Here is a 144,179-nt window from a genome sequence, read left to right as displayed (position 1 = left end):
GAGACTAGTGATTATGTCGAGAGAGCAACATCAAACAAAATTGAAAGGGGGGTCCCTCAGTGGTTAAGTTGGCCACTAAATAACAGTGAATTGCATAATGAACATCTGATTACAATTATAGGATAAATGTTTTGACATTTCATCAGATTTTGTTTTGTCAGTCACTTTAAAATTTAGGATTAGTTGCTGTGAGCTAATCTGTTAGCAATACCTGTCATAATTTAACTATACATTGTAATCCTGCATCCTTACTTAGCTATAATAGATAATCTCATTCTAAAACTGTAAGAGAAAGTAACATGTTTTGAAACACTTGTGAATGGAAGAACTATAAAATATGACACTGGCTATCAAACGTTAAAAATACAAAACCATAAGAAGATCAAATAAGAACAAAAAAAAAGAACATAAAAGTGGCAACTGAGGAAACCAGTCAATAAGAACACCATAGATTCTCCTACCCTCCCAACCCTCTATGCCAGAAAATAGCTCTTAATAGTTTTCCAAAAAAGCCAGCAGAATTACTACCTGGTACAAACTGCAATGGTAGTCCATTATTTCTAACTATTAATGGCACCACTAAACAGATTGTTCCTTGAGCGTACAACTTTCGATGTGCTGGCAGAATTTTATATAAAATGTTGAGTTTGACATTCAAAATTATGAATGGAAATATGTTTGCATTATTTATTGAAAACTAAGGAAATAATAAATTTCTAGTAGTGGGAACATTTTCTTTCTTTTTTATTGATTTCCATGTTTCCTTGTCATTAATTCCATCTTTCCAGATCAATGCTGGCAATTTCTTTAAATATTGAATCCTGAAAACTTCAGAAAAAGAAACTAAGTGATCAAATAAATATATATCTAGAACATCTGCTTCTAAATAATTTAATGTGTGGTCATTTAAAAATTGAGTATTAAAGGTATGCATAAAACATGTTAATTTTAATTTCAAACCTGGGAGGTTTTCAGCTTCATTCTCTTCTGTGTAATAAAAATTACCTTAGCATTAGCATTACATCTAATCTGATACCTCTTTGTTGCAGTTGCTGTTTTGTAAGTCGTAGATTAAATCAACTTTCAGTCCATGATCCATTATGGAAGAGGCATTGTAAGAAATACTGGCTTCTTTCTGAGTAAGTGTGGATATTTGATTTTTCATAAAATAAAAATGTCTTATAATTTTTATCCAATCCAAGTTAATAACTGTAATATTGGAAACTGGAAAAACAAGGCTTTGAAATTGCCTCTAGGTGTAACCATCTGAGTTATTTGCTATTTTTATTTCAAATATGAGTAATTATTTATAAATATCTGTATACATTTATATCTTCTTACAAATAGCCATTTGTAGATTGCATGGAGTTTTTGCTCTATTTGATATATTAATTAATGCATTAATTCCTTAAGCTCAGTATGAGTTGTAAGAAGATAAATATGTATATGGAGAGAGAGTGATATTTTAAAATATTGAATTAAGAGTTGAGGTTTTGTTCATTTTCAGTTAACTGGAAATGTTTCTAAATATCAATTTGACATGATCAAATGTATTCTTCAGGAATAACTTCTAAAACGTTAATTGGTTCTCCTGCAGGTATACTAGAATAGTTTAAATTTGTTGGAGTAGATCACCAGACCAGGTGATTCAGTGTTCAATAGATCTGGGCTGATCTCACTACCACCTTGCTTTAATTAATGGAGTATAGAAAGTTTTGAGTTCAACACATTTAGCAGGCAATAACTATTTCAGGCTCAGATTAAAAGAAATTTCAATTTTGAAACAGCTTTTCTAATCTTATCTACAGTGTCAATGTACATAATGTATAAATGTGGCTTTTATATTACCATTTGCTGCTTTTAAAATATATGTATATATTTGATTTTTTTAGAGCTGAAAAGTCTCGAAGAAGTAAGAGCTGGAAAGCAATTTTCATAGATATGTATGCTGATTTGGGAACATATATTCAGTATTATGCTACACTTAAAAAAGCTTGGGATGATTTGGAAAAATATTTGTTGCAGCACTGTCCTCGGATGATTAGTTCTTTGAAAGGTATTGTTAATATATACTTGACATTTTGAAAAGCTTTGTACCTTGATTTTTCTTTCCAAATTTTGAAATTAACTTTGCCATTATATATATATGAAACTCAATAACAATTATTAGCGAGTGTCATAATTACATAAATTACAACAGGAGCCAGGAATGCCAAGATTGCTGCTGTTAAGCTATGTGGTCAAGTGACATTATATTTTATTACATCATATAGTGACAGAAATCCCAGTCTCAATTGCCATCATAACCCAAGAACTACCTGGAGTTTTTTGGAAGTAAAATTTTTATTTACTTCTGGTTTATAGGAATGTGCAAAGCATTCAAAAGAGAAGCTCTGCAGAGTTCAGGAGAACAAATGAACTGCTTGTCTTCAAATCATTAATGCAAGTCTTTCAATGTGAAGGGAAGTTGCAGTGCACGCACATGAACACAGAGATAGACTTAGAAACTTCCATGTGTGCCTTACTTAGGAAGCATCTAATTTAAAATTTTCAATAGAGATGCTCTTTTTGTGTTCCACAGGTTACAAAGTGCCCCGTTTACATTCTGAAGATGAACCTAACACAATTATCAGAATTGCTGATTTCTATGGGACTTGCTGAGCAGTTTAGCATTGGGTCTTAGATTGTTGCTTGTTTATATTGTGTGAAATTGTGTGTGAAAACTTGTAACTTATAACAGACAGTGTTCAGGAAGATGATCTGGATGCAGTGGAGGCACAGATTGGTTGCAAATTACCTGATGATTATCGATGTTCATTTCGAATCCATAATGGACAGAAGCTGGTTGTCCCAGGGTGAGAGATTAAAATTCATTGTAATTGCTCTTTGGAATTAATTTTATGCACAAGAATTCAAAAATTATGTTAATGTTCTTAAGCATATTTTAAATTTTTTTTATACAAAGGTTGATGGGAAGCATGGCACTCTCCAATCACTATCGCTCTGAAGATTTATTGGACATAGACACAGCAGCTGGGGGTTTTCAGCAGCGACTAGGACTGAAGCAATGCCTTCCCTTAACCTTTTGCATTCACACTGGATTGAGTCAATATATGGCTCTGGAGAGCGTGGAGGGTCGCAATAAGTATGAAATCTTCTACCAATGTCCAGTAAGAAAGATTTGTAAATGTATTTTTAGACAGCAATAATGCTGCTCGCACACTTCATGAAACTGATACATAACCACGGGCATAATTTGACTGTTTCTGTAGAATATTTAAAGTCAGCTGCTTTTTCATCTGATTCCCCCTCCCCTTCCCATCAGTGGCAAAAGGTCACATGAATGTTTTAAGTTGTAACTGGTGGAGAGGAAACAGGTTTGAGAGGATAGCAAGGGCTCTAACCGCTGTCAGAAAAGTGAAAATTAATTAGGCCGTTGAAAAAAAAACCCTTTGCATCAAGATAAACAGTCAGAGGAACTGTTAGATGAGAACTGTGAGTAGGAAATCATCAGAAATAAAATACTGCATGATGATTTGGAATAGACTGACAAATCGTAATGTAATGGTATAGTTATTATAGTTTTTATTTAGTGCTGTATATTATTAAGAACATTTACACTTTTGGAAATGTTTGTTTATATGAATAACTTGAAAAATTGGTAGACGATAATGCTCTGCTGATTTTTATAAAAATTGGCATAAGTTTTATCTATAGTAATACGTTGTTTGTCAATACAATAAAAATTAAATGTAGCATCTCTTTATTGTGCTAAGATATAAAAATCAATTCTGTCATTTTCGCATCAGATTGTTCGTATATCCCTGATAACACAGGATTTCGCTTAATGGTAGAAGAGTGTTCATTTATCATGTTCTTATATTTTGAATGTATTCAAAATAAATTTCCAGTAACAACTTTTACATTGTGAAAATCACAACTGGTCTGCTTGCCAGTACATCCTGTTTTTAGTTCCCCTAAAAGGAGAAACCTCTCTCTCAGAATTCCTGAAACCAAAACTTTCATTTCCCAAACATATTATAAAAACTTTTCCATCTATATAATACTAAGGTCTTAATTTTTTTCCTTTGTATTTAATTGAATTTTGCATCAGTATTTTAAACTATAAATCTTGGTTGTAAAGTTACTTATACAGTAATAGTACAACTCAGTAGCATATTCTAAAAATATTATTGTTCTTTGCTTGTTTTAGGATTGAAATGTCAGTGTAATAGACTGCATCCTAACAGGATATTGTAATTTGCTTTAAACTAGAATAACAATATTTTAAAAGTTACAAATTTAAAGGGTTTAATTCATGTATTTTTAGTGATTTTTCAAACTATGTTCTTGATAATATAACAAAATTAAATTTTCCAGTTTAGTTTGCTAAATTATTATAAATGTTAGTAGCAAACAATCTATTTGTACAACACACTTTTTTTAAAGAGAGAGTATACAAGACTAAAACTCCATAAAAAGTGACAGAAATCTTATTGCTGTTTATGTAGTATTCGTCTTGCCTTTTAAAAATATTTATTTTAGGATACAAATAACCTTTTTCATTTTATTTGAAGGATCAAATGGCCCGTAATCCATCTGCAATTGATATGTTTATCACAGGTAAATATGTTTTGGAACTCTAATGGAGAAACATTTTCAAGAGGAATAACGGGAAGATGATAATTAGGATGATGAGCAACATGTATATGCTTATTCCCAACAGATGCTCAACATATCTGACATTACTATGTGTCTTTACAGCAGCTTTCCTCCTAGTAAATAAAGTGAGTCAACTATTGGATCAACTACAGATGAGATATAGTCTAACATAATTGAAACTCATCTGCTTGGAGAAAGTTGATTGGCAGCTATTTAAGCACAGTTTCAGGAAATAAATTATATGGAACAACTATTCTCAGCATGCATTACCTACTCTAAACCTTTGTCCAGGTTATTATAAATCTTTGAAAACTAATTTCCAATCCATCTTTCTACCCCAGTGATGTCTTTTACTGTGATATTCTAGTTCTACATAAAGAGTGAGCTATTCAGTCTTTACTGTTCACTCTGATGTTTATATTCATAAATTATTAATTAATATTGTATCAGCTTAATTAGATACCTAGCTTGTTTATAGTTGCCTTGTTGTCCATCAAATGAGACAATATATTTGTTACAAGGAAGACTTGAGTTTTATCGATTCTATTAAAGATCTAATCAATTGATCCTGGTTTTGTTTTGTTTTTTCTTGTAAACTTGTTTTTCCTTCTTCAACATCTAGGTAATTCCTATTTGGAGTGGTTCACCTCCTATGTTAACAATGTAATAACAGGTGGCTATCCAATCATCCGAGACCAGATTTTCAGGTATTATAAATTTAGTTTTACAGTACAATACTGTTACAATACAGTATACAGTATTATATTTTATTGTAATTAAGAAACAACAGAAATTTGTATAAATATGAATATTGATAGTATTTAGGTATAGTAATAATATGTAAATGAGAAAGCAAAGGTTTTGTACTACAGATTACAGAAACAAAGCCTCATAGTCCTGTAAAAAGTATTAATAACATATGCAAAATTATTGAGAGAAATGTTTTACTATATTTTAGAAAACAATTTAACATTCTTTAAATAATACTACATTTTAAAATGAAAATCCATTTGTTATTTATCTGTAATACAAAAAAAGCAGGCTGTTAGGAAAAATGTTTTCCTAATATACAGGTAGTCCTTGACTTACGACCACAATTGAGCCCAAAATTTATGTTCCTAAGTGAGAAATTCATTAAGTGAGTTGTACTCTATTTTATGACTTTTCTTGTCACATTTGTTAATTGGATCACTGCAGTTTTAAATTAATAATATGGTTGTTAAGTGAATCTGGTTTCCCCATTGACTTTGCTTGTCAGAAAGTCACAAAGGGGGATCACATGACCCTGGGACACTGCAGCTGTCATAAACGTGAGTCTGTTGTCAATTGGGATGCTGCAATGGTCATAGGTGTAAAAATGGTCATGTCACTTTTTTCAGTGCTGTTGTAACTTTGGTCACTAAATGAACTGTCATAAATTGACGACTATATTGTTTTGTGCTAAACAAAAGTTATGCTAAGGTTATGACAGAGGCAGTCATTCTTGGTGGAACCTCCTTTTCTCTGAAATAACTTGCCCTTACCTACCCACCCCCATCCCAAAAAGAATGGTTCCTACTATCATCACTTTAGATATTTGTTAAAAGGCTTTCTAGAAGGCCTTTGGAGATTGAATTATCAGCATTAGAAATGGGAGAATGTAATGTTGGCATTAATTACTATATTATTTTTGTTATAAGTGATTGCTGTGATGCTGTTACTCATTAGGTTGGGAGCCCCACTAATTATGCAGGGTTTACAAAATTGTACAGACAAGATATCGTGTTGTATAGTTTAGGTGATTCTAGAATAGCTTTTGACTCTCTGAATGGCAGATATAGCTGCTCTTGGAAACTTGGATTTCCAGTCCTGGTTTCAACTAATATCTTCATGTTATTTATAAGTATTTGTAATGATGAAAAGTAGATGTGAGGAAATAACCATTACAATATTTAGATGTGAGTACAGTAGAAATAGCAGATGTATTAATACAGGTTTGAATAAAGTATAAAATGCACTATTTGAAACATGTAATGTTGGCTTTAATCTTTCAATATTTATTCCTTTACATATCAGATAAGAAAATTTTACTTTTTCACTTGCTAGATACATTCATGAAAAGGACTGTGTTGCCAAAACAGGAGATATTACTGTTTCAGTTTCCACATCTTTCCTCCCTGAACTCAGCTCTGTGCATCCGCCTCATTACTTCTTCACTTACAGAATCAGGTAAAATTAGTACAGTCGTATTAATGAATTAATCACATTGTTAACTGCATGTTTAATTACTAAAAATATTTTTAAAAATGTAAAATATTTTTAAGAATAATTGAAAAAATGTGCAAATATTGATTTCTACCACTTGAGAACCCAAACTAAGTTTTTGGATTGTTTTGCAATGTAGAACAGAGATATTGGTCTGAAAACCATTCCAGTTCAGTATTTTTTTCCTGTAATAATCACATGTTGTTTCCACACATGTCAGGTTGGTTTCCTTAGTGTACAGGTAGTCCTCGACTTGCAACAGTTCATTTAGTGACTGTTCAAAGTTATAATGGCACCGAGAAAAGTGATTTATACCATTTTTCACAGTTACGACATTTCTAGCATTCCCATGGTCTCACAATCAAAATTTGGACACTTGGTAACATCCCATTTATGACGGTTGCACGTCATGTGATCACTTTTTGCGACCTTTTGACAAGCAAATCAATGGGGCAGCCAGATTCACTTAACAACCAGGTTACTAACTTATCAATTGCAGTGATTCATTTAACAACTGAGGCAAGAAAGCTAATATGGAGCAAAACTCACTTAACAAATGTCTCAAGTGTTGTTCAGAAATACTGGGCTCAATTCTGTTGTTCAGAAATACTGGGCTCAATTGTGGTTGTAAGTCAAGGACTAGTTGTACTTTTTCTTAAACACTTTACTTGTATTTCCAATACAGTCAAAATGTATTTATCTCCATAGGAAAATGCTTCTTATTTCCTCTTATAATATGTGGTTATGTAATATGGTTCTACATATATCATAGCCATTTATCACAGAATGCTCATGATAGAATACATATGGTACCTTCTGGCTAAAAAAATAAGATGCTCAGAAGTTTTTATCGTATCACTGAGGAATATGTGATGCTGTATACTGTATGTGAAAAACAGAATGTCTGCTGTTTACTTTCTCATTTTAAAAAATTCTTATTTCTTTTTAAAATGCCTACTTTTCTCAAATTACATTGCATTCATAAGCTGATATGTAATGTAGATAGCATACATCCTGCTTCCTTTACAAAAATATTTCCACAAGAGTAAAAAATGAATATTTCTGGACAATGTATGCTGCTATGCTGTGTAGATGACACATTTCTAAAAGAAATGTTTTGTGTAATTTTTTAGAATTGAGATGTCCAAAGATGCACTTCCAGAGAAGACTTGTCAATTAGACAGCCGTTATTGGAGAATAACAAATGCCAAAGGTGATGTGGAGGAGGTCCAGGGTCCTGGAGTAGTAGGTAAGGGATATTGTTTCAAAATGTTAACTAAATAATTGGTTAATTTGCTTAAAATAATAAAGATGTTTGATTAAATTGGCTGTTTAGTTTAAAGAAAAAAAGCACAAGCTGCTGTGCTCAGTCTAGAATTTATTTCACTATAGATGAAGACCTGTACATCCATGTTCAGATTAAATTTCAGTATTCTGATTGTCATAGAGCACTAGGAGATCTGTAAGAAATGCATGATATCTTATTTGTTTCAAGCCACATTTGTTACAAGCTATTGAATCACATTTTAAAATAATTATTTACTCCTAACATATAATTTGGCCTTAATTTATGTGTACTTGATTCTAAAGTTTTCTTAATCATTTTATTTCTGCAGGAGAATTTCCAATAATTAGTCCTGGTCGAGTCTATGAGTATACTAGTTGTACTACATTTGCTACTACATCAGGATACATGGAAGGATACTATACATTCCATTGTCTATACTACAAAGATAGATTTTTTAATGTTACCATTCCTAGATTTCACATGGTTTGCCCAACATTCAAAGTATCCATCGCACGTATGGTAAGTTGAAACAACTTGGTTTAGGCAATAATTTTTATATTTCGTCCCTGAATTCTAGTAGACTTGTATTTTTAAAATAGTATTCTTTTTGCATAAAAATTATCAAAGCAACATCCTTTATGAACAGACTTTTCATTGCTTTCATTAAACTTACGTCCAGCGTCCCTGTTCCATCATAGGATGGTCATAATTGGGTACAATTCGTAGCTTTCAGAATCAAACTGGATGTTCAACTATCTAATTTGCTTTCTGATAGTAAATATGTGTTAAACATGCAGAATGGATGATCTATTACAATTATTGCAAAAATCCATAAGGGCTATGTAATTTCATTTAAAAGTATAATCCAACAAGATGAATTTTAGATAAATGATTAATATATAATCACAATGATACTTAACATTAGCAGCTGAGAATGAAATATTTTTGACAGGATTGTTTTGGACTACATTTCTACATTTTGACAGTAATTTATATTGTATTAATTTAGGTACTCTATAACAGTGTAAATAAAAAAGCAGATCTTGTCTTGATGTGCTTTGTTAAAAAACTTTATTCTCTGAAAATTATTAAGGTAGAGTTCATAAAACATTTAAAAGCATTCTAATACACAATAAAAGATCCTATATAGTATTTTAATAAAAAAAAACTGATGTGGATGAATATTTTACTCATTGGTCCTTCTACAAAAATTGAATTAGCTGATTAAGAAACAGAATATTAGATTAGGTTTCATATCCTGTTTTGTCAATAATTCATGTTTGCTTTCTATTTACCTGCATGGCCTGTTTAACAGAATATTGAGTCCCAATTATTTAGGCACTTTACATAATTGAGAAATATTGTACATAACTGAGTAGTCATTTCTAATATATTCAACAGTTTTGTAAATTACAATTTGTTTGGGATATCTATTAAAATGTTCTATTTAGATTTATTATTTGATAAGTAGAATATGGCAGTAGCGAGAATTTAGTTAAATATTTAGCTAGCCAATTGTGAAAACAAGTTAAAAGTATATGAATGTCACAAAAAGCAAAAATGAGATATTAATATATTAACTTCTTTATGGTTCTGTTGTTGTTTTTTATTGAGATGGTAATATAAGCATTAGAGAGCCAGTTTGGTGTAATGGTTGAAGGCATCAGATTAGAAACCGGGAGACTGTGACTTCTAATTTCGCTTAGGCACAAAGCCAGCTGGGGAATCATGAGCCAGTTACTTGCTCTCAGCCCTAAGAAGGAAGCAATAGCAAACAACTTCTGAAAAATCTTGCCAAGAAAACTGAGGGGACTAGTACAGATAGTGGCTAGGAGTCAACACTGACTTGAAGGCACCAAAACTAATCATACTTATTGTCATTATTATTAATCCTAGGATGATTCTTTAAAGAAACTGAAAATCTAAATTATGTTGCCTTTCCTGCGTTTAGGAAACCAATCACAATGATTGTGCCATGGATGAGGAGGAAGACTCAACAGATACTGATGAATATGAAGATAGACATAGAATTCTAGGCATTCCGATTCCTTCAGGGCGTTGTCCACGTCAGACCTGATCAGACTTTCAAAACAATGAATGGGGTTCTGCGAATAAATGAGTATATATGTGTGTATGTGTATGTATACATACACATGCATATATAAATATACAAACACACATGCATGTGTGTATGTATGTATATATTAAATACTTGACTGTGGAGTAACTGATATGAATGCTGATAGTGCTTCTGGCTTGTACCTGATCAGGTGTACAAACAAGATTTTCCTTTATTTTTCATTTGTTTTGAAGAAGAGGTAAGATGGAAATTCAGTAGCATGGGAACCTTTATTATTCTGAAAAACTTTACTTTGGGAGTACTTTAGTACTGTATATATAAAAGTTATTTAAATGTAGAATGGTGCTTGGTTTTCTTTTTTATATATATAAAACTGTAATGGCAAACAAAATAGTAGTAATAGGCATGCCATTTTCACAACAGTTTTGTATTGTTACCTCTGATATAAGTGAATGAAATATTTAAAGTATTTATGATCTTTAGGTGGAATTGGGTATTCTTGTATTGTTAAAATTAGGACATATAACAGGAAACTAAAATTATTAGAAAAAACTGTCATGTTTTTAATCCTGCATTCATTCTCATAATATAATAGATCTTCTACAGCCCTTCACTTTGATTGAGCTGCACCAGATTATGAAATGCAAATTGCCTATTACATTTTTTCATTTATTATGTAATAAAAATATGTAAATAGCATTCGTCCTTCAAATACCATTTATCTAATGTGATAAATGATTAGAAATTTGATTTAAAGATAAACCTTTTGTGTTTTCTGAATGATATATGGATTTTTATAATTTCTAAAAACAAACCATTTGAAAAATAGTCATAGCTAAGAATCTGCATCAAGAGTTATTGTAAAGATTTTGGAAAAGTGAAATAGTTGAAACAAGTATATATATGGTACTTAGTCCCACTGATTTTAGAAAAGCTTTTGCACAAACATACAATAAGACTGAATGTTAAATCCTTAATACTGGGAGATCTGTACAGATCCCAGTTTCAGAGTTGATGTAGATGGAAGTAGTAAATTGCCATAACACAGAATTATACAAGAATTACTGTATGAACACTATTTTTATTTGGGAATAGGAAAAAATTGGTTTCCGAATAAATTGGAAAAGAAATATAGTATAAAAGGAACATGTTTATCATTCACTTCAAAGGAATAATGACATGAGAATGTGTGAGATAAAAATTCATACAGTAATTACAGTAATTTCTACATAATATTTTTTTGTATCAGCTGAATTAATTGTTAGTCATTCTTCTATTTACTGAAGCAAAAAATTAAACTTCAAGACAATGAATCTAAAAGTTTAATGTAAAATGTATTGGGGAAATTGGAGAAAAAAACTGTTTGTACCCTAGACTTCTGGCCCATTTTTTTTCAGGAGGGTTGAAACAAACTTTTAATGGCCAAAGACTTGATGTTTTTGTACAGTAGTACTTACTTAAAATGAATAGGACTATGTCATGCATAGTGATAGAGACAAGATTTGGGTTTTTCCCCCTTCAAATTACATATGACATGCAATTTTATACTTTAAAGTTTTTTAAAACTCTGTTAAGCCTGTTATAAGACTTGTACTATGGTTTCTTTTTGCACTGAAAAAGGAAATCAGAATGCCAAAAATTGGTTTGTATGTACAGGGTTTGGAGTTATTACAGCAGCATATTTTCTATAATGCTGTTCTGTAACTCTAGTCTAATGCTTCATTTGTATACAAGACACTTTTAGATTTACTGGGCTTGTACTATTATTGCTAGTATAGGTAAAAATATTAAGACTATGGATTAGGATACTTAAAATCATACACTCAAGTATGTTGCCTTACAAGATGCCATTGTATTGCATCCAACTGAATCTTCTCTTTTGGTGCGAATAGCATTATTAAATACACTACATTTTATTTGATGATGTGCTTCTTACATTGGAGCTTTATGCTTGACATTGCTTGATTAATTTATTACATGTTTTTTTCATTGTTCGCTTCTATGCAACTCCAGGGTTTTACAAAAAAAATGTGGAAATCTGTATAATGAAAACAGGAACAAACTATTTAAAAGGCAGCCTGCATATAACTAGGCCCCAAATCCTCAACAGTACACTAGATCTTAAATGATTTGTGAAAAATGAGATTTGGACATTCCCTGTTTCAGGAGATATGATGTCCTACAGCATGGGGACAACTACAGAAAAGGCCTGTGATATTCCTTAATATTGGGATGGAAAGTCTCCTGCAGGAATGCACAAGTTGAAAAATCTTGATGGGAGATAGTTGGAAGCCAAAGCTACACAGTGTTTTAAGGGTAACAGCCAGAACTCTGAATTGAACCTACAAATAAATTAGCAACTATTGCTATGATTATAGCGTACAAATTACAGCAATACTGCAAAGCACTTCTGAAAAACCTTACCAAGAAAAATGCAGAGATTTGGCCGGGCAATCTCTAAGAGTCAAAACTGACTCGAAGGCACACACAAACACACAATGTGATACCTCATTTATATATGGATGTCAAACTTGATGTATCAGACTAAACAGCTGCCGCAAGCATAACATATGACTAGAGGATAAAATGTGGCATCACAGTATTGCTATAGATAGTTATATAGTTATAGTTATATAGCCCATCCCAAGCTCTCCAAATTAGCCTCATCCTGTTAATGGAGTATAATGCAGTTAACTGTCGGGCATGGAAGTGGGAGAGGGCCATATTGCCTTCACCTCAGGCAACAGAAAATCCTTGATGTTTCCTGACATGGTAATGAATTCAATGTGCAAGAGTATAAATGGACTTCCTTGGGCTCACTGAACAAAGTAGATTTTCTGATTAAATACCTGTAAGGGTATTGCTATACATGGCTAGATCTTTGAAGTTGCCCCTATCTCATTAGCTTTAGTTGATTCCAAAAATGTTACATCAGCTCAGGCTGGTTAATATTTGGACATTTAGCAGGGCTGTAATCTAGACAAAGTTGGAAAAAAATTCCAGAAATCAGCAGTGGCAAATCACTTGCATATTGTTGCCAAGTAAGTTACAAAGAGTGCATGGTTGCTAGGCACTGAGCTTGACTTGAGAGAGTCTCTACCTTTTAAGACACTCCCACCGGCATCTGGCTGACCCTTGCTGCAAACCGAGGTTCAAGGCCAGTACAGGTTTTGAAAGTTAATCCTAAACACACAACTAAGATGCTGAAAAATGGAACATTTCTCATAGCATCAATCAAAAGAAACATGTAACAATTGCGTATTTTCATTCCTGGAAAGCAACACAAGAAAAGTCACAACAAAAAAGAGAAGGGTTACAAAAGGAAAAGAAGTCCCTGGTCCCTCTCACCCTGGGAAGAGAGGATAGTTCTGTCCCTCTTCGTGGTTCAGATCCTAGTTTCTCCTAGTGCCTCCTGTACATCTTGTTTTCTTTAGATTTTATATTATGGATTCTCATGTGAGTAGTGGTTTTGCTGCCTTGCCCTATTTGGATGGCATGGCTGGTAAGTAAGCATTTTAAGTAGGTAAGAAAAATATCCCAAATGACACAATACAAATACCATATTGAATTTAGAAATGCATACATCCATCAATATAATTTTCAGGGGGTGGGGGTTGATGTTCCCCAATTACCAACAGAGAGGGTGTGCTAACGTTTGGAGTACATTAGAAGTGGGTGGAATATCGTTTTTCTGGTTGCAGAAAGAGTCCAGCCACACTAATAAATGTGGAGTCCCCCTTCTTATTGAAAAGACTGCCCGAAGATAGTGCTGAGACTGAGGGGAAACTTCCCTAACTATCTGCGGATGGAAGGCCAATGCCAGGTCTCTTTCCTCGTCCCCTTATTTGTTTGTCTGTTTCTTTGCTTACTGACAAAAAAAAAAAAAAAAAGGAGTAACTTCTCTTTTTGGCCGCTGAGGTGAGGCTGACAGTTGCTTTTGCCGCAGACCTGCAGTAGGGAGCCGAAGGCGGAGCCTGCTAGTGCCCCAGAGCCGCAGGCGGCCGCAGGGGGAGGACTGCGGTTCAGCAGCTCGGCGCGCCTTTGAAGCAGCAGTCTGGGTGAGCGAAGGCTAGTGGGATCCAGGGAGCAACCTCTTTCTAAGCCCGGTCGCATGTGGGAAGGGGCATCCGGAGAGGAGTCTTGAGAGGGGCGCTTGGTGGTGGAGAAGGAGGTAAAGGAAGGCGTTTAGAGGAGCCGGGCTTCTTGTGACGCTTCGGGACTGCATTTGCCGGGCTTAAAACTAACGGGCAAGGCCTTTTTTACATCAGTAAAAACGGAGCTCTCATGCCTTTAGCTGCGGGTTTAGAAACAGCTTCTGCCGCGTTGGGGTAGGATTGCTGCTGCTGCTTTTCTTTCTTTCTTTCCTTTTTTTTGGTCTTCAGTCTTCATCCCTTCGCGGAAGAACATTGAACATTTTAGATGCTCCTCCCGGTTTTCTGATGAGCCGGACGCCCTTCAGAGGCGTTTAGTATTCTGTTTGACCGGAGACTCTTTAGTTGGGACTGGCTTGCGGGGGGTGCAGGCTTTGCATGTAATGTGCAGTCTTGCATGTAAAATGTTCGTGATTTTATTAGTTAAATCAAAGGACAAAAATGCAACGATTATACAATTAAACCACTGTCATCATCATAAGACGAGAAAAGTTTAAAAAAAAACAACCACCACCAAGATACACATTACAAGACCCAGTGAGGAATAGTAACACAATATGGAGCAAACTCCGTCCTTTGCTATATTATTAAATCTAGACCAGTGGCTCCACCTTTTCATTTCTTCTGCATAAGGACATTTCAAAGGGACTCTCCTGTTGTTTTGGCCAAGAGAAGCACTGAATGTTTGCCCTATGTGTACTGCTGAAGGACAATAGGCTTTCACAAAGTCCTCTTCTGAAAGAGGGCTTGCCTCTTGGCATTGGTCTGCCTTCCTAAATTGTGCTGATTATGGTTTGAATAATTCTTTGTATTATGGGCTGAAATTATTTCTAGCCAGGAATGCAGAAATCAATATGTTGTCTCTTGAGAACTTCGCTGCTAGATATAGGATGCTCTATCTTGTAATCAATCACTGAACTCAATATTATATTCCCACTTGTTCTGTTTTATTTTCCTTATTTGTTAGCAGAGTAATGAAGTCCCCATTACCATCACCAGTATCATCCCTAACAGAATGAAGTACTTCTGTCCAATTTTGCATTCTGTTCTTTTTGGAAAGCTATTGACAAATTAGAACACGGCCAGTTGAAAGTAATAAAAGAATTTCAATTTAACTAATATGTATTATATGCATGCACAGCCCTACTATTAAAGTCATCTGCTAGTTGACTGATGAAAATGTGAGAAAGGAATCCCTATTAATTAAATAGTTAAATAATAGTGCAGTCCTGTAGGACTGCATAAACATCTGGGCATCAGATGTTTGTGACCAGATGAGGTCAGTGTTTCCTTAGTCTTTTTACTAGAATAAGATCTACACCACTGTTTGCGTGCTTAGTTTGTAAGCATTATTTCTAGATGTTTCTTAGTTTATAACCATATATTAGTGGATATAATTTTTGATGTAAATAGCTGTCCCTCTTTTTAAAAGAGACAGCTCTACTTTTCTGGCAATACATGAAAATTCTATAGTGGAGCCATAACTTTTATACTATTTGGATTTGATGCACTGAATATGGGCAATGCAAAACAACTTTCTACCCATCTCCTCCTCTTATAATTAACTAGCTGGACGCCCGTGCTTCACTATGAAACTATATGCTCGGGCTTGATAAATTGACACTTATAGCCTGAAATTTAATGTGGAATGTGTAACTCCATAGCATCAGTGTGTGTTAATATAATGCAATTGGCAGTTGGAACAGAGGGGCAGGGGGAATAGAATGTCCCAGCCCGCAGCATCCATCGGTATTCATCTGGCTAGCATCCTGTCAGTGTGTGAGAGAGTGGAGGGGTGTTTGGAAATTCAAACAGTATTTGCTGTGTGAGCAAGGAGACAGGAAGGAGGCTGGGTGTGGGTTAGCTCAACTGTTCTGTAGTAAAGCTGCTTGCTGCTGTGAAAGTAAAACTGAAAGTGAAACTCCTCTGTTTGTGTTTTGCATTTGGAACAGATTTCTTTTGAGGTGGGGAGCAGGGGTGGGTTCCACTTACCTTTACTACCGCTTCGCAACAGAAGCGTACGAGCAGATTGTCAGTGATGACATCAGGGCAGATGGGCAGAGCCTTCCGCCACCAGGGTGTCAAACTCGATGTCATTGAGGGCCACATCAGGGTTGTGTTTGAACTTGGGGGGACTGCAGTGGGCGTGGCCAGTGTGGATGTCACTCATGTCAGGGGTGCCTGTGGGGGCTCAAGTGCTTTGCCAGCGAAAACGGGCTCCCGAGCTCCGTTTTCAGCTGCAACAGCCTCCTGCAACCCTCTGCCAGCGAAAATGGAGCTCAGGAGGGCGGCATGCAGCCCTCCCAAGCTCTATTTTCGCTGGCAGATGCCCTGTGGGCCAGTCCTTCGCTGTTTCCAGGGCCCTGCGGGCCAGATCTAAGCACTCTGTGGGCTGGATCCACCCCCCAGGCCTTGAGTTTGACACCCTGTCTTAGCTTGTTCTAGCTAGTTTAAATTGTTTCCTAAATATTGCACCTTTGTCAATTTCTGAACTCTGTTAACAGAATGAGGAGACAATGAGCTGTATTACTGAAGTTGTCAGCAATTATTTGAATCTCACGCACAAGCACATTTTGTTGCAAGGTACAATACATTTTTCCTGCATGTAATCACTGTGCAAGCAGATCAATATGATAGTGAAGATGTTGATTAGTTAGATTAGCTTGATTAAAGAAGACTAGATATATCCATGCCATAGATAGCATGCCACTGATAATAATGACATCACCAACCAGTTCTAGCATGTTTCTGCTACTCTGTGCAAAGCAGATTTCAATTGTAGATATTACCTTGCAAGCTAATATAATACCTTCCACACAATCTGGATGACAGGTTATTGCAACACTTGGTATTGGCTCTAAACACAAAGGTGGGGGGCTATAGTATGGTAACTTTTTTACACTCCTTTTTTCTTAGTTTTCCATTAAACTATATTTATTTCCATTCATGCAGAATATTTGTTGAGCTGTTTCTTCCATTCATGTTTAATTGTGGTGTATGCGTGTGTGTGTGTTTGATCATTCATTCATTCTTGTCTTTCTGCAAATTCAGAGTTTTCTTGAATATACCGGTGCTCCTAACCTACGCTGAAGCCAAAACAACTTGCAATCCAAAACATTTCTAATCCAAATATAGATCCCATTGAACTGAATGGGCCTAAATAATATTGCAGCCTAAATCCTAACAGCAAAACAAGTTAGGCAACTTCATGCAAAGTAAAGGATATCTGTTGGCCATGCTGATTGAGAACCATGGAAAAATGCCAGATTGGGAGAGACAACTTTAGTTGTCTGGTTTCTGGGCTTAGATTTTAATGGGCAAAAACAGTGCATGGAGGAACTCCTTTCATAAAGCATATTGCCTTGCTACATATTGCATGGGGTACAATATTTTTGTTCCACTGGCTCCTGTGAAACCCTTTTAAACCTTCCAGGCACAATCCTAATGCATTCTTGGCAAATTCCTAGTCATGAATGCTGCCACCACCAATCTTTCTTCCATCAGTACTAATGAGCATCACTAATTCATTAAGAATTCCAAGTTTTATTATCAAAATTTGGCTTAAAGAACTAGAAGGGAGCAGAAAGAAACAAAAGGACAAAGGAAAAAAGAAGTCAGTTTATTTTGAAGCTCAGGCTGAATTCAAGGACACATGTGCACACAGACAAGAAAAATCCCATCAGTTTAGGTCACTATCAAATAAAACCGAATCTATCCTGCATCTAGCTCTATTTGTTTCTAGTTTGCTATATTATTTCTCTGATCTGCAACCCTTCTAGACATGGACAAAATAAAATACATTCTCCCAACGACATTCATTATCCTTCTATCTTGCTTGGTTTTCTACCAGTGCTGGAAAGAATTCTGGTAGGAACAAAGCTAAAAAGGAGCTGCCTGGTTCCTCTTTTTAAAAACTCATCGGGTGGAGAGGTGGGTGGTGAGGAATCTTCCTTCTTGTTACTGACTTTTCAGGCTTTGATTTTCATAGGCTTCATTTACTTGGATAGACAGATCAGATTTTCTTTTACCCTTTTGAGTTACCTTCTCTACTTATGGGCTCATGTATGATTCTACTTCTAGACATGGACAAAACAACCTACATTTTCCTAACGGCATTCATTATCCTAACCATATCCTGCAGTTCTGGTAAGTATTATGATATTTCTGCATTTTTATTAAAGAGAATGGACCAAGCCACTTTGGGATGAAGTAAAGCAGTAGACAATACTCTCTGTAAACAGAATTTGATGTATCCAAGAGCATTTACCCCTATTGCAGTCCATTAAAATGCTTTCTGGATAAAAGTCTCTTAGAGATTTTGTTATGTAAGTGCTATGCTATGTCTTCTAAATAACGTATATAGGATGTATTTAGCTAAATAGGATTGAAACTTTAAATGCGAGAGGCTATAGAAACACTAGGTAACCAATATTAAGAGCCATGGTGGTGCAGTGGTTAGAAAGCAGTATTTCAGGCTAATTCTGCTGACTGCCAATTGTCAACAGTTTGGCAGTTCAAATCTCACCAGTTCAAGGTTGACTCAGCCTTCCATCCTTTTGAAGTTGGCAAAATGAGGACCCCGATTGTTGGGGGCAATATGCTGACTCTGTAAACATCTCAAGAGAGGGCTGTAAAGCACTGTGAAGAGGTATATAAGTCTAAGCGCTATTGCTATTGATTCCACTATGAATAATGTATGCACACATATTTGTAATTTCTAGGCAGGTAGCAAAAATCGACCCTTCGTTTTGCCACAAGCAGTATGTGATAGGCATCCCTCAGTCGGAATGGGACAACTTGGCGTAGCCAGCTCACCGCTGTCAGTTCACCACCGTCAAGTTGCTTTGCCAACTCACTGTCACCAAGTTGTTGCAGGACCACTCAGCATGTGGGCAGAGCACAGAGTGGCAGTGCTTCCCATTTTCACATCTCCCTTGCTGCCACCGCTGCACCAAGCTTCAATCCATTCAGTTTGGGCTGGGTGGTGGTGGTTCGGGCCTTTCAGCGGCAGCAGTGGTGGGCAGGGAGTGGTGAGGCAAGGAGGCCAGGTGTGTCCCATTTTCACATACACTCCACGGCCGCCACAGGCCATTTGGTAGTGGTGGGTAGGGTGGGCGATGGGGAGGCCATAGCAGCCGTTATATCTCATTTTCACACACCGCACCACTGCCGTAGAACAGCCCAAATACTGCTGTCACTGAATGGCCTGTGGCAGTAGGTATTAAAATGACCCCCTCCACACTGCCTGCCCTACCCACTGCCAAGCGGCTCATACTCCGAATGGCTTGGAAGTCAGTGTGGCGGCAGCTGCAGTGACATGAAAATGGGAAGTGCCCAGATGCTGCTGCTGTCACTTAGCTTTGCCACCTACTCGCTCAGCTGCCCAGCCTGTTCTCCCTCTGGTGGGAAATCCCTGGTCTGCACTCTGCTCACCCGCTCACTTGCCCACCCAGCTCTCCCTCCAGCTATTGTTCCCATGACAAGTTGTCCCCATGACAAATTGGCTATGTTGAGTTGTCATGTGACAACTTGGTGATGATAAGCTGGTGGCAGTGAGCTGGCCATGCCGAGCTGGCTATACTAAGTTGTCCTAGATCCTGCCTCAGTATGGTGTTTGAAGCTATGGATGGCCAGGAAAGCAGTTTTGAGTTCCTTCCCATATTTGGCTATTCATATATAAACATTTTAATCAGATGTCTATTTTACAATGTTCAAATGTTGGAGAGTTAAATGAGCCCAAGCTCTGAATATTATTATTTTTATTTCTCAATTATCAATAGAAAAAAAGGCTATTCATCTCATGGTTTGCTAGATTGCCACTGTTCTTGTTCAACTGATCTCCTAAATTCATGTGCTAATTTTTCCCTTTAAAAAAAGAAGAGTTAAAAAAAGTAGGAACAGCAGAAGATTTCAGCAGATTCAACCCATATTTTTTTTCAACTCAATCTGGGTCACTTTCACAATGTCTCTTGCTAAAGTCTTAAAGCAGCTTTAAGCAAATATTCTGCTTGTCCTCATATGCATATTTGTACATAAACAAAGAATACTGATTAGATAATAGCCTTAGTCTACCAAACAAGACTATTATTAAGTTACTGAGATAATAGATGTGAGATAATTGAATGGTGTACTACATAAATCTGGCAGATTAAAAAAAATACTGTTTTATGTTTCAGGCTATGCACTTCGATGTTATATCTGTGAACAAAGTCCTTTTCTCTGTAGAAGCAATGTCACCTGTACTGAGGAAGAAGACGCTTGCTTGCAAATTAGAATGGGTATGTATACTCTGCAAGAATAAACTGAATTTTGGAATACGTATGTTCTGTACAAGTATGTATATCTTCTGAGAAGTTAAGATCCACTGAGTCAAGTTGTGATTTCTTCCCACATTAGTGAGTATAAGGTTGTTGCTGTAAACATTTTTCTGTCAGATTCCAACACATCATTTTTAAGCTATTGAACAAAAAAAAAAAAGAAAAAAACGAGAGAGATAGTGAAATGATATTTTTACCTATTAAGAAAAGAGCACATGTTCATTATCAAATCTTAGTATGTCACATTAAAAAAAAGGCAAAATGCTGCTTGGAAGTTGGAACAGTTTGCCAAAGGAAAAAAAAAATCTAAAACTAAAGGATTATAGTACAATGCTTTTTCAAGAATATTTATAAATTGTAACACTCATGATGTTACTGAATACAGGTAATCCTCAATTTACAACAGTTTGTTTAGTGACCTTTCAAAGTTAAAACAGCACTGACAAAAGTGACTCATGACCATCTTTCACACTTATGACCCCTGCAGCATCCCCATGGTCATGTGATCAAAATTCAGACGATTGGCAACTTACTCATATTTATGACCGTTAGAGTGTACTGAGGGTCATGTGATCCCTTTTTGTGACCTTCTGACAAGCAAAGTCAATGGGGAAGGCAGATTCACTTAACAACTATATTATAGTACTAATTTAACACCTACAGTGATTCACTTAATCACTGTGGCAAGAAAGATCGTAAAATGAGGCAAAACTCATTAACAAATGTCTCACTTAACAACAGAAATTTTGGGCTCAATTGTGGTTGTAAGTCAAGGACTACCTGTATAGTCAGTAGAAAGAGAAATCTGCAGAAGCTGGAAATTATCCTAAATAATGCACTCTGATAAATTACTTAAATTGCATAATCAACATCTATGGGCACTTAGACACCTCCCTTGTGCCCCATTAGGCTCTTTGTGTCATTAGGATTTTTAAAAAAATTACCAGAAAGAATTTGGTAGCAACTTTGTCTGACTTAACACATTTTTACTAAAAAGCTTTAATAAAAGGCTTTTGTAAGCTGCAGGAGTTCATGAAAGCTTATGCCTTTTAGTAAAACATATTAGTTGGGAAAAGTGCTACTAGACTCCTGATTTTTTTGCTACCATAGATTAATGTTTGTCCTCCAACAATGTTAATAAAATTATTAGTTCAGTCATACTCTACAAAAAGGTGATAAAGCAGCACTTGGATGCTTGATATTATATTGTAATATACACGAAAGAAAAAGTGCTAGAAAAGTATGTACCAGATAAATTGCACCAAGTCTAATGTTTTTAAATTGTATATTTAATAAAATTAATTTAAAAAGAAGAAGAAGAAGCACTTGGAAACTAAACTAGTTTGACAACAATGCTCAGATTCTTGGACCTCCATCCATCTTGGTTTCCTGAAAATTATAGTCTTCTTTTATCTGAATTTTCTATTCCTGAAGTCATCCATCTCCCAAATCTGAACCTCACTCCTTGACCTTTTTAACAAGGGTGGACTCAGAAATTAAAAAGAGCTGTACAAAGTTTTGGATTATGAGTACAACTGGGTGCTTATCAGCATCATTCCTTAGGCTCTAATTCTGCTTTTATCTCCAGAAAACTGCTTTCTAAGATCTGGATGTGACAACTTGAGTCCCTCCAGAAGTGTAATGCCAACAAATGTTAATATTACAAAAGTACATATGAACGAGTGAAATTCTATAGAAAGAGCACCTGCAAGCATCCCTTTTTTTTTAATGACCCCGTAATCCCTTGCATTGGGATGGAGTCATGGCAACTGAATGGAACTGAGTGTTTACTGGCCGGATGCCTTTCCTGTCACCAATGCGGAGTTCGCAGCAGATATATTCTCATTGTACCCAGAGAGATAAATATCTGCCTCTACCTAGGATCGAACTCACAGCCTCCTGATTGTGAGGCTCTACCTCTAGGCCACCACACCACTCACCTGCAAGCATCCACGAGAAATAAAAAAGAATTAATTATGTAAAATCATTGTGCATAGCCATCATGGTTTCTTGTCCATTGGGAGAGGTACCTGAAAACAATCACTAATACACAGATTGATAAGATTGCTTTTCTTTCAATTAGATCATACTGGCAGAAATCAAAGCTTTCCTGCCAATCAGGGAACAAAATACAACAGGAGAAAGTCTCTCTAGAGGCCTTTGTTCTCTTGTACTTTGTGTCCTAATTGGCAAGGCAGAAACTGGAAGATCTGGGGAAAACTTTAGTTGATTCATAATATAATTCTTAAAGGAGCTGCAACTTGTTTTCAGACTTGCACAGAAGACGGGCTGCTTGAATAAATAGAGAAGCATTATGCCCATTCGAGATCCGAAGTCTTTCTGAATCCTTTTTGAAGCATGCTCACTCAGCTTCCTATATGCCAATGGTCCACACAGCATCTTCTTCATGGAACTCTCAATCCATAGATAACAAAATTAAAATACCATTCTTGCAACTAGGCAAAAGTTTATAGCCAGATTAACTCTGCAATTTCTAATCTTGAGCAGCAGAGACAGTAACTTTTATACTTGTGCTTTAAAACTAAAAGATGCTAGGTAAACCATTAAGTTATTTTGGGTGATTCCAGTGCAGCAGAGATTTTTGTGAAATGCCTCTACTGGAGAAAAGTTCAGGAAAGAAAAAGTTAGGTATTACCGACTTTTTTTTCCTAAAGAAATTCCCAGAGTACTTTGAAACCTTCCAGAACATTAAGGAAAATGGTATAAGTGGCAATGAAAATTACCTCTGACCTCTTGTTCCTACAGCAACCTCTACTGCAGGTTGCTGTTGTCACGGCGGCATCACATGACGTTTCATGACTTTTTCCCCCTTCACTAAACTGGGCGTGGGCGTGGCCAGCGCGTGACGCATCTGGTCCGTGGGCTGCGAATTTGACACCCCTGCTGTACTGGTTACAGTCCTTCTAAAAACAGTCATGGACTTCTCTGAGGAGAAGTGTGCTAATCTCTGGATCTACATATGGCAAAACAAATATTGGAAAAGGAAGATAATGCAAATCAAGGAAATGATTTGTTTTTAAACTGTTATTTGGAATAACATAAATAGGTGATTTTTTCATTGTATGAAAATGAATTTCTTGCTTGTAATCCATCAGAAGCAAAATAGATCTCAAGTTATATTTTGATTTTCTTTACAGTGAATTTGAGAACGTACAGGTGCTGGAAAATGTCAAAATGCAGCAAAGATGTTGTAGCCCAGGAATTTAGCGTTGACAGTTTTAGACACCTTTGCTGCCAAAGAGATTTCTGCAATAAGAGTCCAAGCCTCCTCGTCAATACTACTCCCCTTGGTATTTCAGCAGTGATTGTGATTTGGATGATGTCCCGATAATATGGCGATTCAAAGTAATATATTCTCTGCATATCCCAATTCTTCCAGATACACAAGCACTTTTACTAGAGCAACTAAAGCTATTTGAAGAAGCAATGTCTTTTTAACCAAAAGAGTGTTAAAGCTAAACCAAAAAAGAAATGGAGAAGAAATATATAAAAATGGAAAACCAATTTTGTGGAAAAAAAAGTACTCTCACTCAGTGCATGTTGATTGTCTTTGACTATTAAGTCTTCTCCTTAATATTTAATCTCTGGTTAATCCATGGCAACGAAAGTGCTTATTTATCATATTTCTGGGCAGATTTGTTTTGTAAAGAAGCAAATTTATATATTTTTCCTTCATCACTTTCAACAGCTGCATGTTTATCAGTAAACATGGAAACTCTATTTCACAACTCACTTTTAATGCAAGCTCATCTTAAACATGTTTACAAGGTTACCAAGACAAATGGTTGTAGGATCCCACTGTTTATAGTCCTACATTGACAGATTTGACCTTCTATCTGTTTAACATGCTGTTGCAATCTTTACCTATTATCCAGGTATTAAGCTAACTGCTCTGGAGAGAACTCATATATATGTGGCACTTTATGTAGTGTACTTGGTAACTATAGAGCTTTGCTGCTTCAAAACTTATTTCCTATTCCTTAGCACATTTAGACAAAGAACCTAATATTGACAGAACTTAATTTAAAAGTGTAATCTTCCCCTTTCATTGCACTGTTTTCTGTGAAGACTTTATTAAATAGAGAAGTACTTAACAGAGTCCTTCCTATGATAGGCACATTTTAAAAGTATATTGTATATGGACAATTGTTAACATTCTTTTGCAGATTTTTCCATATATTTAGAACTGTTGATATCTTAAAAAGTATTGAAACAACTATGTGCAATATGTTCTACTTATACTATATGTATAAAGATTCCTGAGAGAATCTTGGCTTTGCTTTGGTATGTATAAATCCTATGGTTTTGGATCTGAAGATTAGTAGCCTATAATATTACTATAACTTATTTCAGTGGGAACTAATATGGCCCAAGGAGGCAAAGCTGATGGGCAAAGATTATTCACTTTCCCCCACTAATTAAATGAAGGATTCAGTTAGAACTGAGAGCGCCAAAAGAAGACAAAAATCTTCCAACTATTGGGAATTGGTAAACAGACTAGCACCATATGTGAATGCAATGAAACTGAGTTTTGAGAAATAGAGAAACCAAAAAGAAAAGTACTGTCCCTCTGTCTATACTTATTTAACCAAGTTGTTTAAAATTATACAACTATCCTGGCTGAATTCACCACCGTCACTTCAGCAACAAAGAAAACAATCACATTTTACCCTATTGTGGTAAGCAAACCAGCTATTGTTTTTTTTAATCCTTAAGATGGAATACAACAGGTCAAATTTCATTCAACAAGAAAAAAACTTATCACCTGTTTGTACAAAACATGTTCGATGTATGTTATTACATATTTAACAAAGGTATCACAGTAAACACTATGAGGCAATATAATACTATAAAGTACTATCTAATACTTTAAAGTAAACATCTTCAGACCTTCTTCAGAATATATAGAATTAACCCTGTGTTGCCATTTACTGATAATCTAGATGATTGCAGCTGGCTATGATAGCCCTGCAGAATTACACTATTTTTCATGCACACAGTTGTGTGTCAGTGACTACACAACTCTGCTGATTAAAAAATAATAACAAAGGTTAATAATTCACTATGTCATAAACTAATTGCATGGGCAGAATCTGCCAGATTCACAAGGCTGAAAATATAGTAAGTAAATTTCATAGGATATCATCATTATATTATACTAACAAACTTGAAATGGTTTTGTATTTATAAATATTATACATTATATGCTTAATATAGTTGTGGACCTTAGATCTCCACATACTCTCAATTCTCAGTAATGTAACTAGCAACCAATTCCTCTCTCCTTTGCTACCTCTTTTTGATCCCACTTGATCCTTGGCACACTGATATATTGATCCCAGTGAACAATGGACGGGTCTAGTTCAATAAGCACATCTAGAAATTTTAACATAGCCATTTTCAACCTAATGTCTTGCAAAGGTTTTGGGCTTCCAGTCTTTTAATTGTTACGCTGGTTCAGGGGTGGGTTCTACTTACCTTTACTACCGGTTCGCAACAGGGCTATGCATGCTTGCCTCGCTCGCTCTTCTGCGCATGCGCAGAAGCGTTCTGATGATGTCGGGGTCGGTGGGCAGAGCCTCCCACCGGTTTTACTACCGGTTCTATAGAACCGGGGGCAACCCACCACTGTGCTGGTTGACAATTATATGAATTGATCAAACCCAATTAGAGGTATCAAGATGAATAGCACCTTATTCTACAATTTCTAGGCTTTATATCCTATATGGTTATGCACATTTTATAATATTAAACATGTAAAAGAGGAAATTTCTTTAGAGCCAGCAGTGAGGGGTTTTTTTTTTAGATGATAAAAAGACTTCTAATTTTACTGTGCTTTCCCTCAGGAGAAAACTGTGACTAACTGGAAATAGATGTGACCTCTATCAGTGCCCTGATTAATTATGGAACCTACATCAGGCCAATATCATTACTTTAAAAACGGTTTCCTTTATATCTGTCAGGCACGAACAACCCACATCTATAGAGTTCAAGCTAATTACTTTATGTTCTGCCTATAACACATGAATATCCCCCGTCTTGTAAATAATTATATAACGCCCCAAGGAACTTAGGAGAGAGATTGGCCCTAGACTTTTTGTAGTTGCTCAGGGTCTCCAGTCTAGCTCCACACTTGATCCCTCCTCTACCAGAATGGATGCTTCAGTATCTGGATTCTGGATATTGTGGAAATTATCCACTAAAACTCATTTTGAAATTATTTATTTCGTAGTCATATAGGAATCTCTTGAGAGGTCCTTGGTGCTTGCTTGTTTTCTTGCAGACATTTCATAAATATAAATAAGGATGGAAAGAGGAATCTTTTCCCATCCTTATTTATAGCCTAATTTTAAGGCAAAAAATTATGTTAACACTTAATTTTTGGTGTAAATTTAAACTTTCCCAATTGTTACACATAAAATTAGTTTATCATGCTGATTTTATCAAAATAAGAGAAATCACATTTGAACAGAGCTATAGTTATATGGGTATATTGAAATACAGATCCTATATATTTGGAAGAAAATCCCCATTGAATACAGGATTACAGCCTTAATTCCATTCTGATCCTGGCCCTTGCAGGATTTGGATATGAACTTTGTAATCACTTGCATGTCCTATAATATTTTTCACTGTTGTCTCTGTTGATCATTTTAATCTGAAATCACCAAGGAGCTACCAGTCCTAATTATACTACAGCTTTAAGGATGTATATGAAACTAAGGAGACAGTGACTAAATATTCACCATTGTAATTTATTCTTAATTTTTCTGAATGGCTCAATCAATCATTTTGTGCTCATCCATTCCATCCATTCATACGATTTAGCAGAATATTCTTCTCCAGGAGAGCATTCCTTCAGAATGTTGCACATCCCCCCTCCCCCCACGTCAAATTTTTATCTGGTTCTTCTGTTATCATTGTTCATTAGAGGATAATATGTAACTATCACCAACCTATGAATTACTTTCACACTATTCAAAACAGCCTCAATGACATCAATTTTGACTTTCTGACATACATTTTAGGCCTTTGTTTATAGCTAGACATTCATTTCTAACTATGCATTCATGTATTCATTAAATCTATTTTACAAGTTGAAATCTATTACATCTTTCCTTTTTCTTTGAGACTTTTGTAGTCCCATGATAATTTTTTTATCCTGAGACAAGAGGAACATATGTCAATAACAGATTGGATGTCTCCCACAACATTTGCCCCATAGTATTTCACCCTCAGAATATAGCTGAGTTACTTTTTGGGTAACGATTGAGAGAAAACAAGAAGGCTATAGGAATGGATATTTTACAGGAAGATATTTTATGAGAAGAGTCCTCCACTCCTCTATCCGCAATAAAATACCTTATGCCACCAGACTCCAAATTTTGGGCTTAGACAACTTAGAACTACACTGACTTCAGTCTGACCTAAGGATAGTACATAAAATTATCTGCCACAATGTCCTTCCTGTCAATGAATACTTCAGCTTCAACCACAACAATACACGAGCAAATAATAGATACAAACTCAAGGTAAACCGTTCCAAACTCGATTGCAGAAAATATGACTTCAGTAACAGAGTGGTCAATGCCTGGAATGCACTACCTGACTCTGTAGTTTCTTCCCCAAACCCCCAAACTTCAACCTTAAACTGTCTACTGTTGACCTCACCCCATTCCTAAGAAGTCTGTAAGGGGCGTGCATAAGTGCACCAGCGTGCCTACCGTCCCTGTCCTAATATTCCTTTTTACTTACTCTTTTCATGTATTCAAATTATGTTTATACTTTTATACTTTTAATGGATGAGCTGAACTGAGATGATTGACAAAAGTAGGAAAGGTGGATAAGGATGGAAAAAAAGAAAAAGAAAAGACACAATATTACATGTGCTTGTTAAATATGGAACAATAAAAGAGAAAGAAAAATATTTTCTGCAGACACTTCTCCCCACTCTGGATTTTAAAAAGTCCAATGGGACTTACCAATGGGAATATCAATTTCATAAAAGACTTGCAGTCTTTCATCAGGTCAGTATTCACCTTATCAAACAAACAAATCAGAACAAAACAAAAACCTTCCTGGATTACATCCTGCTTTCCCCAGCAATTAAAGGAGAAATCTGGTGCTAATGGCCATATGGAAGGAGCAAAATATGTTTGTATAAATTCAGTGGGATCTGATGTATAAGATCACTCTTTTAATGGTACTGAAAGTATGGAGTTAGAAACATGAGTGAGAATTCAAGATTCTCATGGAAACTATCAAAATGTTTTTAAGAAAAAAAAATTAATTAGAAAGGAGATTCTAGCAAGGACCAAATTAGTGCTCACTGATTTTTTTTGGGGTGGTGGTGGTGGAATCCATGAAAAAGAGATATTAAAACTGTTGGAGAAAAATCTGTTAACACGGAAACTCTGTCCCATGCTATTTCAAGACTTACAAATTTCCTCTCAACCTTCTTAAGTGAGGTTCATTTTGCCTATTCATGCATAGGACTTCAGTCAGCAAAAAAATTGTGACAGGTTTGCAAAACCAGGTCAAGAACACATGGACATGTTCAGTAAGATTGCACGTGAAGACCCTGATACAAGGGAAACAGGCTGTATTTATAACATAAGCAATAACGAAATACAAGATTTTTAATATATTTGGTTACAAATTGATTATAAAAAGACAAGAGTTTAAATAGACCAGAGTGAGCTTAATGTGTGAATATAGAAAATAGCTTTACCTATGAAACACCAAAGGGTGTTGGCTGTGTGTTTCCAGTTTGATAGGCTACATTGTGTTTGACTACTTTATAGTTCAGAAGGCATTGGGTCAACACTGCCAATGATTAATTTGGAAAAACTGGTTAAATCATGGATTATTGTGCCATGAAAACCAGGCACAATTCAAGAAAATTGAAATGCAGTTTATTTGTTGGTAGTAGAAATTATCAAATTACCAAGGGAAAAAAGAATATAGTTCTCATTGCTTACAGTTTTGCATAATAGTACTATTCTTTCATACCACAATATCTATTTATCAATTAACTAGTTTACATTCTTTCTCCCAGTTTGTATGGTCTTTTAAATGACATCGATGATTTCTGGCATGAGAAGGTTCCAAGATAGAAAATGAAAATACAGGATGGTAAATGTATTTTTTGCCACTTAAAAACTCTCCTCTAATAAAGTTTTTATGTGTTTAAAGTTTCATGCAGTTATATGTTGTAGCATTTGAAATATAGGTGTTCCTACTTAAAGCAGCATTGGAAATTGACATTTTTCAAAATCAAAATTCACATTACTTGTATGCAGAATAAAGGATCTTGAATAAAAAATTGGTGGTGTATTGGCTCATCTGTGTTTAGATAGATCTTCTAATACTGCTCCGGATCAGACTCCGAAGCACATATAGATAAAATAAGTCACCTTAAGAATGTAGCCCGAGCCTGCTACATATTCTGAGCGCGTCCTAAAATCTGTAGTTTATCATAGTTAAGTTTTGGGCGCGGCCGGTGGAGCAATATAGCATACGTATCACGGGATAGCTTCCGTCATCAGGAATTGGAGATTGCCAGGTACCCTGAGAGAGGGTCTCGTAAAAGAGCGAGCATTTTGGATTCCCGTTCCTATTGCTATATTGTAACTGTCATACATACATACATACATACATACATACATACATAGATACATACATACATACACCGCCACCCCTGGAATAAAATGGTTAAAATGTATTGAAATATGCCGTTTCCCTCCCCCTCCTCTCTGATATTCCTATTATTACGGTAAGCATTACTCTCCTCAATTTTTGTGATTAATCTCCCAAATATGGCTCAACCCTGTAGTTGAAAGCCAAGAAATAGTTCTTTATTCTGCGATCTCCATGATCACGCAGCCAATCAGGATCGGGAAATCTGCAAACTAGCCAGTGAAAATCAACGTGAGGTTGGCTCCGCCTCGGCCGAGTTTTTTTTTTTTTATATATATATATATATATATATTGCTTTGCCGAGTTGAGAGCGCCAGACGTGAGCTGAGAAGCTTCGGCGGAGTCGGGCGTGTTTTTCCTGTGACGCGGCATTGAGTCTTAGTCTCGTCTCGTCTGGCCGTCTCCGTTTGCCTGGTAAGTATTGGCTGGTTTCTCCCGTTTGAAAACGAGGCCTCTGGCAGGGCCTGGGCGCTTGAGTTTGATTGCTCAAATGCTCCTTTGCAACCCGCTAGCGGCCGGATTGCTAGCTTGAGTCAGCCGCACGCAGGTCGTTTGTCGTGGGGGGCGGCGTAGCGTGGAGTTTTGACCCTAGCTATCCTCGGGTTTTAGCTTGGATTTAACGCGGGACTGGAATGCCAAGGAGGCACAAAAGAAAAGGCGAACGAGTGGGAGGCAAAGAAAAAAAAAAGATTAAAAATAAATAGCGGTTTAGTCCTGCCTGGTTGCTTTCCTCTCTCTCTCTCTCCCTCCCACTCTCCTCGGGGTAAGCATTTTTCCTTCTTTCCAGCTCGTTCCCTGCGCTTAATGTAAATGGAAAGTTAGGCGAAAGCGGGTGGCCGCCTTCAAGCCAACGCTGTGAAAGGTAGAAGCCGGGCAAGCATTTTGGACTCGGTTGCCAAAAAAAAAAAAAAGTTATTAATGGACGTGCGAAACTGACAGCTGCACTTCAACTCTTTTGGAGCGGCTCACCTTTTTGGAGACGGCGCCTTGTCGCTGCCAGCAGCCTTGTTGCTCCACTCAAAAGGCGCGGCCGTCCCACCACAGGAACAAGATAGCACGCCTCTGACAGATGGAAACTTGGTGGAGCCCTAAGTTATGTAAAAGCGTGAAGGCTTCTTTCCTATATTGCACCACAGGGTCTGTCAAAGGTGGACTGCAAAACAGGATCTTCGATGAACACCTACGCACACGCCCGCAGACAAACACACCCGCAGGCATGAGTTATTTGCAAAAATAATAAAAGGCAGGATACACCTAAATAAAGTGTGCTTTTTCATTACCTGCAAGCAAGGCTTAAAAAATGAAAAATCCGAATTAAATGAACTCCTCCTTTGCAAAAATTAGAAAAATTGGCTATCGGATACAGCTTTAAACATTTTCCTCCTCCATTTCTCAAAAGTAAAACTTCTGTTTATTAAATTCATAAGCCGGCCATCGCACCGTCAGATGACCTTACATTTAAAATCTTGAGACAATAAATAGTGCCACTAAACATAACAAAAATGGCTAAGGGAAAGGGAAAGATACAAACAAAAGTGGAGGCAGAATGTTTTCCCAACCAATTAACTACTTCCAGGATGACACGCCCCATCCCTGGCTCCAGGCCAATTGGCAGAGCCAGGTTTTAAGGCCTTTTGGGAACCTTCACCGAATGAGGCCTAAACTGTTGTTCCTTTAGTTTATGCTTAAATCTGAATTTGGTGCTACAGCATAGACATAATGTACTTTTAACTACTTTCGTGTGACTTTTTAATGAAGTATAGCAGTTGGCAACTAGATTGCCAGCTTCATACCTTTGCCACATATAGAGCACTTACTTTTAATTTGTTAAGGATGTGCATAGAGAGGATTGAAAATATGGCTAAAAGGACTTAATACATCCACAAAAACAGTGGTGAGAATTTTTAAGAAAAAGCGGAGTATGACGCAATATATGGGTGTGGTAGAAAAAGGATTGAAATGTATGGAAATATATAGTTAATAGTACTGATGATGACTAGTTTTAGCTGTTTTCTCTTGTTTTTCTTGCTCCTTTTTTTCATTTTGCATTATACTGTTTACCGCCAATAGGAATGAGGTGACTTTGTGCACTTTAATTGCCATTTCTACTGTTGTGCTCAAGAAATGCTTGCACTCATTTGGGATTTTGATGCGTTATGAGACAAAAGTCCCATGTGATAATGCATAAAAATCAATTTAAATGATACAGTTAATGGTGAGAGATTTCCAGCAAGAGTGTATTTTAGAAACAATGAAATGGAGTAGTGGGTTTAGTACATAAACATTTTTCTTCATATTGTGATAAATTCCAATTATTTGACACACAAGAGTGCTTTCAAATTTAGTAATACTTTTTTAGTGGTTTCACTTTAGAGGCCAGTAATTTAACAGATCTTTTCTTCAGAGTCAGGGTCATTGCCTTTCATGAATATTCTGTCATGTGCCTGGAAAATTTTTTATTCCTATTTAGCACTCATAAAAGTTTTATATAAGGCTGGCATAATGACATAAGACCGTGATTGCAAACCTGTGGCACGCAGCGCCCTCTCTGTGGGCATCTGAGCCATTGCCCCAGTACAGCTCTGCTGCGCATGCGTGTGTGCCTCCCATCAGCCAGCTGGTCTTCGGATCTCTGGGGCGGGGCACATGCGTGGGAGGTGGGGTGCGTGTGGGGGAAATACATGCATGCACGGGGGTGGGGCCACGTGCAGGGGATGTGCATGCATGTGAGGGCCTGCATGCAGGGGGGGCAGGAGGCATGCAGGGGGTGGGCGCAAGTGTGGGCGGGAATATGCGCAGGGCTGTGGACGTATTGCATTTTCACGCTTTGGGCACTTGGTCAGGGAAAGGTTAGCCATCACTGACAAAGGCTATAAAAAGTTGAGGCTTAGGATACAAATATTGTTGTTCAGTTTAGATTATTGTGTTTATTTTACGTTTAGAACATCTGATAGGACAACTTATTTTTTTATTATGTAGGTTGGATAGAAGAAACAAGATGAAATCCCTTTTGGTCACTGCTGTCATTACTACCTTTGTTCTGGCTTTGTTCCTCCATTCAGGTAAGCAAGTGAACTCCACAGTAGCAATGCAGGGACCAGAAGAATAGAACAGGGAGACAAAGGTGGCTCATTATTCAAAGGGCTGACTGAGTTTTAGTTTGATGGTTTGGAATTATACAGATAATATAATAATGATAGAAAAAAAATATCCCTTTGAATGACAGATTCTTGGTTTGAATTGTATGAAACTGTCTTTTATAACCAGTCAAATTGTTGGAGTAATCCTAGTGATCCAGTTTCAAGGGAATTCCTTAACATATTTTTTTGTGTGTGTGTCTTTGAGTCAGTTTTGACTCCTGGAAACGATATAGTTTCCCTGCCAAGATTTTTGGAAATCTGAAATCTTGTCAGGAGCTAGTCGTGAAACTCTGAATGATGATGCAATAGTTGTAAATACATGGATTGTTCGCAAAGCTGTTTTTTTTAGCCATGGTGGCACGATAGTTAAGAGTGTAGTACTGCAGGCTACTTCTGCTGACTGGCAGTTCAGCATTTTGGCAGTTCAAATCTCACCAGGCTCAAGGTTGACTCAACCTTCCATCCTTCTGAGGTGGATAAAATGAAGGACCCAGATTGTTGGCAATATGCTGACTCTGTAAACCGCTTAGAGAGGACTGTAAATCACTGTAAAGCGGTATATACTATAAATCTATTGCTATTAACATTGTTAAAACTTTGAACTGTTGCTAAACAAAACAGTAAGAAAGGACTACTTATAATGTTTTCTAACAGGGATTCTGTTTCAGAAGGGAACATTGTGTTTAGTTTCTTTTTCCCCTTTATTTAGGAAATGCTTTAGTGTGCTACAATTGTGATTTTGCGAACTGTGACAAAAATACAACCTGCACAGGTGATAAAGATACTTGCTTAATAGTATATCATGGTGAGTATTACTTTATCTCTTTTATATTTAATTTCTGAAGAAATATAAAAATTCATTAATCTGATATTTAGACTGATTTTAATTATTCTGAGCAGTTTAATGTGCACACAATGAAGTCAGCAATAAAATGTCAATATACCGTGTCATCTGGAGGGAACAACAATCAAACACTGCCCACCCCCACTGTTCATGTGTGCCTTTGAGTCTTTTTTTTTTTTTTTACTTCTGGTGACTGCCTGGACAAATCCCTGCAGTTTTCTGGACAAAGTTTTTTGGAAGTAGTTTGCCATTGCCTCCTTTGCAGGGCTGAAAAAGAATGATTGGCCTGAGGTAGGACTAGAATTCAGTCTCCTGTTTCTAGCCTGATGCCTTCATCACTAAATTAAACTGGCTCTCTTTCCCACTTGCAGAGATAAAACCAAACAAAAACACTTCCCACCACCACATTACCTCTAGGATGGGGAAGATCTATATTTCTAGTACTCTTTTAAAAAGTACTGATAACACTGTAAGGTGCAGATCAAACAAATCTCCAGGGAGAATATTGCAGAATGAAAATGCCACAGAGACTTCTTACATTTTCTTGAGAAGAAAATGTGATTGGAAAAAAAATAGGGTTGTCCGGAACCAACCAAATACCAAGGCAAGCAGGGAAATGGAGGAGAATTGATGCTGAAAATCTTATGTCTTGGAAGAATAGTTAATAGTTTTGGAAAGTTAATAGTGGGCTAAACAGAGTTGTACTCCCACATGTTTTCCTTGGAAAAGCAGTTCTTTAATAGAAGCCAGCAGCTCTGCAAACCCCTAAAAGAGTCAAGCAGGTAGGCTTATGTGAAATTCTAGGGGCTTGAATTTCAAATTGAAATTTCAAAAGTGAGAAAACTGACCTGTATTTCCAATAATGCACATGCTCATTTTCGAATGAAATCTTACAGAATTTTAGTCACTCTATAGCACAATAGCAGAGTTGGAAGAAACCTTGGAGGTCTTCTAATCCAACCTCCTGCTCAAGCAATTTCCTTCTCCCCCACAATTTGGGATTATGTCATTTTGTGAATTCAGCTGAAAATGACAATAGCTACTCTTCCTCTGGTATTCTTTGTTTTCAACATTATTTTCAACAGTTAGAATTATGCAACTGTGGTTCTATTTGTACTAAAGTACAAATATTATTTTCCCTGAAAATAAGACCTAATCTTATTTTCTTTTGGGCCCCCAAAATAAGCACCAGGTCTTATTTTCAGAGGATGTCTTACCCGCTCACCTTAGGATCACCGCAGCCATGCCTCCTACACCCGGATACCTGTCACGCCGTTGCCCTTTTGCATCACACCAGTGCTGCTGCTTGTGGAAGTATGCTGCATGGCTTGTTCCAGTGCTGCCGCTTGCGGCAGGAGGCCATGTGGTGTGGTGTGGTGTGGTGTGCTGTTGCGCGAGCGGCAACACCAGCATGACAAACCACGCAGCATCCGGCCGCAGAAGTCAAGCAGGAGCGCAACAGGTGTCGGGCATGGGAGACGTGGTTGTGGCGGTCCTAAGATAAGCAGGTGTAGGGCAGCTCCACCCTGCCCTAGCTTGATTTTAACACATGCGCCTCACTCCACCTTGTACAACCAGGTGGTGAGCAGGGCTTAGCTAGGGCTTATTTTTGGGGTAGGGATTATATGCGGTGTAGATATGAAAATCAGGCTAGGGCTTGTTTTCGGAGTAGGTTGTATTTTCACGGAAACACTACTAAATTCTTGTTTTACTAAAACACTTAATTATTCAAACTATGACTTAAAGTTTTCTAATGAGTGGCTAAGGCATCATTGCTTATTTTACTTTCTCCTTTTTTGGTGGGAAAAAAAACATTTATTTTTTTCTGTCTTATTTGGCCTAATAAATAGGCCAAATATTTATATTTAGGATAGAAGGGGAATAAAACAGAGATGGTAAAATCTCCCAATTAAATAAGATTGATTTTTTTTTTTTACTAAGGATTTGGGCCAATTCAAAATCTTTACAGCAACTTTTAAAAACTTTTTTGGGATTTTATATAGAAAAGTGGGGTACAAATAGTCTTACAATATCATTTAAGGTATTTTTAATTTAACAACTGATTAAAAAGACTGAAATTATTGAAAAGACTATTTTCCACCTATATGCAGAGAAAACTTTTTTTTAATTATGTAGGATAGAACCTAACTTTATAATCTTTGGGTTTTTTTTTTTCTTTTTAAGGTGTAAAAAATTCATCTCGCTGCTGGAAGTATTCTGACTGCAATGTAGACTTTATTTCAAATTCGTTCGGAACAAAAAACTTCAGATACAGGTGCTGCCAATGGAATTTGTGTAACAATGCTCCAAATGTAGTAACTAGCAAAATAGTTCTCAGTGGGACTTTCTTGCTGACAGTTGTTCATATGTTAAAGTCTTTAGTCTGGAACTGAAACGGGGCCTTGTTTTTCAGTTTAAAAAGATACAGACCACTGATATCTTTTGAGAAAGTGTTCCTGCTGGAGAAGATTACATTATTAAGATACAGTATTAAGTAGATAAAATTTGTTTGCTCTACTGCACTTTTCATATTTTTCCTTACATTATTTAATTTCTATTGGAAACTTACATTTAATCTGTAAGACATTCATATTAGGCAAATGTGGATGTATAAAGACTTGCTTTTGTTCAGAACATGTTTTGAATCTCATAAAATTGCCAACTACATTTTAACTTGCAAGCAATTGTTGCAATAAAAGTGCTATTGTATATTTTAAGTCTGGATTTTTTTTTGTTTGTTTGTTTACCTTGAGGCTCTTTTTGATAGCACAGCTGAAGCTTCTCCAGTAAGCTAAACCATTCTAGTCGTAACAGTGCATGACACACCATCTCCTTGCCGCTTTCGTGGGTGGTTCCTTATCAACACAAGGAATATAATGGAAGGGTTCCTGCAAGGGTTAGGGCAGAGGTCAGCAACCTGCGGCTCTTGAGCCGCATGTGACTTTTTCATCCCTCTACTGCGACACCCTGTCACTCAAAATATGTGTAACAACCGCCAATGTGCAACACCCAACGGCACACAATTTACTGAGCTTTTCAATGCCTGGTAGGCCAACCATGGATAAATCCAAGAAAAGAAAAGTTTCAGAAGAAAACAGAACGTTTAATTCAACTACATAAGCTAGTTTTGTGGCCGTCAGGCACGGGAAGGGTTTTGTGGCTTCCGGTGTTTTCTGTGGAAAATGGGTCCAAATGGCTCTTTGAGTGTTTAAGGTTGCAGACCCCTGGGTTAGGGTTAGGGTTAGGGTTAAGTGCTGAAAAAGTACTTTTGGGACAACCATGACCTGGATGACTGAGAATCTCTGCAGACTTCCTTTATCAACGTTTAGTGGCTTGACTATGATTAAATGAACTGTCCAAATCCATTCCAATATAGCACTTTGAATCCTATTTATTTAGCACTTATTAGGTACAGTCACTCCTAGTGGGAAATGATACTTTTTGTTTGGACAACATGCTTAAACTTAGAAAAGCCGCAGCTTAGTATTAAAAACTGTGGGACTAGAAGCAGTGAGAAAATATGTGTTAATTTGCCTGTTGGGTGGGCCTCCCAGTGTGGGTGCATTGTACTGGAGTTGGTTGAGTGAGAGACAGAGAATACCTCTGTGCTCTTGGTTCTTAACCTTCATTTAATTTTATGCTTTTATAGTTATTTATCACATTTTAAAATCGTCCATATCCAATAAGCCAAATGCTTATTGTATCGTATGACTGTCACTGGGTGTTGTGCCCTGTGATTCTTGACGAGTGTATCTTGTCTTTTTATGTACACTGAGAGCATATGCATCAAAGACAAATTCCTTGTGTGTCCAATCACATTTGGCCAATAAAGAATTCTATTCCTATTCCCATTCCATTCCATTCCATTCTTCACACAGACTCTGGGCGGTGTGTAATAAATACTAAAACATGAAAACAGTATATAAAAGTTAAAAATTTAACAATCAGGCAAAGGTGATTAAAAACTTAAAAATTAACAGGCAAGGAGAGTGCTAACAAGCCCCACAGCTGTATGCTCCTATGGGCTCCCCACAATAGCCACTAAACTATGATTTCATTCCTTTCTGGAAGGCCAGGAGAGCAAGCGGCCTGCTTCAGTTCTGATGATGGGGAAGGGGAGAGAATTTTCCACAGGGTAGCACAATGGCAGAGCAGCTCTCTTCCTGGATCCTGTCTATCAGAATTCTTTAACTGGCATGGTCCATGACATACCTATTTATGCTTTAATGCCATTGGAAGCCACCGGGAGTCGTTCTGGATAGTGAAATGGGTGGCACATTAATTGGATGGATGGATGGTCCTGATTATCATCAAATGCATTCTTTTGTCCTAACTTGGCTACATAACTATGTGGGTGTTTTTGAATATTCCTCCATATGGAATGGACAAGGGGGCATTATTTGAGCAGCCATAATCACTAGTAATCTTGGTATTTTTCATTCTCTCTGCTGCTATTTACTGGTCATCCAAATTTTGTAGCCCTGAAAGAAGAAATGTTCTACATTTAAATTAATCTGTCATAAAATCCAATCCAATTCAATGCTTCTACATAACTTAGTTTGGAAAGAGGTTTAAAGAAACAGAGTACTTGACATATGACCATAAGAGCAGTTTTTTTCAATGTTATTGGACTTGATATTGATACAAATGAACAAGAAGTAAAGACGATAGCAAACATATCTTTTGACCGATGTCCTTCTTCCTCCAGTGCATGTCTATTCTTCATCAGTTCCCTAGGCCATTTTTGACTACTTTCCTTCGTGTGTATGATTTTTGTATGTTTGGTGTGTTAGATTTTTCTTTACAAGAGGAATAGAAATGTACTACATGAACGCTTCATTATCCTATCAAAGTGGTCCCCAATTGTTCTGGCACCAGAGACCAGTTTCATGGAAGACAATTTTTCCACAGACTGGAGGCAGAAGGAGGAGTGTGCAACCTATATCCCTCACATGGACAGTTTTGCTCACCCACCGTTCACCTCCGGCTGGGCAGCTTGTATCCTAACAGGACACACACCGGTCCATAGCCTGGGGGTTGGGGATCCCTGCCCTATCTTCTTGTTTAAAAGCAATTGGGAACTCAAGCTAAAGGGAAAAATGATTCATTTTCAAAAGAAGAAATGGATTGAAATGATTCATTTTCAAAAGAAGAAATGGGTTGATATGTACATATTCAGATATCCTATCAAATGATTGAATCAGGTAAGATTTTTGCTGCAAAATCATGGTTTGTGCATAATATGAAAGATCAGTCTTATCGAAGTAAGTTTAGTAATAAAAAGTACAAAACAAAGCTGGCTTGGTTTATTGATTTGTTAACTTAAAAATGCCTGCTTTAATCATTTGGAAATTTCATGTGCTAATCTGAAATGCTTAGTTCTTCAAAGAGAAGCATTCAAATAAGTCCCTCTACAGACTGTATCTAAAGTCTAGAAAAAGTTTAAGCTTCTGATTATATTTTTATTTAAATTTATTTAAGACATTAGTATAGCCTCCCATCTTAAAACCAAACTGGAAGCAGAGAGAGGCTTAAAACTCATTTATATATCTATAAACAAAAGGCAATACAACCTAAAACAAAAACACCTGGCCCTGCAATCATACTTCACTGATGCAACCCATGATATACTCATCCTGCACTGACCTCACTCTATCTCAGCATTTGGGGGAAGAGCCAAGTCTTGAGTGATCTCCAGAAATTAAAAAGGTAGGGACCCAGGGTTGAGTCAAAATTGGTTCTTTCCCATCCAAACCCTCATAGCCCCTAGGCACTCAAGTTGGCACCATGACAGCATCACCTACCTGGCCAGGAGTAGAGATGTATAATTGGGTATAATTAGTGTATTGATTATATCGCACCCATCCTGGGAAATTATCGAGTGGTTTAGATACACATTTTTAAAATTCTGTTTGAATATACATACCCTAAGCTAAAAAAAAATACTTTTACACTTTTTGACTGATGGACTTATCATATGGCTTTCTGGTCTCTGAAATTTTTTCACTAGTTGTGAAAAAGGGGAACTTAAAACCAAACAGGAATTGAGTGATCATGGGATTGAGATAACATGGTGGTCATGTGTGCAGATACAATCTAGACATGAGAAGAAAGTTAAAATATATGGTTTAAGTAAATAATTAATAGAATTAGATCAGATATTAAGAGGGACAGATGAAAAAGTAATAAAGAAAATATATAGCTATTTGTTAAGTATTTAGATGGAAGATGAACAAGAGACAATGATAGTATGGGCTAAAATTTTGGCTGATTAAGTTAGACCAATAGCAGAAATTATGGGATAGAAATTATAAATTAACAATGTCTACTGCATACAAAGAAAATCTTTATTAAATGTTTTATGGATGCCATTTTTTACCCTCAAGTTTAGCAAAGATATTTAAGAAAAAATCTGCAAAACGTTGGAAATGTCATCAGACACCTCGTTCATACTATCATCTGTAGTGGACATGTCAAAAAGTGAAAAAATATTAGACAAAAATACATACATGGTTGGAAAAATGATAAAACAACATATAGACTTGAAACTAGAGACATTTTTGTTGGGCATTTTACCAGATAAGTATAATAAAGGGAATGTATATCTGATTTTACATGTATTAACAGCAGCGAGAATAGTATTTGCACAACAGTGGAAAAGTGAAGAGATCCCAACTGATGAAGATGTGATTAGAAAACTATTAGAATGTGCAGAAATGGACAAACTAACACAATTAAGGAAAAGAAAGAAACGGAATATTTTTTGACTTGGGACTTATTCTAGCTGACAAAAACAGGAGCTAGAAACAGGGAAATATATGAAGGGATCAGTGATACAAGGAAGATGTGTTAAATTGGTTAAACAAATAGTATGACTATTAATGGTATTAATATATATACACTGTATATACTATATATATATAAAACACACACACACATATATAATTATATAGATAATTATATATAATTATAATTATAATATATAATTATTGATATTATTGATTATTGATATAAATACAATGAATATTGCTGTAAACTTTTGAATATTACTTCCTAAAATGATTTGTACTCAGTCAACACACTGTTTAATTGAAATTGGATTTTTTATATACTATAAAATAAAAATTTATTACAAAAAATAAATAAGATAATGGCTTCTCTCCAAGTGTATGGACACTCATTTATTGTCCATGTAACTAGAATTAAGAGTTCAGAAGAAATGGATCAAATTCCAGGACAATCTTATTTAACTAATTCATATGATATTTTTCATAAAATGCCAGGGCAACTCACCAGAAATAATTTTAAATACTGGCCACTGAATTGAAACACCATAGATCTAAAATTGTGATGGTTGTGGTGGTTCCCACATCTTTCTTTACAAGCCCTTCAGCATTGGAAAGCATTGGAACGATGACAATTCAGCACTGAGACGTAGAAGATTATTATTATTGGAGGGACATGATCTTCAAATGGGGTGGCACGTTTTTTTGTGGTATGATAAGAATAAAATACATAGATATTTCCAAAGACATTACGTAGTTTTTTGTTTTGATTTTTTCCCATATTAATTACTGTTAGTATGGGAAAAAATCAAAACAAAAAACTATACGAAAATACCAGTCTGGCTTTCTATGATGGAAGCACTGATACATCCAAATGTTATTAATTTGGAAAGAATTATAACATATAAAGACATTTTAAATGAAGATGGGGAACTTAAAACGTCACAGGAATTCCAAAAGCAAGGGGTAGATTTAGCATGGTGGCCATGCCTGCAAATACAATCAAGATATGTGAAAGATGCAAAAACACATGGATTCTATAAAGAGCCAACAGCACTGGATCAGATATTTTTAGGGATGGATGACAAATTAATAAATATATATACTGTATTTTTCAGAGTATAAGACGCTCTGGACTATAAGACGCACCTACCTTTTTGGGGGAGGAAAACAAGAAAAAAAATCTGCATCTGCCTCCCAACAATTTGCCACCTGGAAGCAAACAGCAGAGGCCCGCACGGCAATGGCAATCCCTGCAGCCTGAAACAGTTGAGGGTCAGGAGGCCGATCCAATCGACAATCACCTCCTTGTGCTAATCAGACTGTGCTGAAGCTGAAAGGGGCTGTTTGCTGTTTGCTGCAAGGAGGTAAATTGCTGGGAGGCAGAGGCCAAAGGATGAGGGCCGGCGGGTGGGCGGGGCTACATTCGGTGTGTAAGAAGCACCCAAATTTTCACCCTCTTTTAGGGGGGGAGAAGTGTGTCTTATACTTCGAAAAATACAGTATATATAGTTATTTGTTAAGTGTTAAAATGGAAGACGAACAGGTGAAAGAAACAATGATAGCATGGGCAAAAAACTTTGGATATAATATAGAACTAAATAAATGGCAAAAACTTTGGGATAGAAATTATAAATTGACAATGACAACCTCTTATAAGGAAAATTAGTATAAAATGTTTTATCGGTGGCATTTACCACCAGCAAGACTAACAAAGATGTTTAAGAATATGTCCGTGAAATGTTGGAAATATAATCAGATACTAGGTTCATACTTTCATATGTGGTGGACTTGTCCAAAAGAAAACATTCTGGACGAAAATACATGGTTAGATGATAAAGCAACATATAGATTTAAAATCAGAAATATTTTTGTTAGGTATACTACCAGAAAATTACAACAAAGGGACTACATATTTAATTATACATGTGTTGACAGCAGTGAGAATTGTATTTGCACAATACTGGAAAAATGAAGATATACCTACAGAAAGTATAATTAGAAAAATATTAGACTGTGTGGAGATGGATAAACTGACAATAATAAAAGATAAGGAAGAAACAGAATATTTTTTAATATGGGATATGTTTAATCAATGATTGGACAAAAGAGGTAGAAATTAGAGGATAAAAGATTACTGAAATATATTAAATGAAGTAAAATAAATTACTATAAAAAGTAAATTGTGGTATTTTAACTATGGATGTTATTATAATTAATATTTTTATTACTAGTTTATAAATACACTGTATAAATAAATCGATCCAGCACTGAATGCTTACAATGTTGAAGAAAGTGAAATGTTTTTTCCTGCATTGTGCTCTGTGTTGGGGATGAGATCGAAAGATTCACAAACCATTCAAAGAAGCAATAGCTAATACTTGGGAGAAACACGGAAAACATTCAAAAAGGCTTAGACTAGAACAGAGGGAACAGATATTTAAAAGGGAGAAATATAAATGTAAGAAAAATGAAATGGAGAACATGGGAGAAATCTGACTTAAGAGCAAGGCATGTGGGAAGTACTAGTGCAGGGGTGTCAAACTTGATTTCATTGAGGGCTGCATCAGGATTGGGTTTGACCTCAAGGGGCTGAGTTGGCCATGGCCAGGATGGGTGTGGCCAGCTCGATGTCACTCATGTCAGGGGCGCCTGTGGGGGCTCAAGTGCTCTGCCAGTGAAAATGGACTCCAAAGCTCCATTTTAGGCTACGACAGCCTCCTGCAACCCTCTGCCAGCAAAAACAGAGCTTGGGAAGGCTGTGTGCAGCCCTCCTGAGCTCCGTTTTCATTGGCAGAGGCACCAAAGGACGGTCCTTCACTGTTTCCAGGGTGGCCTTGCGGGCTAAATCTAAGCACCCCGCAGGCTGGATCTGGCCCCTGGGCCTTGAGTTTGACATCCCTCTACTAGCGGATCATAAACTCAACATGTTCCAACAGTATCATGAATCTGCAAAGAAAGCCAAGGATATCTTGACCATCAAGAAGAACATGGAGTCCAGATCAGAGGAAATGATTTTCCCACTACTCTGCCTTGGTCATAACTTCGCTTTTTATCCTTGATTACCAATAGCCTTTTAAGTAAAAGATCATGCCTTCTAATTAGTTTTTTCCCCTAGTGCGCTATGATGTATTTTTACTTCAAATATAATAATTTCTAAACGTGCATATATATTATCCATACTAGACATACTATTTAACAAAATTAATTATATTAATGGGAAGCTTATATTACAGGGGCCATAGACTTGTAAATGCTGAGATGTGTGCAGTTCCCCATATTGTATTTAAATTATTTAAATGTGACATGTTTTCATTCTTTTTAATAAAGAGACACAGAAGTTCATATATCTTAAGTTCTGCCCCAGAGGTTCATGTGCCTTAAGTTCCACCAGATTGTCTTAGTGGCATTGTATCTGCTTCATTAAATCACATTTAATTTTGGAACTGTGCCTAAGTTGGATCTTTAGCACATCCTTTAAAAGTATAGCATGACTTCTGCAAGAAAAAGTTTTGCTATTCTGAGAATTTCTTTTAATTCACAAACGTCTGTTGGCACTTCTGGCTGTGTGAGGCTTTAAAATATTAGATACAAAAGAGCAGCATTTTCCTTTAATAACAGTTTAGCATTCTGTACAGAGATTGCCTAAGATACTAAGAATCCAATAAATGAGAATATTTATAGCTCAGGGTTGAAATGAGTATGACCATATCAAATGACCTTTATGATGTTTCTTTTTTTAAAAAAATATTATTATATGTGGCTCTAATTCTTATATTCCTGCTAATCTAACCAGAGGTTTACATACTCAGAGAATCAAGTAACAGATCAAGTAAGTGTGGCTCTGTATCAAGCAAAGCTTTGCATCCTTGCATGAGTCTTGCAACTCAGAAGTAAAATTACTGGATAACAATATCATGTGAAATATCAAGTGAGAAATGCTGCATTGTCCCTTTCTCTGTCATGAGTCAGAAAATTCCTGAGGTTCAGTGAACCTCAAGAAAGCAACTTCTTCTTTTGAGAATTCACCAGAAGAGTCTATGTTCCTATGGGGACAGGTCACCAAGCCAAAATACACAGAATGAGAAAACAAGCCCACACAAAGGCAGTGTGAAAAAACAAGACAGAACCACTGAGCAAATCAATTATTGATCACTGATCTCTTGACCCTTTTCCTTTTTCCCCTTTCAATGGAAGATAAACTATTGGACAAAAAGAATAGAGTATAGTATAACAGAGTTGGACGGGACCTTGGAGGTCTTCTAGTCCAACCCCCTGTTTAGGCAGGAAACCCTACACCACTTCAGACAAATTGTTATCTAATTTCTTCTTAAAAACTTCCAGTGTTGGAGCATTCACAACTTCTGGAGGCAAGTTGTTCCACTGATTAATTGTTCTAACTTTCTCCTTAGTTGCTTCTCTCCTTGATTAGTTTCCATCCATTGCTTCTTGTCCTATCCTCAGGTACTTTGGAGAATAGTTTGACTCCCTCTTCTTTGTGGCAACCCCTGAGATATCAGAACACTGCTATCATGTCATCCCTAGTCCTTCTTTTTTTTATAAAACTAGACATATCCAGTTCCAGCAACTGTTCTTTATATGTTTGATCTTCAAGTCCCCTAATCATCTTTGTTGCTCTTCTCTGAACTCTTTCTAGAGTCTCAACATCTTTTTTACATGGTGGCGACCAACATTGGATCTTTATGAGCAGGATTCTTAGTATGAGGGATCCTTGGTGCTCTCTGAGATTGGTTGTTTTCTTGCAGATGTTTCATTACCCAAACTAGGTAACATCCTCAGTGCTAGTAAAGAGTGTGTTTGCTCTCAGTTAATATTCTAGTGGCTCGCCCTCTCTGGTGGGGTTGGTGGGGTAGTCTTAGAAGTTCTTTGGTTGGGCTGATTACTGTTTGGCAGTTCCTTGATTGGGATATTGTTTACTTGATTGTTGGTCTGATGTTAATCTTGGAATTAATCTATGCTTATTTGGGTAAAATTCTCATAAAGAACTTTTTGTCCAGCAGTTTTTTTTTCATTGAAGGGAAAAAAAGGGTTAGGGTAAAAAAAAAAAATGCTCAATCATTTATTTGCTCACTGGTTTTGTTTTGTTTTTCACACTGCCTATGGATCTGTATGGGCTTGTTTCCTCATTTTATGTATTTTGGCTTGGTGACCTGTTCTCATAGGAACATGGACTCTTCTGGTAGCTTCTCAAAAGAAGGTGTTGCTTTCTTGAGGTTCACTGAACCTGAGGAATTTTATGACTCATGACAGAGAAAGGGACAAGGCAGCTGGACTCGCATTTTTCATGTGATATTGTTATCCAGTAATTCTGCTCCTAAATTGCAAGAGTCATCCAAGGATGCAAAGTTTTGCTTGATACAAAGCTGCACTGAGTCTTTTACTTGATTCCCCAAGTACAAAAACCTATAGTTATATTAGCTAGAATATAAGCATTAGCCACAAAAAAAAAAAGAAAAAAAGAAAGAAACATTCTTTTGTCTCAGTACTCATTGTTTGTTTTGTACTCAACGCACAAGCTAAAACATGTCGGTATTGGCTTCCTTGTGACTCACTACATTATTCTTTATGGGAAAAAATTGTTTGGTACTCCTCACGCCTCCTGGAAACAATTAAGAATGAATACCAAGATACCACTGGGTTTGCCTGAAACTTTGTTACGTTAAAACAATTGTTACAACCAGTAAAAGTCACACATTATTCAGCTGGAGTCACAATTCAGATCTGTAAATAAAACATAATATGGTCTTTTTCTCAACAAGCAGGACACCAGATATAAATCTGTTGATAGATAACATCAATTATCAAAACTCCTCCTGTCAAACAAAAATGAGAGAATTAATACTTTTTCAGCCAAATAAATCCAAACATTTTTCTTCTTCTTCCTCACCATCACCATCATCATCATTTCACCGATTGTCTATCCACTGCAGTTTGAAGGCCTCGTCTGCATATTTCCAACCAAAGCAACAACTTGCTAATCATTATGGTTATTAAATTGATATGTCAAGGATAAAGACTAATCGTTAATTTGGTGTGTCAAAGATAAAAAGAAAACAAATACAGTCAATGTATCTCAGGATAGAAATCAAATTTGAGCAAATACTAGATGAACAATGGAAACATTAAATGAATTTCAAAAATAACTTCTGTTCTGGATTGCACTGATCATTCAAAACTCTGGAAGTCTCTTAAAGCAATGGCTGTACCCAAGCATTTTATTAGTTTGATAAGAAAACTTTTACAATGAACAGGAAGCCATGTTGAGAATGGATTTAACATCAGAAAAAAAGACAGGTGGGGCTGATTCTTTTTCCATACCTATTAAATTTATATAGTGAATATATTATGCATGCTGCAAGCTTGGAAGAACTGAAGAATCCATCCAGGTTCCATCGGGAGCAATGAAGAGGTTCTGTTTGGAGGCTCCTTTAAAACTCTGCGTGGCATTGGTTAAGGTTACTTGACTTACCCCAAGGGGACTGGTCCACCCCAGCTGTATTGGCAGTGAGGGGATGCTGTGGACCCTGTCAGTCAAGGAATTTCAAATAGAGCCTCAAACAAAGCTGGTCCTTTCACTCATATTTTTTTTCTCCCATCGGCATTTTTGGGAGCAACTGCATTGAAACTTAAATCCTTTTCTGATCCCCAAATAGTTAGTTGTAATGAAACTACAATAGTACCACATAATTCATCAATTCAGCAGGTGACAGAAATAAGTAGAGGGATCATTACATATGCAGCATTTGAGTGATAAAATTTTGTTTGTTTGTTGTCCGTCCATCCATCCATCCATCCATCCATCCATCCATCCGTCCATCCATCCCATTTGCTGCCCATCTTGTTTTGAAGTGACTCTGCAGGGCTTACATCTCACCCCGTGGTTTTAACATGTAAATGTTAAAAACAAGTGGGGAGCAGAGGTGGTATTCAGCAGGTTCTGATCAGTTCTGGAGAACCGGTAGGGGAAATTTTGAGTAGTTCAGAAAACCGATAAATACCACCTCTGACTGGCCCCGCCCCATCTATTCTCTGCCTCTCGAGTCCCAGCTGATCGGGAGGAAATGGGGATTTTGCAGTATCCTTCTGCCACGCCCACCAAGCCACGCCCACAGAACCGATAGTAAAAAAGTTTGAACCCCACCACTGGTGGGGATAATACAGAGCCCTGCTGCATATCACAAAGGAGAGGCCGTGGGCTGAACCTCTCACTCCCTATTAACACCGATTGAGACTGGTATTGGAGAAAGGAGCCAAACCAGCACACGACTGTGCTGCCCAGCTCTGAACTCCATAGCTGGCCCAAAATGATACCATGGTAGAGGGCACAAAATGCCACTGAGAGGTCAAGGAGAGCAAGGATGGTTGTCCTATCGCCATCCTGCTCCTACCAGAGATCATCAACAAGTGCAACCAATGTTGTTTTGGTCCCATAATCGGGCCTGATTGGAGGGGTGTAATTAATCCATTTCATCAGGACCTTATAAAGCAACACCTTTCTAGAAAAGCAAGATGGGAAAACTGGACATAAATTGTCCAGGCAGGTGGGATCAAGTGATAGCTTCTTTTAGAGGGTTAGGGTTAGGGTTAGGGATAAACCATAAAATCTGATTTATCAAAATAAGAGAAATAAGAGTTTGGCTACAACCACATGGTATACTGAAATACAGTTCCTATATATTTGGAAGAAAATCCCCACTGAATATAGGTTTACAAGCTTAATTCCATTGTAATCCCGACTTTTGCCAGATTTGGATATAAGCTTTGTAATCACTTTCATGTCCTAAAATATTTTTCATTATCGTTTCTATTGATCATTTTAATTTGAAATCCCCAAAGAGCTACCAGTCCTAATTATATTACAGCTTTAAGGATATAATATTCTTAAAACTAATACAGTATATAGTTAAGATTTGTAGTAGATGCATTTTACTTTCCCTTTTATTCTGAAAGTTCTCACTTTTAATCTTTAATTCACATACCTTTGTATGCAGAATAAAGTATCTTGAATAAAAAATTGGTGGCTCACCTCTGTTTAGGTCTTCTAATACTTCTCCGGATCTGACTCTGAAGCACATATAGATAAACCTCCTTAGGAATAATCTGTCAATCTTAAATAGCTAGTTTACTGTAGTTATATACACGGGCGAGTGGCAATATTGCATTTCAAGTGAGGACTTCTGTCATCATGAATTGGCGACTGCCAAGTACCCTGTGAGAGGGTGGCACAAATGAGCAAGCACCTTGGACTCCCGTTCCTATTGCTATACTGTAACTGACATACCGTATACCGCACCCTGGAATAAAACAAGTAAAATGTTAAGCCAAGTAACAGTAACAGAGTTGGAAGGGACCTTGGAGGTCATCTAGTCCAACCCCCTGCTCACGCAGGAGACCTATACTCCTTTATTCTATCCAGCCAACAATCTCCATGAACATGCAGCCAATTAGGGATCGGTAAACCTCTAACTGACCAATGACAAAATAACCTAGGTTGGCCCCATTTCTCTCAATTATATACATTAATTTCCCCGAGTTGAGAGGGTCAGGCAAGATCTGAGAACTTCGAACAAGTGTCTTTTTTCCCCCTCCCCGGCAGGGAATCACTTTTTCTTATCTGTGTTGTTTAAGTGTTCCCTTGTAAGTATTCGCTGTTTTCCGTCCTGTGAAAATGAAGCCTCTGGCACGGCGTTTGCTTTTTAGTCGGTTTCTCAAATTCTCCTTCGAAATCCGCTGGCTAGCTGGATACTAGCTTGAGTCAGCAACATGCAGGTCGTTTGTTGGTGGCATAGTTATTCTTGGGCTTTAGCTTGGCTTTAGGGCGGGATTGGATAGCAGGAGACACAAAAGAAGTGCCAAACGAGTGAGGAGGCAAAGACAAGACAAGAAAATATAAAATGAAACAGCAGTTTACATAGAGTTAGCATTGTTTTATTCCTTTGTTTTCGGTCAGAAATCCAAATTTAACCTTCTTGTAAGGTTATCCTTGGGATAAGCATTTTTTTTTTTTTTACTTTCCAGCTGGTTTTCTGCGCTTAGTGTAGAAAGTTAGGGGAAGTGGGTGGCCGCCTTCAAGCCAAAGCTGAAATGTAGAAGTGGGCAAGCATTTTGGATTGTTTCAAAATAGTTATTAATGGGCACGCAAATCTGATAGCTGACAGCTCTTTAGAGCAGCCCAGAGCGTCCCAAACCTTTGCTCCACTCAAAGGCACATCCAGAAGAACAAAGCTAGCACGCTTATGTCAGATTTAGACTTGGTGAAGGTGAGGCACGTTACAAAGGAGCAGCCATGGGCTGGACTCCTCACTATCAACACCGATTGAGACTGGCCTTGGAGAAAGGAGCCAAACAAGCACAAGACTGTGCTGCCCAGCCCCAAACCCCATAGCTGGCCCAAAAGGATACCATGGTAGATCGCACTGAAGACCACTGAGAGGTCAAGGACAGCAAAGATGGTTGTATAATCCCCATCTCGCTCTCACCATAGATCATCGACAAGTGCAACCAATGCTGTTTCTGTTGGGCTTGATTTGAGGGGTATAGATAATCTGTTTCATCCAGGATCTTATGAAACTGCCAAGCAATACCTTTTCTATCACCTTCCTAGAAAGGCAAGATAGGAAAACTGGTCATAAATTGTCCAGGCAGGTGGGATCAAATTGTAGTTTCTTGAGTAGGGAGTAAACCAAGACTGCCTTAAAAGGTCCGAGGGGGGGAGGAGGGGAGAAGTTTCCACCTACAACGAGGAATGTATCACTGCTTGAGCCCACCTGACAGTCACCATGCTGGACGTGACTGTCAACCAACCAGAAGGGACAAGGATCTAATTCTGCGGTGAAATGCTACCGGTTCAGACTGGTTCAGCCAAACCGGTAGTGGTGGGGGTGCATGGTTCAGAGAACTGGTAGCAGCGGCAGCGTGAGGGTCCGCCCACCCACCCAGATATCATTACTTCCTAGTTTTAACCAGGAAATAACCTGTTTTTGACCCTCTGCGCATGCACAGAAGGCTTTGCGCATGCGCAGAAGGTCCACACGCACGCGCAGAGCACGCACTTCCAAACCAGGAGGGAAGGTAAGTAGATTTCACCCCTGATCTAATTGACAGGTAGTTGAATTGACAGCATCAAAGACCCTGTCCACTTCATCAGATCCAACAGGATCAAACTGTTCCAGATGGTATGTAGCAAAACACTTTACAAACAAAAGATACTTCATTGGGAGGCTTTCATAAATTACATTAACAGCGTGGGAGACTAACATTCTACAGCAGAGATTGTAAAATATTTCAGTCAATAGGCTCCATTGTGACATTTTACGCAACATTTAAAAGCCCAAATATTAGATTTTGCTGAGTCCTATCAAAAAGCAACAATGTTGACTATTGAGAGTAAAGGAAGTTAATAATTGAGGAGGGCTGGGCCTTTGAATATTCCTGAAACAAGTACAAGGCACAATATCTCTAGTAACTAGTAAAGGGGTCTTTATGTAATATGTTCTCCATCTCTTAATTTTTAAAATTTTGGCTCTACTTTTAAGAGAGACATCAGATACTGTATGAACAAACTTTCACTAACTTTCCAGCCTTGCAGAAATATATATATATATATCAGATCCCTCATGTACAGTTTGATGCATTAGAAAATGGCTATATTGTAATCAGCACACAATACTGTATATTTCCTTTAGTGTTGTGAATACCACCGTATCGTTACCAGCATCATTATATAGTTACCATAAATGGGCATTTGGGGTGAGGGAAATGGACATTGCATTTGTCATGATACAAATGATGTGACCTATGTATGTATTTGTGTCTTTTGGGCAATCAATCGAAACAACGGAAATACATAATTTAGGGTGTTTGTGTTATACAGCGTCATGATGCCCATAAAATTAACATCATCATGGTTTTTACTGGATGCCTATGCTATTATATGGGTTGATTTGTATCTGTTTCCTTCCTGTATCCATCTTATCTCATATTTTTATGTGGTAATAGGAATGGACATGTTTGAAAGATTGAGTACGTGAGAGTCAAACATAGCAAGAACAACAACAAAAAGATGAAATGAAAGGTTTTCAGCTTATACAACTTGCGGAAAAACACTAGAATGAAGATCGCTAAGATGACAACACAAGAGGTGGTTCTAAAAATATAAAGTGATTCTGAAAAGTTCCTCAGAAGATGAGATAATTCCCATATGAAATATACCAGGCAATGTCACTCAGCTGGAAAAATACCAGGAAGCATGAGAACATTTTCTGGCTTGGACCAGCCAAGCCTAACAGGAAGCTATATAATGGGAAATGTAATACTTCTGATCCATCACACAGAGAATGAAGTATTGTTCAAAGTAAATATTAAGTAAATGATTTTTTTTTTTGGTTTGGAATGTTATTCCTGGCCTGGCCAGGTAGACTTTGAAAGGATATGCATGAGGTGCAAAAAAGGAAGTGTCATTTTCAATTCAGAATATAAACAATAATCATTGTAAGCCAGAATTTGTTTCTGAGTTTCTGCATCAAAGAGTAGCACTGATGTTGTGTTAAGGATCCTCTTTAAACTTTCAGCAGCAGGAGATCTTGGAGTCCAGGTGGCCTCTTCCACTAAAGTTTTCTAATGGAACCAGAACTTTTTATTGGCTAAATCTTGGCAAACCTGTTACAGGTAGTCCTCAATTTAGGACCACATTTGAGCCTAAAATTTCCGTTGCTAAGTGAAAAATTTGTTAAGTGATTTTTGTTCCATTTTATTATTATTTATTTATTTATTAGTTCGATTTATATGCCGCCCTTCTCCGGAGACTCAGGGCGGCTTACAATGCTTTAAGCAATAGCCTTCATACTTTTGTATATACCTGATTAGTAGGGCTTTTTGGCCCCCCCAAGTGGTGTTCTATTTTATACAAAGTCAGCTTATTGCCCCCACAAACCGGGTCCTCATTTTACCTACCTCGGAAGGATGGAAGGCTGAGTCAACCTTGAGCCTGGTGAGAATTGAACTCGCAGTAATTGCAGGCAGCTGGCAGCTAAGTACTACTTTAACAGCAGTTTTTAATCCGCTGCACCACCCAGGCTCTTGGTATGAGCTTGTATGAGCTTTATGACCTTTGTTGCCATGCTTATTAAGTGAATCACTGCAGTTAAGTTAGTAACACAGTTGTTAAGTAAATATGGCCTCCCCATTGCTCATTTTACAATCTTTCTTGTCACAGCTGTTAAATGAATCACTACAATGTGTTAAGTTAGTAACACAATTGTTAAGTGAATCTGACTTCCCTATTGACTTTGCTTGTCAGAAGGTCGCAAAAGGGGATCACATGATCATCGGGACACTGCAATTGTCATAAATAGGAGTCAGAGGCCAAGCATCTGAATTTTGATCATCTGACCGTTGGGGATGCTGCAACGGTCGCATGAAAAATGGTCGTAAATCACTTTTTTCAGTGCTGTTGTACCTATGAATGGTCACTAAATGAACTGTTGTACATTGAGGACTACCTAGTCAGGCAGTAACAGTAACAGAGTTGGAAGGGACCTTGGAGGTCATCTAGTCCAACCCCCGCTCACCTGTAGTCCTTCCTGTCCTCACACTTGTCTAATACAATAATGATGAACATAACATGTTTAGCAATACCTTGCAGTGTTGTTTTATATTAAAATCAGGGATTCCATTTTGGAAACTGCATTTAGACTCTTTTCTTTTCTTTTTTGCTGTTTTATTTTAAAACTGCTGTGTTCTATTATTGTTGTTGTTGTTGTTCTTGCTTCATGAATCAACAATAAAATATATACAGCTAATAAAGAAGTTTGGTTAGCATGCTGTCTTAATTTTATTATACTTGATTTATGATTTATTGTAATTACATTTTATGTTCTTTATTTCAGAAGCACTTAGAAGAAGCTTTTATATTGGCTTCCCACTAAGATTTTTGTAATCTGGTAGCTGAATGAAAAGTAATGCATCTACCACCATACATTTACTTTAAATACAGATATTTTAATAAAGGAAACAGGAAAATAATCCTTGAAATGATTTGTTACTTGAATTTACTTTTTTACATCATCATCATCATTTTAGCCATTGTCTATCCACTGCAGGATGAAGGCCTCTTTTGCATGTTTCCAACCAAGGCTCTGAGCTTTCTTTTGCCAACACCTCTCCTGCGTGAGCTGCACTGGCTCCCAGTGGTCTTCTGGGTGTGCTTCAAGGTGTTGGTTATCACATTTAAAGCGCTCCATGGCATAGGACCTACTTATCTTCGAGACCGTCTGCTGCTACCGACGGCCTCCCATCGACCTGTGCGCTCCCACAGAGAGGGCTTCCTCGGGGTGCCATCAGCCAAACAATGTAGGCTGGTGACCCCCAGGGGGAGAGTCTTCTCTGTGGGGGCACCTACCCTCTGGAATCAGCTCCCCCCAGAGATAAGGAGAATCCAAGACCTCGGTGCCTTCCGCCGTGCCCTTAAAACCTTATTTTTCCAGCAAGCCGGGCTAGCCTAACACTTTTTAAAATGTTTTTAATTGTTTGTTATTGTTTTTAATCATGGGGCAAAATTTATATATATCTTTTCAATTGTATTTTAATGTTTGTAGTTTATGTTTTTATTTGGCTGTTCACCGCCCTGAGTCCTCAGGGAGAAGGGCGGTATACAAATTTAAAAATAAATAAATAAATAATTTGGACCTGCAATGCTTGCTGATGTCATCCATCCATCTTGTTTTAAATCTTAAAACTAAAGCCCTAACGCTTTTTAAAATATAATCACTACTATTTGCTATATATTTCTGCCAATGATGCCTTCTTAAAGCCATCTATGAAGGAACTCCTCACTTTTGTCTGTTCAACCAGATCCTGACAGTCCTTTCCAGAGGTGGGCTGCATATACTTTAACAACTGGTTCGTTGAAAATGGGAGCACGTGCGCACATCCGCTTCGCACACGCAGCTACACGTCCACACCTTCCTAACGCACACCTAAAACAAGGCTTTTTTGATGGGAGGCGGCTTCCTGCACACCTGTTAGGTCAGCCATGGTTAGTAGAATGGGAGAGGCGCGCAAATCAACTTGGCTGCTGGGCGAGTGAGGCAGAAAGTGAGATATCTAGGGCCGAATAGCATCGGGTGGGCGGGCAGGGCCAACTAGTGCTCGGAACTACTGGTTCGGGTGAACTGGTCCGAACCGGCAGCAGCCCACCACTAGCCCTTTCCTTCTCTTGTGTCAAACAGATGTCCATGAAGATATTTCTTCAATTTTGGGAAAAGGCAAAAGCTGCATGCTACCAAGTCTGAGCACTAAGGCAGTTGGGGTAAGGGCATGCGATCACACTTTATAGTTTGGATGGCTCATGTGGTACAAAGCCCAAGGTTGCCATGGTTACAGCAAAATTCCCTTCTTGAACTTTGAAACTCTGCTTAACTGTTGTTTCAAAGTTGTGAGAATTACAGTATAGTGCGCTGAGTTGATAGTGTGTCAGGCTCAAGAAAATCCATTAAAAAATACCATCAGCAACCCCAAAAACTGTAACCAGTTTTATTTAGTCTTATTAAAAAAATAATATAGCCACTGAACTCACAGATAGATGACTCTGGGTGGCTTACAACATTTAAAAAATTCACCATATAATACAAATCCATATAATAAAAAACCCAGAGCTCACCCCCCTGGCAAGAACAACACAATCAGATTAGCCACTTGATCAATTCCATCTTCATTTGTGATCTGCAGGACTACTGACAAAACCATGTTTTTAGAACTTTTTGGAAAAACAACAGGGTGGGGGACAAACATACCTGGAGGGGGAAATAAAGAAGAGGCCACCACCAAGTTTTTCTGCCCTGTGTAGATTTTGATTTTTTGGGGGGAGGGTGTGTGAACCTGTGATATTTTATTGCCTCCACCTCAACTCACAGTAACTCTGCCAACTGAAGTCAAAGAATAGATGCCCCAAAACAGGCTGGAACAATCTAGCACATCAGTACTGCCATCTGTTGGTGATGTAATACTTTGCAGGCATTACTTTTCATACCGTATTACATTACATAAATACACTGTATCTTCTTATGCAACTCCTCCTCTTCATTCTCCTTTTGAATGATATCAAATAAAGAGACAAATGGAAGAGGCTGCTGAAGGAGAAGAAGCAACGGGAAAGGAGGCAGCAACTGAGAGAACTAGGGAGAGATGCACATTGTTTTCCTTCCCTGGAATCCATTTCCCATAGATGGAGTAAACATTCAGCTGAAGAGGAGAAGAATTAGAGGTAGAAAGCAGAAACTTTAAAAAAGAGCTTACAGAAAATAATAAAAATAGAAAATAGTTTTATTAATAAGATTCTACAATAGTGGTGAGCATTTATAATTTACAATGATAGAAAAACAGAATAACAGAGTTGGAGGTCTTTTATTTGTAAACATTTTTTTTTAAATAAAAGTCTCTCCCCCCTCCTCCCCATTCCTGTCCTGCAGTCCTTGAAGGGAGGTATAAAACACTAATCAATTGTCCTTATTTCCAATTTTTGTGTCTACTGAGTCTGGGCCAATCTGGTTGGCGATGGTTCCAAAAAAGAACCAGCAACAGAGAGGGCATCTGGCAGTTTAGGATCCAGTATCATCAGTATGCTGATGATACCCAGCTGTACATCTCAGCCCTACACTGACCAAGTGATGCTGTTCAGGTGCTAGCCTGGGGCCTGGAGGCTGGATGAGGGGGAGAAACAAGTTGCAATTCCACCTTAGCAAGATAGCTGTTGGTCTTTGGCCCCCTTGAGGTCAGGAGAATTGTCTTCTCTGACTGTGAATGGGGTGGCAATAGTTTCCCAATAGTTCTGGTGCACAAGTTGGCTGGAAGAGCAGGTGGCAGCTGTGGCTGGGAAGACCTTAGCAGAAATTCACCTTGTATGCCAATTGCACCTATCCCTGGACCAGGAGGGCTCTCTTCTGGACACTCATGCCTTAGTCAACTCCCATTTGGATTACTGCAGGTTACATGTGGGATCACCTTTGCCTAAGGGTACCTGGCCATCCTACTGGATTAGATAGGGTAGGTGCGTCCCAGGTCTCCTCCCTTAAGTGTTGTCACCTGATGGGACTTTAGAGACATGCCTTCTCTGTAGCTGCCTCAGATTTTTGGAATAGCCTCCCATCTAAGATCCAAGGGATTTCTACCTTTTTAGCTCCTGGAAGGCCATGAAGACCTTGCTCTTCTTTCAAGTATTGGATTAGGATAGGGTTGATTATATTAACTTGTGGTCAGTATGAGGAAGGTTGGAAGAAACTACTTTATTGTTGTCTGTTGCCTTTTACTTTTGTACTCCCCTTTTGTTCTTTTTTTTTTTTGCATCTTCTGAACTTTTATTCTAGTTTATTTTGTGTTAGCATTTATATCTTTATTAAAAGTTTTAATTACATTTACTCCTGTCCTTACCACTTTCTATAGAGCAGGGATGTCAAACTCGCGGCATCACAGTCATCATGTGATCTATCGTGACTTTGCTAAAATGGGGGTGGGCATGGCCAGTGCGTGACACATCCGGCCTATGGGCCATGAGTTTGAAACCCCTGCTATAGAGGAATGATCGAGAGCATCCTGTCATATTGCATTACAGTCTGGTTTGGAAGCATTACTGCTTCAGACAGGAAGGCGGTGCAGAGAGTGGTGAGGATGGCAGAGATTATTGGCAGTTCACTTCTGTCTATCCAGGACATAGCATATAAGTGATGCTTGACCAAGGTCCACAGTATTGTCTGGGACACTACACATCCTCTTCACAACTTTTTTCCTTGTTACCTTCTGGGAGAGGCTTTGTGGCATCCGAAGCAGAACATCCAGATTCAGCCAGTTTTGTTCCATACAGTATCAACCTTGTGAACACTCAAGCTTTGTCTTTCCGCTATGTATTCAAGATGGACAGTGATTAATATTTATATGTATTTATATGTCAAGGTGTATGTATATACATATATATGTATATAGCATATCTATATGTGTGTTATATATGGGTACACTTTTGACAGCACGCAACAGAATTTCATTTTTAATGTGTGCCCACAGAAAACTATGAAAATAAAGTTTATATTAATCTTAAAGTTATACACACACACAACCACAACCACAGGCTAAGTAATGTATAAAACCAACATGCTGTTTGGCTATCCCTGACTATAAATGTATTAATAGATTACCATAATCTGTAAGGTTTTAAGAATTTGCAGCATATCAGTCTTGAGATGCCTTTATTTCTCTGTTCATTGGTATACACATAAAGGCTGTAAGAAAAAGGGGCTCCTAAAGTTGTAATTTTAAATGAAGTCTTAGTCTGAAAGTCTTAATCTAATGCCAAAAATAAACACTTTTCTGCAATTATTTTCTTCTTTGCCAGTTTCTTAATTGCATATGGAAAACAAGGAATACAGAAAGAGATCTGGTGATTACACATCATTGGAAAACTATGCAGGGAAAGAGAGAAGAGATAAAGCAATATTTGTGTTAGCATTTTTGGACTGTGCTCTTTGACACTATTTTTTGAAAACAGAACGGTTTTCGGAGGTTTGAATGAACTCCTTCAGAATCATCCCCCAAAAAAGAAAATGAGAGAGAGGGGGAGAGAGAGAGAGAGAGAGAGAGAGAGAGAGAGAGAGAGAGAGAGAGAGAGAGAGAGAGAGAGAGAGAGAGAGAGACAGCTACCATAGGTACGATATATAAAATTAAAAACCTAGTACAGCACAGCAGTGGTGAAATCCAATTTTTTTTACTACAGGTTTTGTGGGCGTGGCTTGGTGGGCGTGGCAGGGGAAGGATACTGCAAAATCTCCATTCCCACCCCACTCTGGGAGCAGCCAGAGGTGGTATTTGCCGGTTCTCCGAACTACTCAAAACGTCTGCTACCGGTTCTCTAGAACCTGTCAGAACCTGCTGGATTTCACCCCTGCAGCACAGGTAATCCTTATCTTAGGATGTAATGAAGCCTATCAATCACAAGTTGTGATGATTGTTCAGCAAGGCACCCACACGAACACCTCATTTAACAACCCCAATCCCTGTTCTCCCCATTGCAACGGTTAAGTGGAGCACAGGGTGCCTTAGGGATATAGGAGGCATTGGGAGGCCTAGCACAGGCCCAGGAACACATTACACCCACTGGGTGCCTGCAGGCCTTGGGCCTGCTTTTCTGCCGCCATTGGACTGGGAAATATCCGGCTCCTCCAAAATGGTGCCCATTTATTGGAGGGCACCATGTGGCCTCCACTATATAGGGAAGTTGTGGGGTGGAGCAGTCAGCTGTCCTTTCTAAACATCTTTAAACATTGTGCTTTGGAGCGATTTGCACCCACACCGTTTGTTGCTTTGCAGCCACACCATTTTGGATTGCAGCCACTCCTCAAATGATGCCTACTTCTGAGATGGTGCTGCACGGTAGAGCAGGTGCTTCCAGAAGAGATATACCAAATGATTGAGACATGGTGAGGATGGAGAGCAGGGTATGGGATCCAGTAGGGTGAGAAGCAGGCCCAAGGCCTGTGGTGACCCAACAGGGTAGGATGCAGGTACAAAAGGCAGAGTGGCCTCTGCAGCATCTCTGTGGTCCATTGTTAGTGTGGGCAGATGGCAGAGTGCCTGAATTTTGTTCACATGATTGGGGAGGCACTGCAGCAGCCATAACTTTGGGCAAGGGTCATAAGTCCATGCAGCACCTTCGTAATTTCGAATGGTTGCTGACTAAATGGTTGGATCTTAAGGACTACCTGTATATAGAGGAATAAAAAGATAATTTAAAATTCTCATTCAGAAACCTGTCAACGTGAACTACAGGATAAGAAAACATGAAAATGATATACAGCTCACTCTTATTTAATTTAGAAATGGGAATGAAAGAAGGCTACTAACAGCACTAATGGATAGAATAGAACGAAGAAGCTAACATATAATCAAAATAGATAGTATTTGCTATATTTCAGTGACACAATGAACTACAAAGCACTAACTTCATTTTAGTTTATAACCTTCTGCAAACCTGGCATAAATCTTGTGCTTAGTTTTATCTTGTACTTGTGCTTCAGTACCATGCATCTCAGAAAATTGGATTAATAAATACTAGCTAAGTTAACAAATGCTAGTTCGTTGTTGGTATGCAGTTTCCATATTTCTTACTTACCCTGATGGCTTGGATTACTACAAATTGGAATCTAAAACCTGGATGTCATATATTCCATGTTTCTAACATATATGACTGAATCCTTAGCGGGAATACTCGTGGAACCAACCTAACACAAATTTCAGTCTATGTTTAACAATCTACTTAGCCTAACTTATTTAATCATTGGTTGACTGAGTAATCTACAGTTGATTGGGGTTACACAACATATAAGTCATGAATTATAAACCAAAGTAATTGGCTTTACAGAACATTAAGCTAATCAACTACCTCATAGGCTTGATATGTTGATTGAATTCAGGTGTGGAATATAGTTGCTTTATTAATACTGCAAAATTTGTAACAAGATGTTTATCTCTAGGTGACTAAAACAGAAAAAAACTTACAAAGGTCTCTGTAAATGTGCAGGTAAGAATTGCCTTTATCAGGGTTCCTTACAATGAGTGCTGTTAGTAAACAGAAGCAAATAAACTTATGCAAACCTTTTTAGATCTCTGAGAAGAAATTGCAAAGATATAGAAGGCAACAGCCATTCATTATATGTTAAGTCAGGTATACTTTATGATCCAATCAAGAAGTGGATTAACTGGTTTTAGCAATCCATGTTCCAAGAAACCTGTTTCATATAGTGTTTTGCAATCCATTATACGTGTCACTGCCTGGAAAGAGAGCTTGAATACTTCAGCTGGAACAGAATATGACAGCAAAAATTTAATGGGAGACCAAGAACTGTGAACATATTGTGATAGCCGCCTTGAGTCTTCGGAGAAAGGTGGCATACAAGTTGAACAAATAAATAAATAGTATTTTCACCTTTTGTTCTTTTTTTATAAATTCTGAAACCATTCCAAAGGTTTTGTACACCTTGCTTAACTATGACTAAATTAATCATGGCTTACTTAATCAAAATATCTGAATTTGCACAACACATTGAACAAGAAACTAAAGACTTGGCCCAAAGCCATACAACATCCTTGGCTAACATTGGGACAGCTAGTAATAAGAGGATGTACTGTGAAGTAGACTTACACAAACCTTTGTATTTTCATGAGATCTCCCTGCCTTTTTCAACACATTTTTTTCTTTTATCAGCAAACATAAAACACAAAACAGAAAAACAGAAAAACTAGATTGTCAAACATGCAACACTAATAACAAAAAAAAAAGGGGGGATCTTGTGTACAAAAAAGAACCCACCCCCAATATTAATGAAATCTAACATTAAATATAAAAAAATCCACCCTGGCTGAACCCTGAAAGACACACCCAAAAAAATATGTTATCCTCCTCTTACATAATCAGTCTATAAATAATTATAAACTTTCCCATCTGTATTTAACAAAAATGCTATATTAGATACATAAATATCCTAGATGTGGAAATCTATTTGTTTAGTAATTAAATTGACCAGGGGCGGGTTTCAAAACCCATCACTACCGGTTCGCTCGTGGGCGCATGTGCTCGTGACACTTCTGCACATGCATAGAAGCATCCAGGTGGGTGGGCGGAGCCTCCCACCACAGCCGCTACCAGTTCACCCGATTCGGGGTGAACCGGTAGCAACCCACCACTGAAATTGACCCAACATAAGTTCACAAGAGATTTTCCCTTTATTTACCAATACATGTTTATTCAACCAAGAATGTTTTTTCAAGTGTTCTTTCTGTATTAGTGTTTCTCAACCTCAGCTATATGTGTAAACTTTCAGGCTGGTTAGGAAATTCTGGGAATTGAAATCCACACATCGTAAAGTTGCTGAGTTTGAGAAACACTAATCTATACTACCAGGGTAACAATAAAAGATTGGCCAGCTAACTGTCTCTTGAATATGGAGCATTTTTCTTAAATAGATGCTTGCTTTAACATCTGTAAAGCAATAAGCTACATTCATACAACGTATTCTTCTACAGTTAAAATAACTTTTCTGGCATAATAAAATGAACTATACTGTAATTAACCACGCAGGCTGAATATACTGTAATTAACCACACAGGCTGAATATACATAACACCATAAACCAGCGATAACCCTACCATAGTTTAGACAAGGACATTGCATGAAATTAGTCAAGTATGTTCTTACTCATTCAACTAACATATTCAGTACATTATCACCAAATATTATTAAACATCTGTAACGTTTTATAAATAGGAAATACATTAAAATTAAAGCAGGCAATTAGTGGCATTTTACAGTTACAGACAGAATTTAATTGTTATATATTTAACTGAAGAATTTTGTCTCTACAGTTTCAGTATTTTATGTTATCTATCATATTTTTAGTTTTCTATTAGAAATAATTTAATGGACCAGTTTAATGTAGGCTTACCAGAGATGTCTAGAAAAGGAATATACATCCTCCACGTCCCCCATCCGGAAAGCATAACCTTCAAATCAAATATTATTTAACTTTTGAGTACCTTGTTTATGAAAACAAATGGTTTTCATAATAGTAGCTATTCAAATCTTTGTGCATTGTGTGCTTGTAAATTGTCCATTTCTTTCTCTTGTCGATTGACAGATTCTACAGCCTAGCTTTATGTTATTACCTTACTCTAGGGTAGCAATTGGCTTCAATCAGCCCCTTCAATTGAAATCGCTCTAGTCTATGGATCACATGACTCATGCACTTTTATGGTGTAATTTGGAAAGCACATGGTTAATTCCATATTATCACTAGGATATGTTGCTGAAAATAAAAATTTGTTGAAAAAGTATTGCAATTTAGAAAAATATTTCTGATTCTGGAAAAAGTAATTTCTTATCTGTGTAAACCTAAATGCATATTTTTGTAGTTTTTCACTGTAATTTTTGTTGCAGATGCCAAGAAAGTTAAACAATTAGTATGTCTTCTTTTTCCTCATTTGATATCTAAATATCTTTTGGCTGTTTAGATATCTGGTAACCTAGATGAATGGATCAATAATATGTCTGAAGACACAGGTGGGTTTCAAATTTTTTTACTACTGGTTCTGTGGGCGTGGCTTGGTGGGCGTGGCATGGTATGGTGGGCGTGGCTTGGTGGGTTTGGCAAGGGAAGGATACTGTAAAATCTCCATTCCCTCCCCAATCCAGGAGAAGGTTACTGCAAAATCCCCATTTCTTCCCAATCAGCTGGGACTTGGGAGGCAGAGAATAGATGTGGGGCCGCGAGACCAGTCAGAATTTTTACTACCGGTTCTCCGAACTACTCAAAATTTCCGCTAGTGGTTCTCCAGAACTGGTCAGAACCTGCTGAAACCCACCTCTGTCTGTAGAGCTAGTTAGGTGTGATTGTTAAGACATCAGGTTAGAAGCCAGGAGATACAAAGTTCTACTCCCACCATGAGCACCAAGACAGCTGGATGACTTTCAGTCAGTCACTTTCTCTCAGCCCTAGGCAGGAGGAAATGGCAAAGCATTTGCCAAGAAAACAGCAGGGACTTGTCCAGACTCGGACATAATTGAACAAAAGAAAAAAATACTAATAAGTGATTATTTGTAGCTCAGGGTTGACCTGAGGGGTCCTTGGTGCCCTCTGAGCTTGCCTATTTTCTTCCAGACCAGTGGTGGGTTTCCCCCGGTTCGCATCGGTTCTATAGAACCGGTAGTAAAACCGGTGGGAGGCCCCGCCCACTGACCCCAACATCATCAAAATGCTTCTGCATTTGCGCGCAGAAGAGCGCGGTCCCGTTGCAAACCGGTAGTAAAGGTAAGGTAAGAACCCACCCGTTCCAGATGTTTCATTACCCAAATAACACTAGCACTGATCAAGTTACCTAGTTAGGGTAAGGAAACATCTGCAAGCACTGCTCAGAAAAAAAAGTCTGTTTTGCATTTTAATTTGTTTTTGAAAGACTGTGAATGTATAGCAATAGCAATTTCAGTAGAATCGAAGTTTCTATCAGCGAACTGCACAATTTAGATTGCAATTTTACATACACTTATAGAACTACTTTTGAGTAAAAAAATGCAAATGCGAATAAATAGGTGCCACTTCGGTAGGAGACTAATAGTGTTCCATGAGCCTCTGCTATAATCATGCTGGCCACATGACTATGGAAATGTCTTCGGAGAAGGCTGGCACCCTCTGCTAAGAAACAGAGATGGCACACCGACTCCTACACTTGGACACGATTGGAAAAGGGGATCCCTTACCTTTATCACCTCAATTTAGAAAACATGAACTAAAGTGTGAGGCTCTTGGAAAATAAGGGGGGGGGGGGAAATGAGAAAATTTTAAAAAACACACTAAAAAACCCCTTACTGTAAGGTCCGGCTATACGCTTAAGCTCTCAGTGAACCAAAAAGAAAGACTTAAACGGAGGCTTGAATAAGAATCAACATTTAATCTTTGATCAAAGACAAAAGGCTGGGTAAAACCATTCCAAACACATACAAAGAGATATGTATATGGGAGGGTTCACATCTTCAGAGAAGATGTAACCACTTTTTATACCTTTAAAGCACCAGTTAGGTCCCCAATTCTGGCCCCTTAATTTATGTTTGTGTATTCTTTGTTGCCCTGCAAAGGAATCTAAACTTCCAATTAGTCTTATCTTTGTTTACTTAATTGGCCACTTAGCCCCTGGCTCCTGAAGACCAGATCTTATCCAGATCAGACATAAATTAGGATTGAGATGTAAATTACCCCTTTGTTGATGGCTGGAGTTCCAACAGATACGTACCATGTTTTTAGGTGGCACAGAAAGAGATTGATATGAGCAGGTCAAATGGCAGGGACATACGTTTGACAAATACCAGATACATTTCAGAGGCCTAATGACAATATGTTTGTAACAGGAGATACAAATAGAAAGGAATAATATATGTGATACAAATACAAAAGCACAATATATATGTTACAGGAACCTAATGATTACAGAATAACAAGCTTTTACTAAATCTAGTATATCAGTATTTTATATTCTATATTATTGTTTCCCTACATTACTAATCAATAAAAGCTCAGCGTGCTTGAAGCATTTCGCAGTCTAAAATGAAGCACCATGGCTTTTGTTAGTTGTGAAGTCGTGTCTGACCCATCACAACCTCATGGACAACGTTCCTCCAGGCCTTACTGTCCTCTACCATCCTCTGGAGTCCATTTAAGCTCACGCCGACTGCTTCAGTGACTCCATCCAGCCATGGCTGTAGAAGCTCCTTTGTTCCCTTTCTCCCTAATTACCTATCTAAAAAAAAAAAAAACACTATTTCCTCCTTTCTCGAAAAAGTTCAAATACTGTGTTAAAATCTGTCGTGCCACCCTAATCAGATTAATAGTCCCTTCTCCCCAAAGATCCAATAATCAGGAATTAACATTAATCCGGAAGTTTGAATTATTATTATTTTTTACATTGCCTTCTGCTGCTTTTGAAGTTATAAGCATTTAAAGGATGTCAAGCTAATGATGGGCTTTTTGACCTCTAAATCAAAGACTATTTTTCACTGTAGTGTACACCTTCAGCAGTCATTAAAAATGTTCCAACAGATTATTGCATTCATCAGGGCTTTGCGTGCACTTTTATTTATTAATAGTGGATGTCGTTCTTCTATAAGCGGATCCCAGTTGGCGACGAATTAATATTGGAGGGGGGGGGAACCTCGTTCACTCGGCATATCTGATTTGCAGTAACCATCCTTTTTTTATTTCATCATAAAACAGTCAAAGCGATTAAATCGACACTCCATCTACGCGCCCCTATCGGAGCCGCTTGTTTCTGCGAGACTCGACCACCGCCAGGGGGCGCGCTCGTCCGTAAGCAGACGGCGAAAGAGCTGCCAGGGTGCCCCCAAGCCAGGCTCGCTGCCTGCTTCGCCGATTGGCTGAAAACTTGGTTGACGTCCTGACGCGAGGAAGGGGCCTCGCGCGTTCCTGCGCTGCTTGCTCTGGCCGCGGCGAAACCTGCGCCGGCACCATGGTCTTGCTCGGCTTAAGACCTGCCTGGACCGGGTCGGGCAGAGGCGGGGTTGGCGCTGCGGCTTCTGAGTAGCAGCCTCACAGCACTAAGGGCCGCTCTTGTTTAACTTTTCTCGAGGGGGCGGGAAGGGGGGGGGAAGACCGTGCTCCGGGTTGGCTCCCTCCTGCCAGGTAAGCCTGTCAATCTCCTTCCGTCCTCGTTCCTCCCCCCCCCGTTAGAGAAGAGGGGGGGGGGTCTCTAACGTCCCAACCGGAAGTGTTTTCCCTGCGCCAAGCCCCGCCTCTTTGAAAGGGAGGGCTCTATAGCCCTGCCATTAATTAGCACCTGATCCGACGGGGACTCCATTGTGGGGCTTTCGGAGGTGCCGTAAGGAGCTTCCTCCAGGTTTGTTTCTCCAAGCGATGCTTTTCCAGCCGGAGAGAGAGAGAGAGAGGCTGGCTTCGGAAAGCCGGAAAGGGAGAGAGAGGTTCGGTTGACTCATTTGGGTGGACTCCTTTGTAAAGCCCCGAGACTCTGTAGTGTAAAGAAAGCAGTGTCGTATAGATCAGGGGTCTCCAACCTTGGCAACTTTAAGCCTGGCGGACTTCAATTCCCAGAATGGCTGGGAGTTGAAGTCCGCCAGGCTTAAAGTTGCCAAGGTTGGAGACCCCTGGTATAGACATAATTATAATTATGAATACATGAGATGGATACAAATAAAAGGGGACATTAGGACAGGGACGGTAGCAGGGGTGGGTTCTACTTACCTTTACTACCGGTTCGCAATGGAGCCACGTGCATGCCTTCGCTTCGCGTGCGCATGTGCTCTTCTGTGCATGCGCAGGAGCTTCTGCACATGCGCTTAAGCATTTTGATGACATTGGGGTCAATGGGCGGAGCCTCCAACCGGTTTTACTACCAGTTCTATAGAACTGGTGCGAACCGGGGACAACCCACCGCTGGATGGTAGGCATGCTGGTGCGCTTATGCACGCCCCTTTTACGGACCTCTTAGGAATGGGGTGAGGTAGACAGTCTTAAGGTTAAAGTTTTGGGTTAAAGTTAAGGTTAAAGTTTTGGGGGTTTGGGGAAGAAACCACAGAGTCAGGTAGTGCATTCCAGGCATTGCTGAAGTCATATTTTCTGCAAATCGAGTTTGGAGCGGTTTACCTTGAGTTTGTATCTATTATTTGCTCGTGTAATTGTTGTGGTTGAAGCTGAAGTAGTCATTGACAGGTAGGACGTTGTAGGACATTGTAACATCGTACTCCACTTCCTGTATTCTTGGGCTAAACCGAATCGCACAAATGAAGCTCCTTTACAATGTTGGTCATAATTTACTCAAGTCATTGATTCAAGTAGAATACATTGCTCAGCCAGTGTCTTCCAAGAGTACTTCATAGACAAAAGTCTGATCATCTGTCATATTTAGGTTTGCCACCTGATAGGACTTTTTATGGGGGGAGTGGACAGAACATTCCCTGGAAATGTCTTAAGTGTGCATGGTCTATGAGACAGCTGGAATCAATGAGACAGCTGGATTAAAAGAGAAAAAAAAGGTTTCTTCCTTGTCAGAACTGTTTTTGAGTCAATATTTGAAATCTGACCATGCAGGGTTTAATCTAATTTGTTTTTATTCTGTTAGTTCATAAAGAACTCACTTCGGTTTACAGCTTAAAATGTTAAACTCATCAACATCGCCATTAAGTTCTGTGCGGAGTACATGTGGGCAGCAAGTGCTTTCCAGTGGTTTCGATCATTTGCAGTATCTTCGGCATCATCCCAAGGGACACTGATAATTTTTATCTTCCTTAAGTGTTTGGTGCCAAGTTTTCTGAGACTGGCCTTGTTTTCCTCTTTTCTCCAGGTTCAGGAGGTATTCAGTGTAGTGCAATTTTTTAGAAGCCAGTCTTTAGGTGTATATAAGATATGGCCAACAAGCTGCATTCGACATTCATTCATTCACAATTCTCGATAGGTGTTCTAAATCTTGATCCTTGTGGTACCCCTTCACTAGTGATGTCATGATATGAGACATGGAGGATTCTTCTCAAGCAGCGTTATTAGAAAATTTTTAACCATTATGCATCAGTGTTTCAAACAACCTTATAAGAAGGTTGGGCTACTGTATTGTTCTTTTTTACAATAAAGTATTATAACGTCAATATAATATGAAACAATAATTGCATATGTGTCTTTAACTAGTCTCAGTTGTTATAGTCATTCCACCGAGTCATTTGCCCTTCTCTGTGACACCTGTGTGTGATTGATGGTAACTGATTCTACCCTAGCTTTGAAAAAAGGAATTGCTTACCTGGAAACATTTGGCTAGCTAATTAAATAAGTATTTTTATGGTTATCAGTAAAGCTGCTTATCTCAAAAATGTCAGTAGTGCTGGGTGGGTCAGGTATTTCTTTTGAGATGTTAGGTTATTTAGTAACACTTGACACATCATTGACACTTATGATATTATGATTATGATCATATGATTCTTGTTATTTACAAGTATTTGAACTTTCTAGTAGGAAAAGCTTAATGAACACTAACTGCAGTGGAGCTTTTAATTTTAAATCATAACATACTAAACTAGAATAAAATACTCTAGAAAATGTTGGAAGCAGCATTCAATGAGATATAAAAGTGTTGCTGTCTGCAAAATAAAAGTATCTTACTGTGTTTCTGTAGAACTATAATTAGATTTAATTATATTTAAAACTTCACTCATTAAATAAAGGGCCATTCAGCCATTTTACTGAAAGATTTACTTCCATGTGGTTACATTTAATTTGTAAGTATAGAAACAGAAGTGAGTGTGCCCTTTTTCTTTTTAAGATATTCATTGTATTAATTTCTCATTTAAGAAACAGGCCTGTATCCAATTGCTGAGGTGAAAATTGTTTTATTCATGGCCCCTAAACTTGGATGATTCTTCCAGGGACTATTTAGGGTGTAGGGGAGATAGTTGAAAGTACATAAGGCATTTTCTCTTATTATTCAGATCTGAGTCTTTAGAGTCTACAGGAGTGTTTAATTTGTAAAGTTTCAGTGTTAATTGTCCCAGGACACCATATTTTTGTGCTATGAAAAATGAACATGAAAGAAGTATGGAGATCAAATAATCTGCCTTTTCTTTCCATTTAGCAAAGTGAAGGGCTATAGCAGAGGTTAGTTTTACTTTGCCCCAAACATGTCTTGTTCTACACCACTCTTTTATGATATAAAACAACTTTATCCAGCCTAATGTTCTGTAGATATGTTAAAGTACAACTCATTTCATTCACAACCTCTGTGAGCAATTTATGTTGTTGATGATGATTGATGCTGTAGTCCAACACATTTAGCTTTATCCATGTGGTATTTAATAATTACTTTTGACATTTTATAACTTAAGAGCTAGACATCTAATTTCCTTAAATTAAAATATATGAGAAACATGCATTTTTTCTAACCATGATCCTAAATATTTTTAGGAACCCAGGAAATCTTTGATACTGGATTTATTATGAACTTAGTTCTCAAATGTACTACCAAGTTTTTTAAAATAAGTCTTTTCTAGATTGATATGAACATTAATTTATTATACTGAGTTATGGCAGAAACAATTGAAGTTCAGTTTTGTACTGCAACATGTATATTTTTATGTATCTGCACCTTTCATTCCTTCTTAAAAACAGGTTTACAATCTTTTAAAGCTTGCCTCATTACTTGAATATCAAGCTATGGTGGCTGTATTAATTTTTGTCATCAATGAATATTGCATAGTGTTGTGAAGAGCAAAATGAGGTTGCTTAGGGCTGCCTCATTGATGATAATTAATTGTGGAACGTACATGCTTGTTCTTCCCTTGATATCATTTTAGCAGTTCTTCTAGAACTTTTTGGTTTGTTTGTTCCACAGTAAAATTTTCTTGTTTGGCTTCAGGCATTATTATTATATAATAACATTTTAATAGATTTTTGGTTGTCTTGAATATTAAATTATTAAATTGTATTATATGGTATTTAGAATTTAGTTTGGACAGAAAATATTGCTTGAATAAACCAATGCTATTGTTTTTGTAGCCATCTTAAAATTATGTGGAGATGGGGCAGTGGAGATGATTCAGTCCCTAAATCTGAAGTAAGTATTTATTTTAAATCCTCACAATTTCTATTTTAATATTATTAATTCAAAATTTCTATATCTCAAATGTCTGACATATGGGAGATTTCAGAGTCCTTGGTGCTGCTTTTTATTCATGAGTGAAATGTAAGATTGATAAAGCAGCGGTGATCCTGTGTTTTTAGATTTAGTTTATTTTATGACTATCATGGATAAGAAATTTCAGTTATAGCATTAATGCTTGTTCAATAATTGTAACACTTATCTTTAAGAATTCATTGAATTCTTATATTCCTGTACTTAAATCCTGCTTTGGATTTGTTTTGAATAATGACAAAGTGGGATAGAAATGGTATAAATAATGTATTACAGTAACACATACAATTTTGATATTGCAAAAATATTTTCTTTGTCACTAGGTTCATGGGTCTTCTCAAGTAGCAAGCATGTCTCTGGCTGATTTGACTGAACAGCTGGCTCAAACTAAACAATTGGTAGCACAACTCAAAGAACTTGTGAAAGAAAAAGATAATGACTTACACAAGAAAGATAAACAATTAAAGGTATGGTGTGTGGGAGAGCTTCCAGTTGTTTTTGAGGCAAACTGCTTTTCTGAAATACTGTCTTAAATATTATTTTAGATTGGTATTTGAAATTGTGATAATAGTTAGGTGCTGCTTCCTTCTAATCTATTTTAGGTTTGCATAAGTTGCCACATTTGGTTGTCACTCAAAATGCAGAAATTTCTTATGTATGAACAGATGCTGTTGATGTAGTTAAAATTAGTAGTAGTTTTAACCATTCAGTTGTATCCGACTCTTGGTGATTTTATAGGCAAGCACTCTCCATGCTACTGTCAAGGACAGCTTCTTTTAGTTGTTGGATGCTCAACTTTGAATCAGCTTTGATGGTATAAAGCCAGTGAGTTCTTTGCTTGCTCCTTCCTCTTGTTCCACTAACCATTTCTAACATCATTGACTTCTCCAATGAATTTGCACGCATGACATGGTCAAAGTAAATCAGAATAATCTTGTGAGTTTGGTTTCTAGTGATGTTTTTGGTTTTATAGGATTCAGCACCTCTCTGTTGGTTGCTCTGGCTGTCCATAGTATACAAAATAATTTACGCCAGCATCCTAGTTCAAAGGCATCAGTTCTTCTTCGATCAGCCATTCTTAGTGTCTAACTCTTACGCCCAAACATCATTATAGGGAAGACTATTGCTCTAAAAAAACATGTTTTTTGTATTTATATCAATATCTCTGCTTTTCCAGATCTTATTCATGTTAACCAATGCCTAAGGTTAATGTCCATTTGATTTCAAGTATAGAATTGCCATTGTGAACAATTTTTGATCCAAGGAAGAAAAATTCTTGAACTAATTCAATTTCCTCTTTGTTGATTTTAAACATCTCATGTCCATCTGCAACTATTGCCATTATCTTTGTTTTTGCTATGGTTAAAATTATCCTCTCTAAATAGGTAGCTATAGTATATGATTTTACCTGTCCTGAAAGTTATTTCAAAGGAAAACATACTTTTATATTTTATCTATTTAGATACTGATATACATGGTTGTAATATCTGCAAATTATATTTTGTTTTAAAACAATGTATATACTCTACAGGAAGAAAAAGAAGCTTCTGACACCAAGCTTTCCAAATTAAAACTTCAGAACAAAGCCAAAGTAGCATCATTAACTTCACAATTAGAAGAACTTAAGAAGCAAGTACCAGGAAATGCGGCACAAGATGGAAAATCTGGTCAAAAGAGAGTTAGTTCTATTTTTTAAAATAATATATATTATAAAGCAGCTTTCCCCAACAAGTTCTTCTACAGTTGGTGTATTACTTTTGTCCAGCGTGTTCATTAGGGGAAAAGGCCTGTGGAGACCCGGGGGGGGGGGGAGGGGGGGAAGGAAGGCTGTGGGGACATGATGAGGTAAAGAAAAGACCAGCAGGTATCCAAAGGAAGGGAAATGGAGCATGGGGTGTCTTGAGGTGAAGGAGGCCTTTGGATGCCCAGGCAGGTGGGCCTCGGCCCGCGCTAAACCTCTCAGGGCCTCTCCCATCCCTGAGGCACCCAATGCTCTGTTTAACAACGGATGCATTTGTTTAATAGCTGCATCAGGGAGAGGTGTGTGTGTGTGTGTGTGTGTGTGCTTGTTCAGTTAGGCCATCTCATTTAATGGCTGTCATGACATATGATCATAATGTGGCTCCATTACAGTTGTATGTCCAGGACTACCTGCAGTTAACTAACAACTGAAAAAAGAGATTGCTTGTTGAACTGCACGGTGGAAACTTTGTGATCCAAACTGTGAACAGAGTTATTTTGTATCTGATTTTCCAGGTGTATGTAGATGTACATATAATTTGAATCGGTACAACATAATCCTAGAAATGTCTTTTAAAAATAAGTGCCAACTTGTTTATGTATTGTCCTTTAAATGAGCTATTTGTAAATCGTATTAAGTTTTGTTTGACATATGAATATAATATCTTTTTGCACCCACCCTCAACTCTCTTACTTCATTGCAATCAGGAGAAGAATGGATGCATTCCAAAATATAGCTACTGAAGCAAGTCTGAAACTAGCACCACTTGAAACTGCTTTTAATTTCAGATCTAATTTAATAGCTATGTTTTGGAATTATTTTGTTAGAAACCATACTGCAATGGCAAAGGCCCTGTAAGATGGCAGCAGTTAAAGAATCTGGAGTGTGTTGATCTTGTCCAAATCTTTAAAATTCAAGAAAATTTTGAATAAATCTTCCATTCCTTGTCTCTCAAAATATGAGGTGGGATAGAACATCTTATATTTGAATTAAGAATTGCTGTTTACTAACCTCAAACAGTCAATCAGGTGCAAAACCTCATGTGGAAAGCTTCCACCATCCTAAGCCATCAAATAAGGTGACTGTGATTAACGTTTTAGGATGCAAACAAGAACAGAATTAATTTTGTTCCTACTTGAAAACTGCTTTTGAACTTTTTGCTTGAGGTGAAAAAAAATTAAACTTTGATTTTAGGTTTTGCTGATTAGATAAGTTTGTTGTTATAGAAATGGCTAGTATACATTATTATATAAAAGTCGAGGTTTTATGCTATTACCTTATTCTACTGCACCAAAAGGAGTCAGAAGTCAATACTTTTTCTTCTCTTTTTTCTTCTGCCCTACACTTTTTCCCCGTCCCCTTTTCCTCTTATTTTCTTTCGTTTTTTTGTATTTTATATTATACTTCGATAAACTAATAAAATTTTGTTTTAGGACACAAAAGTATTCTATTCTCAGTACTTTTTATTTAAACATCAATTCTGCTCTGCATTTAAAAAAAAATTGCCCTAGCCAAGTTAAAATTTAAAAAAGAACTCTTAAGCATGTTTTATTATTTTTTAATTGGAAAAAAATATTTCTGTTATAGTACTGCCTGCTAGGCATGTGGCTATTCTAAATATTTTAGTTTTTGTGTAATTTGAAGCTAAGTTTTTAAATGTATGTTTTCAGAGTGATCAAGATAGTGCTGCTGCAAATCGTGGAAAAATATTGGTACTCAGAAAGAAGGTTGAAGAACTAGAAACACAGAATGCCCAAAAAAATGAAGAGCTCAAACAAAAGGTAAATTTGTATGAATTTATTTCTTTATCTTGAGTGTTGGCGCTACTACTTAAAGATAGCTACTATTGAAATTTGTCTAAAGTTGCTGATCACAGAGCTGAAACATTCATGTTTTCTATTGATTAAAAAAGAATAAGATGTTAGTATAATTTAGTATAGTAAATTTAGTAAAATTATGCCATTTGTGTCAATTGACATCATTTGCATAATTGATAGAAGTGACGTGCTAATGTAACATTCAAGACTAGATACTCTCCTAAGTATTAATATGGAAAATGAAGTATAGGTAGTCCTCTTTTAACATCCAGAACTGGGACCAGGACCTCTAGTATTAAGCAAAGCGGTCACTAAGTGGGAAATGTGACTGTGCTTTCCTTTTCCCACTCTTTGGAATGCTCATCCTGGCCATGGGATAATTGGCAAGTTAGGAATTAATGTTTGTATTTACATTCATTGGAGAAGAAGGGATTACAAGTGAGTAGGCAGACACACAATGGAGAATGCACGTTAAAAGAAATATGTTGGTGTTGGCAGTTCTGAACATCCTTTGGGCTGGAGGTGCTACACATACAGCCAAATGTGTGCATCTGTACGCTTACTATCTTGGAATACCTTTCTCTCTAGTATCTCTGGGCAGTGAGGCGGACAAAAAAAATGGGTCAAGAGAGATTGTCTACAGCAGGGGTGTCAAACTCTATTTCATTGAGGGCTGCATCAGGGTTGTGTTTGACCTTGGGGGGCCGGGGTAGGCATGGCCTGGGTGGGTATGGCCAGCTTGATGTCACTTGTCTGGGGCGCCTGTGATGGCCCAAATGCTCCGCCTGCAAAAGCAGAGCTTGGGAGTGCTGCCCACGGTCCTCGCGAGTTCCATTTTTGGCTGTGACGGCCTCCTGCAACCCTCTGCCAGTGAAAATGAAGCTTGGGAGGGCTGAACACATCCCTCCTGAGCTCCGTTTTCACTGGCAGAGGCACTGCAGGCCAGTCTTTTGCTGTTTCCATGGCAGCCCCACAGGCCAGGTCTAAGCACCCCGTGGGCTGGATCCGGCCCCCGGGCCTTGAGTTTGACACCCCTGCTCTACAGATATTGCTTGGGTTTTTTTTTTCCTCCCTTCCCCTGCTTGTATAAGCAGTATTTCTGCTTTGCAAAGGGAAGTGTTTGGACAACACTATCACATTTCCTTCTATGTGTATTATCCATTTTCTGCCTGCTTACTTTTTTGTAATCCCTTCCTCTCCAAACTCTCCTCTCTGGAAGTGGGGGAAAACAGGAAAAGGACAACAAACAGGCACATTACTAAGTGTAACAGCAATCATGTAAATGAGGGATACTGCAAAAGTAATAGATGTGAGCATTGCTCATATAGTTGTTTTTCAGTACCGTTGTAACTTCAAATGATTGCTGCAAGACAAGCAATAAGCAAGCTCTACCTGTAAGACAAATAAATGATATTTTCTAAGTAAGAATCAGATTTCTTACAGAAGTGGCAATTTTGTTTATACGTATGTAGGTCAACCCAACTTTTGGGTAGAAAAAAAATCTGCGATTTGAGGTTTAATGGATGAAAATAAATGGAAGAATATAATTTTAGTATGATAGGTATCTAATTAATTAAGTATTCTAGGCCATGTTTTTAGGACAAAACAAAACCTCCCAGGATGGCTTCAGTAATGAAATCATTATACCAAAATATAATCTTAATAAAATCCTCAAATATGTATAATTGAATTATTATAGGTCTGGCTGGAATCCAGGGCACACTTATGGGAATAAGCATATCTATTGGAGGCTCTTAAACTGGTTGCTAATTCCTTTCATATCTGTTGATTGCTATGAAAAAGCTTGCTTTTTAAGGATGGAATGGTATAAAAAACAGCTGTCGATGCTAATAAAATATTTCTGATGGAATAATGGCTTTGCTTCCAGATTTCTGAATTGGATGCTGCACACCAACGGGGTGCTGAACTGGATGCCATGCTTGCGGAGAAGCAAAAGAAACTAACCGAAAAAGAAGCCTACATAATTGATTTGCAGCTAGCCTGTGGATCAACTAATGATGCCAAAGAAATGCTAATACATAACAATGAATTAAAGGTATAACTAAACTGGGAACATATATGCGTGGCTTTATTTCCCATCAAGTTTGACAGTTTGATTAACCTTCTGAATTGACTGTACTGTTGCTTTCCCAATAAACCTAAGAAATAGATGAAGAATACCAATCTCTTGTTTGTTTCCTTATTATTTTTTTCATGAACTTCAAAGAAGCAGATTTCCACAAAAGAGGTTTCATTGCAGAGCATGCAAATTCTAGTTCAGAACCTTACCAGGAAAGTTGGGGACAGTGAAGAAAGATGTAGCCTCCTCCAGGAACAAATTGCAAGTCTTAAAAGCTTTCAAAATAAAGAGAAGGAGCATTTTCAGGAAAGAGAAGCCATGTATACTCAAAATGTAAGTAGGTCTTCAGTGCAAAACAAGGTATTTGCCTCACGTTGAGATTGGGGGGGGGGGAATTAAATTTAATAATAAAAATTTAAAAATACAATTTGGGATTTGCCTGGCAGCGACAATAGGAATATGATGATTTTAACCCTTTTTCTTAGAGATTTTCCGGTATAAAGTGGGTGTTATTATTAAATTAGATGGGTGTTACTCAAGAGTTATTTCAGGATCCATTTCATCCATGCTTAATTTCCACTGAAATATTATGAATCAGTAAGAACTGAATGTTAACTTATATGATTATGTGTGACTCAGCTTTATGGAAATATTTGGTCTGGTTGTTTTTTAGATCCGTATGTTTCAAAATATTATCCAGGAAAAGGAAAAAGAGTTGATGAGACTGGCCCAGAAACACGAACAAGAACTTTTTAAAGTGGCTGCCAAATCTGATGCTAGTGCTGATCTAGAACAGGTGGAGAAAATTTATTTTAATTAGTAGTATTGCGAAGGGAATCCCAAATTGATTTTTGGCATCCCTAATTGTGCGTTTTTTTGTGTGTGGTCACATTGCTAATTTAATTATGTCCAATCACACTTGGCCAATAATTCTATTCTATTCTAATTTTACAAATGGGTTACATCTGAAAAAAGGTTAAATTTATTACATATTCTTAAATTGAGCTCACCTTGTGACTATATCCATGCATTTTTTTTCAGTGTTAAAAAAAGTCTTGCTTGTGCTTTCTTCTGTTTCCCCCACACACCCCAATTTTGCAGTCTAGGCAAATTTGTATAGTATTTGTATAGTATTTAAAAGACAGCGTAAGGGAAATAAATAATTATATTTAATGATTTCTGACTTCTTTAATAGCTAATGGTTCTAGATTAGTTTGTGTACATATTGAACGGATATCTGATTCCTATGATGCCCTACAGATATGAAATTTTGTTCCTATAGAATAGGTGTCAATACAAGAAAACACTACAGGATGATGTTTTCGTTTTCAGAATAAAGTTGCTATTTTTCATTACTTAACAATGAATTTATATATATATATTTGTAATAGTTACTGAAAGCCTTAAAGCAGAAACTACATGAAAAGGAGGAAGTCATGCTTGGAAGGACACAGGTCATAGTCATGTTGCAACAAGAACTGGATGGCAAGGACCAACAACTGAAAGTAAGAAGTAGTTTACACAGTCAAACAATTTTTGTTGTGGGATAAATTGTTATAACATATTTTTTAAAAAGGTAAAGGTAAAAGCGTCCCTGCAGATTTTACTCCGCTTGTCGTTGCCAACTATAGGAGGCAGTGCTCATCTCCATTTCAAGGCCAATGAGCCAGTGGTGTCTGAAGACATTTGCGTGGTCATGTGGCCAGCATAATGTCACGGAATGCTGTTACCTTCCCACTGTAGAAATGCCTGTTTATCTACTTACATTTGCATGCTTTCAAACTGCTAGGTTGTCAGGAGCTGGAGCATGGATGGGAGTCATACTATTGTGTGGTGCTCCAGTCTCGAACCTGGTTTGCTGGCTTTCCAACCAACAACCCAGAGTCTTAACCGCTGAGTCACCACACTGCCCATTATAAAAAAAATAGAGCAGTTGTAAATTAGAATGCAGTTTGTTAGTCACTTTTTATTGCATTTCCTTTCATTGCATTGATTGATCGTATGTGTCTTGTGTTGTTATGTTGTACTTTTTATCCATAGTGGTTAAATGTTGAGGTAGTGCTAAAAGAAAAGGAAAACTCACGTGATTTTGATTAAAAAAAGATTAAAAATGACAAGAATAACAAGCTCTGATTTGGTAGTCAGAATCTGAAGAGCTTCTACAAAAAGCTTAATTTATGGGTTTTTTAATAATTTCCTTTTTTGAATAGTAGTGGCTAACATTCTTACATTGCTAGTTTATGGGTGCGTATCATAAAATGAACAGAACAATGATGAAAAATATGCACATGGGGAGCATTTTAGATAATGTTTGTTTAACTATTTCTTAAACTTTTAATTATTTTTTTGCTATAATTTGGACGCTTATCTCTTCCCATATACTGCTGCTTTAGAAAAATGGGAGATTACTTTGGTGAGGAGGGAATCTGACCATAGTGCTTAATTTATTTTTCAAAATAACGTAGCATGTTCTTTATCCTTATTTGCAAACTTTACACAAATCAATAATAATGCATCAGTAAGAAGCAACAATACCATAAAAGATACGAAACAGAATTACTAAAAGCAGTTTAAAATGCCTGGAGATATAGATATTGTATAGTTGATATATTTTTCTTTATAATGTTTCCTTAAATATTAATTTCATTTTAAAAAATAATTCAAGAAAAAAATGACAGCGATATGTCAGTTTGATTGTGCAGTTGACATTTTTTTAAATCTCCCGATGATAATTATAGCAAATACATAATTTTTAATTATTGCCTTCTTCTAAATGTTCTTCCGTCAAATGTAATAAATTTAATAAATATTTCACTCAGCACAGAACAATATTTTGCTCCTTGAAAATAGTTTTTCTCCCATTTATAATTTTGCGTATCTTAAATGCTGTTTTATATATGCTATTGATTGAGTCATTCACCTTTCCCTAGCATATTGTACAAAAGTGTTTTTATGTATTCAGATTTGTTTTAGACACCTATCTTTCAAAGTTAAATGAGCTCTGTGCTTCATGAACTTTGAAAATACAAGAGGGGAATAGATTCCTTTCTCAGGAGCTCAGCATTTCTTATCTTCTAAGAAATCTTCTTGAGAATCCTCAACTGAATGAAAAATTTTCCATGGGTTTGGAGAACTCTTTTTTATTTTTTAACAGAGGGTGAGGCAAGATACATTTCTCTGCGCTTGCACATGTCAAGGGAACCATTGTGTGTATAATTAAAGGAACTTGCAGTTTTATTGTCTAAACTTCTTTTAATCCAGGAAATGAATGAACAACTGAACCGCCTTGAGTCAGAGAAAGACAATCTTCAATCCAAACTGGATGCAGAAAAGCACATAATGCGAGCCCAGCTGAGAGACATGATGGAGAAACATGAGAACGAAATGAGGAAAACCAGAGAGAAGTATAATGCTGATCATCAGGAGATACAAGAAATGCATGAAACAGAGCTTCAGGAAAAAGATCAAACACTGTTTCAGTTACAGAAAAAAATTGATGAATTAATTTCCAGACATGAAAGTAATTTGGAGCAAGGCGTTGATTTGGATGCTATTATTAAGCAAAAGTTGGAACATTTAGAAGGTAATATAATGGACAACAGCCCTTAAAACTGCTTGCTTACTACACTGAAGAGTTGTTTCTGTTTTTATTAGCATTACAGTGACCTTTTGATAAAGAAAAAATTGTTCTGAGAGCCACCTTTGTGGACAGATTTTACACAGGTTTTCAGTGCAGTAGCACTAAAGATAAAGTGCTATTATCTCCTCTCCAGCCTGTGTAGAGTAGATGTTTATATCTCTTTAAACAAATCTTTTAGTTTCTTAATTTCCCAGAGGGCATGATAGTGGAGCAATGATGTCAGAAGGTGACACCACTATTATATTTGGGAGAGTTGGAACTCCTTTAATGATTAATAGTTGTGTTATGTCTAATAGAGAATTAATATTTACTAAAGCAGACTTTTTTTGCCATAATCCTACAGTTTACTGACATTTAATAGTGTGATCTTGGGGGAGACCTCTTGGGGCTACCAAAGATAAGTTTTGGCAGGGCATATAGCTTATGGTGGAATGTAGTCTGGATTCCCAGGAGGAAGGGGCTGCTTTCTGGAGGGCAGAGAATCAGTGGAGCTTGGAAAGTTTGGTTAGCAGGAAGACAGTTAAATGGCTCCTATCTAACTATCCCCAGAGTATTTCTGTAGTTATGTAAATAGTTTAATCTGGCAAGATTTTGTCCCTGAGTAAAGAACAATAAAAGAAACTATCTGGTATCTCACATTGGGCAAGTCTTAGAAAATTCTCTCCTAAGCATATGTCACTGATATGAAAACAATCTAAATAATATGTTATATGAATAGTTTTGCTGTAATTCTGAATAATGATTGAGTTTGCCTGTTTATTTAAGTGCAAGCAAAACTGAAAACAGAAGAGGCTAGCAAATCAGAAGCTAAATTCCTTAAGATGAAAGCATGGTCCAAATCCAGAATCAGACAACTTGAAGATGAACTTAAAAATGTATGTTAAATATTTACATACAATTTAATTTTATGTGCCCGCTTTAGGATGTAGATGCCAAAGTTCTGTTTCAATGATAAGATATAAAGTAGTATTTTTCTTGGTTAAAAGTGCTTCTTCAGAAAATACCCTGTTTCCCCAAAAATAAGATCTATCCAGAAAATAAGACCTAGCAGGTTTTTTCATGTGCACCTAATATAAGCCCTACCCCCAAAATAAGCCCTACTTAAGTGCCTGCACAGCTGGCCACCTGCCCATTCCGTCTGGTTGCTTGCAGTGTCACTGCTGCGAGTCAAGGGATGGTGGAGTTACCCCACACGCCCTGCATCGGTTTACCTCAGGGCCCCTCAGCCAGGCCATCCATGCCCAGATACCTGCCTCGTGGCAGCAGCACCAGCAACCATGTGCAGCAGAAGCCCACATGGCCACCAGCTTACTTCTGTTTGCTCGTGGCCGCAACAGAACAGGAGGCTGAGTAATGTGCTGGTGCCACAACTGTGAGGCAGGTATTGGGGTGTGGATGGCTTGGCTGCGGGGTCCTGAGGTAAGTCGGTGCAGGGCGTATGGGGCAACTCCATCACCCCTTGCCTCATGGCGGTGGCACTGGTGCATCATGTGGCTTTCTGCCCCGCCACGAGCAAGCAGAAGAAGTGAGCATCCTGTACATGGGGAAAAAATAAGACACTTCCTGAAAATAAGCCCTAGTGCTTATTTTTGGGCCCGAAAGAAAATAAGACCCGGCTTATTTTCGGGAAAACACGGGTACTATAGTTGAAAGGTTGATTAGTAAAAATAATAATTTAACTATGGAACTGATAGTATAATTCTGCTGCAATTTAAGGGATATGTTTATATTATGGGATCTCCAGAATTACACAAATGTATCAGAGAGATTACCAGATTTTGCCTCATTTTGTTTTTTTACATATATTCTTAATTGTCAGAAATTGATATTTTTTTCTAGGTTACACCAATGAATAGCAGCATAACTGCTTTACAAGATCAGATTTCTGAATTAAAGAATGAAAAGGAAAAGCTGCAGTCAACACTGCACACATATTTGGAATATAAAACTCAAAATGGTAAATAATGATAAACTTTTACTGTCATTTTGAAAGATATCTACCTTAAAATGATGTAAGAAAATAATGTTTATAGTCTCAGTTTAATTTTGTTATTCATTTTGCTATTTATGAATTGTGAAGTATAAGTAAAATTTGTAGATACAATAGACACAGAAATGTTTATTGCAACAGCAAAAATAACCTTTTTCTGACTCCACATTTGATCCTGCCTTGAAGCTCAAAAAAGCATCTGAGCTTTTGCATACTATTTGCCTTAGTGAGTAGCTTGACTAGAATGCAGAATAAATAAATAACATAGACATTATACAATTCTTGCCATGGCATCTGACAAACGTTACCTGAGGGAGAACAGCATTATATTACAAATTCCAACTTTCTCCTTAGCAAATCATTTAAAATCAGCAGTTAAACCTAATTAAAAAGAAAGCAATAGACTTTTTTTTTAATACCCAGGGCAGTTAATTATTGATTGTGTGCTTAACTGATTCTCCCTCATTTTTCCATTAGCTATAGTTGGTCCTGATGTTCATTAGTTACGGGAAGGGATATACCGTATTTTTTGGAGTATAAGACGCACCCCCAAAAAGAGGATGAAAATCTGGGTGCGTCTTATACTCCGAATGTAGCCCCACCCAGCTTCTCAAATGGAGGTTTCAGAGGCTGAAAAAAGCATCAGAAACGAAGCTTCAGAAAAAAAGCCCCCAAACAGAGCTTCAGAAAAAAAGCTTTAGAGGCTTTTTTTTCTGAAGCTCTGTTTTGGAGGCTTTCAGAAACAGAAAAAAAAGTTTTTTCTGAAACAGGGTTTCAGAAGTTTCAGAGGCAGAAAAAAAAAGTAAAAAAAAAGTAAAAAAAAAAGCAAGGCACAGAGCTCACAACCAACGAACCTGTTGCTAAAATTCACCTCTGGGAACAGTTGATTGGGGGTATTCCGGGAGGCCAATCCACCCGCCAATCAGCTTTTTTCTTATTTTCCTCCTCAAAAACGTCTGATACTCCGGAGCGTTTTATACTCTGAAAAATACGGCATTATTCTTTGTGATCTCAGAGTAGAGAGATATGGATGATATTTTATTCATGCTTCCATGTTTCTGTACTTAAAGTTTGAAGTAAGACCAATGCATAATGTCTTTGATTCAGAAGGTGTTGACATTGAAAACCCCTATTTCAAGGTGTACTGTCCTTACTGATAGTGTTCTGAAGCTGTACCAACTCTTCTGGAAATAATTTGAGCTTGAGGTAGGGCTTCAATATTGACCCATTCTCAATGATGTTGGAATAGTTGTTTTTGAGTCAAAAGGAGACCTTTTTAAGCTCAACAAGTTTTGAATGTAAATGTTTTATGCACCAAAACTTTGAACTTAAATTTTGTTGTCTAAACATATTACAAGAATCTGTGTATTATTGTATACTTAAAATGGAAACATTTTCCATTACAGGAGAACTTTTGGCTAAACTGGAAATTTATGAAGAACAGCAGCGAAAACTTCAGGCGGATCTTGAACAAGTTACAAAGAGGGCAGCTTCTCAGGTCTGCCATGTTGGGAATATCTTTAATATAAGTATTAATTACTAATTAATTAATATATTGAATGTCTTTATAAGTGGTTAAATAACAAGAAAGAAATGGAAAGCACTTTACATTTGCCATACTGATGGGAATATTGTGTGATAAATTGTGAATCACTATGCTGCCTGTAGACATAATATTCTATACCATTCTACAAATATTTGAACTATGGTTCTCAAAAAAGGGGGGGGGGGCTAGGGTGGTTTCATGACAGTTGTTTTCAAAAAACATTCTTAAAGAAAAAAATCTTTCTTGAACTTTTATCTGCTTTTCTTTTGATCTTTCCTCTGGCTGAACAAGCTTGTTTCTAAGATCTGCCAGTTCCCTAAAGAAAGGAGTTTTGTAATAAAACAGCAAAGCTTTAACAATGGGGAACCAAACAAAGATACAAAAAGAATACAAAAAGATCTCTCTATCCAAGGATGAGGAGGACAAATTTATGATATATTTCAGGATAAAATATCCTCTTCGTCCTAAATTGGATACACTTTGGTTGGTAGTGCTCTAAATATAAGCAAGATATATATTGTATATGGAATATTGTGCAACTTCCTAAGGATTTTATTGAACTGCAAAAAAGCATATCCATAGAGTTCTAGGATCAGGATTAGTTCTCCTATAAGGAAAACTTACTTTTGGGAGGATTTTATACTTTAGGATTAGGGTCAGCATCATAAATAAAGCCACCCCAATGATGCCCTTGAAGTGATGTCCCGGTGCCTGGAGGCTGTGCGGGCCTGGATGGGAAGAAACAGGCTCCGACTCAACCTTTCCAAGACCGAGTGACTTCTGGCGTCCCGATATAGCCAGCTGGTGCCATCGCTGGCTATTGGGGGCGAGTCATTGGCCCCCACGGAGAGGGCTCGCAACTTGGGCGTCCTCCTGGACGCACGGCTGTCTTTAGAAGAACAAATGACGGCCGTGGCCAGGGGGGCTTTTTATCAGGTTCGCCTGATACGCCAGTTGCGTCCCTTTCTGGATCAGGACTTCTTATGCACGGTCACTCAAGAACTTGTCACTTCCCGCCTGGACTACTGCAATGCTCTCTACATGGGGCTCCCCCTGGGATGCACCCGGAGGCTCCAACTGGTCCAGAATGCGGCCACACGGGGGATTATGGGAGTGATAGGGCGCTCCCATGTGACACACCTCCTGCGCGAGCTGCACTGGCTCCCGGTGGTCTTCCGGATGCGCTTCAAGGTGTTGGTGACTACCTTTAAAGCGCTCCATGGCTTAGGGCCTGAGTATCTATGAGACCGCCTTCTGCTGCCAATAGTCTCCCACCAGCCAGTGCGCTCGCACAGAGAGGCCAGGATGCCGTCGGCCAGACAATGTCGGCTGGCAACCCCCAGGGGGAGAGCCTTCTCTGTGGCGGCACCTGCCCTTTGGAACGACCTACCCCCAGAGATACGTACGATCCTGGATCTCTGGACTTTTCGACGGTCCCTTAAAACTCACTTATTTCATCTAGTCGGGCTGGCTTGATCCCATCTCTCGGTTTTAATTCGTAATTGATTTTATTGGGATGTTTTTAAATTGTGGGCCGAAATTATTTAATATCTTTTTAAATTGTTTTAAATTTTGTATGCTATGTTTTTACCTTGGTTGTTCACCGCCCTGAGTCCTGCTGGAGAAGGGCGGTATAAAAATCAAATAAATAAATAAATAAATAAAAATAAATGTTTATACAATTATGCATGTGTGGAAAAACTGGATTGGCAGGGGGAAAAAATCCTGTGTCACAAAACTAGAATTCAGAAGTACTGAATGAAATTAAACAGTAGGAGATTCAAAATATTTAAAAAGAATTTTACTCTGTATTTGTCCAATAAAATAATCAACCATGGCACTATCTCTAAAAAGATACATTTGTATGGAATATGAATAATAATGGCAGTTAGTTATTTCAACAATATATTATTGTGATGTCTCAAACGTGCCACTTACAAAGTTGGAAAGGTACTTCGTACACTCAAGTTCTGCTTATATACTTAACGTTGGCTTCTAATTGGTCAGTGTAAGAACAAAAGACCTGGAAGTTTTAATCTGGTCCAGGGCGATACTTCTTACTAGTTACTGTTTGCCAAATTATTCTGTTTATCAGTTTTATTGAACTGATTAATTATTCTCATGTCCTAACTTAATTTGGTTCAGGCTAGTGAATCGGGCAGTGCGGATGAATTGCAGAGTCCGCTTTTGGAATGGCAAGAAGCTGTATCTGAATCTGAGGATATGCACCCTGAAATTAGAGAGGAAAAAACTGCTATGGCTCTAAGAATGGCACAGATTGAGGAAGAGAGAGAAGGTGAGTTAATTTGCTTGAAATGTTACTACATCACTTGGGTGGATTGTCAAATATTGAAAGCTCAGTGACAGTTTTAGTCAATGTACTAAATATGTATATGTATAAAAATATATACATGCATATATGTTTGATTTACTGTGGCAATCTAGTGAAAATCATTTAATGAGACATTTTAGCAGCATCTATTTGCCTATGCCTAGTTTACCTTGCAGTCTGATTTAAAGAATTACAATTACCTGTAATTACTGCATAGCTAAAAACTAAGAAAAGCAGAGTACATGGAACAAAACTATTTGGTTTACCTGCACCAATATATCTAAAAAAATCCTAAACATTGTACAAATTGAAAAGATTTAAGTTCAAAGAATTTTTGTAGTGCCTTTTTGAAACAGCTGAGCTCATAAGAAGTCCTTTGCATCTCACTTGTGCATTGTGCAGACAAAGTATAACAAACACTAAAATAACCATAGTTTTAATCTAATACTATGTTCTTGTAGTGCTAGGAACACAAAAAGAAATTTTCTTTAAAACTTCTTTTTTTAATGTGATTTGCAATTCGCATACATGGATTAAATATTAAAATTATTTAAGATATCATTGAAAGTTTTATGTAGGCAGATGATTTATCAATCATAGGTGCTCAGAATTTACAGAATTTAATTCTGTTGGAGTATTGTCTTGTTTGCATATATTTATTAAAATTGTTTTAAGCCTTATTCAACAAGCATTGGTATTGTAATAGAGATGCCCATCAACATTTGTATTTTTTTTTCTAAAATCTCTCATTATATACTTACATTAATTCAGCAAATTAACTGAAAAGTTTTATATGAGTTGATCAACATGGCATGTTATTTTGCTCTAGGTTAATTTTTAAAATGTGAATTTTAAATTAATATTTAAAGTGACTCCACAGTACTAATGTGAACAAAATGCTTATTACCCACATGTTGATCACTTTTTCTTAGTGTTAACTGACAAAGCTATGGAATACTTTGGTTTCAATTCCAAAAAATGCTTCAGAATGCATAGTCATTACTCTTTTATACCAAATGGTATATATAAATATGACATTTGTCTGCATCTCTTTAAAGTCTGTGAAGGGCAACTACAAAACACCAACTACTATAAAGAGCAACAGACAAATACAGTGTTTGTTTGATTACCTGCTATAAAGCTCTATAGAATCAAACCTGAAGTGTTGTACAGCCCCTAAATCCCATTAGTTGTGTACTTGTTTTCTTTCCTATTAAATGGAATTGAAGTCTGCATTATGTCAATAGGTGAAGGAAATAGATAAAAATAAATCCTCAATGGATACAATATTTTATAGGGTAGCAAATTACATGCCATATATTCAATGTACTAGACTTCACAAAATGTGCTTGTATGCCGAATCTTTGGCCATAACAGTTTAAGGGCAGATGAAAGACAACATTTTAAAGTTCTGTTTATATTGCATTAATATGATCAGTTATTTATCTTCCTATGTGTTTGGCTTGTAGTTAATTTTGCATTTTCTATTGGGTTAAGCATGACTTTTCTGTTTTGTTCCCCACCGTCATCCCAATGTGGTTAAACCTGATGAGCGCTTGATGTCCCTTTCCCCTCCACTCCTAACCTCCACTGCGATTTGGTCAGCCACTGAGAACATAGTTTCCCATCAGTTTTGTGCATGCAGGATTCTGCAGCCCCAGCAGCCTATAACATACTGTTGGTAGTTTTCCTCTGTAGTGTATTTTGCGGAAAATTTTCAGTAGTGTGCTATACCAGCTGTTTGTGGTGCTATTTTTTTTAATTAGCATAAGTTACAAAAGCTGTTTTTTTTAACATGCTTTCTTTCCCTTTGCAATACCTATGCCTCATTTATGTTAACATAATCATCTCATTTTTTGTACTAATAGTTGGCTCCATATTTATCTGATAAGCCATGATTTATAATAAATCATAGTTTAATATCAAAGAATGTTATTAAGCTTTCTTTACAGATTCTTTTTTTTAAAAAACTTCTTTAAAATGAGTTACTGAATCAATTGCCAGTTTGGGAAGAAGAAACTGAAACCTCTTTTAAATCATATTGATGTTTTTGAACTGTTTTGAATCTCCAGTTTATTTTTGATTTTGTACTGTAGTGCTTAATTTTTATCTTATCCAAAGTTTGTAACAGCATGGCATCATTAGATGTGAATTATGATGTTCAGCTTTTTATCTATCACTCATTTAAATATGTTTTCCATCTGAAAATTGGAAAGATGAAAATATTCATAACTTGTACATTGTTTCTAAGTTCTAAAATTTAGGTAATAATCCCACTCAATTTTTCTATAGCTATTTTATTCTATTTATTCTATTAGATATTGCATGAAGTGTTTGTTGGTACAGAATCACTGAAGTAAACAAATACTATGTTGTTATAGGATTGGGTCCAAAGTTGCATATGGTAAGAGTATTTGTAAACTGGATGATTATATAAACAGATGTAAGATTATTTTAGCTAATTCTCCATCTTGCCATATACATTCTAAAACCTTTGTTTAGATTATTGGAAAACCTTCCAGGGGAATCTATGTAACTCAGTCTACTCCACCAGTGGAAGAGATAATAATACATAACATCTATTATTTGTTAGCTGTGGAAAGAACCACCAGATGGAACCAGAGTAGTACATATCAGCCATAGTATGATGCACTAGCATACATATTAGCATGATACTAATACATAGTTGAGTGACATATCAGTGATCATAAGCGTTCACTTAACATTTGAAGAGGACAAAAATATTTCCATCTCTTTGAAATTGTATGTGTTGCTGCCTACTCCATAACCTGCACCATTTCAACTGGGTGGCATTAAAAAAATCAAGATAGTGGCCACAACAGTGTGATTTAAACATTTGTTTACATGCATTGGGATATATAAAAAAGGGATAAAACTTTCATCATGTCATTATGCCCTGGGAGAGCAAGGGCTACAGCAATAAAGAGAGAGAAAATAGCACTATGTGAATTGAGTTACCTCTAATAAATTTATTATTTTTTCTGATATTTTTTTGTTTTATTGGTGTGCCTGATTTTATCATAGAATTATAGAATGGTAGGGTTGGAAGAATCTTACAGGTTTTGGTCCAAGCCAAAGACAAGAATCCTTATACCATCCCAGAAAAATGGCTATCCAGTCTCCCTTGCAAACCTCCAGCAATGAAAGACCATATAAGCTGTTTTATTGCTTTACAATTCTCGTGGTTGGAAAATTCCTCCTTATTTTGAATTTGGATCTCTCTGGCATTTCCTATGTACACCTGGAGATCTCTAAGATTACAATCAGTGATTCCGAGATCGCATCTGCCACTCTTATTTAAGCATCCTAAGATATAACCCATGCAGTTCCACAGACTTGAATTAATTCAAAGCAGCTAGGTATTTTCTTACCCAACTCCTTACTTATTTTTATCCATACCCCCAGCCCCAGGTATCATCATCATCTTCAGTTCATTCTGAACTTTAGGCTTCTTTCCATTTTTAAATTTGCCCTTTTTATCTTTTCGGTTATCGGAGAGCTCTTCATGCAGCCATGCTGATTCCTTCAACTTCCACTTCCATTTCCTCAATATATCTAGAGCAGTGTCATTCCCTTCCCCCCATAATTTTTGTCCAGAAGCTTTCAGTGTGATTTGGTATCATGAATTTCCATGGACAATCATTTTTATGAGCCCTTTTCTAGGATTTTTTTTGGAACAAATTTAAGTACTATAATTAGTACTATGTGTAGAACTTAAACAAGTTTAGCACAGATCCCTAAGCTTTTATGTCTTCTATTTTTAGAAATGGAAAATAGGTTCATTTGCTTACCTTGAATTTTTTAGGATAAGTACGTGGTGCTGTTTCCATCAACAGAATAGGGAAGGTATAAGTTCCCTTTCTTGCCTACAGCCACCGTTCCACTTTTAAAATATTTTCTAGAGAACAAGTGATTTCTCTTCAGTAGATTAGGAAAGACTTTGGGACTGCAGAGGTGAGGAGGGATAAAAAAGGGTTGCCATGCATAGGACTTCCTCTTTTGTAGTGTTGGATTTTTATCCATAAAATAATCTGTGAAGAAATGCAGAATATTTATTACATTACAAAAGAATCATTGACTCTCAAATTTCCAGACTCCATGATATTTATGAAGTCTATAAACTTGAATTTTTGTCACTGTTACATGTTTTTATTATTAAAAATGATAACAGTTGTTCATTTTTAGAAAAATTGAGTCAGTGCTTTCAGGAATGAGCATAATATGGAGCCAACTTTATCTTAATTCTTCCTGATTTTTGTCTGCTTTATATTAAAATTTCAAATGTTCGTTCTTTGCTAATCACACAAAACAGATGGGAATGTGCTTAAAGAATTACTCTCTGACAAGGAATGCATTTGTTTAAGTTACTGTATTATGAAATTATTGTGTGTTATTGACAAATGATTCTATTATTTTAACAATGTTATGGCTTGATGCCAGTTTGCAGTGTGTGATACAGTCTTGTGACTTCCTCATATTACTTGAAACAAGAGCTCTTTTTGGTAGTAAAAAACTAAGCAGAGCTTGTTTAGTTTTGTGAAATTATACGTGCAGATTAATAATCTTTGATTATGCATTTGTCACACACATAATCTGTATGGCAGACTTAATTTAAACATAACTTGATTATGAAAGTGGCTGCCCTTTTTGCCAGTATTCATGTACAATTTTTTTGAAATCTAAAAATGATGCCCATGAAATCAGTACCCTCTGCGGCTTCTTTGGAAATAATGAAAAGCTGATTATGTATCGGTGTTCTGTAGTGGGGAAATCACAAGGAGAATGAAGTTCTAGAGTGCATCTGTAACTTCATAAACCTATCTCTGTGTCAGTAATCCCTTTTGAATGTAGATAGGTTTTTTTTTTTGGTCTGATAATGTGATTGCTTTCCTGTGGCACAAAACTGATTGAGGATGACTGGTTCTTTCCTGGCTGCTCTGATCCAGCCATAGTCTCAGGGCAACAGGAGCTGGAGGAGGAATTGGCCACAGGCCAGGGGATTGGCAGGATGGCATTGGAGAGAAAGAAGACTACTCAGTCCAGCAGGAAACTCCAAGTAAGTTGACAATATATTGATATCTTAATGGGTACTAGATTTTTTTAGTGGATGTACCCTGGGGATATATGTGTTGCATTAACGGAAGGTAAATGTAAAAAAATTAATTTCAGTGCTTTTGAAATGCACGATTGCCTTATTAATTTATGGAAGGTTTCATTGGAAGTGGGAATTATATAGTAAGATGTGCACGTTAATTTTAGTGTGTGTATATTTTTCTTGCATTTAGTGTGTGTATATTTTTCTTGCATTTAGGAAGATTATGGCTTTGATGGAAAACAGTGCTATGAAGAGTTGAACATCACTTTGGATAGCACTGATTCAACTGAAGGAGAGAACATGGGAGGTTGGTGGCCAGAGTACACTTCTCCTAGTACAGGTGTGGCAAACACTAGACAGTTTATTAAAGCATGCACAATGTCTGTCCGTCTTTTTCTTTTTCAAATTCAACCAACAAACCATATTATGTTGTGTTTGTATCTATGTTGAATTTTCTTTTGGTTTGCCTTTTTGTTTCATTTTGAAGCATGTGCGTGCTGGATGAACTGTCTAGTTTTGGTTCAGAACTAGAATTCAGTGGTTGGTTGAAACATGGATACATCTTTGTGAATAAAGCTTATTGTCATTCATGGTAAGAAGGATTTATTTTTTAAAAATATTCTAGTTGGGTAGTGCCTTCATAAGTTATTGTTTTCAGTTCCAGGGATAGATGTCCCATTTTAGATAGAAAAGGCTGCAGTCGCATGCAGAGACATTTATTTTATAAATTCTGATTTAGGATGTTGAAGTGAAGCATCTTATTTGTTTTGTCTGGCTCCCTTAAAGTTCAGTTAATTGCTAACACATTTCACCTAATAAATTTTCCTTTATAGTGCTAAAACTACAAATTCTGAAGAGAATATGTCTCTTACAATTCAAATAATTAAAAAAAAATATTTTATGATGTAATAGACATAACAGTAAGTAAAACTTAAAATAGTTTTTATTCGCAATATTTGTGTGAAATGTTGAACAATAAAATTGAGAGTGCAGCACTTCATCAGTTATATTAATTTGTTGAAGCTTTCTAATTTAAGAAGGCTCCAGAGGTTAATCATGAAGCCAACCTTTAAAATGATTTTAATATAAGTACTTACAAAAAAGCATTATTTTCCCAGTGTGTTACATTAAATATGCATGATATTTTTATTGGATAGTTTATGTATTTGGGTGACAACAATAACAAGGAACTATTGTTTGAATTACAAAGGTTTACGGACTGTGGTGGAAGAGTTAGAATTGGAAAGAAATAATTTGCAAGAACAGATTCTCTTTTTGGAGGAAAGATGTGGAGACTTGGAAGACAAATTGCAGCTCCAAGGTAGAATGGAAGCTCTGCAGGTATGTGTTAGAACTCAGGTGCCACATTCCACCATAATTTCACTGCTTTTAAGCAGTTTGCCCTAACCTAAATTCTGTGCTAAAAATGAACTGGAGTGAAATAAATGTTCTTGCCTCAACACGATACAGAAGGGTAAGATGGAGACAGGATAATAACTAAATTCCATTCCCTGCAAGCTTTTTCTTAGGTAAGTAATACATATCCTCTTCACCATGAAATTGTATGTGAGCTATGAGCAGGTAAAATATTTGTGGCTGACCTTTTTTAAGGCTTTGTTCAGGTAGGCCTCGGGTTATGATCACTTGTTCAACGATCATTTCAAAGTTATAAAAGCACTGAATGAGGGGGACTTAAACCAGTTCCCCTGGTCATGTAAGTTTCAGCTATTGTGGTGTTCCCTGGTCATGTAATCACAATTTACGACAGTCAGTGGAAAAGCTGACAAAGGCTCACAAATCACTCCTGCTCTCACTTTTTCACTGCAGCACCCACCCACTCACATTCCATGGTATCTCCCCTCATCACCTGCTTGTGACACTCGCCCACCACAGTTCTCACCCACAGTTTTACCTGCTTGCCTGCTTCTTCATCTTCCCATATCGCAGTCATATGAGGTCCACACTTAATGATCCACACAGTCCTAGAGATACGATGACAAAGGGACTGTTGGGAGTGCCAACACTAAGCAGAGGAGTCACATAATGTACTTTACCACTTTCTGTCACTTAGCGACAGAAAATCTGGTTCCAGTTGCAGATCTAACCCAAGGGTTATCTATAAGATAGACATGCGTACCATTTAGTATGCATTGATTTGGGTTGGGTGAAAATTACTAAGTCTTGAGTCATGGAGTCATTTCCAAATACTTTCTTTAGCAAAAACATATTCTTCTTTCAGTGAGAGCCTGTTTTCCTCAACATTACTTCAGTTCTAGAATTCATAACACTACATACTTCATTTTTTTGGCATAGGGTAGGACTTTCCTTGTTTACTTGGCATCTGAGAGAAAAAAAAACTTTCTTTGTTTATTTTTTTAGTTTAATTGTCATATTCTGTTTTTATTATGTAATATTGATGTATTAATATTAGCTTATTGAAAGAGGCGGCCTTGAAAGAGGCGGTGGTGAGGCCTCTCCTCAAGAAGCCGTCCCTGGATCCAGCAATATTGGCTAACTATCGTCCTGTCTCCAACCTTCGCTTCATTGCGAAGGTTGTTGAGAGTGTGGTCGCGCAACAGTTTCCACAATTCCTGGAGGAAACATCCTATCTGGATCCGTTCCAGTCGGGTTTCAGGTCTGGGCACAGCACGGAAACGGCATTGGTCGCGTTGGTTGATGATCTCTGGAGGGCTCGGGACAGGGGTTATTCCTCTGTTCTGGTCCTATTAGATCTCTCAGCGGCTTTTGATACCATCGACCATGGTATCATGCTGCACCGGCTGGAAGAGTTGGGGGTGGGAGGCACCGTGTTACGGTGGTTCTCCTCCTTTCTCTCCGACCGGTCGCAGTTTGTGTTGGCAGGGGGGCAGAGGTCGACCTCGAGACCTCTCATTTGTGGAGTGCCGCAGGGATCGGTCCTCTCGCCCCTTCTGTTCAACATTTATGTGAAGCCACTGGGCGAGATCATCCGTGGCTTTGGGGTGAGATACCACCAGTACGCTGACGACACCCAGCTGTACATCTCCACCCCAGGCCACCCCAACGATGCCCTTGAAGTGATGTCCCAGTGCCTGGAGGCTATGCGGATCTGGATGGGGAGGAACAGGCTCAGGCTCAACCCTTCCAAGACTGAGTGGCTGTGGCTCCCGGCATCCCGATATAGTCAGTTGACTCCATCACTGACTATTGGGGGCGAGTCTTTGGCCCCCACTGAAAGGGCTCGCAATCTGGGAGTCGTCCTGGATAGACAGCTGTCTTTGGAGGAACATCTGACGGCTGTTACCAGGGGGACCTTTTATCAGGTTCGCCTGATTCGCCAGTTGCGGCCCTTTCTTGATCGGGATTCCCTGTGCACAGTCACTCACGCCCTTGTCACCTCTTGCCTTGACTACTGTAACGCTCTCTACATGGGGCTCCCCTTGAAGAGCACCCGGAGGCTCCAGCTGGTCCAGAATGCAGCAGCGCGGGTAGTGATGGGAGCAACATGGCGCTCCCATGTAACACCACTCCTGAGCGAGCTGCACTGGCTCCCGGTGGTCTTCCGGGTGCGCTTCAAGGTGTTGGTTATCACCTTTAAAGCGCTCCATGGCATAGGGCCTAGCTATCTCCGAGACCGCCTGCTGCTACCGATGACCTCCCATCGACCCGTGCGCTCCCACAGAGAGGGCCTCCTCAGGGTGCCATCAGCCAAACAATGTAGGCTGGTGGCCCCCAGGGGGAGGGCTTTCTCTGTGGGGGCTCCCACCCTCTGGAATCAGTTGCCCCCGGAGATAAGAAGAATCCAGGACCTCAATGCCTTCCGTCGTTCCCTGAAAACCTATCTTTTTCAGCAAGCCGGGTTGGCTTAAGAAGAAATTTTTAAAATTTTTAAATTCTTTTAATTAGTCTGCGATTTTTAATTTTTTGGGCCAAATTTTATATATACTTTTAAATGTTTTAATATTTGTATTCTATGTTTTTTATCTTGGCTGTACACCGCCCTGAGTCCTCAGGGAGAAGGGCGGTATATAAATTCGAAATTAAATTAAATTAAATTAAATTATGTATTACTAAATAGCTTTACTTACATTTTGCTTCAGGTGTGCTGAGGTGTACTACCTCAGAATAAAGACTAGTGAAATATTTTAAATGGCATCAAATACAAACTTCAGTATAGACAAGGAAATAGTCACACAATATACAGGGATGGACATAGATTTATTTGCAATAAAAACAACTGCATTCCATCTGAAAAAAAGAATATGCAAACTCAAACTTGTTTTTAGATCTTCAATTGCAAATTAGAAATAATTAGTAATATTAGATTTTCTGTCTTTTATTTTTTGTTTTCTTGACTGGCTAATTTTTACAAGTGCACAGATTTCATGTCATTAAAATTAAGTCTTCCTAGACACTGGTTGAGCTATAATGTTGTACAAAGTTTGCGGGATGTCTGGTATATGTATGTATGTGGATAGATATAGATATAGATGGAATAGATGCAGAGAAATGAAGAAGCAGTACTTTTATAATAAAAATAATATTTGTGCTGATAGGATCTGTAAAACTAAACCTGAAATATTTGTTGATTGTCTATTTAATTTGCATATTACATCTGTAAAGCATACTTGCCTTTCTAAGCTTCATGTGAACAGATAAATATTGAGTGTGTTACTAATAATTCTGTTAACATACTAAGTGCACATGTGTAATACAAGACAGATTTCTCAAGCATAAAATCAATGCATATTTGGATTGTAACAAAGCATTTCAATACAGGTGACATTTGGTGTAGAGGAAGAAGGGCAGCTATTGAGGGCTGTACAGGTGTGTCATGCCCATTCTTAAGTTATATCTTGTTTTAGAAGTGATATTTTATATAATCATCTACTTTTTTTATGGATTTTGGATTTATGTGAGCCTTTTCTGTTTATTGCTGATGTTTGTTTGCAGTTTAACTTTGTGCAGTAGTGCTGTGAAGTTGGGTAGACTAACCAGTTGGATAGCATACCCAGTTCTGTATGTCAGTGGAGCTTGCTTTGGTTTCAATTCCATAATTATTTCACTGCTTAATTTTTGAAAAACACATGTAAAAATCAGTGCAAGTAAAGGAAATGTATTCTAAATTAACAAGTATAAAGATGAAGCCTTATGAGTATAATATAAATTTCAGAGGGTTTGATTTTCACGATTCCTAATTTAAAGCAAGCCGCTCCTACACTGCATACACGAGCATGGTGTGTTTAATATGAACTCATCAGGGTCTCTCCATTTTGATAGTCTCATAGTAAAATTACTTGGAGAACCCTTGCAAAAGGAATTTTGAATATATACTAAGTAATATAAGTATTTCTGTGGAAGTAGTTCATTAGCTATAATTATAGAATTGTAACTTGTGTAGTTTAAAGTCAATTATGGTCTTAAATTCAGTGCAATTGATAGTCATGTAGATAATTTTTTGCAGAATGAAAACGATCGTTTGCGGTCTCAACTTGCACAGCTTCGCAACCAGCAAACACGTGATACAGAAAAGCACCAACTTGTTCTTTCTAACTTGAATGAGCAACTTAAAGGGTAAAATAAAACGTTGCACAATTTGATTAGGCTCTACCTATTAGACTTTTTAAATTTTTCTATCTGCATATAATAATTAAGAAAAACAAACTCTCTTCTCTCAGATTCTTGCTATAGAGATTGGTTTCTGGGTATTTAGAAATGCTTGATTCTTCTACAGACAGTCAGAAAGCATGATCTCCACTGGTAATCTCATCCACTACCACCTCATCACTTGAACTGTTATCCCCCTAAAGGCATCTAGATTTATTTTGTCCTTTCCTCAAATCTGTTGTACATGTTTATGAGATATTAGGGATCAGAATTGAAAACTGACGTAGGAAAAAAGTATAAAAGAAGGTCCTATTCTACATTACATTGGGTGTCACATGCTCTGTTTGATATATGTGTGTATAGATAATACTTGCTGTATTATTGGTAATACAGTAAATTATTGGTAAAGCTAAAACTGAAATTATTTTGTGACAGATTAAATGAAAGAAATAGTCTATTTGAAACTTTGCTGGCAGAGAAGGAGCAAAAGCTTTCAAGTGCAGTGGAAAAATTGGAACAAATAGAAGATATAAGAAAATCACTTCAGGAAAAAGAGCTTCTGAATAAAGACTTAAGTGAAAGACTTTTGCAAAATGAACAGAAGGTAAGTTGGACTCAGCCAGATAGATAGTAAACATCTTCAAGCCCCAAGAAATCTTTAAAATCACCTGCAGGTCAAAGTGGATAGTCTTTGTTTAAAGATTTCTTTTTCAGTGACCATTTGGAGTTACGATAATGCTGAATGAGAGGGACTTCTTACCAGGCCACATAATTGTAACTGTTGCAGCATGTCTACAGTGAGATAATCACCATTTGCAACCTTCACTGCTGGCTTCTGACAAGTAGAGTTAATGGGGAAGACGGTAGAAGGTCACAAATAGCGATCATGCTACCGTGGGATGTTGCAGCTGTGCAAGATTCACTTAACAGCAATTGGGACTGCCGTTGTAAGTTTATGCAGTCATATGATGATGCACTTTATGACTACTTTGCTTAGTGGCAGAACTCCCAGTCCCAATTACCATCAGTAAGCGAGGAATATCTGTACTTTCATTGTCATACAATAGAATACTAGCTATGAACAGTAGATTGTTAAAACACTTTCATTTGCTTGTAGCCCAAATGAAGAGTATTTATTTTAACTTTATAACGATTTAGTTCTGATAATAAGGAGCTTTCTGTAAATGTATTAGCTTGGGAAAAATTAATCATTTTACTTCTTTTTAATGTCAATTATCATTTAGTTGTAGTTATATTTTGCTTTTTTTTTAAAAGAAAAGTCAGTTTTGCAAGATTATTATATATTATCATTACATTGCATGCACCTGTAATTAACTGCACATTGCTAATAATGAAATAATTTATTTGATTTAATTATAATTAATTATATCAAACTAAAAACTTATATTTTTATGAACCTAGCTGGAAGATGTTTTGAAGAAATGTAGTTCTTATGGAGTAGAATGTTCAGAACAGAAAATGGTTATCAATGAATTAACAGAGAAAGTGTCTGTCTTTAAAGAAAAGGTAAAAAACTACAGCATTGTTCTTTATGTGAAAATATTGTTTATGTGTGTTTAAGTCTAATAATCTAGCCATATAAGTTATATATACATGCTAAAAAACCAAAACCTTTCTTAACTAGTTAGTTTAGTTAGTTTACTTTATTGTCATTTCACCTCGTACAACTAAATTAAATGCCGTCTTCGGTGTACATTATACATAAAACAAAAACACACATCCTTCACATTCTATACAACTGTATCTATATAACTAAAGATACAGTTGGCGAATGAATGATTACGTCCTTAATCCAGGAAATTTTAACTGTATTTTTCTTAGCTCCCTGTCTCATGCTACAACCACTTAAGCATGAGCGAGCAATGTGATTCAGCTGCCAAAAAAGCCAATGCAGTCTTAGGTTGAATCAACAGAGGGAAAGTATCAAGATCATGTGAAGTGTTAGTACCACTTTATAACGCCTTGATAAGATCACACTTGAAATTCTACTTCCAGTTTTGGAAGCTTATCAAGAAAGAACCAATCAGGACAAATTTCCTGAGTGACAACAATTAATTACTGGAATGGCTTGCCTCCAGAGGTTGTGGGTGCTCCATCACTGGAGGATTTTAAGAAGAAATTGGACAGCCAGTTATCTAGAATGGTATAGAGCAGGGGTGTCAAAATCAATTTCATTGCGGGCCGCATAAGCATTATGGTTGCCCTCAAAGGGCCAGTAGCTGGGTCACCATGACTAGGTGGGCGTGGCTGGGTGGGCGTGGCTGGGTGAGCATGGCCGGCTTATGCCGCTCACTGGACGCAGCTGACTCAGGAAGGCTGACTTGGGATGGAACAAGTCACTAACTCAATGTGGGATAGTTTGGTGCTCCACAAGTTCCTTGCCCCTCCCCAAACTGCTGCTAGCCAAGTGCATGCACGCGCTTGGATTTGTTTTTTTCTTTTGATTGCTGGCTGGGGTGGGCCGAGGCACTGGGGGCAGCCCTGCGAACCAGATCTAAACAACTTGCGGGCCAGATGTGGCCCGTGGGCCTTGAGTTTGACATGTCTGGTATAGAGTTTCCTGCTTGAACAGGGGATTGGACTAGAAAACCTCCAAGGTCCCTTCCAACTTGTTATTCTGTATTTTTAGGTGCCTGAAATAATTGTAAAAATACATTGCCATCAGAAAGAGAAGAGAGTAAAGGGAAAAGGTCTTATTCTTATATTGATTGGGTTACACTACATGTTTTGGCCAACGATGAAGTAAATACTTAAATTTATCATTTTTGTTTCCAGACTGCGAAACAAGATGCAGACATGCAGTTGATACAACAGGACCTGGAACAGACAAACGAAGAACTTGACAGGCTGAACACAAGTCATTTAGAAGAAAGATCTCAACTTATTCAAGATCTGCAGAGACGGGAAAGAGAAATTGACAACCTCAGGGAAATGTTGATTGAAAAGGACAAAGAAATTTCTGATCTTTCTTTGAATATGTCTGAGTATTCTGAACAGATCAAATGCAAAGAAGATGAAATACGGGAAATGGAAAGAGCACTGTCCAAGGCGGAAAAGGAAGTCCAGTTGTTGAAAGATGTACAAACAACTGATATGAAAGATGCAAGCATAAAATTTTCAGAACTTAATGAGAAGTTAAGAACAATAGAATCAGAGCTGGCAATAGTAAAAGTTGAAAATGAAGCTAAAACCAAAGAAAATCTGGAACTTACTAAGCAAGTAAAAGAAGCAAGCAAATCAATTAAAGAACTCCATTCTGAAATGAAGAATCATGATATTGCATACAGTAATCAGCTTTTGGAGCGTGAGTCACAAATTAAATTGCTTAAAGAACAAATAAGTAAATCAACTGAAAAAGTGCAAGAAACAGAAATAAAATGTAGAGAGGAAATAGAGCAACTTAGAATCCAGCTTGATGAACATATCTCTGCAAAGGAGAAATTAAACGATTTGTTGCAAGAGAGAGAAAACAAAGAACAAAGTTTTGTAAATGAATTGAAATCGGTAAAAGAATTATATAATCAACTAATAGTGGAAAGTGCTAAAAAAGATGAAGAATTGTCAAATGTATCCAGACAGCTTGCTGAACATACTGAACATCTAGAAATTGCCAAGAAGTCTGTGCAAGAAAAAACAGAGGTCATAATGTCATTAAAAGACAAGCTTAAAGCTATAGAGCAGCAAAATGAGGAAGAAAAACTGAAATTTCTAGGTGAACTGGATAATAAAGCAATGGAATGGAAAAAAATAAAAGATGAGCTACAAGAGAAACATAAAATAATAAATAAGCTGGAAATGGAAAAACAAGCTAACATCCTGACTAGTAAGCAGTTAGTAGCTGCAGTTGAACAGAAAGAAAAAGATTTAGTCAGTCAGATTAAAATGACTGAAGATCTTAGAAATGAGAAGCATATTATGGAGAAAGAAAAGCAACAGCTGGTCAATGAGAATGAGAGTTTGTCCAAATTATTGGATGTAAAAGAATGTGAACTGTTGAAGGGTGCTCAATGTATAGAAGAAATGGAAAGTAAAATAATTGGTAGTGACAAGGAACATGAACAATTGATTTTGGAGATTAATCAGGATAGAAAAAAATTAAAAAATAAAGTTAAAGAACTCTCCTTTTTTGTGAAAGAAAAAGAAGATTTGATTACAGAGAAAGAGAAGAAGTATGAAATGTTGGATGAACAACTCTCAGAAAAAACTGAGTTGACAAAACAATTACATCAAGAAATACTATCATTGAATACTCAGCTGAAGGTTGCTAAAGACAGAGAATTAGCAAAAGAAGAAATGTTAAGGAAGGAAGAGTCAGAATACAGTAAAATGGTCCAACAGCTTAGTTGTGAGAAAGGAAAAATACCGTCATTGCAAAAACAAGTTCAAGATTTAGAAATGGATCTTAACGAAAAATCAAAATCTCTAGAAGAAAAAGATAGGCAGTACGAAACCTTATTAAAACAAATAAAAGAGAAGCAAGCTGATATGATAGCACTGGAGAGAGAATTAGAAAAGCTTAAAGGTATTGGTCAGCAATTATCACATCAGGTTGAAGAAAAAAATGCTGCTTTATTATCTCAGGGGCTAGAGCTGGAAGAACTTCATAGGCAAATTGTTAAGAAAACTGAAGAATGTGCAGCATTGAGTGATAAATTAGCATTATTAGCCAAAGAAGTAGATATTTTGAAATATGAAAAGGAGAAAGCTTTAGCCTTATGTAGTACTAAGTCAGGTGAATGTGAAACTCTTCAGCATCAGTTAATAAAACATCAGTGTGAAACAGTATCCATTAAGCATGAAGCTCATTTATTGAAATTAGAAAATGAAAAATTCAAAAGAAATATTGAAACAATTCATTCGGCATTAGTTAAAAAATGTGGAGGAGTAGCTCTTTTAAATGAACAGAATGATTATAATATTTTAGCCTTTGTAGATTATATTGATAGCTTACTAACTGAAATAGAAACATTAAAAAGTAATTTTCATGATAAAGAATCTCTTCTTTCCCAGAGAGAAGCTTTGATTCAACAGATTAAAGAAAATAAAGATTTGGAAGAAAAACAGTATTTGCAGACAATTTCAAATTTGCAAAACAAAGTCCAGACTTTAGATTGTGAAGGTGACAAATATAAGCTTGAAATACAAGAAAAGAATGAACAGTTGCAGAAACAAGCTCAGGACTTAAAATTGTTTAAAGATAAATCTGAAGAGTCTGAGTTACTTAGATTTCAACTGTCTGAGAATATGAAAATAATTTCTGACCTCCATTGTCAGCTGAAAAATATGACAGAAAAGATAGAAGAATTAAATAAATTAATTACAGAAAGGGATGCACTTTTAAAACAAAAGGAGGAAGAATATGTTAATTTACAAGCACATACCTCTGAAACTTCCTGTGTGCAGCAGAAAACTATAGAATCATTGATGAGTGAATCAACACAGTTAAAAGCAAGTATTCTTGAAAAGGAACTGTTGGTAAATAATATTTCTTTGCTTAATAATACCTTGAATGCTGAACTTCAGGACAAAAAGGATGAATATGAGACCCTGAAGAAGCAAGCTACAAATGTAGAAGAGTTAAACTTGAGTCTCAAAAAGGAAATGTTTGTTCAGGAAAAATTAATAAATGACATTAGTCAGACATTGTCAGAGAAACAGGGTTCTGCTTTGGATAATGCTAATCTTGTGAAACAAGTAAGAGAAGAATTAAAAATAAATGAAGAAAAAAATCAGTTAATTACACAACTTCATGATCAAATTAATAAACTAACCCAACAAATTCAAAAATTACAAGACCAAGCCCAAGAAAAAGATAATGCTTTCTTATCTTTGCAGGACAAATTTGCTACTCAGTGTGAGCAAAGAAGTGAACTCAGTACTGTTTTGAGTGAAAAAAAACAACTTATTGACAGTTTACGTAATTCTTTAAATGAGAAAGATGTTGATGTGCAACTAGCAGAGAGTAATGTTCAGGCTCTTAATAATGAGGTTGAACTCCTTAGAGAAGAACTAGAAAAAAGTGCTGTGTCACTAAAGAAACTTTTGGAAGAAAAAGATGAAAGCATTGCCACTAACTATAAAAAAATTAATTCTTTGTCAGTTGAATTGGAATCTGCAAAATTAGAGCACCGGAAAGCATTGGAACAAGGTGATCAGTGGAAGCAAAAATTTGAACAGAGAGAAATGGATCTACAAGTTGTACAGGAGAAACATACTGAGCAGATAAAGCATATTGAATACTTAAATTCTGAACTTAACATCATAAGTTCTAAAACCACTCAAGAATGTCACAATTATATACTTTCCATAGAAAAACTGCAACAACAGGTAGATTCTTTAACAAATGATAAAGCTGTTTTACAAGATAACTTTATTAAGTTGAGTGAAGAAAATAAAGAACTGGTTAAATGCCAGAACCAATTACAGCAGAAATCAAGTGAAATAGAGGAACTTCACAAAAAAATAGAAACCAGTGAGAATGAGTCGCAAATACATTTACATGCCATTTCTACGCAGTTGGAAAATGAGAGGGAACAGTTACTGATGCAGGTTAGTGTAAAGAATCAAGAGATCTCTGAATTAAAACTGAAAATTGAAAAGTTAGAACAAAATCTCCTTGGGTTAGAAAGTAGGCGGGTGGTAGAACTTGATAGGGCAACTCAGCAAATCAAGATTAGTCTTGAGCAAGTAAGCAGCTTGAAAGATAATATGAAATCAAAAGATACTGAAATTCAGTCTTTGCAGGAAGAACATGAGATTATTAACAAAGAGTTATTCAAATGCCTGTCTTCATTATTAAGCAGTAGGCACTTCACCAGTAACAATGATAATGAAGCTGGTCAGCAACCAACTAAAACTAAGGCTGTGTTAGAAAAAATCTTTATTCTAATAAATAGTATTCGTAGTAAAGAAGCTGAAGCAATAGAATTGCAGCAGACATTTTTAGAGAAAGAGGAAGAAATAAGTCACTTGAATGACTTATTGAAAAACATGCAATCTCTGTGGGAAGAAAAAATGATTGTACAGAAGAATGACTTTCAAAATATAAGAGATGCTCAGCAATCTGAGATTGAACTCTTAACAAATAGATTAAGTACTGCTGAAGAAGCTTTAGGTAAGCAACTGTCTGTTTGTGAAGAAAATGAGTTTGCGTTAACAGAAATGAAGAAGCAGGACATTTTTCTCCAGGGAAAGATAGAAAAATTAGAAGAAGAACTTCAAGACAATTGTAAGACCCTGAACAACAAATGTGAAAAAGTTGAAAAACTTTTAGAAGACCTTGAATGCAAAAATCAGATGATAGAAAACTTAATTTCAGAAACTACTCAGCAGAAATATTTACTTGCAACTCTAAACCAACAATTAAAAGAAAAAGATTGCTCAGTTACTCAGATAATGGAATCCATGTCGAATGAAATGGTTAAATTTTCAGAAGAAAAAAATGAACTATCTCTCAAATTGCAACAACTACAAGGCATGCAGAATAGTATGGCAGAAGAAGCAAGTGTATTATTGCAGCAGATAGAAGAATATAAGAAAAAACTAGAACTCGATCAAATTGTGTCGATCAACAAAGAAGCTACAATTAAAGATTTGTTGAATGAGAAAGAACAGACAAATGCTGCTTTGGAAAAATTAAGTCAGGAAAAGGAAACTCTGAAAAAGAAGCTTCAGGCAGCTTTGGTAATAAGGAAGGATTTAACTCAGAAAATTAAGAAATTTGAAAAGAGTGATCAGGAATATTCAGAAAGGGAATATAATAAAACGCAACATTTATTGGAACAAATTGATGAATTGACACAGCAGACTAAAAATCTTGGATCTCAACTTAATGATTTGAAGGAACAATTATTAGAAAAAGATACCAGGATAGATGACATCAACAGAATGTTATCTTCTAAAACAACTTCTTTGGAGATGCTACAGAAGGAGGTTATAAGATTGAAGGAAACCATTGCTGAACAAAAAAGCATGTCTGATCAAAATTTAATACGTCTAAATGAGAAAGATTCTTTGCTCGTAGAAATGCAATCTCTGCTATCTGAAAAAGAGAAAACTTATGCTGAGAAATACTCTCAGCTTTTCTTAACCATAGAAAATCTCAAAATCGAAGCATCAAAGAGAGAAGAAACATGCAAGGAAATGAACAAATCAGAGGCTGGTGTAAACACCGAAGAACCTTTCCCTAGTGAAATTAATCAGCTGGAGAAAGAGAAGGAACTTTTACATAAGAAAATGCAGGTACTACTTGTAGCCCGTAAAGAAAGTACTAAAACAATTCAGAAACAAAAAGAGGAGTATGCCAAATTACTAGCAAGTTTTGATGAACTAACAAAAAGCTTTATGTGCATAAAGGAAGACTATAAAGCCCTCCAGATAATCCATCAAAGAAAGTGTGAAGGATTTGAATCTACTATGTCACCATTACACTCTGTGCATGAAGATTTAGAAAATGCTACAACTCTACCTGATGGTGAAAGTGCTAAACAAAAAACACTTGAATCAGAAGAGATGGAGGGGAAAAGTCCTGTTATGGTAGAAAAGCCAGAAAGCTTAAGCAAGGTGGCAGTAAAAGAGGATGAGAACTATCACAGTCTTATGAAAGAAAAAGAAACATTTAAGAAAGAATTAAGACAGAAGTCACATGTACTTGACAGGAAGGAACATGAAATTATGAAACTGAAGTTCAGTGTTGAACAATTGGAACAACAGTATAAGCAAGATAATGATAGTATGGTGAATCAGAGAGATTATCTTCTACAACAATTGGAAACTTACAAAGATGAATTGACAGATGTTAGAGCTATTATTGAAACAATAAATCAAACAGCTATTTCCCATAAAATAGGTGATGGAGATGATCTGGAACAAGTTGAAAAGTTGAAGCATAATGTTCAACAAGCCAACATACAAATTTCAGAGAAGGATGAAGAAATAAAAAATTTAAGTGATTCTCTTAATGATTTCACGGGCAAAATTGACCATGGAAAGAAAATAATGAAAGAAATTTCCCGAATACAACAAAATTTATTGAAAAATCAAGAAGAAGCAAAACATTTAAAATTAGTGTTTGAAGATTTGAGGCAAAAAATGGAAGTCTTCACAAGCAACAGAGAAAAATCAAATGAACAATTATTCAGCATGAAAGAGGAGTTAAGAGATGTCCGTGAAGAAAATAAAAAACTATTGATAGAATTAAACATGCTTCGTGAAAAGGGTTTGCCGGTTTCTAATGTAAATGAAAATATGGTACATGAAAAAAGCAGCAAGAATTCTGAAACTGCATGGTTGCATTTTGATAATGTGCAGCAAAGTAGTGATCAGGATGCAGACATCTCTAATCCATTGCTGGATGTTTCTTATGTAGAGAAAGATTCACTAGATTTTACTTGCACAACAGGAATGATGTCAGAAAGACTAAAAAATCAAGACCATCCAGCATTAGAAACAACTATGGGACAAAATGTAAATGTAGAGAGCTGTCAACTCCAGCAACAGAAGTGTGAAGAAAAAATTGGGGACCATCTTCAAAGAAAGCTGAAGGCTGCTTTAATATCACGGAAAGAAGCTCGGAAGGAAAACAAAGTTCTGAAAGATCAAACGGAGGTGCTCATGTTGGAAAACAAAGTATTAGTTAATAAGACTGATGCCCTTGAACTTCTAGTGTCTGAGTTGAGCAGAGACAAGCAAGATTTGAATGAAATTTTGTGTAAAAAGGAGGTTCTTGCAACAGAAAATGCTAGTTTACTAATTGAAAATGAAAATCTAACTGCTGCTTGTGAAAGTCTGAAGTCTACAATGGAAACTATAGCCCAGGAGAAAGAAGCCTTTTCTTTTCAATTAAATTCCTTAAAGGATTCTCAGACAGTTGAATTGACAGGTTGGAAAGCTAAACACAATGAATTAAAGGAAGAATATGAATCATTACTTCAGGCCTATGAAAATGTTAGTAGTAAAATAGCAGAAATGAGGCAGGTTATTGATGTGACTAGAAAAGAAAAACAGGAAGCTCTTCATAAAATAAGTTTGAAAGAGTCTGATAAACAAGAACTTCAAAAGTTGCTTCAAGAAGCAAGGGATGAAAATGCCATTGTGAAAGATCGGCTAGAACAACTGGTTGAATCAAAAAGCAAGGAAATCACTGAACTATATACTAAAGCAGAAGAGCAGGCTTCTAAGCACAACTTAAGTTTGGACGAACATAAAAAAATGATTGATGAATCTGCTCTTCAAAACAATAAGCTAATAGAAGAAAACAAACATTTTAAAGAAATCTGTGAGACATTAAAACAAGACCTAGAAAAAAACCAGAAAGAAAATGTATTTCTTTGGGAGGATTTTAATCTAATAAAATCTGCTCTGAAAGATCTTCAAATCCAATTGGGATTGAATACATTTGACGTATCATCTGAGTTTAGTGAAAGAGACTCCTTAGCAAAATATATTCATTTGTTAACTGAAGAGATCTTAGGGAAAAAAGAGGAAAGTATGCGTATTTTAAAACAAGAAAACAAAATTATATCAGAAAGATTAAAAGTTGATCAAGATACAGGCTATTTATTTAAGTTAGAAAATTATTCTAAAAGCTTTAATCAAGAAATAGTAAGCCTGGATGAGAAAATTAAAATATTAGAAGATGACAAATCTCTGTTACAAGAAGAATTAGAAAATGTTCAAGAAGTATCTTATAAAGTAAAAAATGAAAAAGAATTTTTGGAGACCGAGTTGCTCAATCACATTAAAAAATTGGATCAAATGACAGACAGATTGAATGCCAAGGAATTACAAATAAATTTACTCACACAGCAACTAGAAGATATAGAATCAGAGAAATCTAGCACAATTCGAGAAAAAGAAGAGCAGCAGCAAGTTATCAGAGTATTTGAAGAAAAAATAAAATCTGCTCAGAGGGACAATAATGGGACAAAGAACAAAACAAAGGAATTACAAGAGCTGCTGAAGGAAAAACAACAAGAAATTAACCAATTGCAAACGGATTCTATTAAATACCAGCTAATAATTTTAGATTTGGAAAAGTCACTGAAATGGTCACAAACAAGAAATGAAAAAACTGAAAAAGATTTAAGCAACATAGAAGAAAAACTTACTAAATCAAATGAAGAGTTGCAGAGTCTAGCTGAAAAATTCTCTTCACAGAAGACCTTGTTGGATGAAGCTAAGGCTGAAATAGAGAAACTAGCCATTGAAAACCTAAACAGTAAAAAAGAGCTTAAAAAGAAAGAGAATCAGATATTAGTTCAGAAGAGACAGTATGAAAATGGCCTTCAGAAGCTAAAAACAACTTGCCCAAAAGAATGGTCAAACTTAGAAGAAAAATTCCATACTGTTCAGCAAGAGAAAGAGGAAATCCTTGGTGAACATCATATGCAGAGAGAAGCTGACATTACGGACTCTCAGAATAAGAACCTTCAAAATGAGTTGAATGATGACCTAGTGAGAATGGCAGCTTTTCCCTACTCTCTTACAAGAGACAGGGACAGAGTCATTGAGAATAAACAGCAACAAGCAGAGACCAGTGATAGATTAATAACATCCTTACAAGAAGAAACAGAAGTAAAAATATCTCAAATTCAAGAATCGGAACTTAAAAGTTCTGTGTCAGAAGAAGCCAAGAGTGTAATGCAGGCTTCTGCGAATTCACACAATTTTAATGAGCCTTCTCAAATAAAGGCAGAGAATATCACTTTGTGGAATAAACTGCATATGTTGACAACTGCTCTGGAATCAAAAGAAGGTGCTTTGCATGCATTAATTAAAGAAAACAGATCCCTTAACCACCTTATAAAAAACAATACTGTTGAAAAAGAGATGGAAGCACTGAAGAAAAATGTGACAAGAAAAGAAGAGGAAATACAACAGCTTCTGTTAGAAAAAAGTGAAATCGAAGCTGAGTTGGAAAAGCAGTTGGCTATTTCTGATCAAATGAAGATAATGCTGAATAAGAAAGACACAGAAATTTCTGTTCTGATTTCATCAAAAGACACCAACACTTCTGGCTATCTCACTCAGAGACAAACAATGCATCCACAGCAAATTTCGGAGTATGAGCAGCAGATAAAATGTCTACAGATAGCCAAAGAACAGTCAGATGAAACTTGTCAGAAGATGCAAAATGAATTAAAAAACGTACAGATGAAAGTTGACAAAGCATCTCAAGACAGGGCTGAGATTGCCAGCGAAATAGATACTTTAAAGAAGGCAATGTCATCGCTTCAGAATGACAGAGATTCCCTTTTTTCTAAGCATAAATATCTAGAGTGTGAACACAGAGATGCTTTATCTGAGAAAGAGAGGTTAATAACTGACCATGCTAATGAGACTAGAACATTGAAACAAGAAGCAAGGAAGCTCTTGAATCAGATAGATGATCTTCATTCTGAAAACGCAATGCTCACTGCACAACTCTTAAAGTACAGGGAAGATCTGAATCAAGTGTTGTCACTAAAAGATAACCAATTGAAAGAATTACTTACAGAAAAATTGGACTACATTAAGAGTCTTCAACAGGAAAAATTTGAACTTCTGAAAAAAATGAAAGAACTCCAATTGTCCGTGAAAGTACAGGAGGAGATAATTGAATCTCTTAAACTGGAAAATGGAAAATTAACATCAAAAGTGTGTGACTTAGAGATTCTGATTGCTTCCATAAATAAAATGCATTTGGAAGGAACTAGACTTGATCAGAAAAAAGAACCTCATATTGATTCGGGGCCTGAAGAAAATTTAGAGCAATTACCTGCACTCCAGGAATTGACTATCAAAGAGAAAATATATAGAGACAGTGATGCTAGATTACTGGACAATGAAGCCATTGGATTACCCCAAAGGTTGCTAGAAGTCCAACTGCAGAATAAAGAACTAAGATCTGAACTTGAATCTTTTGGAAAAGCGATGACAGCTCTGCAGCATGATAGAGAGAGATTAATGGAAGATTTCAAGGTTTTTCAAAGCAAATCTACTTCTGAACTTGCATATGAAAAAAAACAAGCTGATAAATATGAAGCTGAACTCAAAGATTTTAAATCAAATATTCTTGGTGTGATGGGGAAAAATGCCTTTTTAAGTCAGACGCTGTTAAAAACTGAAGGCAACTTCACCGTTCATCAGCTGACTGATGAATTTGAAAACCTGTGCAAGAGATTGAAAACCCAAAATCTTGAAATTAGTAGACTTTCCTCTGAGTGTGAGACTTATGTTCAACAGATGAATGCCTTTTCTAAGGCTATGGCCAGTCTTCAGGATGATCGAGATAGACTTTTGCGGGAACTTTCCAAACTGAGGGTAGCTCACGAAGCTAAACAGGGCACAAACCCAGTTTCTATACCGTACGACTGCAACAGTGAGATTAGTTCACTTAAACATAATTTGAAGAGTCTTCAAGTGGATAGGGACATACTGGTAAGTTGATGCCTTACAATATTATACAAAATAGAGGCTAAGGCTGCAATATTATGCTCACCCAGGAGTAGGTAACATCAAACACAGTGGGACTTCTTCAGAGTAGATATGTATAAAATAATTTTGTAGTATTTTTTTTCTTTCCATACATTTGAATTTACTGGTTGAAAAAAAATGTAATTATAGCAAAACATGCACAAAAAAAAGGTTAACTTTTAAGTGTTTTCTTAATGAATCTTCTTCCATAGGCTAAAGAAGGCACTAATTCTGCAACAACTGACATATTGAAACTGAAAGCCAAAGTAGATGAACTTGAGAGAGACTTGAACCAGACAAAAGCTTTCCAAGAAGAAGCTGAGAAAGAAAGAGCCTCCTACCAGAATGAAGTAGTTACTCTGAGGTAAAATTAATTTTAAATGTTATTTATAAAAATATGATTACTTCTTTTTTCCTTAATGTGCAAAAGAGAACAGATCTTGTGCATTACATGTGTATTAGCTAGTATAGTATATTGGTGTGTCTGTGTGTATATGTAATTTTTTTTATGGTTTTGAAAGCTTAAGATACCACACTTAAAAGATCAGAAAGAGCAGATCTCATAGTAACGTGAGAAAATGTGATATAGTTGATATATTGGACTGAAGTCCGAGGACACCTTTCTGATAACATTAGGCCAATTAATGTCTGCTTGCATGGTTCATATAAACTATCCTAAATTTCTAGGGAAAAATCAGTTAGAAATATTCTAGTTGAGGCTTTTTTTCCATTGAAACAGCTGCCCTTGGATTGGATTCATATTTTTAATTAATTTTACTTTTTTGTGTATGTTTTTCTTCAAACCAGCCTCATGAAATTGAAACAAGAACAATCAGTGTTACCCTGTTTCCCCAAAAATAAGACATCCCCTGATAATAAGCCCAATCGGGCTTTTGAGTGCATAGCAATAAGGCCAAGCGCTTATTTCAGGGTTCAAAAAAATATAAGACAGGGTCTTATTTTCGGGAAAACACGGTAAGATTAGGTTCATGAAGTAATCTAACTCTGTCATTACTTTAATGTTGTTGGTCTAGAAAAGAAAACCATCGTCTGCTGACAGAATCTCAAGCACTTCAAAATCAATTCCAGGCATCTCTTTTAGAAAAGGAAAAGCAGGTGGCAGAACTAAAGAAAGTGCACCACGAAGTGACTCAAAGAGCTGTATCTCCTGGTAGCAATTACTCAGTGAAGGTAAAACCACTACACCAAACTGCATGAAACAAAACGGTCAATACATATTTTATTTGCATTTTACATTAAATTTTGAATTTATAGCCATATGAATTTCCAAGTCATAAAAACGTTGGAATAAAAATCACACATCTAAATGCACTTCCTGGGAATAAATCAATTGAAGAGAATAAAATTTAACTGAAATGGACATAAATAGCCTAGGAAAACCACACATTGGAGTTGCCTGACCAAAATGTCAGTTTGAAACTCGTAATCACTGCATAAAGCACAGATAAAAGAATATTAAATTTCCGGTGACAAAATTGATAGATGCTGTAAGGTGTACTGTTTCAAGCCAACAATATCATAAAACCTATATTGTTCATGTATTTACCACATTGCTATAAGCAGCAGAAGCATAAATGCCACAATTTGTAGCTAGGCACTTCAGACTCCAGCACCCTATTTTCAGCCAAAGCACTGTGTTTTCTGTTGTGCAACAACTGTATTCCTATACCACCAGATGGCACTAGTGGCCAATAATATTAGCATTGCAAAGACAAGGTTTGGAACTAGGTTTTAAAAAAGACACATAACTCTCAATCCCACCACCACACCAATTTTTCCATGATGCCACTACAGATGCTTAGTGATCTTAAAAGTCTTAATGGGACAGGCTTGTATACAAGGTTTCTATGTATATTGTATTCCTGTTCTATTCAATAGTGTGACTGTATTATTACAGTAATTCCCACTTTCCAGTTCCTAAAAAAGATTTGATTCACTTCTCCAACTGGAAATATCTAACATAGCAAAACCCAATGAGTGTCAGTTCAAGCTCTCATGCATTAGTTACCAACTAATATCAACATATTAGTACATATAAATGTATATGAATAATCCAGCATGGTACAATTCTCGTAATACAATTCAGTGCAATCCTTATTCAAGCCCAGGTTAGTCAAGAAGCTTGATGGCATGTATATTTTGGGCACATACTATCCTGGAATCTTACAGAGAGTCGTTGTGATAAATTTTCATATTCGCCTTCCTGGAAATAGTGTGATAAAATGGTGGCAAGAACAGCAGGACATTCTGAATTGACATTCAGGCAATCACATTGTAGACTATGTATAGTCGATCTAAATCACATTGTCATGCTTTTATATATTGTGCAAGGGATTAGAATCTGTTACTCTTGCTGGAAGCACAGATGTCTCTGATCAAGTGAAGCATCTGCTGGCTGAAAGAACTCATTTGCAGAATGAACTCCAGCGTTGCTTTCAGGAGCTGCACCACAGAGAACTGAAATTCCAACAAATAAACTCAAAGGTAAGTAAGACGATACAGCAACATCGTACTTGATACTTGTATGTGGCTTTTTCCTCAGTAATTTTGCATCTTTCCATGGAAATTGAGTCATTAATACATTTCCATGAATTATACTAACTTCTGCTACAAGTTAGTTTGAAAAAAAATCAATTGAATTTCACCGTTACCTAAATATAATAAATAAAAGTGTTCAAAATTTTAATTTCCTTCCTGCTAATGCTTTAGCAAAAACCTAAGCTTGTAAACATCTCTATTCAGAATTTAGTAAATGGTTTGAAGTTCAGTATAGAAATAATGTGAAATTATATACATCTATGTATATATGTATTCTTTCAAATAATTACACAAGTTGGCTCTCTAATGACAGCTGTCTAATGATAATATGTAGGTTTTATTGGCATGTCTGTGCACATTCATGAATTTAGTCATTTATCCAATCCAAATTATTGCAGGTAATGCAGTCGGTGCAAGAAAATGCTGTATTGTCTGCTCAACTAAAAATGGTGTCCCAAACTTTGCAAGATAATCAACTTCGTTATAATGATCTCCAGAATCGTCACTTGCAGCTTGAAAGGGATTATCAGCTACAAGTTACTTCTATTCAAGATAAAACCCAGGTAAAAAGGATTGGCAATTTTGAAAAAATAGACACCGAGAAATAGTCTGCATAGAAAGTAGTCTTATCCACATAGTTAAGTTTGAATTAATTTCTGAAGATCTAAGAGTTATCAGTTTTCTGAGGTGCTGTTTATCTTTTCAAGAAGAAGCAAATCACTTAAGTCTAAGACTTTAGTTTCAGTTTATCCAAATAGAATAAATACCGTATTTTTCAGAGTATAAGATGCACCGGAGTATAAGGCGCACCTTAGTTTTCAGAGAGGAAAATAAGAAAAAAGCTGATTGGCAGGTGGATGGCCTAATACCCCCAATCAACTGTTCCCAGAGGTGAATTTTAGCAACAGGTTCCTTGGTTGTGAGCTCTGTGCCTTGCTTTTTTTTTCTGCTTCTAAAAGCCTCCGAAACAGAGCTTCAGAAAAAAAGCCTTTGAAGCTCTGTTTGGGGGCTTCTTTTCTGAACCTTCGTTTCTGATGCTTTTTTCAGCTTCTAAAACGGAGGTGCGGGGCTACATTCGGAGTATAAGACACACCCAGATTTTCACCCTCTTTTTTTGGGGAAAAAGGTGCGTCTTATACTCTGAAAAATACGGTAGTTGCAGGAAGATGAAGGGATCAAGAAATGTAATTTTCCCTGCTTTCTTCAAAGAGCATATCTCTATCTCATACTTTAAAAACCTAGAAGACAGTACATAGATATGGCAACAGCCTACTCAAGTCAGAAAGCTTTGGTGTTTGTGCCAGTGTGCATCAGCAAGCTCTTGTTGTTTGCAGGCTTACTCTAGATATGCATTGTCTTTCTTACATGCATACATAATCTTCATGCTGCTCTTTTTGGGGGAAAGAAGATTATGCCAAATGCAGAAATAGAATATTTTAAATACAGGTAGTCTTTGACTTACAACCATTCGTTTAGCAACTGTTTGAAATTGCAACAGCACTTTAAAAAAGTGACTTGTGACCAGTCATCACACTTATGACATATGCACCATCCCCAAAGTTACGTGATCAAAATGTGGGCATTTGGCAACTAGCTTGTATTTATGATGGTTACAGCATTCTAGGGTCATGTGAACACCATTTGTGATCATCCCAGCAAGCCAGCTTTCAACCAAGTCGATGGGGTAGCTGGATTCATTCAATGACCACGTGATTCACTTAATATCCGCAATGATTCACTTAACAACTGTGACAAATAGGTCATAAAATTGGGCCCAATTCACATAACAACCTCCTTGCTTAGCAGTGGAAATTTTGGTCCCAATTGTGGTAAGTAAGCAAGTAATATCTGTAAGGCAAAAAAAAAAAGTAAAGGTATAAGATAAAAACAAAATAAGTACAACTAAAATCTAGCTTGCTATTTAGTATTCCTCCCCATATACTACGCTTCTATATTGTTTTTTGATCTTGAAGACAAATCATCCTTTTATCTTATCCATATACAACTTCATGCACTGCCTTTTTGTTCTTTAAAGTTTTCACTTTATTTCTTTTTGAGGGTATCAGTGGCATTTAATTCCAACCTCAGTTTCTCCCTCCTCCTTGATCTATTTACTGTCCCTTCATACATTTGTTTTGTAATCCATTACCAGAGAACTTTATGATAAATGCAAGTAAGCCTCTTATGTACAGGTAATCCTTGACTTACGACCACAATTGAGCCCAAAATTTCTGTTGTTAAGTGAAATATTTGTTTAGTGAGTTTTGCCCCATTTTACGACCTTTCTTGCCACAGTTGTTAAGTGAATCACTGCAGTTGCCACAGTTGTTAAGTGAACCTGGTTTCCCCATTGATTTTGCTTGGGAGAAGATCGCAAAAATTGATCACATGACTTTGGGACCCAGCAACAGTCATAAATATGAACCAAATTACCAAGCATCTGAATTTTGATCACTTGATCATGAGTTGTAACTGTGAAAAATGATCATAAGTCACATTTTTCAATGCCATTGTATCTTTGAACAGTCACTAAATTAACTGTTGTAAGTTGAGGACTGCCTGTATTTCCTTTATTTTGGAATTAACTATAAAGAAGTGAAAGTGACTTATTTTAATAAATGTGATATAGGTTTAACTTTTGACTTTTATGAACGGTTTTCTCATAAATCGCATAACGGTATTGAACATCAACATCAATATTGAAATAACATATCATTTTACTTTTTTAGAATGATCTTCCAACTGAAGTTCCTCCAGGAGCTCCCCAAGAAAGAGCTGCAATTACTGTTGAAATAGACGATATGGAACTCGGCCAACTCAAGAAAAGGTTGCTATTTATTTATGTGGTAGTAATAGTTGTTGCACTAGGGATTTGAATAGGTGAGCTCCAGTTACTTGTCCCAGCTTCTGCCAACCTAGCAGTTCGAAAGCATGTAAAAAATGCAAATAGAAAAATAGGAACAACCTTTGGTAGGAAGGTAACAGCGTTCCATGTGCCTTTGGCGTTTAGTCATGCTCACGGAGACGTCTTTGGACAGCGCTAGCTCTTCGGCTTTGAAACGGAGATGAACGCCGGCCCCTAGAGTCGGGAATGACTAGCACATATGTGTGAGGGGAACCTTTACCTTTAATAGTTGTTGCAGTAGTAAAATACATTTTGTTGGGTAAGATGTAAATTGCACTATGATATAATTTAAGCAAAGGGCACTGGTTTAACTTTAAATATTTAAATATTTAAATTCTTAAATTGAGTAATTTTAGTTTAGTAATTGAATAAAAGCAAAAATGAATAAAAATAAAAGTGACACTATTTTTTCTTATGTGTAACTTACTTCATGTGTGGGTTTGCACTAGACTTGTAGACCTGGAGGGACAACGTAATTCAGAGCAACAGACCATAATACGACTGACTGAAAGGCTTTCAGAAGAAAGGAATAGAAGAAAAGTTGCGGAAGACGCTTTGGGACTATCTGAGGAACAGATTAAAAGGTAGACATACATAGAGAGATCTTAGTGAGCTTGATTTCAAAAGGCAAACATTTATGTCATGTTTATGAAAAACATTTTGCTACAAGGCTTGGAATGTACTGACATATGTAACACTTCACAATGGACATAGCCATTTCTTTAAATTTGATGTACAACTAAGAATATTTTAAAAATGACTTCTTGAGTAATTGACACTGGGATTTCTGTACATCCCATTCGGAAACAAAATTCAATCTTACAAATATAATATGGCTGTATAACTATGGAGGATAAGAATCTAGTAAAATCCAACATTGTCCTGAGGAGTCATGTTTCAGGAAGCAATTACTAGATAAATTTCAGAACATTGATTCAAATGTATTGTTTGAAGTGATGAAATGTGAAATGTTATTATACCTCTATAAATAAGCAAATTAATATACTATTCCATATCTCGGTTTGTTTCAGTTATTTTAACAAATAAATCTGTCTCTTCTTTATGAATAAAATTGTGATTTATTAAAATTACACATATCAACTGAGGTACTTCACTAATAATACATATTACATAAATGCATATGATTAGTTTTTTGTGCAACACAGTGTGCTAATTTTGATATGTGAAGCCCTATTTGGCTTGGCACCAAAGTTCTTGCAGGACTTTTTCTTCTAACTCATTAACCTGTCTGTGGTACTTCTTCTGGGAGATTCAGCCATTTTCATGAGGTGAGGAGAGATGAGCTAAAAAACATGCTTTTTCTCCTACAACGGTGCCTGCTCTTTGGAACAGTCTTCCTCTAGAACAGGAGTTGGCAACCTTAAACACTAAAGAGCCATTTGGACCCGTTTCGTAAAGAAAAGAAAACACAGGGAGCCACAAAACCTTTTCCGTGCCTGACTATTTCCTGAGCGGCCACTAAACTATCATATGTAATTGAATGAAACATTCTGTTTTCTTCTGAAACTTTTCTTTTCTTGGATTTATCCATGGTTGGCTTACCGGGAGTCAAAAAGCTCAATAAATCGTGTGCCAGCAGGTGTTGCACATTGGCAGTTGTGGTGCAAATTTTGAGTGACGGAGCCACAGCAGAGGGATAAAAGAGCCACATGTGGCTCCAGAGCCGCGGGTTGGTGACCCCTGCTCTAGAAACTAGACTGGTCCCTTTGGTAATATTATACTGTATAAGCCAGTGAAAGTTGAACTCTTTCAGAAGTCATATGTGATACAGTTCCTTATTACCATTCCTTTTTTTTCCCCCCTACTTTCTATTCTTCCTGCTACTTTTACTTTGAGGTTGGTTTTTTTTTTAGATATTGTGGGCTGTGATGATTAGGATGATTATACTGTGGAGAAATATCTTATTGTCTGTTAATATTCTTTTCATCATAGAGACTTTATTATATTAAACTGTTATATTTGGGGTGTTATTTTGTTTTTGGATGATTCTTTTATTATATTTTTGTTGTAAGCCACCAGAAATTGGAATTATTTGGCATTAAATTTAATAAGTAAAGAAAACAAAAAGGACCTTAATTAAAAAAAATCTTGTCTGCTTGAAAAGTAAGAAAATCTAACAATTTGAAAAAAAAAACATTGATATTAAAAATCATGATTCAAAGAAAAGTGTACATAAATGAATAGTTGGTTATTGCTTAGAAATTTCTGGAAACTTGATCTCTATTAACTTTTCTTTCAAGGCTTGAAATGACTACTTACAGATCATCACCCAGGGATTATGCTGTTCAGATGGAGACTGATGAAGAAAGAGAAGCTCTGGTCATCAATCCAAATGAACATATTGTAGTGCAAAAGGTAAGCTCATAAATTGAAATCTCCATTGATGTGAAAATAACTCACATCATAAAAAAAAAAAACAGAGAACATAATTTCCCATTAGACTTTGTGCCTCTAGATTCTCGTGTAAGTTCTTTGCTTTGCATCCAGGACTGAAATAAGTCTGGTATTTTAACAAAATTCTGGTTATACGGTTTTCTCAAATGCCACTTGATCTCACCTTTCAACAGTTGCAATATTTGAATCACTTTTAAAAAAATACATAGCTATCGAAGTGCTGCCCTTTGAAATGCCACTGAATTACTAAGATGTCTATGTTCAAGGGCAATCCTCTCTGTAAATGTGCAAATAATTGGGGAGTTTGCTTAAGACTGGAAGCTCAGTCGATCATAAAACTCAGCAGGTGTCCTTGAGCCGATAACTAGCTCTATCTCCTAAAGCTATAATAATAATTTTAAAAGCAAGTTTAGTTCTTGGAGAAAGAAATATGTCAAAGAAATAGATAAGGTAACTAGAACATAATATAATAACTTCAGATGATATATGACACTTAAAATTGAATGAATTCTTTCATTGTTTAGTTTTACTGAGTTCGCACACTGATGACATGAAAATATTTGTGCAAGCTGTCCCGACAATCAGATCAATTATTGCATTATCAAATTTATGTGCATATAAAAGTTTTTGCATCACAATTAATAACTAAGTCTGTATTTACTGAACAGATCAAATAAGTGTTTCCAGTGTGTACTTTTAAACAAGGTGTATTCTTTTGGTTTTGTGCAGGTAAAAGGAGGAGCACTTTCTATTAGGAGATGGATCCGGGGACGAAGTATTTTCTGCTCCAAGTTGCTGACCTCACGGACAAAATCTCGCTATCTTTTTCTTAGTTATTTGGTGATGCTACATCTTCTAGTTGTCTTATGTCTAACAGGCGTCTTATAAATGCACTGAATTTGCTGTGTGAATTATTTTGTGTGCCAATTTGAGATAATGGACTTCTCAAAAGCTACTGTAAAGCTATGCACTGGATACAGTTTATATATTTTCTGCGTAAGGTGTGGGTTTCAACTTCATTAACAAGAAGTTTTAGATGTACATCCAGTTGTTCCAAAGTTGATTTGAGTAGCTGTATAACAATGGAATATTATATTTGCTAAGAAAAAACATTATCAAAAAAACTACTAGAAGCTGCTGCAATTGGGATGTTTAATATATTTGGGGAATATGGAATAGCTGAACACTGTCAAATCAGTTGTAAATGCTATCTTTTCTATATAAATTTATTTTAACAGAGTTGAACTATACATTTGGGGAAAACTATTCTCAACTATTGGGTTTCTTTGCTTCTTGATTATAACAAGGAGCTCACAGAGTGCAATATAGGGAGGGAAAGCTGGAATCATTATGAATTTCTCAACTTTAAATAAAATCTTAAGAACTGAACTTGTCTGTGATATGTTGAATGCTTACTATAGTCTGTACGAGGAGATTGGCAATAACTAAATCTTTTTTTTTCTGATTCTATTCTATAATTTTATTTTTTGTTGTTTATGAGACATAACATAAGGGAAGTTTTTGTGTTGCATAAAATGAAGTTTTCCAATTCATAGAAATTATTTTAGATATAATCTAATTGTACAACACATTAAGTGTGTGGTTGATAATATTCCTGGTTTTACCATCTAGTAGTAATATCAACAATGGAGGAGACTGTTTGTTTGTTTGTTTGTTTGTTTGTTTGTTTGTTTATTTATTAGTTCAATTTATATGCCACCCTTCTCCGAAAAGAGAAGGGTGGCTTACAATGCACTTATAGCAATAGCCTTCATTCTTTTGTATATACCTGCTTATTAGGGCTTTTGGCCCCCCCATAAGCGATGTTTCTACAAAGTCAGCTTATTGCCCCCACAATCCGGGTCCTCCCGAGTTGGGAGAATAATAATGTTCTGTCCTCGGTAGTACTAATTTGAGAAATTTATGATCTGACTAATAATTCTGATTACCTTTCATAATGAAAGGAAAAAGTGTTTGTCATAAGAAGCAATTCTAAGTGCCGTTTTAAGTATACCTTTTTTGCTTTATTTTTTGTAAAAAGATAATTTTCACTACTAAAAAAGAGGGAATTTTTGCAAGGATAATTAATCACATTATCAGGAGCTGGCACTGAAAAAAGACCAACATTCATAGATAGAATTCTTTCTTTGTATGGTAGATCCAGGTGTGCCAAATTATCGGTAACACCCGAAAAGTAACTAATGGAGAAAAGCCAAGGGAATACAAAGGATCATTACTGAAATCAGTTGTCTGAAAGGATCTGACAACTAGCAAGTAACTTACAGCTAAATGAAGTGCTGCCTATTTTGAACAAAACTATGAATTGAACTAATAAGTTGTCAGATGCAAACACAGAAAAGAAAACATATGTGCTTAGTGTTTATTTTGAAATCTTAAGTATTTTCTGTCTTTGACTAGAAAAATTAATATTGGTAAGAGGCATGTGAGTAGTAATTTTTTAAAAAATACCATACCTGCCAAATTGTTACATGCTTTTAAGGGCCTTGGTAGTACAGTGGTCTAAAGCACCCTGTTATTAAGACCAGCTGCCTGCAATTACTGCAGGTTTGAATCTCGCCAGGCTCAAGGTTGACTCAGCCTTCCATCCTTTCTAAGGTAGGTAAATTGAGGACCCAGTTGTGGGGGCAATAAGCTGACTTTGTATAAATATACAAAAGGATGAAGGCTATTGCTTAGCGCATTGTAAGCCGCCCTGAGTCTCCAGAGAAGGGCGGCATATAAATCAAATTAAAAAAAAAAAAAAAGGGTAACTGAATTACTGGAATGAATGATTCACTCAGAAGAAATCTTAAAAGTTATTTACTACAATGCTCTGCTCTCACGTCACACTGAACAAGTCTGCTCCACTTTTCACACACATGAAATATTTGAAGATCACTATTATGCTTTGAATTGAAGATTAATCTCTAGAATAGAAGTACATCTCTCTACAATCAGGAGTATGTGCTGCAATCCCTAAGAATATTTTTTATTGATGTGCAAGAAGCTGCAATCTACAAGGTATGAATGCTGAGCTATCTCACCTTCATGGTGAGTAAAAGTAGTTTTGCTGTAATCATTCACAGGTATTTTGCAGAGCATGTGAATGAGAACTGCTTTTTCCAGCCTCACATACTCTAGATTTTTGAGCCAGTTCTGGAATTGGGAATTGGAATCATTTGAGGACTCTAAATCAGAAAAAAAGCTTTATGGAGGATTGGCGTAGGGCTGTGATGGCGAACCTATCCCACACAGTGCCCTCTCTGATGGCACATGAGCCGTTGCCCCAGTTCAGCTCTACTGTGCATGTGCGGGTGCCTCCTGCAGGCCAGCTGGTCTTCAGGTCTTTGCCGCGCATGCATGGGGGGTGGGGCACATGCAGGGGGCATGCACGCATGCACCGGGGGTGGGGCGCATGCAGGGGGCGCATGCGCATTGCATTTTGGGGCAATCGCATGGACACAAGCATGCTTTGGACACTCAGTCCGGAAAAGGTTAGCCATCACTGGCATAGGGAACTGAAAATGTACCATATAACCATATAAACATAGGTTCCTTGGCTAAGTAATCATTTTAAAAGAGTTGTGGGTATAACTTGATTCTCCCAACCTAACACACTGCTTTTAGTATAGTATGCTTTATAATGGATTGGATTAAAATTAGTTATTCATAGAATAGATCTAAACCTATTCCAAGAATAACTAAGCCTCTTGAGAGGCTGGGTAAAAAAAAAAAGTGCTATAGGCCATGTAAACCAAACAAAGAGATAGAAGGAAATGACCAGCAATTATGAGTCAGCCACAGTTTTCAGGCATAGAGTCATCCCATCCCAAGATAAGGTAGTTATTTTATGTCTGCTTTCTTCCAAAACCTGATGACAACTTGAATGGTTCATGCCATATTATTGCACTGGTTACTTTTTTCTTTTGGAACCAAAGCCAGTTGAGTGTGAACAAAGTTTCTGACAGTTAACTAAATAATTTAATGAAGCAAATTGGTTAAGGAAACATAAAGTGAGAAAAAGGATTGGGAAGCAAAGAGGAAGCCAGTTTAACAACCTATAGTGGGAAAGTATCCAAGAGTACCAGAAATTGTGCCCTAATTTATCCAGCCTTGTAAGCTGTCAAAGTGATAAGCATACCCTGAAAAAAAAATGTTTCCAAAAATGGCATGGTAGACCTGTATAATCTAGTACATCCCACAAACTGCTATATAAATGTAACAGAAGATGAGAGGGTTTCATTTGTTCCAAGACAGCTGTTGCATTTTTTGTTTCCTCCTTGTATCTTTTTGGTAAGTATTTAATAAGATAACTTTTTCGCATTTGACAAAAGTAACTTTTAAAAGTTTCTGATCTATCAAAGCGTATTTTAATATATTAAATATATTACATTGTTAATTAAATTTCAATAGTCTGTATAAATTCGTTAAATTGTCTGAAAACAATTTTAGCAAACACACTCAAGCTATGTTATTTAACATTTTAATTCATTTTAACAGTATAGATAGAATGGTTTATCTTGGTTTCAGTATAATTTTGGAACTAATTCTGTTTCTGCAAGTATTCATCCACTTTTTCTGAGGAAATTTATTGACCTTTGTATAAAGAGTATGATGTTAGAATTCTTTCACATATCCACATTATCTGCTATTACAGTATTTGCTTCTTGTCTCTTTAACATCACTTTCTCTTTTTGCAATCATGTCCCCATTTTATTTGCAAATTGAAAATGCCTTTGTTTTGCATCATTCATGAAGAAATCCATTTGTTTTTGGTAGAGAAGCATGTTCTGAATTCCAAATACATTTCATAAAAACACATTTCAGCGCATCAAACTTTTATGTTCTTTTCTATTCAATTCTAGCTAATTGCACCACACCTTAAAAATGATTGAAATGTTCACTTCAACAATCTTATTAAATCACTGTTGGCTTTCTTTGAGCACCTGAACTTTTTTGGATGGCTGACTTCTTAAAAAAGGGAAGATTATTGGGAATATATACCTGCAACAAGAGCATGTTGTACAATTCAATATGTCTAACAGAGATGCAGAAAAATCGAAAGTATATGGATTCTAATGGCTTCTGACAGGTACTCCATTGATTAATGCCTCCATTGCAAGATGAATGGGGAAAAAACATTTTCAGCAGTGATTTAGGTACATTGGGAAATGGGTTTCTATTTCCAGAGAAAAAAATGGGATTGTTTCTTTCTTACACCATGTTGATTATCACTATCTGGCAGAAGTGAAGGGAAAGCACCTAGCCTTACAGCTGAACTTCAGAATCTCAAGTTAAGTCTATTGTACTTGTTGTTTATGGTAAATAAACCCGGTCCTATCTCACTTCACTTCCTAGAACAGTTCTTTTGATAAAGGTTCACAATTCCCAAATACAGAATAGTTCTTGTAAGTGAGCACTTAATGGGAACAGCTGCCATTTCAAAGAATTAACCAAAGCTTTCCAGAGACGGTCTATTTTTAGATCTTTCCAGCTGAGATTGTTTACATTATGGGGATAATTTGGGTGGGTGAGGAACATGCTGCTGCTGTAGACTAGCTTCAAATAACATACTTGCTTTATGTACAAATTGAACATAATCTAAGCCACAAGTCTTTCTTGAGTTAATTACATAATGATGTCTTCATATGAGGAAAAATAATAGGCAGGCAGCACTGCTCCCTAGACCCACCTTCCAGAATCTAGTTACTGAAGAAGGAGGTTGTAGATAGAGATATTAGGAAGCTATACAAGATGCAGGAATAGGATTCTCCTGTCTGTGCTCAATATATTAGTATCAGGAGTAGATAGGTCCTGTAGCAAGGCTCTGATACACTTTCAATCAGAAGTTAACCCAAAAAGTAGAGAGGGAAATTTTAGTATTTTCTCCAGGCAAATCTATCCTTACCTCATTCCACCCCCACTGTCTGTTTGATTAAAAGGTAGTAGCAGGAGTAAAATCCAGCAAGTTCTGACAGGTTCTGGAGAACTGGTAGCGGAAATTTTGAGTAGTTCAGAGAACAGGCAAATACCACCTCTGGCTGGTCCCAGAGTGGGGTGGGAATGGGGATTTTGCAGTATCCTTCCCCTGCCATGCCCACCAAGTCACGCCCACCAAGCCACACCACGCCCACCAAGCCATGCCCAACTGGTAGTAAAAAAAATTGGATTTCACCACTGGGTAGTAGGGAGTAAATTTAATTAGGAAATAGTACTTCTCCCCTATTGTTCTAATAAATATTCCTGTATCTCAGAAAACTTAGCTGAACTACTCAAATTCTAAGCAAGAGTGAATTCCCTCCATTAACATTAACTTGCTCAAATTTCAATTGTTACTGAGGAATGCAAAAAAGTTAAGATCCTCAGTTTGACATTTCTCAAGAAAATTTGATAAATGTCTACCATGTTTGAAGAGATTACACCTGTATACAGAAATATGTACACATCTAAGATATGTCTTTGGCTATACAGCTGAATAGAGATATTCAGGAGAATTAGTGCATGCTCTTAAACTGGAATATGTGGAATGAAGCTGACTTCTTTTTGTTCATTTTTTTTCACTCAACAGTCAAGAGTGTTCTATGGGAATCTTTTTAACATTGTGAATCCCCTAGAAATGGCATCTGGATTTCAGTGTAGGCATTGCCATTTTTCCTATTCCCAGCTGTTTACCTAGTAGAATGTAAAAAAATCTATTTCCTTGTGCTCAGGATGCACTAATAGGTAGAGCCTAAGATTAGTCATTAGGGATGTGGTGGCTCAGTGGCTAAGATGCTGAGCTTGTCAATCAGAAGGTCAGCAGTTCAGTGGTTTAAATCCCTAGCACAGCATAACAGAGTGAGCTCCCGTTACTTGTCCCAGCTTCTGCCAACCTAGAAGTTTGAAAGCATGTAAAAAATGCAAGTAGAAAAATAGGGATCACTTTGGTGGGAATGGTAACACCGCTCCATGCGGCTTCGATGTTGAATCATGCTAGCCACATGACCATGGAGACATCTTTGGACAGTGCTGGGTCTTCGGCTTAGAAATGGAGATGAGCACCACCCCTAGAGCCGGAAACGACTAGCACATATGTGCGGGGGAACCTTTACTTTTAAGATTAGCAAAACATATATAAGCATCTAAGATTATACACAACTATGCTTCAAATGGGTATTGTTTACAAGTGGAAGCCTTCCAAGATTTTTGATAATGCAGAGGGTGTTATAAAAAGATTTGTATGCATGAAACCATACATAAAATTCAACGTGCATGAAATCCAGAAATAGGACTCCTATTATAATGTTATTCTATTTCTGCACATCCATGCACCTTTGAAAAATTATGAGAAGTTGTTTTTCTCCTGTTTTTCTCTGCATCCTAAAGCTTCATCTTGATGCCATTCACACTGTTAATCATTCTTGTTTTGTATATTCTGTTTAATCTTGCCCATCTGTGCTGCTTGAACCATTGAACCAGCTCTCTGTACAATAAATACCTCAAGACATTTATTTTTCACTCATCATTTTTAATTATCTCTTCCTTCTTAATATCTATTTCTGGCTATCTTTGTTCTAAGAAAAGTTTCTGTTGGTAGAAGAGTGGAATCCATTTTCATTGACTTTCCTTATAATCTCCATACTGCTTCTTTCCAACTCATGAACAGATATTCAGGGGCACAAGGTCTGTCAAGAAGAAAAAAGCTTATTCTTTTCACCCCATACATAAACATCTTGTGAGTAGTTGGAGTATTTTATTTGTACCTTAAAAAAAGCTTAAAGTTCTACTTTAAAGCCCAGAAAGAGGAACATTTAAGAAACAAACAAATGAGTCTAAAGATCTTACGACCAGTTCCTTTTCAGGTTATTTCAGCTTGAATATAATTAAAATCAGTGCTGTCATATGAATTGATTTGTGTATATGTTTTCTGAATTTATTATAAGCTATATTATATGGTTTGCTTACTGTTTGTGTAAATGATGTTTGATAGTTCAAATTGTTTCCCAAACTCCAGACCTATTTTTTTTCCTTGACTTTTGCTGAAAGGATAGTGAGGAGTCATGGGTGATGATGATGAAACCACAGCTCTTGTCTGTGATAATGGTTCTGGGCTTTGTAAGGCTGGATTTGCAGGAGATGATGCTCCCCGGGCTGTCTTTCCATCTATTGTTGGGCGACCTCGGCACCAGGTCAGTTTAAATAATATAAATTAAAAAAAACCTGAAGATTGCTGATAAGTCGGTCCTTACTATTTTTAAAGTCACTGCATTTGATTTGAGTACATCTCAAAAACCATCAAACATTTTTCAACAGTTTATAAAACTGGATTGCTCCAATACTTTTTAAAAAAATCTCCCATGTAGGAAATTAGTGTATTCTTAATTGAATTTTCCTTCAGCTGAGCACTACTTCTGAAGACCAATTTAGGAAACTAAAACTGGAAAGGTGGTGAGCAAAACTTCATTGTGAATAAAAGAAAATGGCAGGAGATTCAGAGAAAGAGCAAGGAAGTTGCCAAATGGAGGAACATCAAGAAGGTGGCTTGTTCTTTTTTTACATGTTCTTTTTTTTTACATGTTTTGCGATGAGCGATGCATGTATGAAAATCATACAGTTGCAGCTTCCATCTTGGCTTTGTTTTACCTTTCCTGCCTGGCAATTACTGTCCTACTCAGCCTCTGTTAGTTGAGGCAAATGGCTGCCTATATCTAGTGATAGATATAGAACTTTGTACAAAATATTTCAGAATAAAATATTGTTTAATTCTCTGATGTTATCAATGTTGCATATTGATGACTAGAATATAATGTATAAAACATAGGAACGTCATTTCTCTTCACAAGATGAACGATCATCTAAGATAAATTATTATTATTATTAAGATAAATAACGACAATGTAAATAATTTGCAATCAACTGATTAAGGCAGCCTGTAAGAAACAGAATAAAATTTATAGATTAAAAATACTTTTCGAAACATGAGTTTGTCTCTATGAATGGTCTTCAGGGTTTTACACCTGCATGTTAAATCCTAGAATGTGCATTTTAAAAAGAAAAGCTACATTCTGTTATGTTATATAACATAGTTTACAAATATGGTATAGTTACAGAATTGTTTGTATATGTTGTAGTTTAATATTTTCCATGTAATCAACCTAGTTTTATAAAAAATTCAAAAGAACATCACAACGTCAAATAAGTCAGTATTTTAAAATATAAGCTAAAGTAAAGCAAAACAGACTTAGCAATTCTGAATGTGTATCAAGAGCAAAGATAGAATAGTTGGAAAGTAAATCACCTCTTGATGAGAGCTGCTGTGGAGTATTTGATGTATGGCATCAAATTTGGGCATAATTAAACATTAAATCTTGTTGGTTTTAGTAGGGGAGTTACAGAACAATCTTATATGCTTATTTAGCAGTGCAATCCACAATTCTCCATGGAACCTCTTCCAGACAAGTATATATATAATTGCATCAGCTGTAGTCCCCTTGCTTGAAAAAAAGTATCAATAAAAGTGTGATGTAGCAGGTTATTTTTTCCCACTGAAGTAAATCAAATATTGAAACTTGAAAGTTTGAAACCCATACCTTATGGAATTTGTATTGGTCCCACACAATATAGTACAGGTAGTCCTCACTTACTTACAATATAGTACAGGTAGTCCTCACTTACTTACAGTAATTGGGACCATTGCTAAGCAACATAGATTTTTGGTATGATGTCACATGACCATCCTAATTTATGACAGCAATTCTGGCAATCCCGTCATTAGGTAAATCCTGTATGACTGTAGCATCTTGCACTCACATAATCTTCATTTGCAATCTCCTGCCAGCTTCCTCATTGCCTTTTTTGGAAGATGAAAGTTGGAAATAATGATCAGATGAACGCCAAGTGTGGGAATGCTGTGACAGCCACAATTATAAGAACTTTTATAAGCAACCCTAGTTCCATAGTGTCATGATCCTGAATGGTTGCTGAATAAGTGGACATTAAATACCTATAAATTCACTTGACTGATTTTCTACCATAATATAGCCTATGTAATGTATGATTATCAGTGGTTTTATAATATTATTGTCTAGATGTTATAGATATCTGCTTCAGGAAGAGGAGTGTTGACTTACCTATGCAGGGAAATCTATGAAGGGAATTGTGTGGGATTGCCAAAGACATAGACTAAAGCAGAATAAAAGATTTTACCCCTCTTGTTGTTAATGCTGAATTACACCAGACACTAGTTAGTCTATGTAATGTTTGTGATACAGTGTTAATGGTGATGTTTTCCTTTTATTGATACATTTTGCAGGGAGTTATGGTAGGGATGGGCCAGAAAGACAGCTATGTTGGGGATGAAGCACAAAGTAAACGAGGAATTCTGACCCTGAAATATCCCATTGAGCACGGTATTATCACAAACTGGGATGACATGGAAAAGGTGAGTGCTTTTTGTGACTCCCTATGATTTGCTACTTTTGAAAATGTCAAGTAATAGTACCTGCACCAATGAGATAGCAAATTCCTCTGCTTTGGAACCAACCATAGAGTTTCTTTATGTACAGTACAATATAAAGTCTCCTTTTTGTACCAAAACAATGGGAGGCATCCTTGCTTTTTCTTGAGGTCATACTTTTTGTGGCTATGTTATTCCCACACACTTGTTTGTGCCACAAGATCATTACATGCCAATTTGTGTGAAGAAGCTGGAAATGCTAAGTGTGCAGGGGTGCACATTGCTGAATGTTTGCTTGTATTTCTGCTCTGTGAAGGGGGGGGGTGCATGTTTATGATAGGGAATAGTCATAAGCAATAACTGAGTTAAAGTTATTGCTTCCATGCTGAAACTTTTGTAGAGATCCAGACTGAATGTGTGTTCTGTTCTGGCATAAATATTTTTGTTTGTTTGCTTGCTTGATTTTATGTGATTGCTTTAGCAGAATTTTAGAGGTCGCTTAGAGAATTTGATTTTCACATTGAAGGCCACATCAGGGTTGTGTTTGACCTCGGGGGGCCGGGGTGGGCATGGCCAGGGTAGACATGGCCAGCTCAACATCACTTGTTTGGGGGGTGCCTGTGACGGCCCAAGTGCTCTGCCAGCAAAAATGGGCTCCTGAGCTATGTTTTCAGCTGTGACGGCTGCTTGCAACTCTCTGCCAGGGAAAATGGAGTTAGGGGGGCTGTGTGTGGCCCTCCCGAGCTCCGTTTTCATTGGTAGAGGCACTTGCTGTTTCCAGGATGGCCCTACAGGCCAGATCTAAGCACCCCATGGGCCAGATCTGGCCCACAGGCCTTGCGTCTAACACACTCCTGCTCTATAGAAATGATGAGGTATAATGATAATTTCTTAATTTCCTCCCCTCAGCCTTCAGAACCTGCTTTGTCCTTTCTTTGCCCCTTTAACTGATTCTGAGAACTGCCATGCTACTATCCCAAAGTGCTTTTCCAAAAGTCAGCTAAACTTTCTTGGTTTTTTTTTTTCTTTGAAAACATTTCGTTTCTCATTGAAGAAGCTTCTTCAGTTATGCATAGATTCTCTCTATGGAGAATATCCATAGACATGCTGTCCTGCTTTTTTTGAGGATAGGCTGGGGGAATGGAATGACATATTGTGTCCTCTAGATGGTAGCATAGCTTTTCTATAAATAACATTTCACTTGATCCCATTCACAGCCCTAATTATTCCCACCACATCTCTGTAATTCCCCCTTTCCCTTTTCATTTCTATTTCCTGTGTTGTCAAGTAGTTCTAAAATTTAAAAGGTGGCATCTGTGATACATTCTTTGCTGTGTTTGCACGATGCTTTGTCTCTCAAAATCCCCAGCTGTGTTTATCTAAATATGCTAAATCATTAAAAGCTCAGAAGCAGGGAGGGTAGCTAGCAAGACTTCATCTCCTGACCTCAAGCTCCTCTAACAGTCACCTCTCTGCCTTCATTGGCAAGGGCTGAGGTTTGTTTCATTCATCTCCATGTTCAATAATCTGTGAAAGATTTTCTTTTCCTTTCTTATTTTATTTTAAAAATTGGCCACCCAACTTGTACCAAACATTGGGTGTCTCACAACCAAAAGATAAAACAACATCTATGTACCACAAAAAAAAAAAAAAAATTAAAAACACAAGTATTAAAAACTAAAACAAAACCTGGCACCCCAGCTAAACCTTCATATGTAGCCCACAACAAATTCATCTCTTCAATCTCACCCTGTTCCAATATAATCATATGAAAGTTCCAAAAGTGAATGAGTCCCAAAGGTGCTTTTTTCAAGAGGCAACTGGACTTTCTGGTTTTTCTTTGAAGACGTTTCACTTCTCATCCAAGAAGCTTCTTCACTCTGCTTGGATGAGAAGCGAAATGTCTTAAAAGGAAAACCAGAAAGTCCAGTTGCCTCTTGAAAAAGCATCTTTGTTTCCTAGTATGATTTGATTGCTTATTGTACTGGGTGTTGTGCCCTGTGATTCTTGATGAGTATCTTGTCTTTTTATGTGCACTGAGAGCATATGCACCAAAAACAAATTCCTTGTGTGTCCAATCACACTTGGCCAATAAAGAATTGTTCTATTCTATTCTATTCTTTGGGACAACCATGATCTGAATGACTGAGAATCTCCATAGACAAAAAGCAAAAGAGCTGTCCTTGAAAAAAGATAACTGAAGACTTTGGACTACTTAATGACTTATTTTCTATGGTAGTTGAACATGAAGACAAATAATCCCAGAATTAATGTACCACTCATCCAAGTGTCTGGATTAAATGCCCTACTTTTATTACAGGTAGTCCTCAATTTACGGCCACAATTGGGACCATAATTTCTGTGGCTAAGCAAGGTGGTTCTTAAGTGAGTTGCATTTGATTTTATCACCTTTATGACCTTTTTTGCCATGGCTGTTAAGTGAATCACTTAAGTTTTTAAGTGAATCTTGTGGTTATTAAATGAATCCATTCTTCTCCTACCGACTTTGTTGTAGGAAGCCAGCTGGAAAAGTAATCACATGACCCCAGGATGCTTCAGCTGTTGTAAATATATGCCATTGCTGAATTTTGATCAAGTGAACATAGTAATGCTGTGATGGTCATTAAGTGTGAGGAGTGGTAGTAATTCACTTTTTTTCAGTGCCATTGTAACTTTAAATGATCACTAAACAAATGGTTGTAAGTTAAGGACTAACTGTATTCTTTGCCTCCATAGTCATAGGCTGTAGAAATTGATTAAATAGCAATAGCGTGCATCAATTCAGTGATGCGGTGGATGTGATGTGTTGGTACCTGGAGGCTATGAGGGTCTGGATGGGAATCAACAGGCTCAGACTTAATCCAGACAAGACCGAGTGACTGTGGGTATTGCCTCCTAAAGACTATGTTGATTGTCCATCCTTGGTTCTGGGAGAAATTGTCCCCCTCAGAACGGGCTCACAATTTGGGTGTCGTCCTAGACTCACAGCTAAAATTAGAGCAACATCTGACAGCTGTGGCTAGGGGGACCTTTGCACAGGTTCGCCTGGTGCACCAATTGCGACCCTACTTGGATCAGGAGGCTCTCCTCACAGTCACTCATGCCCTTGTCACCTCACGGTTAGATTATTGCACAACACGCTCTACATGGGGCTACCCTTGAAAAGTGTTCGGAGACTACAGTTGGTCCAGAATGCAGCCGCGCGAGCTGTTGTGGGTGCACCTAGTTATACCCACATTACACCAATTCTCCTCCTTCTGCGGCATAGCTCCCAGCGACCAGTAAGATTCCACAGAGTTGGTCTCCTCCGGGTCCCGTCAGCTAAACAATGCTGGCTGGCGGGCCCATGGGGAAGGGCCTTCTCTGTGGCTGCCCCAACTCTCTGGAACCAGTTACCTCCTGAGGTCCGGATCATCCCCACCTATTGGCCTTCCGAAAAGCGGTGAAGACCTGGCTTTTCTGGCAGGCCTGGGGCCGTTGATCTTGCTCTTGTGATCTGGCGAGATCTGGCCATGAATGGTATGAATGAGTTTTTAATGTTTTTAATGTTTAAATGTTTTTTATGATGATTTTTTAAAATGTATTGTGAGCCGCCCTGAGTCTTTGGAGAGGGGTGGCATATAAATTGAATTAATTAAATTAATTAAATTAAATTAAATAGCACTTAGACTTATATATCGCTTCACATTGCTTTACAGCTCTCTCTAAGCAGTTTACAGAGTCAGCCTATTACCCCCCAAAATCTGGGTCCTCATTTTACTCAACTCAGAAGGATGAAAGGCTGAGTCAACCTTGAGCCTGGTGAGATTTGATCTGCCAAAATGCTGGCAGCCAGTGATCAGCAGAAGTAGCTTGTAGTAGTGCACTCTAATCACTGTGCTACCGTGGCTCATCATAAATAAATAAATAAACAAACAGATAAATCTTCTTCAGAGACTTTTCTTAAACTACCTCAGCTGCAACTCAGTCCAGAAATTTAGAAACTAAGCTTATAGTTTAGTCAGAAAAAGGGGCAGGTAATAATCACCTACAAAAAAATAGGCAAGGAGAAACTCTTCTTCCTAAAGAGATTTTTCCTTTTGCAAGAAATACAGAGAAATCACCTTTATGCTGAAAAAAATAAAACGACTTGGTCATTTGTTTGGTCATTTGTTTGGCAAACCAAGACTCTGGTACAGAGGTGGGTTTCAGCAGGTTCTGAACAGTTCTGGAGAACTGGTAGCGGAAATTTTGAGTAGTTCGGAGAACCGGTAGTAAAAATTCTGACTGGCCCCACCCCCATCTATTCTCTGCCTCTGAAGTCCCAGCTTATCGGGAGGAAGTGGGGATTTTGCAGTAACCTTCCCCTGGATTGGGGTGACAATGGAGATTTTACAGTATCCTTCCCCTGCCATGCTCACCAAGCCACACCCACAGAACCGGTAATAAAAAAAATTGAAACCCACCACTGCTCTGGTACTGTAGCTAATTTGACTAAGGAATTAAATTGTTTACTTGAGCATCCAACTTGCAAATCCTTTTGCTGCTGATTTCTACTTGCAATCTAAAACAACATTTGACTTCTGACTTAAGCATTTAGAGAGAACAGAAATTACAGTTAGATGGCAGGAAACAGGCCAAGATCAAGATGGTATAATTCAGACAAGAATGGGAAGGTGCAATCTTAACATGTTTTTATCAGGAGGAAATAAGAATGTAGTCAGTGGGTCCTACTGTAAAGTGGACCTAGCTAGGAGAGCACTGTGAAAGGACACATACAGAAATGAGTCCCAGAGGGGGCCAATGAATAAGGTGTTCTCTGGTTATATTTGGGTACAACTGGGTCCCTGCTTCTTTTCCAATTATCATCTCCAAACTGAACCATTTACTTTTTTCTTTGCCATACTTTCCCCTCTGCCTGCTATTTCTATCTCCCTACTATTTTTTCCTGTAATACTATTTTCTCACAGAATTTGATCTCAGGAAGTCAACAGCAATAGCACTTAGCGTATACAGCTTCATACAGCCCTCTCTAAGTGGTTTATAAAGTCTGCATATTACCAACTTCAGAAGGATGGGAGGCTGAGTCAACCTTGAGCCGGTCAGAACTGAACCCCTGGCTGTGGGCAGAGTTAGCCTGTAATATAGCATTCTAACCACTGCACCACTATGGCTCCCATAGCATAGCCCATATCCATAGAATGAAGGAGAAGGACAGAATAATAACAGAAATAACAGAGTTGGAAGGGATCTTTGAGGACATCCCTCTGCTCAAGCAGGAGACCTTATACCATTTCAGACAAATGTTTGTCCAATCTCTTCTTAAAAACTTTCAGTGATGGAGTATCTACAACTTCTGGATAATAAAATTCATGGCAAAGTTGAGAAGATTGCCTACTTCCATAGATTCAAGGTAGTTTACCTTGCTCTTTTGGGGCGTGTAGGTGGGTCAGCCTGCGCATGTGCACATGTGTGTATGTATATGTTTGTGCATTGCCTTCCACATTCTACCCCTGTTGCCTTTTTCCCATCATGTCCATGGTTTAGCTAACTCCAGATGGGTGGCATATAAATTTCTCAAATAAATGAAACAGCGAGAGGGATAAAATTACAGGAGCCTCACTATTTGGCTGTGTTGACTGATTTCTGAAACCCTCGACAGCACCCATCCCAGATTCCACAGCAGGAACTCTCCTCCAAATGATCTAGTTGGCAGCTTGAACTTGGATGATAGCATGCACAGAATTGAATGAAGCGGCGAGGACAGAACAACTGTTGTTAGAACAATTTTGAAACATTGCACATACATTTGTGTGCTCTGGCCAGATTTCTTGTAATAGATGTCACATGGTGCTAAATGAGTGTTGAGACATGGAATGCAAAACCATGGAGTCTAGATCTGGGTTCATCTGCTCAGAGTGGCATTCAACATATGTGGTGCACAAAAGAGAAAGGACAAGAACGTGGCATTGTTTCTAATCTCCATTGTTCCTTCATAGCACCTAGAAGGGAAATCAGTTTTAGCTCTTCCTTACATCTAATTTTAAAATTTGAAATGCCATTGCTGGTGGAAAACTGAATGGTTTCCCTTTAAATGTGAAAAATTAGACACAAAATAGGGGGAACCTAGTCATTATATATGAATAGAATGACAAGCCTTTGATTTCGTATGTAATATATTACACTTAAATCCCTTGGGCAACTTTTTCCATTATGGACAATCCTGAAAGTCACTGTAATGAAAATTTTTGAAGCCGTAAAAATTTCAAAAATCCAGATTCAGGTCTCTGTAACAGAACTTTCAAGCATGGCTGTCTGAAGCATTTGCTGCCAGAGTTTATATGAAAACATGTCCATAATATGGGAATATTAAGGAAAATCTCATGGATGTTCTGGTTATGTCTTACTTGCCTGGTGCCACTTAAATGATATCGTCCTCGTAGGGAGTTGTGCCTTAATACTACTTGCAGCAAGAGTGCTGCACAAGGATTCTTTTTTGTAGCTGTTACAGAGCGGTGGGAGTATCTGTCATGCTCCTGTTGTGATTTGAAGGCTCTGGATATCGAATGCCTGAATATTTCATGTATAGGACTAAATGAAACATGCAGCTCCCCAATGGTACAATGCAATGGTATGAAATGTTGTAAAATTGAGTCAGCTAAGATGGGAGCATAGACCCCCTCAGTGCAAATAAAAATTGTTTGCTATTTTTTAGATTTGGCATCATTCTTTCTACAATGAACTTCGTGTTGCCCCTGAAGAGCATCCTGTGCTGCTCACAGAAGCTCCTTTAAATCCCAAGGCTAATCGAGAGAAAATGACTCAGGTAATTATTTCAATAATGTTTCTTTTCAAATTAAGAACTACCTTTCTTCTGAGCAAGAAAACTGCCATGTACCGGTAATAAGCACAGAAATGTCACAGTTGTGTAATAACCACAGAAATATAATTTCATAATATGCCATTAGTAGCAATATTTATTCCTGATATAAAGATCTATTAATCTATTTTCTTGATTAGTCTTAGTTCTTATTTTGTCATATTTGTGCCATTACCTCCTTAATTTAAATCCTAGCCTGAGGCAAGTTTTTAATATCCTACTTCTCTGAGTCGAACTTCTTTTTCTTCACTGTTTGATAGATGAGCATTATTATATAGGATGGGCTCTGCCTATCCTTGACACAAAACAAAGATTGTTTTAATCACAGAGCAAGAAATAAGATAACCTCTGAAAAAGAAGAATAGATGGAAACAAGGAACAAATAAAACAAATAGAAAATAAGTAATAATTTGTTAGACTGGTTGAAACAAGCCAATGTTTTTTATTTATTTTTATTTATTTGTTTATTTAGTTTGTCAAACATGTACAAGCTAACAGGTATAAGTATAAAGATGGACATGAACCAGGGGTGAAATGCTACTGGTTCGGACCAGTTCAATTGAACCGGTAGCAATGGCGGCAGGTGGTTTGGAGAATCGGTAGCAATGGGAGCGTCCACCCGCTCGGTCGTGATTACTTCCTGGTTTTAACCGATAAGTAACCATGACCGGTTAAAACCGGTCCAAACCGGTAGGGAAGGTAAGTAGACATGAACACAGGAAATGAATACAAATAAATGGGGACAGTAGGACAGGGACGGTAGGCACACTGGTGCGCTTATGCAAGCCCCCTTTATGGACCTCTTAGGAATGGGGTGAGGTCCACTGGTAGACAGTTTAAGGTTGAAGCTGTGAGGGTCCATAAAAGAGATCCATTAAAGACATCCACGGTTTCCATAAAAGATAAAAAGATCCATAAAAGACATCCACTATAGACAGTTTAAGGTTGAAGCTGTGGGGGTCCATAAAAGTGATCCATAAAAGAGATGCTAACTGAGAATTTATATGGTAGTTTGAACACCTTACAAAGCCCCCTTCCCCCTCCCCAGTCACATTATGGCTAAACTTTACATACAATTCTTGTCCCTGCATATATAACATAGGAAATTAATCTCTTCTGATCGTATTTTATTATTGTGGAATTGATTTGCTGCCCATCTTGTATCCAATGACTCTAGGTGGCTTGCAACATGAAAACATTAAAAAAAAATCAAAATAATCTATTATAAAATAACACAGCAGATACAGTATATCAGATATTTTATCCATGAAAATGCAGGCAAACCCTGTTGCCTCAGTATACTTTGGGAAGCAAACTATTCCTCTTTCTTGGAACCATAATGCTAGAAGAGGCATTATGTGGGCCTCGATTCAATCTCCTGTTCTGTCAGGAATCCAAATGGAAGCATCCTTGTGGATAGCTGTCCAGCTTCACTAGAATACAGCTAGTGCAAGGTTTCTCACCATCTTCCTTTGAAATTAATTTACTGTGAAATTGCTCATAGTGTTAGATTTTTTTTTTATTCCTAACTTTTATCTGGAATTTACATCCTTTAACATAATTCCAGTGTTCCAAGTTGTATGCTCTTGAGATAATTTCTGTCCCATGTCTTAGCGTAGGACTATGTCTGTTCTCTCCCCATATTTGGAGTTGCTAATAATCTTTTCATCTACAGATAATGTTTGAAACATTCAACGTACCAGCCATGTATGTGGCCATTCAAGCTGTTCTCTCCTTGTATGCATCTGGACGAACTACTGGTAAATTTGGATTGTAGTTTCTATTCCCTTTTTTTTTAAAAAATGTATTTCTATGAATTTATCTATCACCTTCCATTTTTTCTTGCATCGAGCACTGATAAATAATACAATGATTAAGTTTTATCCTACCAAACTTTATGAGAAAATACTCCTTACTGATTTCATATAGGGAAGCTTTTGTATTACGTTTCATTCCACCCTCAGTGATATTATGCTAGACAAATGTTCAGATATGGTATAATGTCTCTATTCTTGCCTGTAATGTTATACAATTAAATAAGTTTAGATTTTCAAATATGAAAAGTAATTTGAAGCATGGCTGAAACAAATGCCAAGTATAAGTATAGCATTTGAACATAGCAGAGTATCTCAACTAATTTGGCCGCAGGAAAGGATTGCACGTTATCATTGGTTCCTAAGATTACTTTAAATCATTTAACAACGATAGACAGAAATATGTATCCTTATATATAGTTGTATTAGTATATGTTGTATTTTCATACTCTGGTATATTGAATATTTGTAACACAATTAATTTGCACATATTCAATAAAGTGTCTTTATGTCCAGGGCTTGAGTATGCCATTTTGTAGCTATAGAAACAGGGATACTAGCAAACACTGTTTAGGATGTTTTATTTTCTGACAAACTAGCATCTCTACCAACTGACTCTGTGATAGCTGTTGCCAGTCCAAGGGGTTGCAACGAAATGGTGAGTTTTGCCAACAGCAGCAAAGAGACTGCTTGACCTAAATAATTAAATCAATACTTTTGTTTTTGGCCTACGGTTCCTGAGCATTTGATGCATAGCCTATATTTGAAGGGCATATCCTTTGTAACTGCAACAGCAGACTTCATTTGTTCTCTGACCCCATCCCCTTGGCTTCTATGTACATTAAGGTTTGTTGTCTTAGGAAAAGTTGCTGTGCTTTATTTTGTAAAAAGGTACAGGGTTTGAAGATCAGTCTAAATCTTGATACATCAGCATTTGGAATCTTCATGAATTGTTTGGGATCCTTTTTTGAAAATGAAAAACTATTGAAATTTAAACTCAATGCCAAGCAATCTCTGACTCATGTTTCAGGGAGAGGCAGTTGCTACTGTTATTGGTCAGCAGTTTTCTCTCCTGCAGAAAGAAAGAGCCACTTAGAATACAAATAATGGGGAGAGTTACTTGATGGTCTTTTTCCCTGCATTGAAGAGCCATTCACCCATTCCCGAATCAGCAGAGAAGCATATCAATATGATATTGATCCTATTGTTTATTTATTTGACTTACATGGCCACCATACAGTACATTGTATAACTCTGGGTGGTAACAGTCCAATAAAAGGAATCGTAAATATTTAAGAACAAGCAAAACAACTCATTTCACTAAGAATGATTCATAAGCCACACAATCATATTCCTGAACATGAGCCCACCCAGCATCTTGGCCGATCGCCCAAGGGAAGAATCAGATCTTATGAAATGCTACTAGGGATGGAGCCATCCAAATCTTGCAGCTTTGTGCTTCTGCATAAGCTGATATACATCTTGCCTCTTTGTTTTTCTTCTTAGTCACTTCCAATCACTTCACTTATCTCCAAGGAAATGAGTGACGAAGCGTAAAAGATCTTATGTTTATATCTTCAGTTTCTCTTGGAGAGTGCCAGGTTAAGGGGCTACAATTACTTTAATCCCAGTTGGCTAAAGATGATTTCAAACTGTGTTACTTATGGGCTGGGGATGAAATGAAAGCAACGTTATGGGAATATGGCAGAAAACGAAATTTTCTGAGGATATGTTTGTGCCATGGTTAGATACAAGTGGGGAAAAGCCTATAATTTTTCCTTTCAGAGATAAAAATGTTGAAAAGCAAAGAGTGAATGCTGCAATGAAAAATATTGACACTCTGTTTCTGCTTTCCTAGGAATTGTTCTGGACTCTGGCGATGGCGTGACACATAATGTACCTATCTATGAAGGTTATGCCCTGCCACATGCTATCATGAGACTAGATCTGGCTGGAAGAGATCTCACTGATTATCTCATGAAAATTCTTACAGAGAGAGGATATTCTTTTGTTACTACAGGTAACCAGCACTTTTTTTAAAGCTGCTTTGTAAAAACAACATAAAGTGCTACTTGTCTTTTCTCATCAAAAGGTTTTCATTAATCTGTATTAATACAATATTACTGAGAAACCTAAGCATTGTTTATGTTTTAGATTAACCAAAGTTGTTCATGACCAACTTTATTCCTTTCTTTATTGCAGTTAGAGAGGCCTCATCCCTTCTTAACATTACAATAATCCTTTCATCCCCCTATTCAATCTTGTTTCAATTGTCTTCCTCGTTTAACGTTTGTTTGGCTATTTTCAGCGGAGCGTGAGATTGTGCGAGATATTAAGGAAAAGTTATGCTATGTGGCTCTGGATTTTGAGAATGAAATGGCTACTGCTGCTTCTTCATCTTCTTTGGAGAAGAGCTATGAACTTCCTGATGGCCAAGTTATCACAATTGGCAATGAAAGGTTTCGATGCCCTGAAACTCTCTTCCAGCCATCCTTCATAGGTAGGCCTGGACATGTTCCCCTTCTTTGTGTGGCTTGACTCTGCTGAACAAAGATGAAGTTATGTGGTATAAAACTCCTTATGCTTTATGGGTGCTAAAGCTCTTGTTGAATGTCTTAGTGAATGGGTAGATGTGTCTGCCTTGTGATTGTTGCATAGCTGATTTGTTTTATAGTCAGGAACAGTGTAAGAGTTTTCAAAAAATAAAAATAAAAATGCCTTTGGATATGATTTTTATATTGACATGAAGATTGGTAGATTCTCAAATTGACAGAAGACATGGAGAAATTTATTTACACGTCTACATGTAGACTGCTGGGATATAAATTCTGTGACTATTTAAACATATCAGCAAATACCTTTGAATGCCTTTCTTATAAAGTCATCAAAATAAGATCTGGATATCTTTATAAACTGGATAAAAGAAATCATGCATTTGGCTGAACAACTATCATAGATTATCAAACAATATATAATCATCTATTACATTCTTAGCAATGACTTGGAAAAGCAATCTATTTTGAAATCTTTGATCAGTTAATTTTATTTCTTTACAGGAATGGAATCTGCTGGGATCCATGAAACTACTTATAACAGCATAATGAAATGTGATATTGATATCCGTAAAGATCTTTATGCTAATAATGTGCTTTCTGGAGGAACTACCATGTACCCTGGTATTGGTGATCGTATGCAGAAAGAAATCACAGCACTGGCTCCAAGTACTATGAAAATTAAAGTAAATATAATGTTTAATATTCATCTAATAGATATTTAATAATGTATTCCTGAAATATTATCTAGGAATTTTTTTTAAGAATGCTGTCTTGACTTCTGTTCAAAGAAACAAACAAACGTTTTATGCAGATACAGAAATACAGAAATCAATCAAATACAGAAATCAGAATCAATGGCATAGATTCTCTGGTTGAGGACATTTTGTTTTCAATAATTGTATTTTTGATACAATAAAAAGTTTATTTACCTCACGTGCTATTCATCTTAATGATGCACTCTTATCTTTCTTGACACTGGAATACACAAATTTAGCAAATGTTCTACCTAGTTTTAAACTGTTTTTCCAAGAAGGCCACTTTTTGCTCTAGCAAGAAGTGATATTTCAAAAAAAAAAAAAAAAAAGACTTTTTGATTCTTAAAATAAAATTTCCATAACCTTTTTTTTTCCTTTCCACCTTCCTGCCATATAAGAATATATTTGGATTACAAGATAAACTTGTTGGATCCTTCCTCGAGTGAAGTGGCAGGATATGGCCATCTGTTGTTTGTGGCTTTCTGTATCATATTCTGGGTGCTGGTGCCATTTAATTAGAGAACATTGTTTTCTGGCTTATTTATAGAGATGTCTGGATGATACAATAACCTCAAGAGGTTACACGTAGTCCTCAATCTACAATCACAGTTGAGCCCCAAATATTTGTTGCTAAGCAAGACAGTTGTTAGGTGAATTTTGCCCCATTTTATGACCTTTCTTGCCACAGTTATTAAGCGAATCTCACTGCAGGTGGTAAAGTCAGTGACATGGTTGTTTAGTGAATCTGCTTCCCCACTGACTTTGCTTGTCAGAAGGTCACAAAAACTGATCACATGACTCCAGGACACTGCAACCATCATAAATATGACCCAATTGCCAATTTTGATCATGGGACCACGGGGATGCTGCAAGGGTTGAAAAATGCTCATAAGTCAGGGGTGAAATCCAGCAGGTTCTGACAGGTTCTGGAGAACCGGTAGCAGAAATTTTGAGTAGTTCGGAGAACCGGCAAATACTACCTCTGGCTGGCCCCAGAGTGGGGTGGGAATGGAGATTTTGCCATATCCTTCCCCTGGAGTGGGGTGGGAATGGAGATTTTGCGGTATCCTTCCCCTGCCACACCCACCAAGCCACGCCCACATAACCGGTAGTAAAAAAGTTTGGATTTCACTACTGTCATAAGTCACTTTTTTTCAGTGATGTTGTAACTTTGAATGGTCACTAAATGAATGGTTATAAGTTGAGGACTACCTGTACTGTGAACCAGCCATACCACTCAGGAGAAAGGATCAAAGTCTTATTGAACAACACAAGTATGATTGGTATGTTAGACTCAGATATATATGTAGATGCTGCTTTTCAAGTGATCTTAAGCTGCTTTTATGTGACCTTCCTGAACTTTCAGGATAGAGCAGGCTATAAATCATTCAGTTTAAACTGAGCTAAATAAATAAATAGATAAAAGACCACCACAGAGTTTGTCATGAAGTAGATCAGTGTTTCCCAAAGTGTGGTACGCGTACCCCCAGGAGTACAGGAAGAGTTTGGTGGGGGTACACGTTGCACCGGAGTTTGGTGGGGATCACGTGGGAATATCCACTGCACCGTGCTTAGCTGTGCCCACAGAACAAGGAAAGAAATAGGCGCGTATCGCAGTTTTTACACGGGAACTGGGGCCATCGTACATCGTATCGCAACTCATTATGGCGGGAACTTCTGCGCATCCTTCGCGCAGCTTGGGTTCGGCCATTTTTAAACTGTGGGAATATTAACAGTTGACGTTGAGCCGCGGAGCTGTTTAAACGCCGGAGAATTGCAGTGTTATCTAAGTGTTTCCCAAAGTGTGGTACGCGTACCCCCAGGGGTACCATATGTTTTTTATGAGGGGTACTCAGCGTTACGAAAATTATAGAAGGGGTACACATATGTCAAAAGCTTGGGAAACACTGAAGTAGATGAATAATTGTTTGTTTTAAACAATTGTCTTGTTTCCATAGAACCTTATAATTATTGTAGATATTATAACTGCATGCTGCATTGTATCCATTTTCTATAATCATTATAAATGAAATTAAATAAAGGTCTCTAACCATTATGAGTGATGTCATTGATAGATTTTTGCACTAAAAATTTCTAATTTTTTTCCTTACTTTTTCTAGATAATTGCACCTCCAGAACGTAAATACTCTGTTTGGATTGGAGGTTCTATATTAGCTTCTCTGTCAACTTTCCAGCAAATGTGGATCAGCAAAGATGAATATGAAGAAGCTGGTCCTTCTATTGTCCATCGCAAATGCTTTTGAGTATGAGTATCTATCGCAAATGCGTTTGAGTAATTTAGTATAAGAGTTCCCTTGTGATTTCTCACTATTTTCTTAGGGAGAGAGGGTGTATTTTAGGGGGTTTTTTCCCACACTTCTAAAAATATAATAAATGGTTTTGCCAATTAATTAAGTCTTGTTTTCTGCTGCCTAAAATATGCATCAGATTTTTCATTCCAGTAATAAGCAAAAGGTAACTATGATAATTGGAAAGCTACGTCTTCAAACTCTATTTCCCCCCCAAAAAAACAATATGTGCATTAGGAATTTTCTCACCCCTTTTGGGCTGTGAATTCAGTATTTTGTATTTTGTAACAGCTCAGTGTACAATTAGTCCTTGATTTACAAGCTTTCGTTTAGCAACCATTCCAAGTTATAATGAAATTTGTGACTTATAACTGGTCCTGGAACTTACAGCCGTCACTGCATCCCCACAATCACATGATTGCAATTCAGGTGCTTGGCAAGCAGCATATATTTATGATGGTTGCAGTTTCCTGGGATCATGTAATCACCATTTTTAACCTTCCCACATGGCTTTTGAGAAGCAAAGTCAATGGGGGAAGCTGGATCCACTTAATGGCTGCATAATTCACTTAACAATTACAGTGATTTGCTTAAAAAAAGTCATAAAATTGAATGCAACTCATTTAGTGCTTCCTGCTTAACGACCAATGACCAATTATGGTCATAAGTCAAGAACTATCTGTTAAGGCATCAGGCTAGAGACCATGAGTTCTAGTCCATGGCACAAAGTCTAATCTAGAATAGAATAATAGAGTTGGAAGGGACCTTGGAGGTCTTCTATTCCCCTGCTCAGGCAGGAAACTGTATACTGTTTCAGACAAATGGTTGTCCAATCTCTTCTTAAAAACTTCCAGTATTGTAGCATTCACAACTTCTAGAGGCAAGTTGGTTCCACTGACTAATTGTTCTAACTGTCTGGAAATTTCTTCTTAGTTCTCTCCTTGATTAGTTTCCATCCATTGCTTCTTGTCCTACCTTCAGGTACTTTGGAGAATAGCTTGACTCAGGAGTGAAATGCTCCCGGTTCGGAACAGATTGCCCGATCCGGTAGCGATGGCGCTGGGTGGTTCGGAGAACCAGTAGCAAAAATCCCTGCGCCCCCCCACCATGCTCAGCTGAGCCGCACGATCATCAGAGGCTTTTTTTTTAACTTTTAAAAGCATTTTTTCTACAACCTCTTCTGACGAAAAAATGCTTTTAAAAGTTAAAAAAAAAGCCTCTGATGATCGTGCGGCTCAGCTGGGATCCTCAGAGGCTTTTCAAAGCATTTTTTTCTGCAATCTCTTGGCCGAAGAGGTGGTTAAAAAAATGCTTTGAAAAGTCTCTACGATCCCAGCTGAGTTGCCTGATTGGCAGAGAGGCATTTTTTAAAATGCCTCTCTGACGATCCCAGCTGAGTTGCCTAATCGGCAGAGAGGCTTTTCAAAGCATTTTTTAAAAATCCTCTCTGACGATCCCAGCTGAGTTGCCTGACCGCCAGAGGCTTTTCAAAGCATTAGAAAAAATGCTTTGAAAAGTTAAAAAAAAAAAAAAAAGTTGGCCATGCCCACCCAGTCACATTACCCCCCCCACCAAGCCACACCCACATAACCGGTAGTAACATATTTCACCCCTGGCTTGACTCCCTCTTCTTTGTGGCAACCCCTATTGAAACATCTAGGCTTAGACTAGACTAATCTAGATTTAGACTAGGCTTAGTCTAGGCACAAAGCCAGCTAGATCCAGTCATTTGCTTTCAGCCCTAGGAATGGGCAACAGAACCATTTCT

At 37.0% G+C, this 144,179-nt stretch overlaps 5 protein-coding genes across 10 annotated transcripts in view; all 5 read left to right on the top strand.

Moving 5' to 3' along the window:
- FBXO3 (F-box protein 3) overlaps positions 1-12,190 on the top strand; it is a 13,568-nt gene extending 1,378 nt beyond the window's left edge. The window contains exons 1-11 of one of the 3 annotated variants that reach the window (XM_070935482.1): positions 910-926; positions 1,050-1,139; positions 1,893-2,056; positions 2,741-2,855; positions 2,966-3,170; positions 4,578-4,623; positions 5,285-5,369; positions 6,748-6,870; positions 8,040-8,155; positions 8,523-8,713; positions 10,146-12,190. In XM_070935482.1, coding sequence (XP_070791583.1) covers positions 1,942-2,056; positions 2,741-2,855; positions 2,966-3,170; positions 4,578-4,623; positions 5,285-5,369; positions 6,748-6,870; positions 8,040-8,155; positions 8,523-8,713; positions 10,146-10,271 — 1,122 coding nt within the window. In that variant the 5' untranslated portion in view covers positions 910-926; positions 1,050-1,139; positions 1,893-1,941 and the 3' untranslated portion in view covers positions 10,272-12,190. Of the gene's footprint in view, positions 1-909; positions 927-1,049; positions 1,140-1,892; positions 2,057-2,740; positions 2,856-2,965; positions 3,171-4,577; positions 4,624-5,284; positions 5,370-6,747; positions 6,871-8,039; positions 8,156-8,522; positions 8,714-10,145 lie in introns of those variants that run through there. The other 2 variants (XM_070935464.1, XM_070935474.1) reach the window with 2 other exon arrangements.
- A 4,631-nt stretch (positions 12,191-16,821) lies between these two features.
- On the top strand, positions 16,822-24,875 carry LOC139307847 (CD59 glycoprotein-like). Its single transcript, XM_070931194.1, has 4 exons — positions 16,822-17,008; positions 18,506-18,571; positions 20,602-20,703; positions 23,901-24,875. The coding sequence occupies exons 1-4, from the start codon at positions 16,942-16,944 to the stop codon at positions 24,092-24,094; spliced, it is 429 nt and encodes a 142-aa protein (XP_070787295.1). The 5' UTR covers positions 16,822-16,941; the 3' UTR covers positions 24,095-24,875.
- A 5,893-nt stretch (positions 24,876-30,768) lies between these two features.
- On the top strand, positions 30,769-37,163 carry CD59 (CD59 molecule (CD59 blood group)). The gene is made up of 4 exons (XM_070931193.1): positions 30,769-30,876; positions 33,442-33,524; positions 34,312-34,407; positions 36,631-37,163. Exons 2-4 carry the CDS (start codon positions 33,461-33,463, stop codon positions 36,837-36,839), a joined length of 369 nt encoding a protein of 122 aa, XP_070787294.1. The 5' UTR covers positions 30,769-30,876; positions 33,442-33,460; the 3' UTR covers positions 36,840-37,163.
- A 29,300-nt stretch (positions 37,164-66,463) lies between these two features.
- LOC139311102 (golgin subfamily B member 1-like) lies at positions 66,464-119,073 on the top strand. 2 transcript variants are annotated; one of them, XM_070935451.1, is made up of 31 exons: positions 66,464-66,475; positions 69,426-69,448; positions 70,346-70,403; positions 70,805-70,948; positions 72,013-72,159; positions 73,893-74,003; positions 75,928-76,095; positions 76,267-76,452; positions 76,793-76,915; positions 77,511-77,624; positions 79,381-79,702; positions 80,525-80,634; positions 81,599-81,716; positions 83,156-83,247; positions 85,441-85,591; positions 90,595-90,704; positions 90,960-91,083; positions 91,954-92,084; positions 95,502-95,549; positions 96,187-96,296; positions 96,765-96,933; positions 97,752-97,856; positions 99,126-109,769; positions 110,018-110,169; positions 110,840-110,996; positions 112,158-112,310; positions 112,763-112,927; positions 115,094-115,191; positions 115,719-115,853; positions 117,531-117,645; positions 118,414-119,073. In XM_070935451.1, the coding sequence occupies exons 3-31, from the start codon at positions 70,359-70,361 to the stop codon at positions 118,570-118,572; spliced, it is 14,406 nt and encodes a 4,801-aa protein (XP_070791552.1). In that variant the 5' UTR covers positions 66,464-66,475; positions 69,426-69,448; positions 70,346-70,358; the 3' UTR covers positions 118,573-119,073. The 2 variants fall into 2 exon arrangements, with proteins under 2 accessions (XP_070791552.1, XP_070791544.1); XM_070935443.1 differs by lacking the exons at positions 66,464-66,475; positions 69,426-69,448 and adding an exon at positions 66,662-66,689.
- Positions 119,074-121,874: 2,801 nt separating this feature from the next.
- Positions 121,875-142,513, top strand: LOC139311074 (actin, alpha skeletal muscle B-like). 3 transcript variants are annotated; one of them, XM_070935410.1, is made up of 9 exons: positions 121,875-121,977; positions 125,715-125,852; positions 127,976-128,104; positions 134,814-134,924; positions 136,654-136,738; positions 138,651-138,812; positions 139,101-139,292; positions 139,849-140,030; positions 142,223-142,513. In XM_070935410.1, the coding sequence occupies exons 2-9, from the start codon at positions 125,724-125,726 to the stop codon at positions 142,364-142,366; spliced, it is 1,134 nt and encodes a 377-aa protein (XP_070791511.1). In that variant the 5' UTR covers positions 121,875-121,977; positions 125,715-125,723; the 3' UTR covers positions 142,367-142,513. The 3 variants fall into 3 exon arrangements, with proteins under 3 accessions (XP_070791511.1, XP_070791518.1, XP_070791526.1); XM_070935417.1 differs by having other exon boundaries at positions 121,898-121,977; positions 125,710-125,852; XM_070935425.1 differs by having other exon boundaries at positions 121,911-121,966; positions 125,710-125,852.
- Positions 142,514-144,179: the final 1,666 nt, after the last annotated feature.

This window comes from Pituophis catenifer, unplaced genomic scaffold (assembly GCF_029215685.1).
Source record: "Pituophis catenifer annectens isolate HBS135680 unplaced genomic scaffold, rPitCat1.0.hap2 SCAF_1, whole genome shotgun sequence".
Lineage (NCBI taxonomy): Eukaryota > Metazoa > Chordata > Lepidosauria > Squamata > Colubridae > Pituophis > Pituophis catenifer.
Note: the sequence above shows the minus strand (reverse complement) of the source record. Positions and strands in the feature narration are given on the sequence as shown.

Excerpts from the sequence above, each read along its gene's own strand:
- CD59 (XM_070931193.1), top strand. The coding sequence starts at position 33,461 with ATGAAATCCCTTTTGGTCACTGCTGTCATTACTACCTTTGTTCTGGCT. Across the intron at positions 33,525-34,311 it reads GGCTTTGTTCCTCCATTCAG|GAAATGCTTTAGTGTGCTAC; the intron begins GTAAGCAAGTGA and ends CCCTTTATTTAG. Across the intron at positions 34,408-36,630 it reads TTGCTTAATAGTATATCATG|GTGTAAAAAATTCATCTCGC; the intron begins GTGAGTATTACT and ends TTTCTTTTTAAG.
- LOC139311102 (XM_070935451.1), top strand. The coding sequence starts at position 70,359 with ATGTGGAGATGGGGCAGTGGAGATGATTCAGTCCCTAAATCTGAA. Across the intron at positions 110,170-110,839 it reads AATGAAGTAGTTACTCTGAG|AAAAGAAAACCATCGTCTGC; the intron begins GTAAAATTAATT and ends TTGTTGGTCTAG. Across the intron at positions 115,192-115,718 it reads CTCGGCCAACTCAAGAAAAG|ACTTGTAGACCTGGAGGGAC; the intron begins GTTGCTATTTAT and ends GGTTTGCACTAG.
- LOC139307847 (XM_070931194.1), top strand. The coding sequence starts at position 16,942 with ATGAGCTGTATTACTGAAGTTGTCAGCAATTATTTGAATCTCACGCAC. Across the intron at positions 18,572-20,601 it reads AACCATATCCTGCAGTTCTG|GCTATGCACTTCGATGTTAT; the intron begins GTAAGTATTATG and ends TTTATGTTTCAG. Across the intron at positions 20,704-23,900 it reads TTGCTTGCAAATTAGAATGG|TGAATTTGAGAACGTACAGG; the intron begins GTATGTATACTC and ends TTTTCTTTACAG.
- LOC139311074 (XM_070935410.1), top strand. The coding sequence starts at position 125,724 with ATGGGTGATGATGATGAAACCACAGCTCTTGTCTGTGATAATGGTTCT. Across the intron at positions 134,925-136,653 it reads ATCGAGAGAAAATGACTCAG|ATAATGTTTGAAACATTCAA; the intron begins GTAATTATTTCA and ends TTTCATCTACAG. Across the intron at positions 140,031-142,222 it reads CAAGTACTATGAAAATTAAA|ATAATTGCACCTCCAGAACG; the intron begins GTAAATATAATG and ends TACTTTTTCTAG.